At 36.3% G+C, this 144,179-nt stretch overlaps 10 protein-coding genes, 1 long non-coding RNA gene, 1 other non-coding gene and 2 pseudogenes across 17 annotated transcripts; 8 read left to right on the top strand and 6 right to left on the bottom strand.

The window, feature by feature from the left end:
- Positions 1-39,180: 39,180 nt before the first annotated feature.
- Positions 39,181-41,393, bottom strand: LOC137713585 (AMP-dependent synthetase and ligase family protein). The gene has a single exon (XM_068452899.2). The coding sequence runs from the start codon at positions 41,142-41,144 to the stop codon at positions 39,441-39,443; it is 1,704 nt and encodes a 567-aa protein (XP_068309000.1). The 5' UTR covers positions 41,145-41,393; the 3' UTR covers positions 39,181-39,440.
- A 17,674-nt stretch (positions 41,394-59,067) lies between these two features.
- On the top strand, positions 59,068-62,875 carry LOC137712068 (uncharacterized). Of its 2 annotated transcripts, none has more exons than XM_088683875.1 (3): positions 59,068-59,415; positions 60,170-60,517; positions 62,161-62,875. In XM_088683875.1, exons 1-3 carry the CDS (start codon positions 59,182-59,184, stop codon positions 62,683-62,685), a joined length of 1,107 nt encoding a protein of 368 aa, XP_088540001.1. In that variant the 5' UTR covers positions 59,068-59,181; the 3' UTR covers positions 62,686-62,875. The 2 variants fall into 2 exon arrangements, with proteins under 2 accessions (XP_088540001.1, XP_068307315.2); XM_068451214.2 differs by having other exon boundaries at positions 59,090-59,415; positions 60,173-60,517.
- Positions 62,876-65,332: 2,457 nt separating this feature from the next.
- On the top strand, positions 65,333-70,014 carry LOC137713878 (uncharacterized). Its single transcript, XR_011065342.2, has 4 exons — positions 65,333-67,013; positions 67,511-67,582; positions 67,785-67,861; positions 69,554-70,014. It is a non-coding gene; the product is annotated as an uncharacterized LOC137713878 (long non-coding RNA).
- A 6,983-nt stretch (positions 70,015-76,997) lies between these two features.
- On the bottom strand, positions 76,998-77,069 carry TRNAG-UCC (transfer RNA glycine (anticodon UCC)). The gene has a single exon. It is a non-coding gene; the product is annotated as a tRNA-Gly (tRNA).
- A 623-nt stretch (positions 77,070-77,692) lies between these two features.
- Positions 77,693-81,029, top strand: MS2 (Jojoba acyl CoA reductase-related male sterility protein). Its single transcript, XM_068451215.2, has 10 exons — positions 77,693-77,814; positions 77,973-78,356; positions 78,483-78,586; positions 78,672-78,871; positions 78,985-79,085; positions 79,180-79,387; positions 79,477-79,638; positions 79,742-79,823; positions 80,001-80,398; positions 80,622-81,029. The coding sequence occupies exons 2-10, from the start codon at positions 77,975-77,977 to the stop codon at positions 80,782-80,784; spliced, it is 1,800 nt and encodes a 599-aa protein (XP_068307316.2). The 5' UTR covers positions 77,693-77,814; positions 77,973-77,974; the 3' UTR covers positions 80,785-81,029.
- A 337-nt stretch (positions 81,030-81,366) lies between these two features.
- On the top strand, positions 81,367-84,685 carry LOC137711960 (lipid phosphate phosphatase delta-like). The gene is made up of 8 exons (XM_068451110.2): positions 81,367-81,857; positions 81,979-82,074; positions 82,214-82,288; positions 82,385-82,515; positions 82,855-82,958; positions 83,044-83,172; positions 83,821-83,936; positions 84,109-84,685. Exons 1-8 carry the CDS (start codon positions 81,696-81,698, stop codon positions 84,517-84,519), a joined length of 1,224 nt encoding a protein of 407 aa, XP_068307211.2. The 5' UTR covers positions 81,367-81,695; the 3' UTR covers positions 84,520-84,685.
- Positions 84,686-85,210: 525 nt separating this feature from the next.
- Positions 85,211-90,592, bottom strand: LOC137711961 (serine/threonine-protein phosphatase PP2A-4 catalytic subunit). The gene is made up of 11 exons (XM_068451111.2): positions 90,261-90,592; positions 89,397-89,453; positions 89,155-89,238; positions 88,816-88,887; positions 88,314-88,385; positions 87,988-88,028; positions 86,875-86,941; positions 86,216-86,407; positions 85,979-86,068; positions 85,776-85,883; positions 85,211-85,650 (listed from the first exon to the last, which is right to left on the bottom strand). The coding sequence occupies exons 1-11, from the start codon at positions 90,351-90,353 to the stop codon at positions 85,585-85,587; spliced, it is 942 nt and encodes a 313-aa protein (XP_068307212.2). The 5' UTR covers positions 90,354-90,592; the 3' UTR covers positions 85,211-85,584.
- Positions 90,593-94,640: 4,048 nt separating this feature from the next.
- Positions 94,641-95,617, bottom strand: LOC148691414 (uncharacterized; annotated as a pseudogene).
- An 11,488-nt stretch (positions 95,618-107,105) lies between these two features.
- Positions 107,106-111,742, top strand: LOC137713052 (DEAD-box ATP-dependent RNA helicase 37). The gene is made up of 7 exons (XM_068452289.2): positions 107,106-107,363; positions 107,805-108,605; positions 108,694-108,777; positions 109,749-109,991; positions 110,179-110,346; positions 110,454-110,567; positions 111,138-111,742. The coding sequence occupies exons 2-7, from the start codon at positions 107,853-107,855 to the stop codon at positions 111,639-111,641; spliced, it is 1,866 nt and encodes a 621-aa protein (XP_068308390.2). The 5' UTR covers positions 107,106-107,363; positions 107,805-107,852; the 3' UTR covers positions 111,642-111,742.
- Positions 111,743-112,152: 410 nt separating this feature from the next.
- Positions 112,153-114,968, bottom strand: LOC137713053 (protein WHAT'S THIS FACTOR 9, mitochondrial). Its single transcript, XM_068452290.2, has 2 exons — positions 113,457-114,968; positions 112,153-112,538 (listed from the first exon to the last, which is right to left on the bottom strand). The coding sequence occupies exon 1, from the start codon at positions 114,909-114,911 to the stop codon at positions 113,517-113,519; it is 1,395 nt and encodes a 464-aa protein (XP_068308391.2). The 5' UTR covers positions 114,912-114,968; the 3' UTR covers positions 112,153-112,538; positions 113,457-113,516.
- Positions 114,969-115,354: 386 nt separating this feature from the next.
- Positions 115,355-120,889, top strand: LOC137713111 (F-box protein At3g58530). 3 transcript variants are annotated; one of them, XM_068452368.2, is made up of 13 exons: positions 115,357-115,596; positions 115,731-115,790; positions 116,134-116,217; positions 117,021-117,151; positions 117,242-117,302; positions 117,603-117,673; positions 118,014-118,100; positions 118,179-118,251; positions 118,342-118,409; positions 118,501-118,569; positions 119,750-119,855; positions 119,932-120,023; positions 120,433-120,889. In XM_068452368.2, exons 1-12 carry the CDS (start codon positions 115,423-115,425, stop codon positions 119,995-119,997), a joined length of 1,050 nt encoding a protein of 349 aa, XP_068308469.2. In that variant the 5' UTR covers positions 115,357-115,422; the 3' UTR covers positions 119,998-120,023; positions 120,433-120,889. The 3 variants fall into 3 exon arrangements, with proteins under 3 accessions (XP_068308470.2, XP_068308469.2, XP_068308468.2); XM_068452367.2 differs by having other exon boundaries at positions 115,358-115,596; positions 117,242-117,317; XM_068452369.2 differs by lacking the exons at positions 119,932-120,023; positions 120,433-120,889 and having other exon boundaries at positions 115,355-115,596; positions 117,242-117,317; positions 119,708-119,844.
- Positions 120,890-122,339: 1,450 nt separating this feature from the next.
- LOC137712771 (carbon catabolite repressor protein 4 homolog 1) lies at positions 122,340-128,655 on the bottom strand. 3 transcript variants are annotated; one of them, XM_068451929.2, is made up of 12 exons: positions 127,790-128,655; positions 125,028-125,781; positions 124,684-124,770; positions 124,490-124,573; positions 124,319-124,405; positions 124,136-124,222; positions 123,918-123,971; positions 123,662-123,753; positions 123,455-123,569; positions 123,180-123,327; positions 122,933-123,087; positions 122,340-122,528 (listed from the first exon to the last, which is right to left on the bottom strand). In XM_068451929.2, the coding sequence occupies exons 1-11, from the start codon at positions 127,945-127,947 to the stop codon at positions 122,942-122,944; spliced, it is 1,812 nt and encodes a 603-aa protein (XP_068308030.1). In that variant the 5' UTR covers positions 127,948-128,655; the 3' UTR covers positions 122,340-122,528; positions 122,933-122,941. The 3 variants fall into 3 exon arrangements, with proteins under 3 accessions (XP_068308030.1, XP_068308032.1, XP_068308031.1); XM_068451931.2 differs by having other exon boundaries at positions 122,340-122,844; positions 127,790-128,543; XM_068451930.2 differs by having other exon boundaries at positions 122,340-122,832; positions 127,790-128,538.
- A 5,129-nt stretch (positions 128,656-133,784) lies between these two features.
- Positions 133,785-136,249, top strand: LOC148691413 (uncharacterized; annotated as a pseudogene).
- A 2,118-nt stretch (positions 136,250-138,367) lies between these two features.
- Positions 138,368-139,278, top strand: LOC148691412 (putative defensin-like protein 165). The gene is made up of 2 exons (XM_088684088.1): positions 138,368-138,458; positions 138,964-139,278. The coding sequence occupies exons 1-2, from the start codon at positions 138,407-138,409 to the stop codon at positions 139,152-139,154; spliced, it is 243 nt and encodes an 80-aa protein (XP_088540214.1). The 5' UTR covers positions 138,368-138,406; the 3' UTR covers positions 139,155-139,278.
- Positions 139,279-144,179: the final 4,901 nt, after the last annotated feature.

Here is a 144,179-nt window from a genome sequence, read left to right as displayed (position 1 = left end):
CTCCCCTGCCTCCTCTCTTCACATAGTTTTTTTAACTTTTTTCTCTACAAAAATGAAAAAACAAGATGAAATTTTGAGTGTTCAAATAAAAAAAAAGAGAAAGAGTGAAAAAAAAAGAAAAAGAAAAGAAAAGAAAAGAGAGAATTCTTGTCCAAATTTAAGGGGGGGTGTATTTAATTGGGATTTTGAGGGCTTTTAATTCTTGTAATGAATTCAGAGGTATTCAATTAGAATTATAAGTGATTCTCTAAAATTCAATGTGTATTCAATCAGAATTTCAAGATAGTTTACTAAAATCATTAGAAATCCGGGTATATTAAATTAGAATTTTAAAGAAATTTATAACATTCTAAGTGTATTCAATTAGAATTTGAATTTAAAGAATTTGGAAAAATTGAGGAATTAGGGGAAATTGGAGAGATTTTATAGTGTATTTTAAGCATCTACAAATCTCACATATCCCCATAAGATTTTGAGGGAATTGAATTAAAATTTTACATGGAATCTCTACAAATTAATTAAACTCCATAAAAATCCATAGATTTATAAATCCATTAAAATCTCTCAAATTCTCAATCTCAATTAAAATATACACATCAACTAATCGCAAATCATGGGGAGAGGGGATAGGTGAGATTGGAATTTTTGCTCTCTTAATAGTGAAATCCAAACTTAAATATTAAGAGAGCAAAAATTCCAATCTCAATTAAAATAAACACATCAACTAATCGCAAATCATTAGGGAACAATGCAAGTGAAAAAACAAATCCTTAAATAAGCATGTGATGTGTCTAACAACGTAATTAAGGCCTCAAAAGTTGAGATTTGACTTAGATTTATACAAGTATTGTCATTAATTAAATAAATCACCATTAAATTAACTAAATCGGTGGATGGCTTTGAGTTTGGGAAATCTATTGGCAGTTTAATTAACTTGCTTACAAAAGGTGTTATAAGAACAGAGGATGAGGTACGTTGAGAAGAGGTTATGACTGATGGTTTAAAATGGATAGAGTTTAGTCTGTTGTTTATTATGTCAAAATGCGAGATAAGCAAAATTAGACATGACGGGTTCGAGTCCCTACTTGCTCATATTTTTTAATTATAATTTCTTTTCAGCTATTCTTTCATATTGGGTGTGACAACCCGTCCCAAATTTTATTATTTTATAAATTTTATAATGTGAATTTACAAAAATGCCCTAGAGGCGAAAGTTTTGACTTTCATAGACCAACAGATTGTGAGACGTACTAAATATTCTTTTAGTATATTCTTGAATTACTCGACGATATGAACGAGTAAGGGCAAGCAGAAGTGAATTTGGAATTAAGAACTGAAAGTATTTTGAAGAAATAATTATTCTATTTATATTATTTTAATATATGCAAAAAAAAAAAAAAAAAAAGAAGAAGAGGATAGTGGGTGTGTAGGTGAGTGTGTGTGCGTGTGTATGTGACGGAAACAGGGAAGAGAGCAAGGAGGAAGGAAAAAGGGGGAAGGACTGCCTAATGGCAGAAAAGGAGAGGAGAAAGTGGAGAGTTGCAGGAGGGAAAGGAGGAAGATGGGAGGAGGACCAATCAGAAAAGAAAGAAAGGATGGAAGAGGAGAGGAAGGGAGAAGCGGGGGATCGGGACCCGGTTCTTGGTGACCTGACCCGATCGGCGCCACACACACATTTTCGACGGGTTTTCACCCCGTTTTCCGGTGAATTACATCAATCAACCACTTGGAAACCCCTCTATAACCTTCCCTATTCCAATTATACCCTAGGAATCATAGATTTTACCATGGAATTTGGGAAACATCGCACCAGTGGGTGCGGCGGGTCTTGTGTCGATTCTCCCATTTCTGAAACAATTTCTTCCAATTGCCACCACAAATAGACTCCCCTCAACCTCAGGAACAAATCCCAAACACTTGTGGAGGCGTCGGAGTGAGCATGGAGGTCGAATCGAAGCACACCCTATTTAGGGTCTCCAGCGGAATTATGTAAAATTGAGGTATTTCTCAGCAAAATTAGACTTGGCCACCGGTATAAAGTTTATTCTACTCATTGAGACCTACAATTCTGTAAATTTTGGTAATTTTTGGAAACAGTGGAATTTTCCGGCGAGTCCGGGTGGCCGACCGCCACCGGCGGCAGCACGTGGGGCGACACGTGATCAGTGGGCTGCCAATGCTATTTTTAGGCTATATTAAATGTCTTGAATTCAGTTTTGATATTTGAATGACGTAGGTTGATCATTGGAACCTAAATTCGGTACGACACGTTAATAGGTATTTATATGAATCAATGATCCGAGCGTTGGATCGTCACTAAACTTTAATATGTTATAGTATGTAACATTTGAGCACCATAGAAACTTACGGATTGGAAATATGATATGCGGATCTTCCCAAATTGGATTTGTAAGTTTATAAAGTAAATGTTAATCGCCAATTGGTTTTGGGCAATTGGCGAAGATCCAACCGTTGGATTGTAATGAAATTTTAATATGTTATTCTAGAAGAATAATGTGAATCTTTGGAAGTCTTATCTCTCTTCTAGTCACTTGTAACCACGGTTACAATTTTGGGTTAACTATGGTATCATTGGAGTTGACGTATAGAGATTTTACGCACAGTGCATATTTAATAGATGCTTACTTTTGTTAGAATTATGGGTAACGACGGTTACATTCCATTTTAGGAGTATGGTATCATTTGAAATAACAATATGCAGCTTGTGATTTACAGAAAAATATTGCGAACAAATCTTTGATTGATTGAGATTGTGATGTAGAAAATTTATGTTATTGACAATGTTGCCTAAGAAGGTAGTAAATGAGTACGATCGAGACTTGTATGTGTATTTCCCATTGAGGGGCAAGATGGTAATATTGCACCCTCGAGAATTGTTACTTGCTTATCAAAGCAACAGTGAATTGTCGGTATTGTGGGCTGCATACCGTAATATTAATAACTTATTTGTTGGGTTGTTAAGCAAGTAAACAAGTAGATTATTCTACGTTAATATTTGTATTTACTTATTTAATTCGTTAATTGTTGTTTGGGCTTGACACAAAAATATTACATGCTTAATTTCGAAGTGCGTTACGCTTTGAACACGTTTACGAAAAAAAAAATTATTATATTTTGGCACGGTACTGAAGGAGAAGGAAAGTAGGAATTTGAAGGCATGAAAGAAGAGTCACTACACTCTGATCACGACGGAATGTCATCCTCTTTTATGTAGTCGCTATAACTTGATGCCTTCCTCGTGTATGTATTTACATACATATTTCTCTTTAATTTTGAGTATTCTACATTTAATTGATGATTTTAAATTTCGAGGACAAAATTTTCTTAAGGTGGGTAGATTATGACAACCAGTTCCAAATTTTACGTTTTTATTTTATTTTAAAAGCGTGAATTTACGAAAAATACCATAGAAGTAAAGATTTTGACTTATGTTGACCATCGTCTAGAGAGACGTATGACTTATTTTTTTAACATATTCTCGTAGTACTCATTGGTGTGAACGCATAGGCGAAAGCTGTTTGCGAGTTCGGATTATAACGGTATAGTTATGAACGTTTGAAAATAGGTATTTAAAGTTTAGTTATAAATTATTTGAATTCCCACCTTGTGGGAATAGTGGACCAATTAAATTAAAGGGACAAGGAACCAATTAGAGGAGAGGAGGAAAGCCTTTAGCCAATCAGAAAAAAGAACGATAAAAAAAAAAAAAAGGAAGAAAGCTCCCAGCTTCTCGTACATTTTTCCCCTCATGACCACCCATTTTCCAAGGCCTATTCCGGCCAACTCCGATGGATTTTTTCAACGCCACCACCACCATCTTGAAGCTCTCATTCCCCTCTACAAAACCCATCCAAGAACCACCTTGATTAACCACGGTATGTGGCGGTTTGAGGCCACGAAAGTTGGCGGTTCTCACGATGCTCCAGGCACCCTTTTTGATTTTCCGGCAAATCGGCAAAGTGATGGCCGATGCCACCACTTAGGCTTTGTAGCCCATCATCCCAGGAGCAAAACCCAACCAACCTTGACCCCATTGAGCCACCGTAGACGACGAATCGACATCGAGAAGTTTTAGGCACCCACCAGCTTTGTGGGCAAAATTGACTATCTTCCGTCCACTTTTGGACTTCGTGTGTAGGGATGTTTGATGAGCTATAGATTAAGTCATACAGGTCACTATAGGTGACTCCCGACTTGTATGCTAGTATTGATTGATGAAATATGGATACCTGCACCTCGGTGTTAGTGCTCCCGCCCGTGGCCAGGTCACAGTCCTTCACGTGATGTTCACCTTCCACACCTTATGCTCACCTTGGACTCAAGGTAGGTGCACATGCCTGTTGTACATACCACTATAGGTGGTTCCGACTCGTAGGTGACCCGCGATTATTCGCCCAGTCTTCACGTGATCGTAGCACTTGAGCGTACTTATTTACACCCAGTCTTGTCGTATGGACCACTAGAGGTGGTTCCGACTCGTGTGCAGGGATGCTTGATGAGATATGGATAAGTCGTACAGGTCACTAGAGATGACTCCCAACTTATATGCTTGCATTGATTGATGAGATATGAGTACAGTCATACGGGTCACATTAGGTGATTCCGGTTGATGTATCATTTTATATTGATTAAGTTCATTTGGCCTACTTGTTAATGCATTGTAGAGTCTATGGACACGGCATACCCGTGGTTTTGGCCATTGATTAGCATGGGTGGATATATATATATATATATATATATATATATATATATATATATATATATATATGTATGTGTGTGTATGTGTGTGTAGTACTGTCCTATAGAAAACGATAAGGGAATTACAGTGAGGGGTTATTAATGTTAGATCGGGTCGGGTCACCAAGAACCGGGTCCCAATTCCCCGCTTCTCCCTTCCTCTCCTCTTCCCTCCTTTCTTTCTTTTCTGATTGGTCCTCTCCCCATCTTCCTCCTTTCCCTCCTGCAACTCTCCACTTTCTCCTCTCCTTTTCTACCATTAGGCAGTCCGTCCCCCTTTTTCCTTCCTCCTTGCTCTCTTCCCTGTTTCCGTCACATACACACGCACACACTCACCTACACACCCACTATCCTCTTCTTTTTTTTTTTTCTTTTTCGCATATATTAAAATAATATAAATAGAATAATTATTTCTTCAAAATACTTTCGGTTCTTAATTCCAAATTCACTTCTGCTTGTGCTTACTCGTTCATATCGTCGAGTACTTCAGGAATATACTAAAAGAATATTTAGTACGTCTCACAACCTGTTGGTCTATGAAAGTCAAAACCTTCGCCTCTAGGGCATTTTTGTAAATTCACATTATAAAATTTATAAAATAATAAAATTTGAGACGGGTTGTCACATTGGGCATGTGCGAGGTAACCATTATGATACTTTTTAGCTACGCTATTTTTTTTTTTCTTGTTTGAAATATATGTAGAAGATTACTTTCATTATATTTGAAAACCAAGCAGACTCACTAGTTCGAAGTATCAAACTCGAAACATCCCACAGTCAAACAGACTCACCAAATAATTAATTGTTAAATAGAAAGAAAATCGAAAGAAATGAAACTCGCACTATGGTGCATAAGTATAACTGCTTTTAGCGATTGAGCTACAATTTCACATTAAGGATGCGATAAAGCTACAATTTCACATCATGGCGGTGATTAGGTGATGTGATTGACCCATGGGCATCGTACGCCTGGTTCCAATTTATGGTTTGACACTTTGTTCTCACATGATCTCCCCTTGACACGAACTTCAACAATTTTATTGATCGTAATCATACGGTTCCAATGAGCTCGGACGAGTGCTAAAGTCCACTCATTGTTTTGCGATTAGTGATTCTTTCTTGTAATATTTTAAGGCCAAGTTTGCAAGGACCTTTTTGGGGCCAAATTCTTCCTCTTTTTTTTATATATATATATCAACGAATGAAATATCATACTCTTTTTCAAAAACCTTGCATAATTCTTTAATCTGAAGATTGTGTTTTCTAATTGGAAACAAAAAAAATTTCACTATTCAACCACAATTCAGGAAGACAAAAGTGTTTCTCTGCATTCCAATTTTAACTGATGTCCCCGAAGGGACAAGACAAAAGTGTTTTTACATGTTTTCACTTTAAAATTTATTTATTAATTTGACAAAATCTACATTAAAACATAGCAATGCACAATTCAAATATAATCACAAACCAAATCAAAATACATAATATTATCACATTTTTTGTTTCATTGAAAAAAAAAAAAAAAACACTTAATAAAGTACGGTAAGATCAACATTTCACGGTAAATATTAAGAACAAAAATTCCAACCTTAGTTAAAAAACACATCCAATAATCGCAATCATTAGGGAACAAAGCAAGTTTTTGACCAAAAAAAAAAAAAAAGGGAACAAAGCAAGTAAAAAAAACCTTAAATAAGCATGTGATGTGTCTAACAACTACGTAAAGCCACACAAGTTGAGATTTGACTTAGTTTTCTATAAGCGTTGTTGTTAATTAATTAAACCATCATTAAAATAACCAAATCGGTGGATGGGTTTGAGTTTTGGAAATCTACTGGTAGTTTAATTAATTTGTTTAAGAAAGGTACAAAAAAAATTGAGGATGAGATACGTTGAAAAGAGGTTATGACTGGTTGTCTTCATCACAGTAGTAGAGAAGAGTGTTGCTTTTACATTTCGATGTGAGGTTCGAATTCCATCGGTTCTTTATTTTAATATCTAATCTAATAAACTTATCGTTTGACAAGAGAAGGAATAAAATAATAATAATAATAATAATAATAAATTTAAAAAAAAAAAAAAAAAAAAAAAAAAAACCACCTTGGACATCCTCCCTGCCAATGAGGATAAGGGTGTCGACTACATGCGGAAAGCAGGGCAAGGGTTCGTATCCCAGATAACCATATTGTCGGGTTTTGCAGCATAAAAGTTAAGAAAATGTTCTAGAACAAATCTAACGTGGAAGGATGGATATATGGAGGGTTGTGGTGTCGATCATTTTTACTCTCACAGATCTCCTTCAATTTTTTACCCTCCGATCGAACAAAATTGAAAAAAATCAATGGTGAAATTTAATAAGGTTGTGTGGAAGGTAAAAAAAGATGTATGAATAATACTACCATATATAGATGAGACTTAATTCATAGCATCCATTTCTTTTGGTTATGTGTGCAAGTTACATAAAACGAATTTATAGCATTCTGAACCAATAATATAATATTATGTGTTTAAAAATTTTAACATGTTATTGTTTTATTGTGACGGATGAATGAACACATGGGACTTGATATTATAGACGAAGAATAAATGAATGTAATTTAGTGTTCTAATATTAACACTTGATATCAAATTTACAATGTATAGCCACACACTAAGTGATCACATGGTGACTCGATTAACAGTTGTGTTAATTCATATTCTTCTTTGAGTTTGAATTACTTTCTAGTATGTAAATACTTGCACTTCATTTAGGTCAAAAATCAATTTTACTTTATTCTTAACTTGTTATATAGGTAGAAAAGCAAAAGAATATCAACTAGCAAAGATATACACCTTGTGCATGCTTAAATTTGAATCTTATTGTTATTAATATAATGATAAATGCACTAAGAGTGGTGAATTTGCACTAATGTAACAAAATGGACTAGCGATAATAATTTATAATTGAATTTGTTATCTACGAAAGTTAAATGTAAGAACGTTTACGTACAAATATAATATATAATATTCAATGCAGAATTCGAATTCTCTTTAAAAATGTATAAAATTAGTTTAAATTGGAATATCGGTGATGTTGTAGGCATAATTTACTGAACAATTAAGGAGGCCAGAGAAAGAGAGGGGTGCGGCATAGATAGAGAGAAAGAGAGAGATGTGTAATTGAGGTGTGTGTTATTCCACCCCATTACGCCTTTATTTATAGTAGTAGGGAAGATTGATTCCTTACCCTTTAGGATTACAACATTTAATAGGTAATCTACTCCTAATAGGAATATAAGATATATTCCCATATCTACTAAGATTTACATAATCACATTCTTATTCTAAATATGACTGCAACATTCCCCCTTGAGTGTGTAAATACTCAACAAACCATCGCATCAGATTCTTTAGCAGATAAGGTAGAATAGTTGATGAAGTCATAGGCACAACGGGTGATCGCGAGTCTCAAATTTACTTTGAAGTATGCATTTGTAAAAACTCACAAAAACCTTGCTATGGTAAAACCCAAGGAATGAGGAAAACCCATAGACTAAGGAGAAAAGTAAGAAAAATATGCATAATGTTTAAAGCGCTCGTCAAACTGGACGAAGGTAGTGAACTCAATGGAGTATGATCATCCTGGGATGGGTGCCTCATTAAAACCTAGTTAGGTAGCAAAAACCCAGTAGCAAAATGCTCCTAATCGTAGGGAAAAAGAGTACATTAAGATCATGTGAGTATGCTTCAAGATACTCCCCCTGAGTTAGACAAAACTTCTAAATAAGAGAACTTCAAGCGATTCAACTCAGATAATTTACGCATACTAACTCCTTGGACGAGCTTCTGAAATGTAGACTTGGACAATGACTTGGTGAAAGGATCGACCAAGTTGTCTTGGGAACGGATTGCATGACTTCAATCTCCTGATGTTTTGCTGATGTAGATGTGGACGCAATATGTCTTGGTGTTGTTGATGTATCATGGCTTGGTCGGGTTGATACATGTGGCATAATCTTCATGGATCGTCGTTGGGACTCAACGATGGATGAAAACAGCAAGTACTTCGAAATTCTCAACACTCCTAACCTTGTCTCACTTGTGGCGTAGTGAAGTGAGATGAGTCTTGGAACGATTCGAAGATTTCGCAACTAATGTCATATCGTGGACCTCTAAGATATTGCGATATCCCTAATGGTAAAGACATAACCATTTGGGGATTTTGCCTTGTGCAGGTTTGATAAGTAACCAGCATCAGCATAACAAACAAGGCAAGCATCATTCTGAGGATTAGGGGGTTGGATCCGCTGATCTATTTGCCCATGTAGTACCTTCAAGGTATGTCTTTAATACCAAATCAGTGGTTGCGTGTAGGTGCGGTGCTGCATCTTTACCAAGATCAACATCGAAGGAGATATCCTATCTAAATACAATGAGCTAAGTACAACGAAGCGCAAAGTTGAACTCAGATATGGAATTTAGGATTCCATAACCTCTTCAAGGGTCTCATTTGCATATAACGTATGGATGATCAAAGGTATACTCAAAGGTGACACATTTGGAGTGTAGTTCGATTGGTAGACCAAAATACCGTCAAAACAATGCTTCAACTTCAGGTCAAGGCATAAATGAGTTTCCCAAGATCCTTCATCTCAAATTCCATCTTCAGGTGTGAGGCAGTTTTCTCAAGCTCTTCCGGAGTCTTAGTGAGATTCATGTCAACGACATAAACTATAATTCTAGCAATTTGGAATAAGACTTCATAGTTTAACACGCAAAGGCATTTATTCATATCTCTGGTTGATCAAATATTCACTTACACGGGTATACCACATTCGTCAAATTTAAGTGAACGTCTCAAACAAGTTAAAAGGGTGTTCCGTGGTTTTGGAACTATTTGAATCATTCCATGTAATTCTTCGGGAACTTACATGTAAATCTCCGTATCTATATCCCTATGGAGAAAACACTAACCACATTTCATAATGCTACTATCAATCACAGGACGTTTGAGAGAAACCTTGCGCCATAAGGCGTGCATCATATCATATTATTTCATTCATCTCATAACGCTTCCTTTCCCACTTGTAACACAACAGGGTTACCTTGGGTTGTGTAGGAATGACAGGTCCAATACACACTTTGGTCAGGAATTTGACCTAGATTGTAACTTTAGTTGTCCAATCAGTTCTACGTTGTCACTTAATCAACGGAATATGGTTCGATATCGTCGCTTTTCGTTTATATCGGTAGCTATCATATAAGTGAAAACATCATCGATGATAATCTCATTTCAATTCCATTTAACTCATCTAAACTAGTATACTAGACCAAGAACTTTAAGTCTCGGGAGAAATCTGAATTAATCTCATAAGATGGAAATGATTTGAGACAAAGATTGAGTTTAGATTCATTTTGTGTTGTGCCTTCCTCTTCTAGTGAAGTGAATCCTACGAACCGAGTGGTCTGTTGTGCTCTAGGCCAAGATAGATTGATTGGCTATCCGTCGGTGTACCAGACCGTCCAAACCGTCCAACGGGGGTAGCACACCCTCCAAGGATGTTGACTCGACGTCCGTTAAGTACGTCTATCCTTGCAGGCATGTTTGCAGCTAGTATATGACCTCGTCACTTTAGCTAGATCAGAGGAATGCGTCTAGAGCAACATTCTGAAATATAGAATTCATCGCACTTAATTATCATACATGTGCGGTACGAAGATCGAGATGAGACATAGTGGGTAACGTCTACGCAAATTCGCGCCGTTCTACAGGAACCTTGACGTTCTTATCTCTCCCTAATGGCAGGAAGATTGTCTCATTAAAGTGACAACCCGCAAATGAACGGTAAATAGATCGCATGCAAAGGTCTAAGAAAGTTAGTGTGAAGGAGAATCATGATCGACAAAAGATACACATCTTTCTTTGAGGACCCATGGTGGTACGTTGCGGTGGTGCAACTTGGCACATGGAACGCACACCTAAATGCGTAAATACAGAAATTGTCAAGTTTGTAGCCAGTAACTAACTGTAACGTCATATAGGTGGGTGCCAATGGGCCTCAAGGCAGACCAACATAACTGTGTACAAGGATTGCATAACCCTAAGCAGAAACCGAAAACTTGATATGTTCACCAAAAATCAGGCTATCATTTAAATTTCGCTTTATGATCACTAGGTGAGGCTATTTGGGGTGAACATGGGAATTCGATGTTCAATTAGAAACCCAAAACGACATGCAATACTTTAGTGTAAACCTTCGATATAAACTCTTCGGCATTATCCAATCTCCCGAACCTTAAGGGATAAGTACGGTAGTGAACCCATAATTGGCTATGAGGTTTAGCAGCAATGTGTGTGGACAAACATGTGACCAGTTTGTCGATTCGTCAACCAAAACCATAAGTATTTATATAGTCTACATTTTGGTTGGATTAGTCCACATATATTCCCTTGAATCCACTGTGAAAGGAGAGTCATGTCGTATCTTTGCGAGGAATGATATAGAAAATCAATTTCCTTAATGAGCATGCTTGGCAAAGTGTGCTTGTAGGCAGAACATCCTTACTTTAGATAAGGAGATGCATTGTAGCATCGTTGTTCGACCCAAGTGTCCCAAAAGGTCGTGCCAAAGCAAGTAAACTACTCAATCATTAGGCTCTAGGCCGGCCACATGTGGTGTATTCCCAGTTAGAAAACAACCCATTGGCCCCAAATCAAAGCTTCAGGCTCATTTTTGGAAGTGGTGCAAAGATATTTCACTTATTTTCTTTAGTGGTTTCATTTATGATCATTGTCATCTCGAATATTCAAACAACGAAGAGCGTGCCAATGCTCTTAATTAGGTTGGATAGACCTGAAGTCGTTGTTAGAGATGTGATTTAGGTGTAAAGTTAGTCGCATTCATCCAGACAACTAACTTTCCCACATTCCAACCTAATCACGTGTTTAATTAAATTGGTCACATGTATTAAGAAACATGATTCAATTAACTCATATTCGAGGACAATATCAATAAGATTATCCATAAGTAAAACAAACACCAAACTTGTATCCAAAAACATGGAAAAATGTTCACAAAGTAAATGGTTTACTAAAGGGATTCGGCCAACAAGGCCATCCATGTCAAAATTTGGCTCTTCCAATGGTGTTTGGTGGAGTAAAAATTAGTCTCACATATTGACTACTAGAATGATACTCCTTAACAACATTGGTAGGGGCACGAACAGGTGCATAACCAATGATCTATTCCATCAAGACGGAAGAAGATTCTGCAGGGTTAAGGTTCAGGAATATTATCCCTTACTCTTGAAGTTTTAGGTCTTAGGTGCCAAGGATCACGCTTCGGGCATGATGCCACACCTTGGCAGACCCTGATTCTACCATATGTTTGTGGTAGTAATCAGATTTGAGAATGTGGTAAACTTCTGCTTTCTACACTGCTGCTTCAGGGGCGAGTTAGAAATATAGAAGGACGAGAAAAATATTCTCCAGTCAAAATTCGATCGGATTTATAAACTTTAGAATTCTACTCATTCATGGACGTAGTCATGATGCGCTTCGGGCAATATGTCGCATGATCACACGGTTCGTAGGAGCGAGCCAAAGAGCCATGGAATCCTCGTTCGGGAGGTATTTCCATTGATAATGCTTCGGGCATAAGTCTTCAAATAAAGATCATGGCGAAGGCTTATTCAACTCTTCCTTACCATTGTTGGCTTCAATGGTTTCTTAGCTTCTTGATAGTCAAGTGGAGATTCATGTCTTGTACCCCACATAAAGTGGTTTCTATTAGAAACGTCCAAATCAGGAAAATCAAACTTGTTACAGTTCGACAATCCATTGAATTGGAGGGAACAAGATTGTGATTAATGCAATCAACCATAAGCATCAAAGTTAGAACATTCGAGTGCTAAGACATGGTTTTCATGAAAAACGTCGGGTTTTCATGGATGTATTGTTTTATGAAAACTTCTGGTTTCAAAGGCACTAAATTTGAAACTACATATTCAATTTAGTTTTATGAACAATTAGTTCATAATGAGAGGTTCCTGTAAGAAACACAGAATGTAATATGCTGATTTAAGTATGGTGGATTTGAGTTTCTTCATGAACTCAAGTGTGAGAGCTTCATTACTACGAAAGTATGTCATGGTTCAAAGAAGAGAAATAAATTATTGAATCGTTGATGCCCAAAAGTGGGCTTCAAGCCAATAGTTTTGGATTAATTATCAGATTAATGGATTGCATGTCACTTTTAATTAATTCAATAGATCGGGACCATTGGAGGTCGATTGTAGGAAGCAAAATAATAAAATTTGACTAGGCCCATTTATTATTGGATGTTGGCGGCAGGCCACAGAAGAAATTAGGCCCAAATTGGGCTAGGTGTAATTGAGTAACAACCCAGCAAATTGGGTTGTGGGCCTTGACAAAAAAAAGCCCAACAAGGGCTTCGGTTGTAAAAAATAACCCAGCGGACTGCTGGAATTTTTTTTATTTTTCATGTGGACTGCTAGTCGTAACGTATAGGAATGGGCTAAAAAGTCGCAGAAGAAGAAAGGCAGCCCTGGCGGGCTGCAGGTGGCAGCTGAGCGAGGCCCAGTAGCTCAAGGCTACTGGAAATGGGCCGAGGCGCGAAAAACCCAGCAGCTTTTCCTTGCTTCTGGAATGGGCTGAAGGCGTAAAGCCCATGCACAAGGGATCCAAGCGGCATGCCTGATCCAATTTGGGTAGTAGGCCTAAAGGGTTGTCCCAAGCTTCAGGCTCGGTGCGATTTCAGCCGCAAAAAAGAAAAAAGTGATTTTTCTTCCCCCTTTTTATTTTTTATTTTTTTTATCTTTTCCTTCTTTTTCCAAGAAAATTATAGGTTTGAAAAACCCGAATTGCTTCTAATTTCTTTCGATCCTTTAACTCACAAATTCCACATAGTATAATTGCGTAATGCATGAAGCAAATATATATTGACAAATATATGAACATATACGAGATATATATCGGAAGGTAAATATAAACATAGGGGGTTTATACATCATGGGGAATGTTTTCTGTCAAATATCTTCTTTTATTAGCAGAAAACAACAAAAGGCTTTGAATTTGTAGAAGTTCTTTCTCGGAAAGCCAAAATTGCATTTCCAATGCGTTGTATCATGTTCAACATAGCAAAACTAAATTGAATCAATAACATGCAGATTAATTCAATAAAACAATTAATTAATCATAAAAATAATAATTAAAATATAATACTCCCCTGATTGAAGATTAAACTCTCTTTAGCGCAGCGTCAAGAGCGTGTTGATAATGTGTTGTAGGCATAATTTACTGAACAATTAAGGAGGCTAGCAAGAGAGGGGGGTGCGGCGTAGATAGAGAGAAAGAAAGAGATGTGTAATTGAGGTGTATGTTATTCTACCCTATTGTGCCTTTATTTATAATAGTAGGGAAGGTTAATTTCTTACCCTTTAGGATTACAGCATTTAATAGGTGATTTACTTCTAATAGGAATATAAGATATATTCTCATATCTACTAGGATTTACATAGTCACATGCCTATTCTAAATATGATTTCAACAGGTGACATATTTTCACCAAATTTATTTCTTATTTTCTGTAATTTTCGATAGATGTGAATAACGATTTAAACACATCTAATAAAAGTCAGGACTTTAAAGAACGTTCAGCAAACCATTTAGAGAATCGATCTGATTCTACCTGTATTCATTCCGCTTGAAGAAAAAAAGGATTCTCAAAGAATCAAATCTTTCATCCATCGAAAGTATCTGAAAGCCCCCCCCCCTGCCGCATCGCCCCCTGTATGAAGTACAAACTTTGTGTGTGATTCGTTGTCAAAGAAGGTCAGTAATCTGTCAACTATGAACATTCTTAAGTTGAAGACATTACTGAGGTGGGTGTGCAAGCAATTGACATGAGATTAAGTTCTCACAAATGGTGCCACATGGCTTCGATGGATTGGACCGTAAGCTCAATCGGTTATTGGACGTGGGTCTGGATGATGACTGAGGGAATGGGGACTGACGGAGAAGAACATATTTCATGAGTACGCAACATGTGTCCTAGTTCGGATAAGTACCCAATTTGGCATGGAATACCAACAAGATAATCAGATCTTTCAGCCGGCAAAAATAGCTATTTTGTAAATAATTATGATAATATTTTTAATGACAGAACTGCCCCTTACAAGTATAAAAGAAGAGGAAAAAAATAACGAATAGCAGGGTCAGTCGTGAAACAATTAAGGATGACAAGGTACGTTAAGAAGTCCTTTTTTTTTTTTTTTTTTTTTTTTTTTTAAAAGAAACAATATTATCTACACATAGCTTCACAATGGCACAATAATAATATAGTTCAAATTCGCATTTGACAAGAATCGAACATATTACCTATCATTTACCAGTAAAATAACATTATTAGATGTTAGTATTAAAAAATACTATTAGATGTTAGTATTAACCAAATCGGTGGATGATTTTGAGTTTTGGAAATATACAGGCAGTTTAATTAATTTGCTTGAGAAAGGTACAAAAAAAATGAGGATGAGATACGTTGAGAAGAGGTTATAACCGGTTGTCTCTATCACAGTAGTAAAGAAGAGCGTGGCTTTTACATTCTGTTGTGAGGTTTGAATCTCTTCGGCTCTTTAATTTAATATCTAATCTAACAACTTTATCATTTAACAGAAAAAAAGAAAAAAAAAAGAAAAAAAAAAAGGACATCCTCCCTGCCAATGAGAATAAGCGTGTCGACTACATGTGGAAAGCAGGGCAAGGGTTCATGTCCCAGATGGTTATATTGACGGGTTTTACAGCAAAAAAGTTAAGAAAATGTTCTAGAACAAATTTAACGTGAAAGGATGGGTATATGGAGGGTTGTCATTTTTACTCTCACAGACCTCCTTCAATTTATTACCCTCCGATTGAACAAATTGAAAAAAATGTAAAACTCAATAAGATTGCGTGGGAGATAAAAAGAGACGTTTGAATAATACTAGGAATTTTGAACATTAATTTTTTAAAAAGATTAAAATTTAATAAAAACTTTGTGATAGATTGATTATTGATTTTAGTCCCTTAATGTGTACTTAATTCAAATTCATATTAAATTTTTGTTTTTATATTTAATAGATAACTTATTTAATGTTATTAAATTAAATTCTAAATTTATTATTATACAATTTTATTTAACTTTCTCTAATTAGTGTACCTAAACGTCTGTATCATAATATATTTTACTAAATTAATATACCAAAATAATCGTACCTAAATATATTATAGTGAATTAGTGACAGATAATAAAATATGTAAAAACATAAGTGTACCGAAAATTCCGTACCTAATTATGTGATACTAAACTAGTGTACCGAAATATTAGTACCAAAATATATTATACTAAACTAGTGTACTAAAATGTCCGTACTTAAACATATTATACTAACTTATTGTACCGAAATGTTTGTACCTAAATATATTGTAATGAATTAGTGACAGATGAGAAAATATGCAAAAACATAAGTGTACCGAAAAATCTCTACAAAAATATTTTTCTTATATAAGATGCCTACCATAATGAGAATTAAAAGTTATAATATTTTCATAAAATTTAAATTCTTAAAATTAAAAAAAAAAAAAAAAAAAAACACATTGAATACATATGCTGGCATTAAATAGAGTCCAGGGACTAAAATTAATTTTTAATCTTGTATAAGACATTTTTCTAAACTTCATCTTATTTAGGGATTAAAATTTAGTTTTATAAACTTACCCTATAGAGATAGAGACTTAATTCATAGCATCCATTTCTTTTGGTTATGTGAGCAAGTTACATAAAAAGAATTTATAGCATTTTGAACCAATAGTATAATGTCATGTGTTTAAAAATTTTGACATGTTATTGTTTTATTGTGACTGAGAGTCACGGTGACGGATGAATGAACGCATTGGTCTTGATATTATAGACGAAGAATAAACAAATGTAATTTATTTTTCTGATATTAACACTTGATATCAAATTTACAACGTATAGCCACACGCTAATTGATCACATGGCGACTACTTAGGTCAAAAATCAATTTTACTTTATTTATAACTTGTTATATAGATAGAAAAGCAAAAGAATATCAACTAGCGAAGATATACACCCTATATACACTTAAATTTGAATCTTATTGTTATTAGTATAATGATATATGTAGTACGAGAGGTGAATTTGCACGAATGTAACAAAATGGATTAGTGATAATAATTTATAGTTGAATTTTTTATCTATGAAAGTTAAATGTAAGAACGTTTACGTATAAATATAATATATAATATTCAGTGCTGAATTCGAATTCTTTTTAAAAATGTATAAAATTAGTTTAAAATGTCGGTGACATATTTTCACCAAATTTATTTCTTACTTTCTGTAATTTTTGATAGATGTGAATAACGATTTAAACACATCTAATGAAAGCCAGGACGTTAAAGAATATTTAGAAAAGCATTTAGAGAATCAGTCTGATTCTACCTAACACACCCCGACCCAGAAAGTCCACTTGGACCCTGAATCGAGTTGTGCTGGCTGAGACTTGGAAGGTGACGAAGCCATAAAATGTGATAGAGTGTAGAAAAAAGTGAATAATTTGAACCTAAAAATTTTAAATACCAAAGTGCGTTGTGAGCGGGAGCGAACCCATTTCACACACGATGTCAGAGCATAAGTAAGGTACAGGAGTGTAGGTAAGAATCATACCTTCAGAAGTATCCATTAATACTAAGATTCGCCACAGATCCTTGTTACATACAAACTCAGCAGCTAAAACCTGGAGGGCACCAAATAGAGAGTGTGAGTGAGCAATAAAACCAAACTTCCCAAGGTTATTACCTTTCTAAAAGTAATGCCCCTCAATGTAAAACCCATATTGTTTTCCATAAGACAATACAACATATATACATATATCCAAACCATACTCAGAAATGACCAAAACCACGGTTTGCCATCAACTCCACCATGCATTAATAAGTAGGCCAAATGAACTTAATCAATACAAAATGATATATCGGTCAGAGTCATCTAATATGACATGTACAACTTATCCATATCTCATCAATCATGGCTAGCATATAAGTCGGAGTCACCTATAGTGACCTGTACGACTTATCCATCTCATCAATCATGGCTAGCATATAAGTCGGAGTCACCTCTTGTGACCTGTACGACTTACCCATATCTCATTAATCATGGCTAGCCAATAGCTCAATAAGTATACCTACACACGAGTTGGAACCACCTAAAGTGGTTTATACGACAAGACTGGGTGTAAATAAATACGCTCAAGTGCTACGATCACGTGAAGACTGTGCGAATAATCGCGGGTCACCTATGAGTCAGAACCACCTAAAGTGATCTATACGACAGGACTGTGCACCTACCTTGGATCCAAGGTGAGCGTAAGGTGCGGAAGGTGAACATCACATGAAGAACTGTGCCCTGGCCACGGGCGGGAGCACTAACACCGGGGTGCAGGTTTATGAGCTATAATATATCTCAACACAATCATACTCACTACCATTACTAACATCAACATGTACTCACCTGAAGCTTACCTGGGCGTCTGTAGCGTCATATAGCACTTCAAAGCATTCACAATAGTTAGGTTCAGGTAATATCCATATGAATATGCCATGATGCAATCTAAACCCAAACATTTCATGATATTCCCAAAATATGTAATATGGCGTAACATGTACAATCAATAACACCCTACTCCTAAACTATTTACTTTTGAGAGTAATCATCAGTGCTAAGCCCAATTAGACCCTAGTTACATTAACTATCATTACTTACCTTTCCTTACTTCGATTTCTTGATTCTTCACGCATTGATTTATGATCAACATTAATCACCAAATCATAAAGCTAAATCCCACACTTCCCACCAGTGTCCCTCACATTGCTCAATTCACTAAACAAGGCTATTGTCTCAATTATTTAATCTCATTTATTATATGGCTGCATTTAACATCTTGTTAGACTGCCTACGTACCCTAAACAGGGATCAAGCCATTCGTAGTTCGAAATGAATAATTGTAGGTAACAAGCATAGATCACTATAGAAGTGCTTGTGGAACTATCAATTATATGCCTATGAAAGAAAAAGGCCCACTCACTTAGAGTCCACGCTATGATTATCTTGCACGCACATCGAGACATCACGATCTATCGTCGCCTGTGACCAATTATCAAATCACGTCTCAAAGTTTTTACCGATAGAATACATAATTTACATAAAACATATCCTCAAAGACCTTCAAGAATAATTTAAGACCCATTGACCAAAAGTCAACCATCGATCAAGGATCGACGGTAGGGTCTACAACCCTGTATAACTCGATTCGGAAGATCTGCACATCAGATTTCCAAGCCATAACTTCCAAAGATCCACATTAAGCTTCTAGAATAACATATTAAAATTTTATTATGATCCAACTGTTGGATCCTTACCAATTCCCAAAACTGATTAGCGATTAACGTTTTATTTTATGAAATTACAAATCCAATTCGGAAAGATCTGCACGTCGGATTCCCAATCTGTAAGTTCCTACATTCTTCAAATATTATGTACTACAATGTAACAAAGTTTGGTGCCGATCCAACGGTTGGATCGTCGATTTACATAAATACCTATTAACATATCGTAGAGAATTTAGGTTCCAACAATCAACCTACATCATTCAAATATCAAGACTAAATTCAAGACATTCGACATAGCCTAAAAATAGCATTGGCGGCCCATTGGCCACACTCCGCCGCACGCACCGCCGTGGGTGGCGGTCGGCCGCCCCGACTCGCCGGAAAATCCAACTATTTCCAAAAATTCTCAAACTTCACATAAATGAAGATCTCAGTGAGTGGAGAAACTTTCATACCTACCATGAAGTCCAAAAGTAGACGGAAGATGGTCAATTTTGCCCACAAAGCCGGCGGGTGCCTAAAACTTCCCGACGTCGATTCGTCGTCTATGGTGGTCCAACGGGGTCGAAGTTGGTTGGGTTTTGCTCCTGGGATGATGGGCTACAAATCCCAAGTGGTGGCATTGGCCATCGCTTTGCCGATTTGCCGAAAAATCGAAAAGAGTGGCCGGAGCACTATTGATTTTCGTCAACTTTCATGGCCTCCAACCGCCACATACCATGGTTAATCAAGGTGATTCTTGGGTGAGTTTTGTAGAGGGTAATGAGAGCTTCAAGATGGTGGTGGTGGCGTCGAAAAACTCCATTGGATTTGGCCGGAATCGGCCTTGGAAGATAGGTGGTCGTGGAGGTGTACGGATGGAAACTCACGGGAAAAGCTCCCAGCTTTTTCCCTTTTTTTTTTTTTAAAAATTTTTTTAAAATTTTTTTAATTTTTTTTTCCTTTCTTATTTTCTGATTTCTCATTGGTCCTCCATTCCTTTTAATTTGATTGGTCCATTTTCCTCTTTACTTAAGGCTGATTAGTTAGTCTTCCTACAAGGTGAGAGTCCAAATAATTTAACTACCTTTAAATAACCAACTTCAAACATCCGTAATTATACCGTTATAATTCGGACTCGTAAACGGCTTTCGCCTATGCGTTCGCAGTGACAAGTACTACGAGGATACGCTAAAAGAATAAGTCATATGTCACTCTAACCGATGATTAATGGAAGTGAAAGTCTTTGCCTATAAGGCATTTTCATAAATTCACGCCTCTAAAATTAATAAAAATGTAAAATTTGGGACAGGTTGTCACACTACCTGTCTTCGTTCCTTTTGAAGAAAAGAAGGATTCTCAAAGAATCAAATCTTTCATCCATCGAAAGTGTGTGAAAGTGCCCCCCCAACCCATGGAATTGTACGAAGTACAAACTCTATGTGTGATTGGTTTTCAAACGAAGGTCAGTAATCTGTCAATTGTGAACATTCTTAAGTTGAAGCCATTGCTGAGGTGGATGTGCAAGCAAGTGACACGAGATTAAGTTCTGACAAATGGTGCCACATGGCCTTGATGGATTGGACCGTAAGCTCAATCAGTTATTGGAAGTGAACAAGGATGATCTTCGGATTCTCTTTGTGAGGATCCTAAGAATTCTCAAATTGTATCCGTTCATCATATATCGTGCGGCCATAAATCATTTTAAATACTTTTATTTTAAATTAAATATAAATAGTACCTGATAAAAACTGATCACACGATATACAATGAATGGACACAATTTGAGGATCCTTAAGATCCTCATAAAAAGGATTGGGAGAGGATCCTCTTGGATTTGAAGTGGGTATGGATGATGGCTGAGGGAGTAGGGACTAACGGAGAATGATATATTTCTGATTACACAACATTTGTCCCAGTTCGGATAAGTACCCAATCTGGCATGGAACACCAACAAGATAATCAGATCTTTCAGCCGACAAAATAGCTATTTTGTAAATAATTATGATAATTTTTTTAAGAGAGACTTTAGATACGGTCTTTAGTTATGAATATTCTTTGAATAAAACCTTGTTGGTTTTCAAATTTTTACCGAAATCCCTGAAATTAATGTGATAATTTATTTCTATACTATATTTTTTAAATTAAAATTTGAAATTTATAGTTGTTTATATTAATGAGATTTTAAATAAAAAACATAATTTGTGGGATTAAAAATATTAAAATATAAATATACTATTGTGTGTGTGTGTGTAAACATGGGTACATTTATCAAAATTAACCAAAAAATTATTGTGCCAAAACATGGGTACATTCTTCAAAATCACAATATATATATATATATATTAGGCTTAATAGCATTAGTAAATTTCTTCGATTAAACTTGATATGGATACATTCTCAAATTAAAGAAAAAAAATGTACCCATATAAGTCTAAAAATGGATTAGAAAAAAATTGAACAGATTTTATATTGGCCTTGATGGATTGGACCGTAAGCTCAATCGGTTATTGGAAGGGAGATGGATTGTTTGCCCTCCCCTCCCTATACCCTCCTGTTTTGTGCGGTCACGGTTAACCCACGTCAACATTTGCTTTTTATCTTATTATTTTTATAAAAAAATTAATATAAAATATTGACGTAACTTAACCATGACCGCAAAAAACAGAAGGGCATGGGGAGGTTATGGGAAGGGGAGGGCAAACAATCCATCTCCTATTGGAAGTGGGTCTGGATGATGACTGAAGGAATGGGACTGATGGAGAAGAACATATTTCATTGATGGAGAAGAACATATTTCATGAGTACGCAACATGTGTCCTAGTTCGGATAAGTACCCAATCTAGCATGGAATACCAACAAGATAATCAAATCTTTTAGCCTACAAAAATAGCTATTTTGTGAATAATTATGATAATTTTTTTAATAGAGCGTAGATGTAAGTGAGTTCGATAATGAGTAAAACATACAGAGATAAAACTTACAGGATGATGTATAAAAATAATTATTTTTAATGACAGAACTAGAATTTCATGTGATAAGAAGCCCCTTACAAGTATAAAAGAAGAGGAAAAAAAATAATGAATAACAGGGTCAGTCGTGAAACAATTGAGGATGACGAGGTACGTTAAGAAGACTTTTTTATTTTTATTTGAACAATATTATCTACACTTAGCAGCATAATGACCAACAATAATGTGGCGTAAATTTAAATTTGACAAGAATCAAACTTATAACTTATTACTTACCAGTAAAAAAATTACTATTAGATGTTAGTATTAATTATTAAACGGTGAGAAGACTAGTTGTTTAAAAAGAGGGACATGACATCCTTCTAATAAGGAAGACAAGGGTTGACTACGTGTGGAAACCAGGGCCAAGGGTTCGTGCCCCAGGTAACCATGTCCTCAGGTTTTGCAGCAAAACAGGAAGGAAAAGGTTCAAGAACAAATCCTACGTGGGAGGATGGGATGAATATGGATAAATATAAGGGAAGGGGATTCTGTTTCTCCATTTTTTACTCCCCTGCCTCCCCTCTTCTCATAGTTTTTTTTTTTTGTTTTCCTCTCTCTCTCTCTCTCTCTCTCTCTCTCTCTCTCTCTCTCTCTCTCTCTCTCTCTCTCTCTCTCTCTCTCTCTCTCTCTCTCTCTACAAAAATTAAAAAAACAATACTTCTCTACAAAAAAAAAAAAAAAAAAGACAAAATCTTCAATGTTCAAATAAAAAGAGAGGGAAGGAACGGAAATAAAAATAAAAAAATAAAAAAATAAAAGTGAATCCTTGTCCAAATTTAAAACTTAGATTGGGAATATTAATTTTTACTGTCTATCTTTTGATGATTTAGGGGTGAGCAAGTTACATAAAAACAAATTTATAGCTTTATGATCCAATAGTACGTTATTATGTGCTAAACTTTTTACACATATTATTGTTTTGTTGAAACTGTACACTACGCTGTCAGATAAATGAATGTGTTCGACTTGATAACGTAGACGGAGAATGAATCAGTATCTTTTTAGTATCCTATTATCAACTCTTGATATAAAATCTGAAATGTTTAACTATACACTCTTTGATTATATTGTGACTCGAATAAAAGTTGTATTAATTTATCTAAAAAATAAAAAAAAATAAGGCGCCTATATCAAACTCCTCTAATTAAAATCAATCACACTTAAAAATCTTTTATTTTATAACACTTAGTACTACGATCTAATAGTATTCCTCTTCAATTGTAAGTGAGAGGTTCTAGATTTGATTCTCGTTAAATGTGAATTTGAACCACGTTATTGTTAGTCTATTATGAGGTTTAGTCCACTCATCCGCCATAAAAAAATATAAATAATATCGTTTATTAAATTATTTTTTTCAATGAAAAAAATAATTAATAATTTACCGTACAATCGACCATTCATAGTGAAATCCAAACTTAAATATTAAGAGAGTAAAATTTCCAATCTCAATTAAAATAAACACATCAACTAATCGCAAATCATTAGGGAACAATGCAAGTAAAAAAATCCTTAAATAAGCATGTGATGTGTCTAACAACGTAAAAAAATCCTTAAAGAAGCATGTGATGTGTCTAACAACGTAAAAAAATCCTTAAATAAGCATGTGATGTGTCTAACAACGTAAAAAAATCCTTAAAGAAGCATGTGATGTGTCTAACAACGTAAAAAAATCGTAAAGCCTCACAAGTTGAGATTTGACTTAGATTTATATAAGCATTATCATTAATTAAATAAATCACCATTAAATCACCATTAAATTAACCAAATCAGTGGATGGCTTTGAGTTTGGGAAATCTACTGGCAGTTTAATTAACTTGCTTACAAAAGGTATAACAATAGAGGATGAGGTACGTTGATAAGAGGTTATGACTGGTGGTTTAAAAAAAGGGACATCCTCAGGATAACCGTTGACCACGGCGTCGTTTGGTGGATGGAATTAGATAGGTAGTAACCAATTAAAATGAATAAAGTTTAGTTTATTGTTTATTGTGTCAAAATGCGAAATGAGCAAAACTAGACATAACGGGTTCGAGTCCCTATTTGCTCATATGTTTTAGTTATAATTTCTTTTCAGCTATTCTTTCATATTGGGCATGTGCGAGGTTAAGGGTGGGTTCAAAAAACCCAAAAAAAAAGAACCTAAAACCTAACCAAGTTCGAAAAAAACCAAACAGAAAAAAAAAAATCGAACCGAAATTGTTAAATTGGATCGAACTGAATCTGGTTCAATTCGGTTCAGTTTCTAGGGTTTGAAAATCGGACCGAACCAAACCAAAGTATAAGCAAAGCGACATTATTTTATATTGTTGACCCTAAAAATTACAAAGCCTACGTGGCGCGCAGGCCGAGTAACTAATGAGCTAACTATGTCCTTCGGTTAATGCAAGGCATGCCAACTCGTTGGCCAAGCTTGGCCGATGAGTACAATTTGTTGATGTTGCATTGAGCGCGTTGCTGACTTCTTAATCTTACGACTGCGGCTGAGGAAGGAACATGTCTCGGCCTTCGGGTTCTAGAGCCTGAAGACAAGGCTGCTAGTTCTACGAAGTTCAATATCAAATTCGGCTCTCAGGGTGCCAAATGTAGTAACTTGGTAACACCTCACTTCGCTGAGAAGGCTAATGAGATGACCTCTGCTAATAAGGATTCGAAAATCCTTCTTGACCAAGGCTTGGATAGATAACTAATCGGCCTCAATGCAGTGTTGTTTATCCAAACTAAAGGTGCTCCGGGAACGGCTGATTCTATGATAACAGTGTTGTTTATCCAAACTGAAGATGTCACCGGTTGCCTTCACAGTGCTGTTTATCCAAACTGAAGGTGTGTTGGCGGAAAAAGAAAATAAAAAATCTCAAAGTGTTTGAGAGGTTTGCGCAAGGCAGTTGTGTGTTGAATTGAAGGTCCCTTTACGTTATGTGTAGCTTTGTATTTATAATACCAAACCACATGATAGCCGCCTTGTAGAGCCTTTGCCGTGAACAACAAATCACGTCCATATACTAAAGGATAATCAACCACTGTTTGATAATCATATTGAGCAATCCTTATCAACAAAATTCGCGACATGCATGGCTGAACAAGTTCCCAATATTCATGCTGAGTGAATTCGGCTTCATAAAGGTCTTCATGCTGACTCACGATATAAAAGCATATGCTAATATGCTAAATCTTTTAGCATAAAAAGCCAAAGGTAAATTATCTTATTGTTGTCATCTTATCATCACCATCATCCAAAAAGTTCTCGTGTTCTTTCATAACAACGTGATACAGTCCCACTTCAACTCCAGGTCTTGCATGCTTTATCATCTGATGTCATGCCTTGTAAATTGCAGTTGTATCATTCCACACGGCATTGCCAGATTCACATCAACTTGAATTGTCTTGAATTGTGCCGCTTGTTTCCTAGCTTGGAGATATATTATTTTCATAACAAAATGCCAAGATAAATCATTATTAAAAGATAATTATGATAAAAATCATAATGTTACCCTTTAACAATAACAAAATTATCTTCACTTTTATCCGACGGTGTGGAGCTATGATTACTCAACGGCCTTGATTGCATGGGTCGATGGTGTAATTTTGGGTCCAAACATTGCCCCCCCCCCCAGTTTCCTTGAGCTTCGGCTCATAAGCTGAATGGTTAAGGAAATTAGTCATTTATACCTGGCTCTCAACTATTCGATATGCTATCAGCTATCCACTCCATTCAAAAGAAAGTGGAGCCGATAAACACCAAGCCAAAACGACTCCAATATCGTCTTCGTTTAATCAGCATAGTTGAAAACCTCCCCGTATCGCCGAAAATGAAAATAGTTCAAAAAATTCTTTACTGACTCCCAACTCCTAAGCTGGCCTCAATTTTCTTTTACTCGGCTAAACCTCCATTATGGGGATCCCAGCCGAATTGCAAAAAAAAAAAACACCACTAGACCACTTGGTCTTTTTGAATTAGGCAGGTAGCAAGATATCAAATATTCTTCTTCGGCGAGGCTTAAAAATGAATAGGCCTCATGGTTAGCTCGGCAATTTCCACAGTATTTGTTATTGACCCTAACCACCTTGGCTAGCATGTGTCGGCAAAAAATTGGCATATATATATACACACACACGGACACCACTAATAAAAGTGGCCGAGTAACATCATCGTTGGCCGAAGACATTAGAGGGTTATAAAAGTTGCCGAGGAACATCATCGTTGGCCAAGGATATTAGAGGGTCATAAAAGTGGCCGAGGAACAAGTAGGTAGCTATATATATATATATATATATATATATATTAATGATGATTCACGCCACAAGTTATGTCCCCCAGTTTCCTGGCCTTCAAAAATGGTGATTTGAATGATGATTCACGCCACATCATCTCACAATGTCCCCCTTATTTTCTTATGCATTGGCCTAAAAGGCTGAATGGTTAAGAAAATAATTTATTCTTTTTTTTTTAAATGAAAATGGCTGAATCATAATCATGAGGAGGCCAACAATACTTTATTCCAAGTCGAAATCTTTTTACATCAAAATTTTCACCTTGAGCTTTTTTCAAGGCCGAATAAAATAAGACCTCCAAATGTGTTTGGCTTGACGAAAGATTTTTTATCAGCCACCGAATGTGTTGAACAATTATTATACCCCCCCCCAAGCATAATTACTTCGTTAATTTTGGCCTTTAACTCAAATAACTGAGCCGAACGGGATTACTCCATACTGGCTTTATCACTAATAACCATATTGACTGTCATGGTTTCGGCATCTAAGACCATGTCTTCAATTACCATATCAATTCATGTGGTTTGTTCATCTGACAAATAATTTTCGTCATTGGAGCACTCCTTTGACGAATAATTTTTGAAGTTGATTTGTGCTCAGAAACTAGAACTTTTTCTTCTAGGCCTACCCCAATTTCAATCTCGACCGAAAAAACAAGTGGCCTAGGTTCGTCTTCGGCCATCTCAGCAACCTTCTTAGGCCGAATGTTGGTTGTGGTCGAAGCAAAAAATTGCCCCCTAACCTTTTGATCCAACCATTCTTCAAATGGAATTGATCGGTAATTAGAAACGTAAGGAAAACGTTCTTCATCTAGCCAGGCATTAAATCAAGTCCTATCTTCGTTTACCCATTGCTTTTGTAGGGTAACAGGAGCTTCTATTCTCAACATGTAGGCGAATGATTTTTTCCTGGCTCTTACGCCACGAAGAACTTTTATCGCTTCCTATGATCTTTTATCCTCCTCAAGGCATTTTGTACTCTCCTCACTGTTTCTTTTCAATTGCGCAAGAAGCTCATGCAATGGAGCCGGATTGGAATCTTGATCTATCATATGAACTTCGTAGTTTTAGCACTGGGTCCCACTGGGCGTGCCAAAATGTTGACCCTAAAAATTACAAAGTCTACGTGGCATGTAGGCCGAGTAACTAATGAGCTAATTACATCATTCGGTTGATGCAGGGCGTGCCAACTCGTCGGCCGAGCTTGGTCGAGGAGTACAATTTGTTGATGCGTTGAGTGCGTTGCTGACTTCTTGATCTTGTGACTGCGATCGAGGAATGAACACGTCTCGGCCTTCGGGTTCTAAAGCCTAAAGACAAGGCTGCTAATTCTGTGAAGTTCAATATCAAATTCGGCTCTTAGGGTGCCAAATGTAGTAACCTGGTAACACCTCACTTCACCGAGAAGGCTAATGAGATGACCTCTACCACTAAGGATTCGAAAATCCTTCTCAACTGAGACTTGGATAGATAACCAGTCGGCCTCGATGCAGTGTTATTTATCCAAACTAAACGTGCTCCAGGAATGACTGATTCTACGGCAATGGTGTTGTTTATCCAAATTGAAGGTGTGTTGGCGGAAAAAGAAAATAAAAAATCTCAAAGTGTTTGAGAGGTTTGCGCAAGGCAGTTGTGTGTTGAATTGGAGGTCCTTTTACATTATGTGTAGCTTTGTATTTATAATACCGAACCACCTGATGGCCGCCTTGTAAAGCCTTTGCCGTTAACAACAAATCACGTCCTGATACTAAAGGATAATCAACCACTGTTTGATAATCATATTGAGCAATCTTTATCAACAAAATTTACGGCATGAATGGCTGAACGAGTTCCCAATATTCATGCTAAGTGAATCTAGCTTCATAAAAGTCTTCATGTTGACTCACAATATAAAGCATATGCTAATATGCTAAATCTTTTAGCATAAAAAACCAAAGGTTAATTATCTTATTGTTGTCATCTTATCATTACCGTCATCCAAAAAGTTTTTGTGTTCCTTCATAACAACCTCATACAGTCCTACTTCAACTCCAGGTCTTGCATGCTTCATCATCTGATGCCGTGCCTTGTAAATTGCAGTCGTATCATTCCACACGGCATTGCCAGATTCACATCAACTTGAATTGTGCCACCTGTTTCCTAGCTTGGAGATATATTATTTTCATAACAAAATGCCAAGATAAATCATTATTAAAAGATAATTATGATAAAAATCATAATGTTACCCTTTAACAATAACAAAATTATCTTCATTTTTATCCGACAGTATGGAGCTATGATTACTCAACGGCCTTGATTGCACAGGCCGATGGTGTAATTTTGGGTCCAAACATATATTTAATTATAAATTAATATATTTTTCTCCTTGAACGACATCGTTTAGTCAAGTATTGGTCGTTCTTCAGTCTGAAACCCTAAACAGATCGATCATGATTCCCTTCCCTTTCCCTTATCCATCTCCTCTGTACTTTGGACCCTCTCGGCCTCTCCTTCCTAGCTCTGCCGCTCCTCTGTACTCTGGACCCTTTCGACCTCTCCTTCACATCTTGCCGTCGCCAATTTGCAAGTGTCGCCATCTTACTCTTGGTTTCTCACCCTCTTGACCCGTGACCCGCGACTTCCTCTCGCCATTTCTAGTCTTGACCCACGACTTCCTTCCTTTACAAGGTTAGTCTCATGGTAATTTCTATCATGTTCTACATGTTTTGTTTTCAAATTGATGTGTTGTGCAGATTTTAATTTCAATTTCATGGGTTCTGTAGCTTTTCAATTTCATGGGTGTTGCAATTTGTTTTGGGTATGCTGGATTTGGTTGGGGTAACTTCATTGATGAACTATTAGTTGAAGGTTGATTAATTTGTGAGAAATTTTGGTTCTACATTTTGTTTTGGGTATGTTGGATTTGGTTCTGTAGCTTTCACTCTAGGGTTTTCTCGAGAAAGTGTAAGACTCATTTCCGAGTCCATGGAAATAGTGGGGAGTGTCAATGTGGGTTATTGGAGAAATTGGGGGTGTTGGGGAAATTAGGGTTATTGAAGAGCGGCTTTGGGTGTCGACCCACAATGGAAGGGGGAGGAGGATTGCATAACAATTAGGGTTAGGTGTTAAATTTTGGCTTTTGACTTTGAGAACTCCTTTCAGTTTAGTTATGTGTTAAATTTAGGGTATGCTAAAATTCTAAGTGATGGTCTTATGGCTACTTTTTTCATTTTGGTCTTATGGCTGCTTTCGATTCTAAGAACTCTTTTCAGTCTAAGGTTTTCTCGAGAAAGTGTAAGGCTCATTTCCGAGTCCATGGAAATAGTGGGGAGTGTCAATGTGGGTTATTGGAGAAATTGGGGGTGTTGGGGAAATTAGGGTTATTGAAGAGCGGTTTTGGGTGTTGACCCACAATGGAAGGGGGATGAGGATTGCATAAGAATTAGGGTTGGGTGTTAAATTTTGGCTTTTGACTCTGAGAACTCCTTTTAGTTTGGATATGTGTTAAATTTAGGGTATGCTAAAATTCTAAATGATGGTCTTATGGCTACTTTTTTCATTTTGGTCTTATGGCTGCTTTCGATTCTAAGAACTCATTTCAGTTTGGTTTTGCTATTTCCCATCTCTTACTTGGAAGAAGAAGAAACTCAAAAAAGGCAAAACAAAAATCTGTGTTTTGGGTAAGAGGCAGAGGCAATAATAGTTTAAACTACTTATTAGTTTACAAATATGAGTGATTTTAGATGTCCCTACTAGGTGGAATTCCACATTTTTAATGTTAGAATTGGCTTTGAAGTTTCAAAATGGCTTTTGATAGGTTGAAAGTAGATGATGGTTATTACCTTCCTTACTTTATTAAAGACAATAATGATAATATAAGGGAGGGGCTACCTTTGACGGATGATTGGAGTGAGGTGGGAATATTTGCATCCTTTTTTAGACCTTTTTATGAAGTCAATTTAAAAGTATGTTATTCTAATACACCACCATTTCATACTACTTTTGGTGATTTGTTTAAGATCAAAAGTCTCATCCATTAAAACAAAGATAATGAATTTTTGTCTATGGTCTCCATGTTGATGCAAGAAAAATATGACAAATATTGGGGTTCAATTGAGGATATGAATCAATATGTTTTTGTTGCACTTGTGCTTGATCCTTGCCATAAATTAGAGAAGGTGGTTGATTATTATGAGATACTATTTGGCGAAGACGAGGAAAAAGTTGAAATTGCCACCAATGCGGTGAAAAATTTATTGCTTGATCTTTACAAGATTTATGAAGAGTTGTCTTTTGATACACAACAAAGCACAAGTAGTGATGGTAGTTCTCAATTGGCAACTACAAGTGGAGATCTTTTACCAAGCATGACAGAGATTGAAAGAAAGTTGAAAGAGAAAGGTGAAATGAGAAGAGCAAAGAGAGCCCATATTGTGCATAATGATTTGGATAGGTATCTTTCGGATCCTAATGAAGGGGAAGAAGAGGCAAACTTTGATATCTTGAATTGGTGGAGGGTGAATGGGCTTTCTAGGTGTCCTATTTTGGCACGAGTTGCAAAAGAGATTTTAGCCATTCCCGTATCAACCATTGCTTCGAAATCCTCTTTTAGTACAAGTGGACAAATAATTGATTCATATCGTAGTTCTTTGAGTCCAAAAATGGTAGAGGCTTTGATATGTACACATAATTGGCTTAGGTCAATTCATGTTGCATACATCATGAACCAACCATTGAGGAGATTGAATTTTGTGAAGAAGTTGAGAAAGGTAATCTTACTTATTGCATTTGGTTTTGTTAGACTATTTAATTAGATACTATGTTGCATGCTTGGTTTACATCATGTTCTTTCTTTTTTTATTTGTATGTAGAAATGGCAAGCGGAAGTTCAAAGAAAGGTGCTATGTTGCCTCCTAGGCCACCTAAGCATTGAGCTTGAGCTTGAGGACTTGAAGATTTTATTTGTGCAAGACATGAAGTGATGAAACCATGAAGGTTTATTTGACTTGTGTGATGTTTATTTTTAAATTTGGACTTTTTGAAGACTTAAACTTTGATGTTTATTTTAAGTTTGGACTTTGGAACACTTGATTGGTTATTCTAGTTGAACTTTAAATGTTTATTTTCATTGTCTTTGATTCTAGTTGGAATTCTTATGTTATGATTGTGTTGGAGATGTTAAAATTTCATATTTCAATTTTTTTTCATTTTTTGGAGGAAAAAAACAAATTCCGAAACCAAACGGAAATCGAACCAAAAAAAAAAAACCCGAACCGAGAAAAACCCAAAAAAATTGAACCGAACCAAAATTTTTGTTCAATTTTTGTTTTGGCAAAAAATCGAACCCAGCCCTATGTGAGGTAACCATTCTGACACTTTTTAGCTACACTATTTTTTTTTTCTTTTTTGAAATATATGTAGATAATTACTTTCATTTTATTTGAAAACCATTTAGTTTTCCGTATTTCAGAAGGAAAATTATGCTTCTGAATAATCCTACAAGGTTGACAAACAACAAGACTAAAGAAAAGGGGGGAAAATTATGCCACTTAGTATTATAGTCTAGTGTATTCCTCTCCATTTGTAAACAAGAGGTCTTAGATTCAATTCTCGCCAAAGGCAAATTTGAACAGTATTATTGCTAGCCTATTGAGGCTAAGTCCAACCCCTTCTCCTTAGGATATCTAATATCGTTCCCATTGATCACCAATAGATTAATTCGGTTTAATCATTTTCAAACACGAATCTTGAAATTTTAATTAATCTAATGATAATCAAACAAGGGAGGGCGGGGTGAGAATGATTCAGTAAATCAATATACATGGGAACTGGTACTTCCGTTTGACTTGAAAGGAGCCTTGTTCGGCGAGTGAGGATCCTCTCCGAATTCTTTTTGTGAGGATCTTGTAGATCCTTACATCCTATCCGTTCATCATATATCGTGCGATCAGATATTATTAGGTACTGTTTGTATTTAATTTTAAATGAAAAATTCAAAATAATTTCTAACCGCACAATGTATAGTAAAAGAATAAGATGTAAAGATGCCTAAAATTCTTATAAAGAAACTCCAAGTAAGATCCAAATCCTTGTTCGGCAAGTGCGCAGCAACTATTCTATAGAATGTAATTGAAAAAATAAAGGTTGTAAGCCCCCACTCATTGTATTCTATAAAGTATAAACTCTTTGTCATTCATTTTTAAATGAAGGTCGGTAATCTGTCTGTTGTGAATATTCTAAAAACATATAAGTTGCAGCCATTGCTGAGGTGGATGTGCCCCCAATTCACACGTAATTGAGTTTTGACACATGGTGCCACATGGTCTCGCTAGATTGCACCGTAAGCTCAATCGGTTATTGCAACATGATGCCACATGGTCTAGCTAAGAAGAATATATTTCACGTGTACACACATGTGGTCAGCGGTTGGAACTCAATTTCCATGTGCCCAAAGGGGACAACTAGTGGCATCACGATTATCCACTTTTTCCTAGCACATAGAGGTTATGAGAAATTTCACTTGCTCGTGATCACAATCAAACAGACTCACTAGTTCAGAATATCGAACTCGGAATGTCCTACAGTCAAACAAACTCACCAAACAATTAATTGTTAAATTGAAAGAAAAAAAATCGAAAGAAATAAAACTCACACTGTGGTGCATAAGTATAAATGCTTTTAGAAACGGAGCTACAATTTCACATTAAGGATGCGACAAGCAACAAGAAAAGCCCCTGGAAATGTTAAAGCTTTCGGCAAACATCAAGTTTAACACGTTGTTTTCGCCGGCCCAATAAAAAAACGCACATGTTTTCATGTCACTCTCACATTTATTTATTTTATATTACGCACATTGGTTTACAGTTCAAACATTTCAATGGCCAACAACGACACTCATTGTTTATAATTGTAACTGTCAAAATCTTTTTCTCATGACAATTGACAAATGATGGTACTTAACTTTGGCAGATGATTATCATAATTAGGATATAGAAAGGGAAGGAAGTTATGCTTCCATTATATAAATAAATAGCAATAGAAAAAATAGTTTAATTTACTTATGAGCATACCTAAGGTTTTTTCTTTTATTAAAGTCAGACACATGAATTTTCAAGTCTAGCTTGTGAAAAATACAAATGAAGTGACTAATGAGCATATGTGGTCGTTGGACTTCACAACCTATTCTGATTTCAAGAATGAGTTGAGGTTCTATTATAAAACCATTTGATAATACGAGAAACAACTCAACAAAACATATAGGAATTATACAAAGTCTATTCTAATCGGAAGATCAAAGTTGAATCGAAAAGTATAAACACTATTATGACTATCTGACCTAACACTTGTATGCTAATATGAAAAGAAATCTAATCAATAAACACATAAATACACTCTTAAAACTAGAAGACATTTTGAATCCCAAGGTTTTCACCTCATGTTTGGTTTTGTGCTTTGACCAGCTACATAAGCTCTCGTGATAAAACTTTAAGTTATACTAGATGGTCACTTTAAGTTATACTAGATGGTCATGGCATACGATGTAATTTGAAATGAAATGATAAATTTGGACCTTTCACGTGATAGTTATGTGAGTTTATTTAACAGAATACTGATGAAAGTTTGTGTTTAAACCTCAATTGCTAACAAACCTCATCACAAGAATTTAATTTACAATTTTTTTACCACAAAAGTGAGATTGAAAATGACGTGTCACCGCACGGACCACCAAAAAAATTTGGCCCAAGCTAAATATGTGTATCTTGGTTGGTTTTCAGTGCTTTCAATGTGTCCAATTTAGAGTCATTAGGCCATCTTCAACCGAAGGGTCCAGAGGGCCAGAGAGCCGAAAATAACTCAAAAACCGTCTCCAACTGAGAACTAGGTCAGAGTGCTCATGAGCCCCCCAGAGTTTGAAAGGGCCAAAGGGCTAACCGGCTGACCACTTTCAGCCAGCCAGGCCACTGGCTTGCCCAATTTCAATTCTTTATTTTTTTTGTTCTTTTCTATTAGCCCAACCTTTTTTTTTTTTTTTTTTTTGTTCTTTTCCATTGCCCAGCCCACTTTAGGGTTTAGGGCTTTTTCTTTTTTTTTTTTTTTTTTTTTTTTTTTTTTAATGGTCCCTGTAACATCTCACATCGACCAGGGGAGTGGATCCTTTAAGCCTTATTTGTATATTCCCATCTTTACCTAACATGAGGCCTTTTGGGAACTCACTGGCTTCGGGTTTCATCGGAACTCCGAAGTTAAGTGAGTTCAAGCGAGAGCATTACTAGAATGGGTGACCAACTGGGAAGTTCTCGTGTGAGTTCCCAGACACAAAACAGTGAGGGTGTGGTAGGGGCCCAAAGCGGACAATATCGTGCTACGGTGGAGTCGATCCCGGGATGTGGTGGGGGCATGGGCCGGGATATGACAAGTCCCAGCCCACTTTTTGTTTTTATGCCCAACAGCTTTTTGTTTTTTGTTTTTTTTTTTTTTTTTGTTTTGGACCTTTTTTCCTTTTTAATTTTTTTAATTTCTAATTTTGTTCCCACACCATTTCTCACATTTTCTCACTATTTCATACTGTCTTACCTTAATTTATTTCAATTCTTCACATTCCATACTATAGCCCTTTGGCCCTCGGTTGGAGACGGTTTTTTGTGACAGGGCTAAAACGAACCATATGACCCTTTGGTCCTCAGTTGGAGATGGTAAGGAATATGATCATGCACTATTCATTAAAATATTAATTTCTTGGAGGGCCAGATGGCTAAAACGAACCATCTGGCTAGCCTTTGGTTGGAGATGGCCTTATCTTCTCCCATTTCTCATTTCTTTATTGCTAAACATTGGTTTAGGTATTCTGATGGGCAACGCCCCTTGATATTTTCCAATTGTAACATTGGTTTTTTGATTGTTTATACATTATTTTCCAAAGTTTTTCTCATGATAACAAAGTATGATACATGATTATCCTAATATTAAGATATGAAAAACAATTTAATCAGTGAACAAACAAGTCCACATGCTTAAGATTAAATTTTGAACTCGTTAGTCGTTAAACAACATTCGTCTTGTGAAATCGCAGTCCAATTCGATTCCCCGATCCTTCAATAAAAATAAAAATAAAGGTCAGTATTAGAACTCTAATAATGTGATTTTTCAAAACTGGACTCATTTTGTAAATTGCTCAAATAATCGAAATGTTTGGGACACGAAAAGGCAAAGTTGTCCTTTACTCGTCGACACTTAAATCTCTATATTCTCAATCTTCAATCGTTACACCATTGTTATTTCGTTAATCATCTTTTCACTTCCAAAAAACTTGAAAATTGTTCTATTTCATCAATATTTAAGCTGCATATGGCCAGCCTAGCAACCCTCTAGCTCGAAATCTTTTACAAGATTCTATTTAGCCCACCATTAAAGATGAATTTTTGTAAAAAAAATAAAAAAATATAATAAGCCCCTTGGCTCTCGATTGAAGATGGCCTAAGAGTTTCAATATTAAGATAATCACAAATGTTGGATACAAGAATCTCAAATCATATTATTTTTCGTGCTTTGTTCATCTACAAATATATAAATTGTAATAGTAAAAACTAGAGTAATTTATTTTATACTATTAAGAGAACCCTCTTTGTCAACTTTTTTCTCCTTTTTTCCTATTTTGCCCTTACTTTTGATACACACTATTGACAAAAGGAGGGCAAAATAGTAATTTTGTACATTTTGACAAAATGACAATCATATCCCTCTTTTTCCTATTTTACTCTTTTTTTTTTTTTTTTTTTGAGAAAATAACAATCATGTACTTATTTTTTCAATTTTACTCTCACTTTTGATACACAATATTTACATAAAGATGATAAAACAGTAATTATGTAATATTAAAAAAAATATGCACTTATTAAGAGAAATTGTTCACATACACAAAGTGTGTGCTCTCTGCTAATTTTTTATTAGAACAGTTCTACCATGTGCTCCAGCCCGAGGGACAGGCGCAGGAACAAGGCCATGTAGCCCAAGTGATGAAGCCCAGCGTGTGCTGGCGAGCGAGCCTGAGCAGGCCTGAGGGAAAGGGTCGGCACCAAGGGAATGTGATGTAGGCTGACGTCAGAACGATGTCAGCCATAATATAAAATTAATAAAAATATAAAATATACCCACAGACAAATGGCAGAGACTGAAACCCGAAAAACATAAAAAACTAGAGAATAACTCAAGCAATTGAAGTAGGGCAATAACCTTATTTGGGTTTGAGCAATGGAAGCTTGAAGCTCTCTGCTTCAATGGTGAATCACCCAAATGGTGCTCTGATGATGCAAGTAAGGATATATTCGAGTTCCTCTCATCCAAGGGATTGAGATTTCAGAGTTTGTTAATTTGATTTGCTTTGGTTTCGAAGAAGAGGAAGGATGAGAGCTCTCGCAGCTGTAGAAAGAGAATGAGAGAGACTAAGGGAGTGTATTCAATTGGGAATTTGAGAGATTTTAATGGATTTTTACAGAATTTCACTGATTTGTAGAGATTCTATGTAAAATTTTGATTCAATTCCCTTGAAATCTCATGGGAAATGTGAGATTTGTAGATACTTAAAATACACTAAAAAATCTCTCCAATTTCCTCTAATTCCTCAACTTTGCCAAATTCTCTAAATTCTAATTCTAATTGAATACACCTGAAATGCTATAAATTTCCTTAAAATTCTAATTGAATACACCTGAATTTTTAAGGATTTTAATAAACTATCTTAAAATCCTGATTGAATACACATTGAATTTCATAGAATCACTTAAAATCTTGATTGAATACCCTTAAATTCATTAAAAAAATTAAAATCCCTTAAAATTCCAATTGAATACATCCCCTAAAAAGAAAGAGAGAGGTTTCAGAAACGAGGGAGAAGGGTTACATTGAGAGAGAGAGAGAGAGAGAGAGAAGGGTTATGTTGAGAGAGAGAGAGAGGGAGAGAGAGAGAGAGGGAATAGGAAAAGGAAAAGGAAGAGAAAAAGGAAAAGTGTTCCGGAAAACAATGAAAATGATGAGTGTTCTGGAAAAAAAATGAAAAGAAAAAGTAACAGGAAAAAAGAAAAAGAAAAAATATTAAAAATGATTTTGTATTATTTTATAAATAAATAAAATATTAATAATTTATTACTAATTGCCAAAACTATTTAAGGTAGGAATAAAGATGTAAAAAGTAATTATTGTTTATTAAAAACAGTTACTATTTATTGAGTGGATTAAATAGTTGATAGCCTTAGACATGATGAAACTGCTCTTAAAAAATTCCCCTTGATGGACCCAAAAGAAAAAAACCCGGCAGCCAAGCACTTCCACGGCGAAGCCCCACCCTTCACTCCCACTGCCTGCCATGGCTGCCGCCCCTCCCTACCCAAATTTTCTGCTTATTTCCTCATCTAGGTTGCAGCAATTTATTGGGTTTTCTTCATTTTAGTTTTTGGAAAAAAGAGTTATATTGTTTATGGGATTCAAACAGAAAGAAAGTGAATTGGACTTTAAATCAGAAGAACCATACAAATCTTCTAATTTTTATCCAATCTCATCATCCTCATCAAGAACAAAAATGTTCCAACAAATTCCACGTATGAGGAAGGGAGCGATGGTGAGAAGACTATGGACACCGTGGTTCTTTTTCATTGGGTAATACAAATCGGCTGTTTCTACGCCTCTACTGAACCTGAAAATTTTGTACATCTCAATCACTTGGAGGGGGACTAAGATCATCTTTGGAGGTTTGCCTCCACAGCCAACGGACCCATTAATTATGGACACTAAATTTAATCGTCTGGCCATGAAACCAGAGGGGAAAGGGTGCAGGCAATGAGAGGAGGAGGAGGAGGGGATGGGGTTGGATGACGGCAGTCATGGGGGTGGGTGACTGCTGAGTGGTGAACATGTGAGAAAATTCAGGGATGTGAGTGTGAGTGTTGTGCGTGAAAAGTAAAGAAATTTTTTTTTGCCGTAAGATCTAATTTCAAACGGTTTGGATTTTGTTGATCCTCCCTTTCCGGAACAAAATTGATCCGGAGGATCCTCCTCCCTTGAAAGAAGAGATACTATCAGAAAATACTATTGTTACCGCCCAAAATTTGCGGGTCAAACTCAAACGGGTGTGGATTGATGCTCACATTTCGTACGGTTAACGTAAGGTTAACATATTGAATAATCAACAACTGTAGTAAAATAAACATAAGACTCACGTACCATAATTTTAACGTAAGATTAACATAATTAATATAATCAACAACTGTAGTAAAATAAACGTAAGAATATATAGTGGTCTGCCCATAACAGGGCTACGTCCACTGCAGTCTGTTTAATATAATTTCCTCAGATTATAAACATGGCTAGATCCGCTACAGTCCATTACACAAGACTTAAGAGTTTTGATAACTCATTCGAATGACTTTATGATATATGTCAAATTTACACTCACTGTGGAACACACGTGATAATTTCGCACTACAAACAACTACGTTACGGATATTTTCATATTACAACAACTGGAAAACTACAATGATCAAATTCGATACAACTGAAAATATATTAAACAAAATTAAAATTTTGGCTTTAATGCTATGTATTATTTAATTCTACGAGTATTTTAGCTATCACTGAGATTTGCTTTTCACAAATACTTAGATCTTATATTTTGAACATCAACCATTTATTTTCTGTATTATTCAATTATACGTAATATTTATAAAAAAAGAAATCCAAGTACAAGATCTATAAACTCAAAAGGGCTTTATTTGATTGAAACATTTCGAACAATTTATTCCCAAACGAACCACAAGTACTACAAACTCATGATTTATCAGATTTGGGGGAAAATAGGGCTTTATTTGATTGGAACATTTCGAAGAATTTATTCCCAACAGGCCCAATTGAATCGGGGGTTGCAGAGAAGCATGGAAAATGGGAAACGAAGAAGAAGGTGGTGTTTCGTACGGAGCACCGGAGGAAAGGAAACAAATGAACTAGCTAGTCTTACAGTTTAGAGGTCAGGACCTTCCTAAGCTCCCTTCTCAGGATCTTCCCAGCTGCAGACTTTGGAATTGAATCTGTAAAAACCACCTTCCTTACCTTCTTGTATGGAGTAACTTGTGCAGCCACAAAATCCATCACGTTCTCCCCCGAAACTCGACTTCCGTGCTTCCTCACCACGAATGCCACTGGTATCTCTCCACTTTCCTCATCCACCACACCTGCCACTGCAACATCTAGTATCTCAGGATGGTTGATCAGCACGGCTTCTAAATCCGCCGGTGCAATCTGAAACCCCTTGTATTTGATCACGTCTTTAAGCCGGTCTTGTAGGTTTAGGTATCCGTCTTCGTCAAAGTACACAATGTCCCCTGTGTGCAGCCAACCCTCTTCATCAATTGTCGACATTGTTGCCTCGGCATTGTTCAAGTATCCATTCACGATCCCTGGCCCGCGCAGCCACAGCTCACCGCTGCTTGTGGGAGGCAGAGGGGATCCTGTTTTCCAATCCACCACTTTGGCCTGCATGTTTGGAGCTAAAAGCCCGAGTGAAAAGGGTTTTTTAAGGCTTTCGGTGTTGAAACCGCGAGTTCCTACTGCCGTAGTCTCAGTCATTCCATAACCCTGAATCAAATCGACGTGAGGAAGAGTCCGAACAAAGTCCTCTATCGATTTCGCGCTCAAAAGGGCTGCTCCGGATGAAACCTGCTTCACACTCTTGAGGCTTTGTTTGACCAAACCATCCTTAGCTTTAGCTGTCAATGCTGTTAAAATCGGCGGAACAACCGGAAAGTGTGTAACTTTGTACTTCTCAATTGCTTTCACCACCTCATTGACATCAAATTTCTTCATCACAACAATTCTTGATCCTAAAGAGAGCAACCCCATCCCGAAAAGCACCAACCCGTAAATATGAAACAACGGCAGAACATTCAAGTACACATTGCTCAAACTCGAACCCTCGTATTGTGAAGCCTCAAACCTCACGAAAAGCTCCACTGCAGCTATGAAATTCCTGTGTGTGATCACAACACCTTTGCTCGCACCAGTAGTCCCGGAAGAGTACATTATCGCCGCGGTGTCTTGCTGCCTAATCACTGGTCTTGGAGCCAAACCAACATTACCATTAACAAGCTTATAAAAAACCGAAAAAGCCTCCTCCTTCGAATCCAAAGCTGCATTGTCTGGAACCAAAACTGCAGGAACACCCAATGCCTGTAGTTTACCAACATATTCAAGTCCAGTAAAAGCACGACGCGCTTTTGAATCACCAACCTGTTTCTTGATTTCCCCCACACTGCTAAGAGGATTCATCGTCGTGACGATTGCACCAGCGTACAAAACTCCCAAGAAAACAATGGGATAGTAAATGGAATTCGGCAAAAGGAGCAGAACAACGTCACCTTGTGAAATCCCCATTTGCCGGAGGCCGGAGGCAAATGATTTGACACAAGAATAGAGCTGGGGGTAAGAAAGTGAGGACCCAGATGAGGAATCAATGAGGGCAGGTGAAACCCCAGTGTGCTGGTGTGAGAAGATGAAGGTGACAACATCCAGAAAAGGGTCTGTGGGGAGGGTAATTTCTGGGTGTTTACTGCAGTAAATTCCTGTTTCAGGTGAAAACCACCATGGGTACTTGTGATCCTGGGTGCTCTGTTTCTGTGAGATATGGCTGTTGAACTTCTTGGTTAAGGTAGTCATGGCCATTGTAGAGAGAGAGAGAGAGAGAGAGAGAGAGAGAGAGAGAGAGAGAGAGAAAGTGAAACTGAGAGAGACTGAGAGAGAGAGAGACTGATAAGTCGGTGTAATAGAGAGAGAGTGAATTGGTGGCTATTTAGCATGCAAGTTTTGCTGGTCGTTTCATCAGACGGTGGCCACAATTTTTCTATGGTCAAGAATGACTCAGAAGATATCAGAGATTCGTAAGTGCTTGCTATTTTCTGTCCTCATGATCTTTCTATGGTTAGTTTACTTCCTTTTCTTCTTTAAATAATTGAAAGCCACTGATACTAGCCAACTGATTGGTTAAGGGATTCGCTCCTACATCTAAGATTCTATATTAAATTCTCTTTCGTAGTGTTATTGTATTGTTTGTAAAAAACATAAAACAATAATTGATGTCGGTGTCTCTTAATTGAAATTGTGTGATCCTTCGTTTGAAAATGAAGGTTGTGTAATCAAGGCTTAAATGACGTACCAAAATTAGTAGTGTACTAATACTTACCAAAATTGGGGTAATAATGTAACAAATTAGTGATACGTTATGTCAATTACATATGTGTGTTCATGTCATATATCATGTACATATGTGCATTTATATCATATATCACTTAATATTATGGTCTAATGATATTCCTCTTCATTTGTGAGTGAGAGGTCATAGGTTCGATTCTTGCCAAAGGTAAATTTGAACCGCATTATTGCTAGCTCATTATAAGGCTAACCCCCCTCCCTTTAGTGTAGATCATATCGTTGATTAAAAAAAAAAAAAATCATATATCATGTCCCATAATTGGTATGTTATGGTTAATACTTTTTTTTTAACAAATGATATTATCTACACTAAGGGGGAGCCGGTGGGCATAGCCTCATAGTGGGCAAGCAATAATGTAGCTCAAATTCGCTTTTGGCAAGAATTGAATCTAAAGTCTCTCACTTACAAGTGAAGAGGAATGCCACTAGACCGTAATATTAAATGACAAAAATATATCCTATTAAAGGTTGGGAAATTTTATTTAAACTCATGTAACCTATTTCTACACCCAACTTACTCTTTGCACCCATTGGATTTTTAACTAAACTATTAATATCTCTTTAAACCCAAATTTATTACCTATTATACCCCCATAAACCCAATTCAATATGTGGATTTTTCTTTACACCCATTTGATTTTTAACTCTATCTTTACACCGTCTGGAAATGAATACTGAAAATTGGGGTGTGAATTCAGCCATGATTGACAACAAGACTAACACTTCTATAAATGTTGACAAAAACCATGTATCACCATCTCTCCCTTCGCATTATCGATCAACGGGTGCATTGTTCTGGTTTTGTTTTTCTCTTCAAGTTCCCCCCTTTGTATTTTTTTAATTCGATAAAAGGCCATATATGAAAGGAGATTGGAAGTTTGAATAAATTGATAAGCTTAAAATCCATTCATGGTGATTTTTGGTTAATTAATAAATTAGGTACAGTTTAAGGTGATTAGGTTGTGTCTTATCGAAGTTGTTTTTTTTTTTTTTTTTTTTTTATTATGATTGTGGGGTTTCACATAGTTGCAAGCAGTTACAGAAAAAAGAAAATCAGCGCAAAAGATGGAAAAGATGAGAGAGAAGGTGGTGGTGGTGGTGGTGGTGGTGGTAGTAGTGGTGGTAGTGACGGATCGCTTCTCGTGAATCAGGAAGAAGCATTGAATTGGAGCAGGAGCTACACAGAGACTCCTCCTTCAATCAATCGATTTCAACATGGCTTCTAATATTAATTGAAACACTTTCTTTCTTTTTTTTGTTGAGTGACTGCAGCAATTTGCTGTTGCAGAAAGATAAACAAACTATACGGGATTGATTGAAAAAAAATTAAAATCAAAATACTCATCTTCTAAACTCTAAAAAATTGAAATCAAACGAACAAAAAATTCATAAATTGAGTCATACCTCCGTTGGAGGATTCAAAACTTCAAAATCACCATTCATCAATAAAAAAATATTTATTTTTCTCTATAAGAGCTATTAGGGTTTTAACTGGAATAAACATAGGATAAACAAAGAGTGATCGTAGGGTTTAATTATAGTGTTTGGGTTTATTGATAAATTTGAGTTTTAGTATTAATTTCATTTTGTACTTAATAATAATTATGTAATAGGGTAAAATAGACATTTAACATTTAAAATTTAAGTTGAGTGTAGAAAGAAGTTACATGAGTTCCCTTAAAGGTTGTATTCCTAAAATTTTAATGATAGTTTTTATTTAATGTTACTTAAATTGTTATTAAAAATTTAAATAAAAAATAGTCTCTACATATCATAATAGTTGTTAATTGTTAATATATATTGACATATACTTCCATTTAGTGGCGGCAAAAATCAACTTATTCTTTTTTTTTGTCGAATTATTGACTTTATTATTTTAAAATCTTGACTCTATCCTATAGACACATGGACTTGTAGAGATTTTTCAATGTGATCATTACACAAGGTGGTACATCACGTGTTCCTATATAAATAGTGCAATATGTGTGTTAAAAGGTTAATAATTTAAAAATTAAAACTTTTCATCATTTACATAAAAACACGTGATATACCATCCGTGTTCCCATTACAATTAAAAATTTCTCAGACATATGATCTTTTGTGGGGTTTTAGTGTTGGCAGCTTTCTATGGTCATTAAATATTTGTGGACCATAGAAGTCCTTTAGAGAGACTTTTTCCAATAACCCATTCAACCTTGTAGTTGTGAAGAGATTTTTTAGTGTGATCGGTACACGAGATGATACATCATGTGCCACTATACAAATGGTGATATCTATGGAATGGAACAATAATAATTGTTGCTCCTTAAGAGCAACTCCACCGTTGCAAAGGCCCCCTATAGCTATTCACTATTTAATACACCCAGTGAACAGTAACTGCCATTAACGAACAATAAATGTCTTTTGCATCTCCACCCCTACACTGAATAGCCCTGGTAATAGGCAATAAAATATTAGTATTTTTTTTATCTATAAAATAATACAAAATAATTTTATTTGTAATTTCTGATAAGATTTTTAATCATTCTCGTTGCCTCACATGTCATTATCCGAAAAGACAATTATTGGTGATGGATTTCGATAAAATTTTTATCCAATGCTGTGGTGCCACATGTCGTTACCTTCTCAAAATCGTTGAGGATAAATTTTCGATAAGATTTTTAACCAATCACGTCGCGACTCAAATTTTTTTTCGGATTTTTATTAATTTTTTACATTTTTTAAAAAAAATTTTAAATTTTTTGTTCACATAATTAATCTCTGCCGTTGGATTAAAAAAAATTGAATTCCAACACTCCAGATTGTGCCACGTAGTACAACGATAAGATTTCAGAATTTTAAACTGTTTTTTCTTTTTTTAATTTATAAAGCCGAATAACGTAGACCATTGATCTCAGATCCAACGACTGAAATTAAATAAGGTTTTTTAAAAAAAATTACTATTGGAAATCCAACGATCTATAAAATGTTGCTATTGAAATCCAACGGACGTGGGGAAGCCACGTGGCCTCCCCAACGATAACATTTCAGAAAAGCGTCGCAGGCCCCATATCTGAAACCGTGTCAGACAACCTATGCCCACACGCGCTTGAAGCGCACGCGCCTGACGCAAAAAAGAGAGAAAACGTGGCTGACGTCGCCCTGACGTCAACCTTGCATCATACACACTCTGGGCTCTCGGGCCAGCGACTCCCCACTGGCCTCTCACATACGCCTTTGTGGGCAGAAGCATGTAGCTCGGGCCATTGGGTTGGTGGGGAAGCCTGTCCATAGGGCTATTTATGTCACGCCCCAGACCCGAGGTCAATAGGAAAAATCTCGAACCCAAATCCAGCATGCGAGCTAAAAATAAAATTAAATAAAAGGAAAGTGAAACTGGGTGGAAATATAGGAAATTCCTCTTATAACAAGAAATTGACAATTCTTTACAAGACTAAAATAAATAAATACAAAATTTTATCCTCACACTTAATTTGATCTCCTCATGTCTACCTTTTTTTACTGTTTAGTTCTTAAACCTACATAACAATAGAGGGGTGAGCTTTAATAGCTTAGTAGGGACATAACCTTATCATAGTAAATTGACAATATTAAATTAAGTGTCATGTCATATAATCAAATATCAAATCATTATTGATAATAATGCATGAATGCAATTGAACCTCTTCGTTTACCCCTGTTAATTTATATAATATAACATGCAGACCTGGACGTCCCATGCATTTTACCCCTGCAGGAGTGGTTTGAATGTTCTATTATAGAAACTAACCCCTATATGATATCCCAAGTTCATAAACCCCTTTTGATAGTCATCTTATCTAATTCATTGATCTCCAGCCCAAATCACCCACATCGAGAATTCCCATCGATATCTTATTCTACTGTGTACATTAGGCTTGCCTGGAACTGGTTTCACAATGAATAGATTCAACTAAAAGATCATTTCCAACTACCCTCATTTTCATACTTCCAATCTGAATACTGAAATTCCAACCACATCAACATGAATGATGCAAAAATGATGTCATTTTATCTTTCACATGTATCACAGTGTATTCTCAACGAATAGCATTCCAGCAATAATTCCATAACCAAGAACAAGTCAACACTTAACTGAAGCAATTAGCCAATTATTATCCAATCACATTAATCAACCAGAAAGATCGATAATAATAATATAATGCTTAATGAAATTTAATAAAATCAATTTCCGTAAAGGTTTGCCGTATTTTCCCTACCTGGATTTCAAAGCTAAACAAAGATCCACGTCACTACTGGAATAGTTAAGCTCCACATACTTATCCACGTCACTATCGAAATAGCTAAACTCCAAGTACTTGATCAAGCTGCTTGATCACTCCCAATGTGTAACATCCCACATCGCCCAGGGGACTGGATCATGTAAGCCTTATATATCTCTACCTAGCACGACGCTTTTTGGAAGTTCACTGGCTTCGGGTTTCATCGGAACTCCGAAGTTAAGCGAGTTCGAGCGAGAGCAATCCTAGGATGGGTGACCCACTAGGAAGTTTTCGTGTGAGTTCCCAGAAACAAAACCGTGAGAGCGTGGTCGGGGCCCAAAACGGATAATATCGTGCTACGGTGGAGTCGAGCCTGTGATGTAGTGGGGACCCGTGCCAGGATGTGACAATTTGGTATTAGAGCCAATCTCTAACATCCCACATCGCCCAAGGGAGTGGATCTTGTAAGCCTTATATATATATTCTCATCTCTACCTAACATGAGACCTTTTGGGAGCTCACTGGCTTCGGGTTCCATCGGAACTCAGAAGTTAAGCGAGTTCGCGCGAGAGCAATCCCAAGATGGGTGATCCACTGGGAAGTTCTCGTGTGAGTTCCCAGAAACAAAACCGTGAGGGCGTGGTCGAGACCCAAAGCGAACAATATCGTGCTACGGTGAAGTCGAGTCCAGAATATGATGGGAACCGAACTGGGATATGAAACAATGCCATGAATTTCTTCAACTACCTTTCTTATCTAATCTATCTCTACCCGTGCATATATATATATATATATATATGTATGTATGTATGTATGTATATGTACATATACACATATATAATGTAAGTAAAGTAAACATGCACAAACATGCAACCTTTCGCATGTTGTAAAAGAATTGAGGGAAAAGCTCCTATTTAACTAGGAGAAGTCGGCAACTTAAAAGCATGGAGGCAGATTTTTTGCCTTTCCACTTTCCGTGTCTTCCCGTGCCTTCCTATTTTGTGTGGTCATGGTTAAACCATGTCAACATTTTATATTACTATTCTTTTTTGTCTTATTATCTTTATATAAAAAATAAAAAAAAACAATATAAAATGTTGACGTAGCTGAACCGTGATCACACAAAACAGGAAAGCACAAGAAGTGGGAGGGCAGAAAATCTGCCTCTAACACTGGTGGGTGTGGCGGCAACCAAGATAAGAATGATACGAAGTGTGTCTAATCCTCATGCATGCAAGACTGCTCCTGCTACTAGCTAGTCAGCAACAATAGAGTGCTTGTGGAGCACCTGGGACCTCTGAACAATGCCACCTAACCTCAACAAATTAGATAACAATGCCACCACACAGATCCAGCTCCACCAGTCCACCTCCTACCAACACCTCGTGTTAAACCAATATGGTGAGTCAACAACGTACTTAAACTTCAGTATGATAAACATACCTAATAAATATATTTATTATTTTTTAAATAATAATAAGAGGCATATATTTTCAAAATGCTGGATCTTACCATCTACCCTTCTTAAAAGAAATTTCGCCCTCAAAATTTGTAAGAATTTACTCAATATATAATAATAGTTGAAGAAAACTAAGAGAATATCCAACCAGAGTGGTTGCATAGAGATTACCCTTCCGTTTCAAGTGGATTGCAATTCTCTATGTATTTTGCCTTCCAGCTCTTGAAATTATTCCCTTTACATATAGTTTTAACATTGTAAAATCCACTGAATAGTAAAACGGATATATGCCAAAACATCAGTTTTCTTTTCAAGCAACGATAAAATTGAACATAACCCTTCAATTAAAAACATAAGGGCCAAATCTTTTTTTGTTTTTGTCAAATCGAGCAGATGAAAGTTTTGAAATGAAACACAAAATTTGCGTTTGGAACGAAGTCATTTTCTTCCGTACTAACAAAATTATTTTCAAAAACCAATATGCTTAACTTTGGTTGCCGGTGCAAAAGGTGTTGATACGTCCTATCCACATAGAAAGCGTACCCTCTTCCACGCATTACCGGTGGATGCTAACACCTTGGATTTGAGTGAATATATTTCCTTGATCTAAATGTAGTTTCCAAACAAAATAGTACTTCAAGTAGTATCCCTAATAGCTTTCTACTATAACAACATTCAGAAATGTGACCCATCACTCAACTCCACTATTTAATTCTTTTATTCTCACCACACGACATTCATGACTTCGTTTTACTCATCATATAGCCTGAAGCTATATAGGAATGAGGATTAGTAGTCTCATCACACAACCGTAAGTCATGTAGGAATGAAGTTCTTTGTCAAATTCATCACATAGCCCAAAGCTATGTAGGAATGAAATTAATCGAACGTATCACACAACCAATAATTGTGTAGGAATAAAGTTCAATAGATTCATCACACAACCAGAAGTTGTGTAGGAATGAAATATAATATACTCATCACACAATCTAAAATTGTGTAGGAATGACATTTAAGTAGTTCATCATACAACCTTAGTTGTATAGGAATGAATCCGAATACTGAAATTCCAACCACATCAACATAATGATGCAAAAATAATGTCATTTTATCTTTCACATGTATCACAGTGTATTCTCAACGAATAGCATTCCAGCAATAATTCCATAACCAAGAACAAGTAAACACCTAATTGAAGCAATTAGCCAATTATTATCCAATCACAATAATCAACCAAAAAGATCGATAATAATAATATAATGCTTCACGAAATTTAATAAAATCAATTTCCGTAAATGTTTGTCGTATTTCCCCTACCTGTATTTCAAAGCTAAACAAAGATCCACGTTACTACTAGAATAGTTAAGCTCTACGTACTTATCCACGTCACTACCGAAATAGCTAAACTCCACGTACTTGAGCAAGCTCCTTGATCACTCCCAATGCCATGAATTTCTTCAACTACCTTTCTTTTCTAATCCATCTCTACACGTGCATATATATATATATATATAGGGAAGTGTTATTAGTACTTTAAAAATCTCATTCTACACTCCTCATAAATGTTTTTCTTTCCAAATATAGAAAGTTTTGGTGTAGAATGACATTTTTGGAATACCAATAATAATTCCTTATACACACACACACACACTAAAGATGGGTATTGTTCATTAACAGTGAGATTTTTCAAATGCCAATAATAATTCTTTATATACACACACTAAAGCTCAGCAGATGAGTACTGTTCATTAACTTGGTTTTGTCCCTCGCTTGCTGAGCAAATTTTTGCCCTTTTCTGGAATTGTGCAGTGAGTTGGCCATTTTGCAGTTTCTGCTTTCTGCTGCCGTTCTCCATCATCTGCGGTTCTTTGCTTTTCAAAACCCAAGCACATTTTTTAATCATTTTTTCCCTAGAACAATTATTTTTATAATTTTTTTCCTTTTTTGCACCACAAACTATGGGAGGAGGATTCTTTACCCTTTTATTCTCATCCCATTCCATTTTCTCCTCTCACATATTATATTTTGTCTTATTATCTCTATAAAAAAAATTAATATAAAATATTGACATGACTTAACCGTAACTGTTTAAATGGGAAGTTATGAAAAAGTAAAAAGATTAAAAAGGTGGACAATCCTCTTTCCAAACTATGTGGCTGGATTTAACTCCTGACCACTATAATAATTTGTTTTGTCTTGCAAGTCTATTTGTTTATCAAATTTTTGTCCAAAAACCAATGTGTTTATCCACGGGGTAAAACAATTGGTGATTGTTTTGTTTAGGGGTGTGCTATTTACACATCTTATTTTACTTCTCACACATCCTTTGATAATTTTTATCCGTTGATCTTTTTCAATTCATCTGATCCGATGGTCAAAAATTAAAAAGATGTGTGAGAAGTAAAATATGATGTGTGGATATCACATCCCTTTGTTTATTATATATATATATATATATATAATTGTTTTTCTCATGAACTCGCTCACTAGCTGTTGTAACTTCTCTCTCTCTGAAAGTGGGTTTTCTTTTCTGTGCATGTTATTATTTTATTTCTTTCTCAATGTTTCTTATATCTACCTGTTCATTGTCCGTGCTTCTTCCTCCGATCACTCTCAAGTCCAGTATTTAAAGCCTTTCTGGTTGCTTTTGGTTTACATTATGTCATGTGTTTATCATCCCCTTCCATTTGAGAACGAGGCAGAGGAAAAGGGAGCTGGATTGTCTGCCCTCCTCATTCTATATTTTTTCTATCCTCTCTTATTTTTGTGGTCACGGTTAAGCCATGTCAACATTTTATATTAATTTTTTTATAGAAAAAATAAGATAAAAAGAAATAGGAATATAAAATGTTGACGTGCCTTAACCGTGACCACAAAAATAAAAAGAAATGAAAATGGTATGAGATGAGGAGGGGGATGCCATTGCCATTGGTTGGTGGTTGTAACGAAGGCCCATTCCTTGAAAAAAAATAATAAATGCAAAGTGGCAGAAATATATATATATATATATATATATATATATATATATATATATATATATATATGTGTGTATATTGGTGATGCTGGAAGCATATTTTGGTTGCTTTTGGCTTACATTGTGCCACATCTTGATCAGCCCCTTTCATTTGAGAGAGATAAAGGAAAAGGGGGATGCCATTGCCATTATAGTTGCCTGGTAGTAACGAAGGCCCATTCCTGAAAAAAGAGTTAATAAATGCGAAGTTGCAGAAATATATATATATATATATTGGGCAGGGCAGAAAAACTATATTAATGGCATTTAATTTTGTTTTAAAAATTATATTAATGGCAACTAAACTCTTATTTAATGATAGCATGATTTGCAAGACTTTTGAAACTCTTATATAACGCTATCATTAGATATATTTTATTGCATGACACCAATTTTCATCTTTGTTGTACTAAATTGCAACAAACTTATCTTTTCTGATATTGGTCAAACTAAGACAATGAATATATGTTATCCAAATTCTCAACCCAGGTATGTATCCAATTTTACTTACTCTTTATTTCTCAATGCATTTGTTTGAATAACTTAATATAACGTTAGTCAAAACTCAAAAACTTATAAATTATGCTGAATCTATTTTTATTAAGTTTTTAGTTGTTATTACCTACGAACTTTCTTATCCCGCAGCAACGCGCGGGCACCACTTCCTATTATAATCTAAGTAAAGTAAACATGCACAAGCATGCAACCTTGCGCATGTTGTAAAAGAATTGAGGGGAAAGCTACTATTTATACTAGGACAAGTCGGCAACTTAAAAGCATAACACTGGTGGGTGTAGTGGCAACCAAGATAAGATCATCTCCAATGGTGGGCTAAAACCTAAAATTTCCCTTTTGTTCCCCCTCCAAAATCCACTCCAACTCATGACCTAAAATTAACCTAAAACCTAAAACCCAAATGGAGGGCAAATACTAGCCCAATTTTGGGCCATAAAGCAAAATGAGCCCCACCAACTGAGACTAAAACCTGGGCTGTGAAGCCCACTGCCCAATCCCTACTCGCCAATGCGCTGCACGTGCTAGGCTCTTTCAAATTTTTGTACCAACCCACGTGGGGTTGTTCCCCCTGTGTCAGACCATCAAGTAGTTGTTGGGCTACTTTTCTTCATCCAATGCCTCCATTTAAATGGGCTATTGGTTAATCCAATGGTCCAGGTTCAAAATTTTTTTTTTTTAGCTTTATATTTATATATTTATTGAATCCAATGGCTTATATCGAATATAATCAAATCTAACAGTAAAAAAAAAAGATCTAACGGTCCAAATTTAAATCCAATGGCTAAAATGATTTTAAAAATTATTTAACTTAAAATTCAACCAAAAACTCTATAAATACCTTTGTATTTATTCAAACATCCACACAAAACTCACTTTTCTCCTACAATTCTTCCAATTTTTCTTTCTACCATTTCTTCCCATTTCCAAATTTTTCAAGATGGCAAAAGAGCATGTTAGAGGTCATAATTGGACCTTTGATGAAGATATTGCTTTATGTTTGGCATGAATTTCTGTTAGCGAAGATGGTGCCGTAGGCACAAATCAAAATATAAAGGTTTTATGGGGTAAAATTCGTTGATAAGTTCCATGAAAACTCCAACGCCGGTCGAAGGGAAGTTGGTGGTGTTTATGATTGTTGGAAGATTATCAACAAAACGTGCACTTTGTGGAAGGGAAGCTTGGAGAAAGCCACGGTTGACATGCTTAGTAGAAGTGGCGCTTCAAAAATTGTGAGTTTCTTTGTTGATATTTTAGTTTCCATGTACATAATAATATTTTGCAACTAATTGTTTTTATGTATTTGTTGCATAGGGTGACAAAGCAATGACAATTTACAAGACAAGAACTACACCAAAAAATCAAGCCTTGAAGTTGCATCATGCTTGGAACATCCTCAAGGATTGTCCGAGGTGGGGAACCGATGCGAACCAACAATGTGGAAGATTATTTCATAGTAAAACCCCACCCCCAAATGATGTCAATGAAGGTGTGAATTTTGCCGACAATGATGGTGTCGAACAAATGACCCCAACTTCTTCTTTTGCAAGGCCCCCGGGTAGAGATAAGCAACAGGAAGCAAAGAGAAAAGGGAAGTCCCAAGATCCGATACGTGCACAATTTGCTAGCGAAATGGTAAGAATGAATGAAAACCATATCTCTTGGCAAGAAGAATCGGCCCAAATGCGTTTGGCCATGAAGGAATAAGGGGATAGGGAGCAAGAAAGGTTCGAAATTAATTTGATGATGGAGGACCTTGACAAATACACTCTAGAGAGGAAGAAATACTTACGTGGTAAGCAAAAAGACATTTTACAAAGGAATGCCACAAGGAGTATATTTCAAGATGATGATTCATCTCAAGACTATCACCCAAGTCCATCACCAAGTCAAGATGGTGGATATCATTATTAAGTTTATGAGTTTTCGATTGTATTAAGTTTATATGGTTTAATAATTGTCTTTTATTTTTTTTTAAGTTTATGTGGTTTATTATTTGTCATTTGTATTAAGTTTATGTGGTTTATTAAATGTTGTTTGTATTAAGTTTATGTGGTTTATCATGATTTTCATGTATTGATTTAGTGATTTTTCAAAATTTATCGGAATTTAAATATTTTAAGATTAAAATGTTCATATGATTAATTTAAGATAGTCTACATAATTTCTTTTTTTAATTTAAAAAAAATAGCCTTAATTCATTCTTTAATAATTTTTGGCTAAAATTTTAGGCCAGAAGGGTTGGAACAGAAAAACCGTTTTCTGGACTAAAACCTTAATTTTTTGGGCTAAATATTTTTAGGTTTTAGGTCACCATTGAAGATGGTCTAAAAATGATCTGAAGTGTGTCTAATCCTCATGCAAGACAGTATAGCTAGTCAGCAATAATAGAGTGCTCGTGGAGCACGTGGGACCTCTGAAAAATGCCACCTAACATCAACAAATTAGATAAGAATGCCGCCACCTAACCTCCTACCAACACCTCATGTTAAACCAATGTGGTGAGTCAACAACGTACTTAAACTTCAGTATGATAAGCATACCTAAACGCCCTTTTAGTCAAAAGCCACAAGCACTTGATGAATCCTTTGCCTTTTTCCAAAAGGTCAAAATCCGGATTTTAGTGTTTCGATCATTTCTTTCAAATTTCAATACTGAGGAGAAAAAAATGTACATTTTATCTTTGCATTTAATAGATATTTAACGAAAAAATTAATTAAGTTTATTAACAGATTACACTATAAGTGATTTGTATCTTAATTGATCAAAAGCATTCGCTCAAGCATTCGATGTCCAATGCTCAAAAACCTTTCCGGAGTGTAAATTCTTGTTTCGTTTACTAAAAAATAAAATAATAATTGAAATTGGCGTATTTCTTTTTTGGTAATTAAAATTGAAATTGTGTGTTAATTGGTTGAAAGGGAAGGTTGTAATCAAGGTTTAAATGACTTACCAAAATTCGTAATCTCTAACGTATCAAAACACAAATCTATACCAAAATAAGGGTTGTATATGTAACAATTATGTACCAAATCATTGGTATGTTATGTTTAATACATATGTGCATTCATATATCATGAAATTACATTATGATTAATAGGATGTTAGTTGTACTTTTAAGTTTTTATAAATTAAAATTATTAAAATTATAAACAAAAACTAGGCTTTGTACATACGTTGTTGATACAAGCCTATATTTAATGTTGGCAAAAATCGACATATTCCTACCAGGTGCTCAACAAAATGGTTCAATAAATATTTTTTTTGTAAAAATTTTGACTCTTTTATTTAAAAATTCTAACTCCGCACAGTAAGCTTATAAAGTTAAGGTGCATTTGTTGCATCGGACTATTTCATGATTGGATTAGTTTCAGTGACTAAGCTGAATTGACTTGACATGAACTAAGTAATACAAGAATAATAGAGTGTTTGATGCAGTGTTAGACTAAACCGTAAACTAATTTTGAAATCCAAGTATTTTTTATATTTTTAATTCACTCTTGCTCTCCTCTCTCTACCTTTCCTTCTTTTTCTTTTCCCTTTTGTTTCCTCTTCTTTTCATTTCCAAATGCTGGGATTCCCTTCTTCTGTTTTTCTCCGTCTTTTTTAATTCGACGATAAGTAATTCTAAAGAAACTAAATTTGTAAATTAAATTTGCAAACTAAATGATGTGTCATCAATAATAAATAAGCATTTTGATCAATACTTAAGTAAATTTTCTTGTCACTTTGTTTACAAAATTTAGTCTACAAATTTAGTCTCTCTAACATTTCCTTTCAACAATTGGTTCTCCTTTTTCATCCATTCCCTTTTTGTTTCCTCTTCTTTTCCTTTCCAGACACTTACGGTTCTTTGCTTTTCTTTTCTTTTTCGAATTCGGCAATCAGCCACAACCAGATGAACCCCAAGCAGCACCACTTGCCCATCGGTTCATGAAGGAAGGCGCAGAAGATTTGTGGAACGAAAAGGACATTTCCAAATCTGTGTCACAAACAAAGCAGAAGCTTTTTCGCACAAGAGGTTGAAGAGAGCGAAGAGGAAGACGAAGTCCATACGGGATTAGCAAACGACGCATGTGCAAGCGACGCAGCTCAGACGGAATTAGCGATCCCATATCTTTCGGGAGGTCTCGCTAAGCCGACCTAGCAAAGCCCTTAGTCAGAGCGAGTTCGACTTAATCTCATTTAAGTTATTCTATGTTCGCACCAAACACGAACTAGTTGTCTTAGCTAAGGTAATTCAGTCCAATGAAACTTGACGAGGGCAAACAAACACGGTCTTCTTCGGGGTTATAGTTTTGACTGTTTTTCTCCGGGTCTCCGAACATTTGTGGACCATTAAAGTCTGTCGATGAGGCTTTTACATTTTTTTTCCACACACTCCCTCCTAAATTCCAAACAGGGATGTGTTTGACCAATTCTTTTTCAAGAATAACCACGTTGATAAGTAATCTGATAACATTCTTAGCATATACCGTCATCATCATGTACGTGAATCCGCATGGGAGTATTCTGAGTCTTTAATCATGAAGGCGTGACATGCATAACTTATTGCAATGCAACACCCACTATTCTTTAATTGTTTTAAAGCATGCATGAATTAAAACTAGTTGGTGAGGGCAGGATGCCCACTCTCTTACATTAAAGTTTGCATTTTTTTCTCGTATATTAAATTTTAATTATTGTAAAAAAGAAAATTAGACAGAGTTAACGTCAACGATGACGTTGAAGTGCAACGTAAGAGAATGGAGATGACATTAATCCACTTCATAAAATAAGACAAAAACAAGTGTTTTCTCTATTGGTATTCTTTCTGATCTCTACGCATTTCACTACTCCACCGGAAATTCAATGGATTATTTGCTACTCGTGACCGCCAATATAAAAGACGACAATGAGGCTCCTACTTTCTCGTTTTGATTCACATGGTAGCCCATCTTGTAAGCCCACATGAATTACAAGTGTGGGTTGGGGCGACCATAACTGCCCAGCAACATATGATATGGCTTTCAATTTGCGTCGTCTGTTGCTTGAGCGACCTAGCTCATCTCCCCATCATTTTGAAGTCAAAAGTCTTTGGCAAAGGCATTAAAAATAGACTCGATGGAGAGTTTTGACAGTTCAAGTGAGACAATTTGAGTTAAACGGGTTTAAGTGAGACTCAAATTGAGAAACAATTTGTATAGAAATCTAACGGTACATTGGCACGTACGCTTATTTTCAGACGCCATATACATTGCTAAAGAGAAAAAAAAAATGAATATATCACTAAACTAGGAACCAACTGATACAAAAACACGTGGTGGTGCACATATTCATAGCTCTGCCAAAAGTTGCTGACACGATTATCAGAAGCACCCAAAGAGGAGTAAAAGGGAGGGGACGGGAGTTTCCCCATTTGCACCAAACCATTAGAAACGCCATAATTGCAGATGGAACAGGATACCCTTTGAATCCATATATACTGAGTATGCTGAGTAGGCGATTTAGACAGTTGAAATTTAATCTAACGGCTATAATTATTATAATTTTTAAAGGATCTCTCTGTTTACAGCCGTTGAATCAAATTTTAAAGGTCCGGATCGTCTGCTCAACAGGCTCAGTATTATTGGATCTGGAGGGAATCCGGTTCCAACGCAGATAGCCCATGATCTCGACACGTTACCTTGCAATTTCCTTGCCTCCTTTGAAAGCTCCTCCTTCTCCGTACACTACAAATATTTCCAAATTCCAACCAGGAGAAGTGTATTTTGGTAGAAAAAAACAATGTCTCACGCGCAAGGGCATGCAAATGTTCCTTCGTAGTTCGTATGTTACATTCTGTTAATTATGCCTCCACCAGTGTACGAGTGGTTGGGGCTGAAGAAGCAATGTCACTCGATATGCAATGGTGAATCTACCATTCAACATATATATATATATATATATATATATATATATATATATATTTTTTTTTTTTTAATTTTTTGAGGATGTTCCTAGTGCTAAAGTACAAGTTTTCTAGATAGAAATAAAGAGCGTAGCACACAAAAAAATTTCAGTTTAATAACTGAGGCATTTCGTTGAACACTTAGTATGCTTATTGTTGTCAGCTAGATTATGTTGCATGCATGTCAGTATATATGATATATGCTGCAATAATCTGATGAGTGTTATTGAGAGAATTTGTTAAAATATATCTAGCATGCATTACATCAACACTTGATAGTCATAAAAGTGACGCATACCAAACATTCAAAAGGTTCTCGAAAGACCTTAACATATATGTTTCTTGGACTTTAAGTGGTCCTGAGACTCTCAATGTACATCCACCACCGAGCATATACGTATGCTATGTGCTTGCTCATAGGTGAACTCATGACGCATTTGTACGAAAGATAATCACGGGGACAACCATTACAGTTAGAAAGGTCGTATATCGTATTGTGCTACGGACATGACGCATTTGTACGAAAGATAATCACGGGGACAACCATTACAGTTAGAAAGGTCGTATATCGTATTGTGCTACGGACTCTTAAGTTATTTGGGTTGGATTGAACTACCTTGTAAAATAGTTCGGTCTTTTCCATGAGGGGTTGAAAACCTAATGCATGTATCTATCATGTTTTTGGAACTTGTTGAAATATCTCATATCGACCGTATTTCTGTGAAAATAAGAGTTTAAATATCTTAACCTCACTCCAACTAATATCGAGACATTTTATGATAAAACCCCACACCTGACGAACTGTGCATGTAGTAATAACCAAGTTAAGGACAATATCAGTGTTGTTGGAAGTGACCTGTCTCTCTGATGATTCTACCGAACTTACATAAACGAAGTATAAATTTTAGAAAAATCGAAATGCAGTCACCTGACTTAATCAATACACATTATTAGTATATTTTTTTTTCATTACTATTCTTGCATACATACAGATATCAATGAACGCAGTTTTTTGCATGTGAAGTGAAGTTTATAATGTCAACCAAATAATTAATTTATGTATTTGGAAGAGGGTGGGCTATTGAACTAGTACTGTCTAGTGCAAGTGACTAGTCCTTCAATTCAAGCATAATTTTGCAACAGAATGCCAAGAAGCTGTTAATCTCAATAAGTTGCCAGCATCATTGAAAGCACGTTTAAACTAAGCTAAAAGATATGCTTTTGTGAAAAATGATTCGAGAGGGTAGCACCATGGTGGATTAGGTCGTGGCTGGTGGCCCTCTTTATATAAAATTAACAATTACTTCCAGGCTTGTTCTTCTTAGCTTTTTCCTGCAAACGCACATTTTTTTCACTAATTTTTAAATTATGAGTATACTATAGTTTTATTCCCCAGATAACACTTGTTTTGAAATAGAAGCTTCAAGTTAATATTTCGTCAAATTCAGTATGACTCATTTTTTTGGGACAATATCATCTTCTAATTCACCATTTGTTTTTATGCACAACGTTTGGTCGAGCTATGTTACCATGTGTGTTAGCTTCAAACTTGAGGGCAATTGCGCATCTTGGATAGATATGCTACTTGGGTCTTGGGCGTTAGGGTCTTGGGTTTGTGTTTTAGTGTTGTAGTCTCGAGTTTGCGTCTTGGGTTTGGTGTCTTCGTGTCTCTAGCACCCACAACTTTTGAAGTTGAATCTCTTGCGTCAGGGTCTGGACTCTCGGTTATCAAAATTTTCACGCCGAGTTCAAGGCTTCGTGATAACATATTGAGTGTCAAACTCATGAGTCCTTGGGTTGAGTCTCATGCCAGGCCTTTGACCTTTGGAAGTGAGAAATAATTTTATACTAAAGTTATCATTTATGAGAGGAGAAACCTAAAATCTCTCACTTTCAAGCAAGTTAAAATACAACTAACCAATATCCCTGTTTACTTTGCATATTTTGTATATTTTACACTAAGGGGAGGAGGGAGTTCGGCTAAACCACACAATGAGCAACCTAATTTGGTATTGAATTCGTCATCTATGAGATTTGGACATAAGATCTCTCACTTAAGTGAAGAAAAATATCACCAGACCGTAATATTGAGTGTCCTGTTTACTTTCTATATTAAACATATGGTTATATCAAATTGTAAATATCCTAGCCACCATACGGGTGGAAAGGGTAAATACAGACCTGCCCTCTCTTTTTTAAGCACTTTTTTCTATTAACTTCTCTCCCCCATTTCATTATGCTCTGCTTCTACCAAACATAAGCTTCCTTTTGCTTCTCTCGAAAAAACAGAGGAAGCACACAGCCATTGAAGAAGCGCAGAGATTCATAATATACAGATGAACCGGCTCGCACCGTTGTCGGAAGAGCCGAACATCAACGGAGAAGAGGACGCCGCTAACCGGTCGAGCAAAGGCATTCTGCGGAGCACTCAGCCGTGGCGGAACTGGATCAAGACCCACCTTTCTCCCCTCGTGCTCTTCCACAAGAGGTCCGACTTCAATGTGCTTCTCAGTGTTCTTGGTTGCCCTCTCTTCCCTGTCTCTGCCCTCCCCAAACTACCCCTCAATGAGGTACCTATTTTCTCGCCACTTTCCATAACTTTTCCATCCTTATTTAGTAATGATGGTTTGATCATTGATTCATTATGTGTTTGGATACTTTGGTACCTTCATATGCAGGTCATTCCATTTATTTATTTATTACATTTTCTTATACAAACGATATTGGAGAAGGAAAAATCGAATACAGAACCTTGGATGCAGAAATAACAATTCTTAATTAACTAAGCAAAAAGTCTTGTTTATTTATTAACATAAAATTGTATTTGGCTTAAAAGTCGAGTTTGGACCACCTTTACCAATTACATTGCTGACCATTGGTCGCACATACATAGTTGTGAAAGTGGTTAGCAAGGTGACTAGTAACTGAGATACGTTGTTCACCGAACGATGTGAGAGGATGAGATCAAATAAATGACCTCGGCTACGAATATAACTGCTCGTAAATTCATAATTACTTAAGCAACAAACCCGTGGTATTTTTCTTTTAGCGTAAATTTGTTTTTGGTTTAAAAGCTTTATTGGATTTACTTTTGTTGAGGGAAAGTGAGTTTCCATGTATGTGAGAATATAATAATGATTGGCCTTAGGCTAAATTAAAATTGTTATTAAAGAAAAAGTAATTAGAATGTAATTTAGTATGATTTAAATAGGATTTTATTTGTTTTCAGAAAAAAGGTACTGAAATATTTACTCTAATTTCATGCAGGGAAAAGTCTTATTGTCCCTCTAATTTAATGTTTTTTTTTCTTATGATTTTCTTAAGAAGGTTTCCTCAACTGCACAATACATAATACAACACTTCACAGCTGCCACCGGTTGCCGCAAGCTAGAAGGCAAAGTGAAGAACATTTTCGCAACTGGGAAAGTGACGATGGCAATGGTTGATGATCCCGGCCCCGGTGGTGGCTCGGCTGCCGGAACCACCGCAGTTTCGGAAAAAGGGTGCTTTGTGATGTGGCAGATGGTTCCTAACAAGTGGCTGATTGAGCTAGTTCTAGGTGGTCACAAGGTGGCAGCTGGTAGCGATGGCATAGTCGCTTGGCGTCACACGCCGTGGCTAGGTGTCCACGCTGCCAAGGGCCGCATTCGTCCACTCCGGCGAGCTCTTCAGGCAAGTCCTACTTAACTAAATATGTTTTAAATTAGTATAATTTAACTAAATCTTAGCTTTCACTGGGAAAATGTGCCAGACGGGACCAGGGACAAATAAATATAGGTGTTGCTTGTTAGGTAATATAGCATGTTTTTTCTCGCACATTTCCCCAAATAACATTAAAAATTAGTTGTTTTAATTTTTTTTTTTTTTTTTTTGGGGGGGTGGGTGGGTGATGTGCGGGTTTTTAGTTTGTGACAGCAGAAATATTAGGTAGGGTAGAGATTTTTTCTAGGGTCATAAAATATGAGGTAGTACATTATATATCATTATATAAGTGGTAAAATAATTGTGTTAAAAATTTAACAATTTAGAAAGTAAAACTTTTATTCACTTATATAATGATGCATAATGTGTCACCTGTGTTCTACGCACAATAAAAATTTTCGTTAATTGAGAGAAGTGTCACCAAAATTTGAGAACTAATAAGTCATCCTGCACTCCAGGTGCACTCTTCCCCAGTTGAAAAAATACGTACATACGGATGAAGTGCAAAACGACTCTTTTGGAGTGCATATAGGAACTCCAAAAGAAATAAGCACGTAAAAACGTTCCTTTGTCAAAATTGCTATAGTTAAGCAAGAGTTGGCTTGTACATAGTAGAATAATGTACTCTCGGAAGATTAAGAATCTAGACCATATCGACATCGACTTTCATCATAGCGTGTAGTTCAGTTTCACAGTTTGACAATATAAATATTATGCGTATTTTATGTTACAAGGGTACTCAAAATATATAGAAAAGCACATGAAAAGAACAACAAAACTGCACACACCAGCAAGCACTCATCTTCTACTTAGAAAATTCCTCAAACATCCATGATGGGTAGTTTTGACAAGTTCCCTTTACGTTTGCATCTTCTACATATCTAACAGATTTGAAGAGAGAATTATAAGCAAAGATCTATAACGACAACCCCCCCCCCCCCCCCTCCCCCCCCAAAAAAAAAAAAAAAAAAAAAAAAAAAGGATGTGTTAGACCCACGCTACCCATAAGCTGAAATGTGCTTTTCAGCTTGTACTATAAGCGCTTTATATCTGATTAGGTATTATCTACTTATTTTTCTAATTATTTTTTAAATGTTTTTGGTAGAGTTGCATATGCAAACTAAGACATGATCTTACCAGCCAAATTACCGGATCTTGTTGCAAATAATTTTCTTTCATTTGTTGATTTTTTTAGTATCTTTTGAATTTTTCTTGTTGCATGCATGTTAGGAATTTTTCTTTCCCTTGCATTCATTCAAATTCATGACAAACATCAAAACCATTGGATGCGTTGACAGTCAACAAATCCAATGGTCGTTTTTCGTTGATATAAGTAACCGGCTACGTATATCATCTCTTCTTACAATATGTATGCGAGCTATCCTGCATTCATTTCGATTCATGACAAACACCAATACCATTGGATGTAACCTCGGCACAAAGTTAAACATATCCAATGATCTTTATGCTCGATCAAAGATTATCATAATATATCCGATTATGTATAATCTCCTGTAAAAATAAGTACGTGAATTCTACTGTTACGTGTCAGATTTCACATACTATATATGATGTTATATCAATGGTGACGTTTTTTTATTTTTGGTTAGTAGGGATTAGATCCAATGGCAATATCAGCTGTATTTTCCCCAGCGCAGTACGTGGGGGAAAAGCAAATCTCCGGCGTTGATTGCTTCGTCTTGAAATTGTCAGCTGATCAAACGGATCTGGCTGAACGAAGTGATAGCACAGCAGAGATGATCAAACATGTAATATTTGGCTACTTCAGCCAAAGAAATGGGCTGCTAGTGTACCTAGAGGACTCTTATTTAACCAGGATCCAGTCACCTGGTGCCTACCCTACCTACTGGGAGACCACAATGTCGACGAAAATCGAGGACTATCGGACGGTGGAGGGTGTGATGATCGCACACGCCGGTCAGACGAATGTGATCATCACACGGTTTGGGGACAATCTAAAGACAGGGTCAGCGATCACGCGGCTGGAAGAAACATGGACGATTGATGATGTTGCATTCAACGTCCCTGGATTGTCCATGGATTGCTTCATTCCTCCAAAAGAAGTACAGAAAGATTACCCTAAGAAGAATTTTGATTGGAGATCACCATTGCATTAACGATGATGATGATGATGATGATCTTGATCACGATTAGTTGATAAGGGATTTGATTATATTTTGTTCCATGACTTGTGTGAACAGTTGAATATTTTTTTACTCTTCCCGCTCTTAAGTGTCGAAGTGTAAATATCGTACATGCTTATGTACATCTTTATATACATATTTTTTACTCTTCCCCGTTTGATAACTATTTTGTTTTTATTTTTTTTCCTAGAGAAGAAAGAAGTAGATAATTGGAAGCCTTTATGAAAATAGCTTGAGCTAAGTTTATTTTAACCAAAAATCATGTTATAACTTTATTTAATGAAAAAGAATTAAATATTAATGAAAAACCCTTAAATTTTAATAAAAAAAAGATACAAGAACTTAAATTTTAATGAAAATGACACAATTTTAATATTAAATAAGAAAAAGAAAAAAACCTGGCACGCTGGACTTGCGTGTCCATCACATGCATTGTTTATGAAACAGAACACTATTTATGAAACTAAGCACTATTTATGAAATTGAGTGATATTACACTATTTATTGGTCCAGTTTCATAACACTAGTACAAAAACATGTTTGCGAGATGCATCAAATTTCGTCGCGCAAAGTATGTTTGCGTGACGTTTTGTGCGTCCCGCAAGATTTGGCGCCAAACCAAGAATGCTTTACCACTTTTTTTCCCAACTTTGCACGACTCAGGTGCACCTACGTCGCGCAAAACAGTTTTGGGGAGTCAATCTATTGGTTTTTGCTCAGCAATCTAAAATATGCCAAATTTTTTTATCTTGATCAAAATCATTTGACCCATAGAGAAATATGGAAGGTACCAGGGCAACAAATCAATGATGTTGAACTATTAGCCTAATTGTTACAGAGTTATTTTCTGTTTCTGTTTTCAATTGGAACTTTAAATGTTGTGCTGCACAAACACAAACCTTGCAAATTGCAATGTATATTTTCTTCCTTCATTTAAAAGTTTGAAGTCTATACTTTCTCTTTAAAAATATATTGGAGAAACCAAAAGCAGAACTGGAAAAGCAGATAGTCACAAAACAAAGATAAATTGGTGGTTCCCGTTTCAATCAATAACCACAAGTTCATTTTCAAAACATACAATGCAAATTAAAAAAAAAATTCAAAGTTTGGAAGAATTGAAATGAAAATCAGAGGGGTTAGGTTTGGATTTTGGATGTCATTTGGTTATTTAAAATATAACTTTGCACGACGTACGAGCCAATGCATCATGCAAAGGTTGTTTGCGCTACGTACAATCAATGCATCACGCAAAGGCTGTTTGTTCAATGTACAGATGCGTTGCGCAAAGTGTTTTTAATACTTTCATCAAGTATAACATAAGATTTTGTAGTATCCACTTGTGTAAATATTTTAAATTGATGATTGAATCAGTTCTTTGTATTCATATAGGGTCAAGGAGTGTAGCTGTAAAAAATCATCAAAATCAAAGTTAAAATAACCATTAAATCGTGATTTTTTGTTTATAACCGTTGAAAAGTTTTGTCATGTTGCTTGATCTCTGAATGTTTTTTTTTTTGCGATTTTTGGCATATGCAATCTCGAAGTATATACAAACAAGTTTGAAGGTTGGATCGTTGAAACTAGTTTTGAACAATGCATATCTCATAAAAACGATAGATTCCCTAACACTTAGAGTTTATTAATACTTTCATCAAGTATAACATAAGATTTTGTGGTATCCACTTGTGTAAATATTTTAAATTGACGATCGAAGTAGTTCGTTGTATTCATATAGGGTCAAGGAGTGTAGCTATAAAAAATCATCAAAATCGGAGTTAAAATAACTGTTAAATCGTGATTTTTTGTTTATAATTGTCAAAAAGTTTTGTCCAGTTACTTGATATATGAATGTTTGTTTTTTGCGATTTTTGGCGTATGCAATCTCGAAGTATATACAAACAAGTTTGACGGTTGGATCGTTGAAATTAATTTCGTACACTGCGTATCCCATCAAAATGATAGATTCCCTAACACTTAGAGTTTATTTATACTTTCATCAAGTATAACATAAGATTTTGTGGTATCCACTTTTGTAAATATTTTAAATTGACGATCAAATCAGTTTGTTGTATTCATATAGGGTCAATGAGTGCAACAGTAAAAAATCATCAAAATCGGAGTTAAAATAATGTTAAATCGTGATTATTCGTTTATAAACATCGAAAAGTTTTGTTCAGTTATTTGATCTCTGAATGTTTGTTTTTTTTGGGATTTTTGGCGTATGCGATCTCGAAATATATACAATACAAACAAGTTTGACGGTTAGATCGTTGAAACTAATTTCGTACAATGCGTTTCCCATCAATTTCAATGGTATATATATTTATTAGGTAGATTTTAATTTATTTATTTTGTACTCATAAGCAAAAGGGAAAAAAAATAAAAAAACTTTGCGCGGCGCAAGTTTTGGGGTTCTTGAATTGCCTTTTTCTTTTGTGGTATCCACTTGTGTAAATGTTTTAAATTGACAATCGAATTAGTTCATTGTATTCATATAGGGTTAAATAGTGCAGCTGTAAAAAATCATTAAAATTGGAGCTAAAATAACCGTTAAATCGTGATTTTTCGTTTATAGCCGTCGAAAAGGTTTGTCGCATTACTTGATATCTGAATGTTTTTTGTTTTTTTTTGCGATTTTTGGAGTATGTGATCTTGAAGCATGGTTGGATCGTTGAAACTAGTTTCGTACAATGCGTATCCCATCAAAATAATAGATTCACTAATACTTAGAGTTTATTTATACTTTCATTAAGTATATATCCACTAGTGTAAATATTTTAAATTGATGATCGAATTAGTTCATTGTATTCATATAGGATCAAAGAGTGTAGCTATAAAAAAATCATCAAAATCAAAGTTAAAACTACTGTTAAATGATGATTTTTCATTTTTAATTGTTGAAAAGGTTTGTCCCGTTGCATAATCTCTGAATGTTTGTTTTTTGTGATTTTTGGCATATGCGATCTCGAAGCATATACAAACAAATTTGACGGTTGGATCTTTGAAACTAGTTTTGTACAATGCGTATCCCATCAAAACAATAGATTCACTAACACTTGGAGTTTATTTATACTTTCATTAAGTATAACATAAGATTTTGTGGTATCCACTAGTGTAAATATTTTAAATTGACGATCGACTTAGTTTATTGTATTCATATAGGATCAAGGATTGTAGTTGTAAAAAATCAACAAAATCGGAGTTAAAATAATTGTTAAATCGTGATTTTTCATTTATAGCCGTCTAAAAGTTTTATCCAGTTACTTGATATTAGAATGTTTGTTTTTTGCAATTTTTGGCGTATGCAATATCAAAGCATATACAAACAAGTTTGCCGGTTGGATCGTTGAAACTAGTTTCGTACAATGCATTTCTCATAAAAAGGATAGATTCACTAACACGTAGAGTTTATTTATACTTTCATTAAGTATAACATAAGATTTTGTGGTATCCACTTGTGTAAATATTTTAAATTGACGAGTGAATTAGTTCATTGTATTCATATAGGATCTAGAAGTGTAGCTGTAAAAAATATCAAAATTGGAGTTAAAACTACCGTTAAATCATGCCTTTTTGTTTATAACCGTTGAAAAGTTTTGTCCCGTTACTTGATCTCTGCATGTTTGTCTTTTACGATTTTTGGCGTATGCGATCTCAAAGCATATACAAACAAGTATGACGGTTGAATCTTTGAAACTAGTTTCGTACAATGCGTTTCCCATCAAGTTCAATGGTATATATATTTACTAAGTAGATTTTAATTTATTTATTTTGTACTTATAACACTTAAGAAATTGAATGATATATATGTAAAAAAAATTATTGTGGGGTTTATGTAAAAAAAAAAAATTTGAATTTGAAAGGAGTGAAGTCACATTTTCGGTAATTTTTATAATAATTTTTTTTTTGAAAAAAAAAATACCTTGCACGATGCCCTAATGTGGTCATCACGCAAAACCACTTTGTGCGACGTATACCTACGTTGCGCCAGTTGTGATAATTTTGGCGGTGCAATAGTGAAAAATAGGCATTTTTTTCAATTTTCCAATTTGGACTCCAACTCTTTCTTTCCCGTAGACCTCTCTCTTCCCCCTCATTCATCTTTCCCTCTCACTTTCCCGTAGAACTCTCTCTCCTCTTCGCAAGCTTGAACCCCAAATCTTGAACCCAAACCTGTCTTTCGTCTTCACAATCGAATCCAACCACCACCACTACTTTGTCGGTTCTCTCCCCCTCTCGTTCTAAATGACGGGCAGCCATGCGAATCTCGAAGCTGACGCGAATCAAGTCCCAAAATCATGGTAAGGGTTTCTGATTTTCGATGGGTTTTTGTTATTTAGGGTTTAGGGTCAAATTGCATGTTGATTTCTGAGTACTTTATCAAAATCTCCAGATAAAATTGGATGTTGGTTCTTGTTTAGGGTCAATTTGCTTTTTTCGTGATGTGATTCAAGTTGATTATGTGAAGTTTTTGCAATTTTGTTGATCTGTATGTGTGTTTTGTGTATGAACATGGAGGTGGTCTTGCTGGACTAGGGAGGAATGAAGGTTTAGGTGATTGAGGAAAGTGAGATTTTATGCTTAATTGCTTGAATTTTGATGAGAAAACCAGTAATCGGATGTGGATTTTGATTAAAGTGAACCTTGTTTGCAGGTTATTTGCTTAAATTGTATATTTTTGTTTGTTTGAGTAAATTGGATATTTGGATGCGAATTGAGCATTGGATAGTGATATGATATTGTCTTAAGTTGATCTTCGTGTATACATAGAATTGAGCCTTAGATTTTTACGACGCAGAGGATTATCAACAATAAACGTGAAAGGGAAAATTGAAGGCGACATTGGGGGCCTCTCTGAATTAAGATCCTTGTGAGTATGATTGTTCCTCATTTCATACCAGCATTATGTTTGCAACATATTATGAACTGAACAACACACAACAAATTTGATGTCTAATTGTAAACATATGCATAAAACATATTTATTTTGCAGTGTCAGTTGTTTTGTTTAGCTAAATCTTGATTAGGGATGGAATTCTTTTTGTAACGAATTTGAAACGTTAACATTGCAGGGATCTTTCATTCTACAAGGGTCTCATCGGTTCTCTCTCTCTCCACGATTAGGGGATCTGAGCAAGCTAAACATCCCGTAAGAACAATTTACGAAGCAATTTTTCACATCTGCACCTTTTGAACTTCATATATGCAACATGAGTTTTTACATCAGATAAGTATATGAGACTGTTTTCATCGTTTAGGATCCTAGCTGGTTGCACCTTCAGTACTCAGGCATCTTTGCCCACTTGACAGACTTAGGGCTACCTTCACTTTTGCTCTTCATTTGCTTATGGTATTTGTGTTTTATCGATATGAACCATCTTTTGTTTCGTACTATTCAGGACCATCTCTAGATGCTTTCTTGTACTTGTTTATTTTTTGCTAAGAATCTATTATTATTAGTCCCTCACCAGAAGTTACTATACTGTGGCCTATGGAAGAACAAAGACTTCTCTGAATATTATGCTCTGCTCGCTTATTTGCAAGTGGGGGGTTGAGTTTTTGGAGGTTGGGGTTGGTTCAACTCATTTCAAGTACACATGATTAGTGTGATGTCATTTAGAAATTTTAACCTATCAAAACATATTTGGCTTTTTTGGTGTATATTGTATTTTTAAATTGCCAGAAGCAACATCACCATCTCTCTCCTCTGTCTCTCAAACACACATATATACACATGCGCACACACAAAAACGTACATACAGACTAACAAATAGAAAGTTGGGCTAGGGGGTTGATAGATTAGGATAGGTCTCTTGGTTTAGGTTTGACTCTTTTTAATCAATCGTGCTGCCTTGGATTCATTACACTTTTCAATCTTCAGTTAATGTTTGTTTAGTTTTCTTGCTTTTTTCACACATGGTTTATTTGTTCAGTTTTCTTTGATTTTTTCTTCTAGTTTCAAATGCAAGAAAGGATCAGTTTTCTTTGCAGTGTTGGTTTTTTTTTGTTTTCTGCAAGTCATATGCTGATCCTTCTCTTTCAGCATCTTTCCATCCATCATATGCACGAACAAGAGCAATATGATCACTGTAATCTTTTGCAGAGAATCTAGATTTTGTTGTCCCTACTAACTGTATGAAACAAGGTGAGAGAGAGAAAGATAGAGCACACATTATGGGGTCATTTAGGTACACTGCGAAAGGGAGAGTAACAGACCAGCACACTAGCATATTCAAATGGGAGTTCATTGATTGCGATAAACTAATAATATTTGCGATAAATAGCTCCGTAAACTAGACCTTATTTGCCCATTTTTTTTACAGTGTTACAGAGCGGATTGGCCAAACTAAGAATTACATTTTCATTTGTTTTACATGGACTAAATTAGAATATTACATTCCTTTACCAGTTAATTCAACCATCTTTTTTTTAAGCATCTATGTGTGCATTTATTTACAAATTTTGGTTAAAATTTAACATGCATCACACTACTTTGTATGGAAGTATTTTATACAACTACAATTTTAGGTCATTGTATCTGGTTTGAACACCGCATACACATGCGCACACACAAAATGTACATACAGACTAACAAATAGAAAGTTGGGTTGGGGGTTTGACAGATTAGGATAGGTCTCTTGGTTTAGGTTTGACTCTTTTTAATCAATTGTGCTACCTTGAATTCATTACATTTTTTAATCTTCGGTTAATGTTTGTTCAGTTTTCTTTGCTTTTTTCACACATGGTTTATTTGTTCAATTTTCTTTGCTTTTTTTTTTCTTCTAGTTTCAAATGCAAGAAAAGATTAGTTTTTAATGTTATATTTTTATCATTCAAAAAGTGTATAGATGTCGCAGTTGATCACTCGTCGTCGGAATGTAACCAATGCGCCTCTCGCATTATCAGCATCTACTGCTCCAACCGTGAGTGCTCCATTGATTGGGGAGACGGGTTTGTGAGACGGGTGCCTCTTTTTCCAAATCGAACACATCAAAGGTTGATGCATTGAAGGAGGAAGTGACAATCCTAAAAGGTCAGCTTGCGGTCCAGGGCGAGGAGATGAGGGCCTATGTCAAGCACGTGAGAGACCTTGCACAAGCTATACAGATGTTCGGCCTCCAAATCTCGCTACCAACACCTGATCTTGCTACATCTTCGATCTCCGAGCCACTTTGCCCTGCCAATACCCAGTAGCCTGATGTATCAAACCTAGAAGATTACTTGTGGTTTTTTCTTTTTTGTTTGAACATCTTGTATGTACATTTTCATATAATTTATAATTAAATACTTTTCCTTGGTTAATTAATCATTTTATAGAATTTAATTACAATATTTATTAAAAATTAAAAAATAATATTTTTGACCAAAAAAAAAAAAAAAGTTTGTGCGACGAAAAAGAAACCTATGTTGCGCAAAGTGGCTTAGGTGCCTTTGTGCAACATAGGGATGTGCGTCGTGCAAAGCCTCTTTGTGGGACGCATGTTTCTTCTTCATCGTGCAAACCCTTCTGTCACTGCCTTGGCGTGACGGTTAGCGCGACAAAGGTTGGTTGGGCTAATTTTTGCGCGACGTTTTTTAACTTTGCGTGACGAAGGACCTACGTCGCGTAAAGTGTTTTTTTGTACTAGTGTAAATAATGTTTATTTCTTGGTCCACTTTCATAAATAATGCCTAGTTCTTGATCATGTTTCATAAATAGTGATTAGTTATTTGGTTTAGTTTCATAAATATTGTATAGTAATTCGTACAGTTTCATAAATAGTGTCTATTTCTTAGTCTAGTTTCATCAATAATATCTAGTTATTGGTTCACTTTCATAAATAGTGCCTAATTCTTGGTCATGTTTCATAAATAGTGTCTAGTTCTTGCTCCAGTTTCATAAATAGTTTCAACCAATTGATTTAGTTTTAGAAATGGTGCCTAATTCTTGGTTTCGTTTTATAAATAGTATCTACTTATTAATCCAATTTCATAAATAATTTCGGCAAAATTGAAAAATAATGCAAATTAAATCAATAAAGTCAAATACAAAATATCCATCAAACTAAACACAGATGGTTTCAACTCCATATGTTCTTTTATTATTTATTAGAAAGTTTTAGAATAAATTCAATCATAGACGATTTTTGAAATTTGAAGATGGTAACCAGTTATGTCTTCCATGGACACGTTCATGTTCTTGGGAGACTTTCAGAGTAAGATGCCAAGTCCCATAACCATGACGATTCAAAATTGTCATTGCCAACACCTTGCTCTTCATCAGAATGTTCTTCATCGCTTGGGGTTTCAAATACGAAACTCGAAGTCATTGGTCTGTTTCATTCCCAACTCGATGTCGGCTGGAAAAAATAGGGTAGCTTTTTATTTTGCAAAAACCATTTGAAATATCATAATTAACGCACACATCGCTGCCAATTAAACGGTTTGTGATTACAAACAAGCCATTATAAAAGCAGAAGAGATTTGGGGTCATCATATTAGTGGTTATTATCCAGATGAGTTTTGTCATGTCTATCAGTAGTAAGCCTGCTGATAAGGGCCGTGCTCCTTGCACGCGCTTTTAATTAACTTTTTTTTTTGTCTTTTTCATTCTATTGGCTTTATTATTAAATAAATAGTTTCATGATAGTTTTTTTTTTTGTTAAAATCCAAAGTTTTAAAACTTTTTTTTATTAATTTTCCTTAAATAGTTACTACGATATTCTACTATAATCTACATTCTACGCTAAGACTAGTATAAGGGTTTTAACTTAGGACATATTGAATTAAGAGGCCCTAACGTTAATCCACCACTTGCCAATGTATAGAATTTGTTTCTCCTAAAATACGTTTGATTTATTTTTTCTCTCTTGGTTTATTTGTTTATTTATTAATTATGATTTCTTGCCACTTATTATTAACAGAACCTTTTCTCATCAGTATAGATAATATTGTTTGTTAAAAGAAATAAAAATTATGGTTTCTTAAAATAAAATTAAAAAAATTAGGGCTTCCTTTCCTAATTAGGATTAGGGTTTTCCTTGTTATTTAGGGTTTACCTTTTATTGTTTCCTAGTTAAATATGGATGTGGTAGCTATATAAAGCCTGGTTTGATACTGAGGTGATTCTGAAAAAAACTGGTATCAAAAAAAGCTGGGAGCTATTTTTGTGTTTGGTAAACATTCAGCTTTAGCTTTTTTTCATAGTTTTGGGTGAAAAAAAGCCAAAAACAAGAAGCTGCAAAACCCAGCTTTGAAAAACTGCCTTTTCTTCACATCTGTTTTACATAAAAGTTTACCAAATATTATAATACTGCTTTTCTTTTTTCAAAAGCACTTTTACAAAAAAGTTTACCAAACACTCTGCTGCTTTATTTCACAGCTGCTTATTCTCACAGCACAACAGAAGTAGCTTTTTTTCAAAACACATCAATACCAAACCAGCCCTAAATCCTATCCTGTTTTTCTATTGTGGTATTGAGATTTCACTTTAGACAAATTTGAGACCTTTATCAATCCGGTGGATTCCAGTACTCTTGTGCTGTTGATTTACGAAGTTGATCTAAGACTCTCTGTATTTTCCGCTGCGTATTTAATTATCATCGCGGAGATGACTAGCGAAGAAATTGAAATTCCCTCCGGAGTGGAAGCAGCAAACCCAATTAACGGAGGAGCTGAAGAAACCGTTACACCAGCAGCCTTCCGCTGTAAGAAATGCCGAAGAGTTGTTGCATCGCAGGACAATGTTCTGGATCACAAACCGGGCGAGGGAGAGCAATCGTGGCGGCGCAAACCCAAAAGTGGCGGTGGTGATGGCGGCAGCTCGAAGTCGGAGGAGGAGGGTTCAAAATATTGTTCGTCGATTTTTGTGGACGAGCCTCCAATGTGGATGAAGACGGCGGTCGGAGAAGGTGCAGTGGAGGGGAAGTTGTACTGCGGACATTGTAAGTCTCGGTTGGGTTGCTTCAATTGGGCAGGCACCCAATGCAGTTGCGGTGCGTGGATCACCCCCGCCTTTCAGCTCCATAAAAGCCGGCTCGACATATGATATCGATCAACCTCACAAAGCAAAAGCTTGGCATCAAAATAAATAATTATACCACTAAATCAATGTTTGGGAAATTATATATATATATATTAATATTGGCACCTACAAGTTCATTGTGTCCCTTTACTATATTATTGATCTTGAACAAAAATCAACAAATTGGTTGTTATTGTAAGTGCTTTTCTTCGGTACAAGGAATACTGGGGCTGGGGAAGGGGGACGAGACTCAAGAGTGCCCATCAAGTGCTCGTTGAAATGCTTTGTTTGGTAGATCTGGGCAACACGTGTTGCACTTGTTGAAAACACTTGTCATTGGCATATGTCGACAAATTCACCCGGGACCAGGCGACATACTCAATGATCAGAAGTTGTCGGCGTATGTGAAATGCTACCTGAAAGTTGTCAGCATCTGTCAACAAGCGTGTAGCATTATTTGACAAATGACTATATGTTTATCAAGTACTTGATGAAATGTTTTAATTAAATAAGTGATGTACCAAATTAACATTCATCGAAATAAATTTTAATTCACTTTTTATTTCTCGAGCTGTGGATTGATTTGGTAGTTAAAACTTCCTAGCACCATTGCATGTTAGAGTCGAACTCTCTAGCAAGTGATGCATTGACCCCATAAGACAAAATGTTTGATGGACCGCACATCGGGCATGACAGTTGGTGGTATGACACCCTTCTCAAAGAAATTGTGATTCTCTCACGTAGTTTGTCCGTAAGGTATTGATGAACAATTCGTTGGACAATACTTAACGCAATTACCATAAAATAAATCAAAATTCTTGATCAATGGAGAAACATAAAGCTTTGTTCAATATCACCATTTTTGTTCAATAAGATACCAAAATGGATGATTGAACCAGGAACGGAGAGCTCTCCCCCCTTTTCGACCCGACTGTTTGGTCTTAAGAATGCTAGTTTTCACCTAAACACCACTGTTGAACAACAAAAAAATATATATATAACATTTAAAAAAAAAATAGAGTCCATACAAATTGGATCAAGTTACAAGACAAAATAAAAATGTAATCCAGCCCAAAAGATGAGGATGGGCTTTACATACAAATCAACATCCATAAATAGAAATAAATAAATAAGATATGAATTCCTTCCTACTAAAGGGGGGAAGTAACGTGCAAAACAGGGGCTCCCCATTTTCTGCAACAAAAAGACGTGGAAGACTGGGACAGTCGGTGAGAGAGGTTAAGAAAAAGTGGCGGAAGACATGGCCTCTATCTCCCCCACATAACAGCTCTAGAGCCGTCCTAAGATGTCTATAAATAGGCATCAGTAGACACAAAAAAGGAAGAGAGACTCTGCAGAAAATAAAAGAAACTTTGAGAGAAAATACCAAAAAGCAACGAAGTACTGCCAGAAAAGAGAACAAGGAGTTCAACCATTCGTGCTTTCATGTCAAGATCCAAAGAAGAACATTCATCACTAGGTATGAAACAAGTTCTGTTAAATTATTTATTTCCCTTGTTTGATGTTGTGTTGCAGACAAAAGTGGGGTAAAAAAAAGAGGCGTAATCAACTACCTAGAGTCAGTAACCTTCATCTTATACAAGAAAATTGCCAACAAGCCACCAGAAAAGGTTTCTATGCAAGGAGAGTATCTTAAATGGTAGCCCGACTACTCCTCTACCAGTAGCAGTTTGTGAGTTAGAAATTCCAGGACCTACTCGTTAAGCATTTTCTCGACACAGCATGTCTCTATGTAGACATGGAGATGCCGGAAAAATGATCTTTACGGGGACGGTAAAAAATCTGCTAGTCAAGGCATTTTCTCGGCACAACAAAGGTTTTGAAGACAACAACGTTTGAAAGAAAAATGAAGAAAAGGATTTGGAGTCCCCACTGACATTAACAGAAATAATCTCCAAAATCCCATGAATTTCTTCGGGGTGGGCTAAACCACCCCGTGAAGTTCCAATCAAATCTAAGTGATCCATACTCGCCGTCTATGCCAAGAAAGAAAGGAGCAATCGGTGTCACGGCAAGCAATGGATTTGGATAAAGAAAGAGCAAGTTTCGTTCGACTCCAAATATTGACGGCAACCTGTTCTTCATTCAATCACCAACGGTGCGGAAGGTTGTTGGCAAAAGCAGAACAACATGCTCCAAGAAGATGACACGTTACTGGTGTTCTATACTTTAAAGATTACTCCAGAAGATGAGGAAGAAGAGAAGTCTTCTAGATAAGATGAATGCCATTCACATGGTTATCATGTCGGGTAAAGTCAAGAGACTTGAAAACAACAAAGGATCATTTTAATTGCCATCTGTCAAAAAATCAAGCTAAGGAAGCAAACACAGGAAGCCAAGTCTTATATGCAAAGTCATTCTTTGCGGTCCAATGAGAGAATAGGTGCATTTGTGGAGCTGTGACACTTGAAGAAGATTTATGGGTAGAGCATCACCTTGCATAAATGTTGATAGGAAAGAATAGCAAGTCTCGAAGGCAGCAAATGGGTGGGAGCCCAAAAAGAGGCGTGCAATGCCTCCTGTCAAAACCAGTCCTATGACTCTCTACGGAGAAACGGAGATGTCGGAAGGTGATAACCGGACACTAATGCATCGAGACTCATTCAAAATATGGCAGACACGAAGAATGTGTTACTACAGATTTTAGAGTGCAATTCTCACCTTTGGAGCCATGAATCAACACTTGTTTTCAACGAACTCAATGCTGCAATATAGGGTCACCTGACTGTTACCTTCTTTTCCTTTTCGTTCTAAATTTTCGATCCATAAAAGAAGCACAAGCAAGGTGGTGAGAGTATGCAGCAGAAGAAAAGGAAAATAAATAAATAAATAAAGAGCTTGTGACCTGCACAAAAAATGGCCTTTGCGATTTGAGAGGGAAATGATGGTAAATTGAAGTAATTTGAAAAAGAGTTTGAGTTCCAACAAACCTTACCCATGCTCACTTGGAAATCAACGGTTGCCCACTCCAGATAAAGATTCGAAATACAACGAAATCCACCGGAGCCTAAGCATATCGGAATTGCATTTTGCTTCTGGAGGAAGGACACTGAGTATTGGAGCCAAAAACAAGGGGATCTCTGAAGCATTTCACGAGGGGATGCTAAGTGAAGTTTGCACCTCACGTGGGATTCGAAGTCCCACTTTAGGCCTTGGGCTACCAAAAGGAAAAGACAAATCAATGTCCTATTTCGCAAAGCCTTTAGGTGATATTACCGAAGGTCATATATGGGTTTTAAATAAATCCAATTAGCATCTTATTTTGCCAAGTCTGAATACAAGTCTATAAATTCAAATCAAATTTGATTCATAAGTCAAACTTGTGGAGTTTCAAATACACCGAAGGTTGCATCAAGGGAGGAAAATAAAAGCTCCTCTAAAACGTTGAATGCAACTCACGTGGACCTTACAAGCATGGGCACCGTTGACTGAAGATGGTGCAAGTAAACATGGAGGCACATCATGTGTGAAGACGATGCCGATATCGAATCCGTGGAGGACGTAAATCACTTCAACTACCATGAATACAAACCATCACAATACACAAAGTTCGATGGACTTATGCTACGTTAAATTTAATGGATCAAATTTCCGAGGTGGCCAATGACACGAAGTCGCTCCAAATATCAAAAGGCACGAAGCTGAAGAAAAGTCTCAAATGGCATGAAGTCGTATCAAATATCAAATGGCACGAAGCGGCAACAAGTCTCAAATGGCACGAAGCTGTGTTTTGCTCCAATGGCACAAAGTCCTTGCCCGCACGAGCTGAAACTGCATAAGGCACCAACAACTCCCATGGCTCAAAGTCCTCTCTCGCATGAGCTAAAACTGCACAAGGCATCAAATGCTCCTTGCCTGCACGAGTTGAAACTGCACAAGGCATCAAACCCCAACAAATACATAAAGAACTACGAGTAACTTGATCCCTCAATGAGGGTACGTAAGCAATCTAGGGCTCGACCCAGGTGCAGTCGCAAAATCAAACACCCAAATCCCCAAGTTACGATTTATTCATATTAGAATCAAAAGTTTTTTTCTTTTAACAAAGAATTGTAATTAATAGACGCATAGTCTAGAATGGGTCAAACTTAAATTAATAAAACCTTATTTGAAAAATAAATGAGGGTAAAATTATATCGAGTGAATTATTTGTTTGCATATTGTGTACAATTTTTGTTTAACACCCACAACGAGAATTCTCCTTAAAAAAACCAAATTAAAAAAAACAAATGAACAAGAAAAAATATGAAAATATGTAAATTGCGTTTGCCGGGAGTCGAACCCGGGTCTATTGCTTGGAAGGCAATTATCCTAACCGTTGGACTACAAACGCTTGACTTAACATTCTTTCAGATTGTCAGGTAATATAATAATCTTTTATGTTTATATGAGATAATATAATGATCATTGCCGAAGGAAATTTTGAAAGGCAGGTTTATAGGCTTTGTTCAAATGAATGTTAACTGAGATCTATAGGCCTTGTCCACTAAAATTCAGAGATAGACTAACTTAACAGAAAATTCTAAGATTTGATCGTCAAATTAAGTGGTTGTTCGACAACAAACAAACAAATTGTGTTTCTCTGTTAGGTAATTATCAATTGACATACTCATAGCTAAAAAAGAACCATACACAACCGGCGCCCGGCCTACATAAGAGCTTAGCCCAACTAAATGCATCATATTTCTCAATGTTCCATCCACACCCTTTTTGACACCAGATTATTTTGGGTTAAAACTTGGAAATCATATGCTCATAAAAAACTTACCACACCCAAAGAACCACTCATAAAAAAACACAGTGGGAGTGGGAGATGACAAGAGAGTTCCCGCCAAGTTTGCCGTTGGTAAAAAAAGTGTGAAAGGGGGTGGCATCCAAAGAGTGCTCCCTCTTGTGCCAAAATCTCCCCTATAAAAACCAACCCCATTTCCACACATTCACCTAACTCCCATCTCACTCCTCCCTGCTCCCTGCTCCCTCCTCCCTCCTCCTTCCACCCTCCCTTTCTCTCTCTAGAAAATCAAGTTTGCAGAAACCATATCCAAACTACCAATATTTTTATCTCATCAAAATCTTAGGTGGTTTACTTGCTTCTTTTTCTCTTTTGGGATAGGAAGTGTTTAGATAGGGTTTCAACCCAACCATGCATTTTTTACTGCAACTTTTGTTTGTTATCCTCCTTTTTCCCTCTTTCATTTGATTAATTTGTGTTTTTCTTTTACAATGTCATTGGCAGTGATGGAAGCTGTGTTCCTCAACTCTTTCTCACCGCCGTCAGCAGTCGCGCCAGATAAAGTCTTGAGAGTGTGTGATCATAAGAGGAATTGGTGCTTGTTGAGGAGAAAAAAGAGTGTGGTGTTGTGCCAAGGGTCAAGTAGTGGCAATGTTGTAAAGACTGGCGGGTTTTCTTCTGCGGCAGTGAGGGATGCCGGAAGCCTGGTTTTGACTCCGAATGATCAGAAGAGCCCGAAAGAGAGCAACATCGCAGTGAAGGATTTGGTGCCTTTTGGTGGCTCATCGTCCTCCTCTTTGGTGGAGATGCATGATGGCATTGGAATTGTAAAATTTCTTAGAGGAAAAGGGTTTTTCATAACTGGTGCAACCGGGTTTCTAGCAAAAGGTAAGAACTTTCTACTAAATACAGACAGAATCATACTTTTGATGTTTTTTTTTTCTTTGTTTAAGTTTGATCTCTTCTGATGTGTTGTGTACATTTATGTTGTTCTTTTTTGTTAAAAACATCTAGTTCTTATCGAGAAGATATTAAGGACAGCGCCGGATGTGGGGAAGATATTTCTATTGATCAAGGCAAGAAACAAGGAAGCTGCAATGGAAAGATTAAAAACTGAAGTATGTTTTTCTCTAATCTATTTATTTTTGTTCTATTTCGTTGCTCTTACTTTCAACTCTGATGTGCACGGTTGTTATTGTGTAGATCATAAATGCAGAGCTTTTCAAGTGTCTAAGACAAACTTACGGAAAATCTTATCAATCCTTCATGTTAAGCAAGCTAGTTCCTGTGGTAGGAAATGTGTGTGAATCAGATCTTGGCATAGAAGATGATGTAGCCGGTTTGATTGCGAAAGAAGTTGATGTAATTGTAAATTCTGCAGCCAACACTACATTTCATGAAAGGTCAAATGGCCTTTTACATCCGAAGTTTCTCATTTCTTCGCTACATGTATACGAATTCCTCCTAAAAATTGAGTTCGGATTGTGATATATTTTCGCACCGTTTTGTTTTTCAGATATGATGTAGCTATAGATATAAACACAAAAGGACCTTGCCACCTTATGGCCTTCGCAAAGAAGTGCAAGAAACTTAAACTCTTCCTGCAAGTTTCGACCGGTAAGTAGCAGAAAGCTGGGATTTCTTCTATGGAACTGCTTTTGCCAACTCGAATTTTAACTAAGGATTGATGCTTTTGTCCTCTCATTTTCAGCTTATGTTAATGGACAAAGGCAAGGGAGAATTATGGAAAAGCCATTTTATATTGGCGAAAGCATAGCGGGCGAAAGTCACATATCTGAAACCCCACCAGGATTTTTTTCCCTTGATGTCGAAAATGAAATAAAATTGGCTTTGGATTCCAAGGGAGCTTATGAAAACAATGAGGTTGGTCAAAAGATGAAAGAGTTGGGTTTAGAAAGGTAATGGCTTCAACTTTTTAACATGACAAAACTAAGATCTGAATTAGATTGATTATTGTTTTAACATTACAAAACTGTCATCTAATCAGGGCACAAAAGTACGGATGGCAAGATACGTACGTGTTCACCAAGGCAATGGGGGAAATGATGATTGATAACATGAGAGGTGACATACCCGTAGTCATAATCCGGCCTAGTGTCATCGAAAGCACTTGCAAAGAGCCATTTCCTGGTTGGATGGAAGGAAATAGGTACATCTTAATTGTGTAGTTTACCTTGAAACAGAAACGTCGTTTACATTTTTCAGATTTACATCAGCTTTGAAATAAACCTCTGCTGTTCCGATTTTCGCAGGATGATGGATCCAATAGTTTTGTACTATGGAAAAGGGCAGCTCACAGGTTTTCTAGTCGATCCAAATGGAGTACTCGATGTGGTAATGACTAGTTTTCTTTTCTTAAATTTGCCCTTAGGCATGGTTGGTTGATTTTATGACATTGACATGGAGAAATATGTACCACCTATACATGTACACACAAACATGTATGTATATGTGTGTATCACATGTTCATTCACTGAATTTTAGTTGCAAATTGGCATGACATGCTAGCAGGTTCCAGCAGACATGGTTGCTAACGCAATGTTGGCGGCGATTGCAAATCATGGAATAGCTCAGAAACAAGACATAAACATCTACCAGATTACTTCGTCAGTTGCAAACCCTTTGGATTTCCAAGAACTGAGCGAACTGCTCTATGAGCATTACAACTCCTCGCCGTGCAAGGACGCGAAAGGCAGGCCAATCCAAGTTCCATCGATGAAACTCTTCAGCTCGATGGAAGATTTCTCTGCTCACATTTGGAGAGATGCCCTCCAACGAAGCGGATTGACAGCGTTGTCTTCCTCGAACGGGAAGCTGTCTCAGAAGCTAGAAATGATTTGCAGAAAATCAGTTGAGCAAGCAAAGTACTTGGCTGGCATTTATGAGCCATATACTTTCTATGGTGGAAGGTATGATACTGCATTGAATCTTTTGATATATTCTAAACTACTCTGATTAACGGGAAGGAGATCAAACTCAAGTGCAAGGGAAGCACACTCCGACCGGCCCAATCCACTGAAGCAGTGTGCTCCCCTATGCACCTACATCCGAATTCTCCGTAGTTTAAGTTGGATTAAAATATCGCTCGAGTAAAAGAAAAACACGTGAATTTTAATTAATAAATTGGTGCAGGTTTGACAACAGCAACACTCAGAGACTGATGGAGAGGATGTCAGAGGAAGAAAAGAGGAAGTTTGGATTTGATGTTGGAAGCATAGATTGGAAGGAGTATATTACAAATGTTCATATTCCAGGTCTTAAGAGGCACGTCTTGAAGGGCAGAGGGGGTTTGTAGCTCAAACAAAATGCTGCCTCCCTTGTGGCCCTAATCAAAACATCTCAAGCCATGCAACTAATTTGTAATAAGCCAAATATTATTTTCCATTTTTCTCTTTTTCTTCTTTTTAATTAGCCTATAAATCTGGTGGGAGGGAAGGTGCAAAAAAGAAGTGTTGTCTTCTCTCTCCCAGTGTACTCTATTTCATTAAACTTCTATGATGCAAGAAAGAAATAGAACTGTTCGATCACAAATTTTAGAAAGACCGTCTCACTACGAGCAGTATTATATTATTCGTGTCATTGACGCCTCGTTAAATCTTAAAGGTTTTTAATTTATAAACATAGAAGATCATCAATATAATTTGTAAATTGTAATACAATAATGATTCAAAGTTAAAAGATGACATAATATTTTATTTTTCTAATTTTACAACTGGCGTTTAAAATATTTGAACTCACAATCTCCTTGGTTTTGATTATAATTTTTTTTAATAATAAATTATTAGTTTGGTAATATTTTTTGTCAAATGATAAATTTGTTAAGTTAAATGTTAAATTAGAGAGGTTTAAACTATGCTGTGACGTGAGAGTAACACTAAGGGCCACTTGTATTAGTTTGGCAAATATTTGGTAACATTTTGGAAAGTGGGACGTTCTTTCCTATGCGGAAGACATTTCTCTGCCAGTCAAAATCTAACTACAATTGTCCAACGAACAAATTGTTTTGCCAAATCCAATTCCTACCGTTTGTTTCAATTTCGGTTTCTTTGACTTGAACAGGGAAAGAAAAAGAGAAGGTTCGGTTTTCTTTGTTTTCTGCGACTCTCATAGTCTCCTCCTTGTTCTTCTTCTCTCTGAGACAGAGAACGCAGAGAGAGAGAGAGAGAGAGAGAGAGAGAGAGAGAGAGAGAGAGCGGAGAGAAGGGAATGGAAGGCATAGCAGTGTGGCAAGGGGCAACACTGTGCGGGATTGTATCCTGGATGATAATAGCTTCATATCTCGATGTGACCCGAAAGCTTCGATCTTTCCTGCAACCATGGGTGGTCCACCATGTCACCGCCGGCACTCCTCTCATCCTCCAAATCCAGGTTTCCCACCTTCAAATCCAATCCGGCCCAGATGATCATTTCTCTTCTGTTCCATCAAATTTCAATTTTTATTTGACTTTTTCAATTTTTTGGATTTGGGTTTTTGTTGGGTTTTTTGCAGAATTACCAGCATAGATTCTTGGATGCTTTCTTCTCTGCCTTGTCATGTGTTGTTTCTGTGCCATTTTACACTGCTTTTCTTCCTTTGCTTTTCTGGGTAAGCTTTTTCTTCTTACTTTAATGGTGAATTTTGGTTCCTGTGGTTGTTAATATGCCATTTTTGAGCTGTATGTTTGTTGTGTTAATCGACATTCTGAGAATTCTTGTCGTTGTTGCTTTTCGTTGACGGTTTTTAGAGCGGGCATGGAAAATTGGCTAGACAAATGACTCTGCTGATGGCTTTCTGTGATTATATGGGGAACTGCATAAAGGTAATCACTTCTTTCTTACTGTTTAGTTTTTGTATTCGGTAAGTGCTTTAGTTTCTGGTATCAAGCTATATATTTTTCGGCTTTGTGTGTTTATAGGATGTGGTATCAGCTCCTAGACCTCGTTGCCCACCCGTTAGAAGAATAACCGCTACGAAAGATGAGGAAGATAATGCCTTGGAATATGGATTGCCATCTTCTCACACTCTAAACACAGTTTGCTTATCAGGGTATCTACTTTTCTTCTTGTCCATGCAGCTTGTTTTTCAAGCATAAATTTTTTTGCAGAGCTAATGGTAAATTGTTTCAATTTTAATTAAAAGGTTATAAACTGTGTGTTGCTGGATCTTGATTTTGAACATATATTCTGAATGAATCGGGACAGTTGGTTTCACGCTTATTTCCCCAAGCTCTCGATTTATCAATTTGAGGCAAAACTTGTGTTATTCAAGACTAACTAGCATTTTAGCCATGAATCGTCAACACATGCATCAGAAAGCCAAGCGCATGCTGTATGAATTACTGTCATGTATGTACTAATCGTTTGCTCTTGGGTTAGGGGTTTCCAGATTCCTTTTGCATTACATCCTATCGTATGTTCAGAACGAAGATGCCCATGTTAAAATTGCTGGATTGGCTCTTGTTTGCTTGCTTGTGGGTTTCATTGGTTTAGGTGAGTTTATCTTTTTCTATGATTTGTCTACAGGTTGTTTATATTTATTGTTTAATCCCGAAGCTAACTTGTGTTTTATTGATAGGAAGAATTTATCTTGGCATGCACAGTTCTATTGATATCATAAGTGGCCTTGCACTTGGATTGGTGATTCTTTGGTTCTGGCTCAGTGTTCACAAATATGTTGACAGTTTTGTAGTCTCGGGACAAAATGGTAAGCACACTACAAGTCATTTAACTCGTATATTGTGGTTGAAACAACCTATAGCACAAACCTAAGCGTTTAAAGAACTTAATAATGCAAGAAGAGAGTCCAACAGTCAGGTGGGAGCCCAAAGGTGGTGAGCATGAAAAATACACAGATATGACCACCCCATGCTCTCTTGCAAGTCAGAATTTGGAATACGGAAGCTTTCAGAAGGCGTTACCAACCTTACAAAGCATTCTGTGAGTATCCTTGTAGGACTGAAATAAGCATGGAACTCGGTCTGATACATGAGATACATGCATCCGACATGGATAAAAGGTTTCTAGAAATGCTTTCAGTATCATGTTAGAGCAAGGATGGGACAAATTGTTCTATCTAATGCCGAACCGCCCCTTTAGAAACTGGGGCCTCTAGGAACCTTGAAGTCATAAGTTGGACAATGTTTGGGGTGCACCAAAGTTGTACTATCAAACAATTATTGCGATTAAAGCAGAATGCAGAAACATGAACCTTTTTAAACATATTTTGTGATAAGTAGAATGTTCCTCAACACTCTTGGAATTGCAATGAGAAATCGGTTATAGAAAATTGGAAATTATAACTTGTAAAGTCTGTATCCGTATGTAATCTTAATGCACACTGTTTGTATTGCAGTTACATCCTTTTGGGCTGCCCTAAGCTTGATACTGCTTTTTGCTTATCCAACTCCTGAGTTCCCAACTCCAAGTTTTGAGTACCACACAGCCTTCAACGGTGTGGCGTTAGGAATTGTAAGTAATCGACTTAACATCAGAATTGTAATTGTTGCTAAATTTGCATATTTGTTTACGATTACACAAGCATTATCTTATCAGGCAATTTTTATATTATCATGTTAATATACTCAGGCTACTATTTTCCGCCCCCGTAATGTTCATAACTAATAACAACAATGTTATCCAGGTATCTGGGGTCCAGCAGACGTACCATCAGTTCCACCATGAAGCCGTTCCACGTGTATTTACATCACAATTGACCGCCCCTGGCTTTATCGGAAGAATGCTTGTGGGAATTCCGACCATACTTATCGTGAAGTTCTGTAGCAAAGCTCTTGCCAAATGGATTCTTCCAGTGCTAGCCAACACCCTCGGTATCCCAATAAGATCAACCACTTACATCGCATCGCTAAAGGGATCGAGTGATGGCAAAAAATCAGATGGTTTGAAGCAATCGGGTTATGTCCAAAAGCTGTTCATTTTCTCCAGCCAAGAATCGTTCGACGTTGATACAGGTATAAGATTCCTTCAATATGCCGGCCTGGCATGGTCCGTTGTCGATCTTGTTCCTTCCCTTTTCTCTCATCTAAGATTGTAGGTAATGCTTCATTATTCATATTATTAGAATATGCACTTGCAATTTTCCAAATGGAAAGATGCTCTCTGTCCGGTTTTGTTAAATGTGTATATTGCAGTAATGAAACAAATTGATTTTGCTGTTTCCATGGAAACACTTCTGAAGAGTTGCACGAATTTTCGTTCAATTCGGCTCCCATTTGAGAGCTGCAAACATTTGAAGTTACAGTATACCCGAAATGAAAATGGTAAGGGTGTTGCAACTGTTGTAACAACGCGCTATTCCTATTAATTTGTTTGTAAAAACGCTATATTCCTATTAATCAGAGGTACATGCTCTTAACTACTTAAGCTACAAGCTCCGGTGTTGGCTATCTTCAAACGAAAGCATTTTGAACGCTTTCCTCGCAATGCCATACTGTCATGCAGTGACCCCAACACTCAAAGCTCTTTGTTCGACACGTTTGTATCCTTCAAAGTTCAGAGCCTTTAAGTACAAGATAAACTAAACATCTCCCAATGAAGAAACAGCTGCGGAAGAGTAATCTACAAAACAAGCACTTGGATTTTCACAAGAAGACCATGTGCAATGGCTTAAAAAGTGCACGGGCACAGCGAGAACCGAAGGACATTCAAGATCCAGCGGTCTTGTCCAAGTGGGTGAGCAAAACAAGTATGAGCACAAAAAACCATGACATTGCAAAAACATTGAGTAATCGAAGTAAAGAGCAAAACATCCACTAATAATAAAGTCCCATGCACACCCATGGGAAGGGTGAGCAAAACGTACAAGGCGAAAAAGAAAAACGAAAATACAAAAACGAAAGGGACATCCACACCTTCTGCTGCTGGATATGATACAATAATTACGGTGAGTCAACAGCTAGGCGAACTATTCGATGGGAAATCCAGCAACGTTCTAGTGTAAGACAAATCAGCAGGCACCTTACCTGTGTATTTTACATCGGTCTTGGAATCCTATGACCTAGATTGCAAACCCAACAGTCATCTTGTGCAAAAACAATGTGCTACCCCAATCGTGGAAGAGCGGAAGAACCACAAAATAAATGACACCAATGCAGTAGTTTCAAAGAAAGTAATCGGGTGTTCTACGGGTAACATCTGGCTCTCCTCTCCTCGGAGCTGGCTCAAACTGCAAAAACGTAAAGCATATTTTGAAGCACTTGCAAAATTTATCAAACTGTGCCTTACCACTTATTACTTACGACCCTGTGTGTGTGAGTGAGAGAGAGTGGGGGAGACAGAGAGAATGAACACCTGAATGAAGGTATGGCCCCTGCAGTCATCGACTTCTAAAACAGAAGCCATGTTCCCACAGCGATAGCAATAATTAGGTGCACTAAATATAGTAACCACCTTTTGTTCCTGTCCAAACAAAACAACGTTATATAAATCAACCTCATCCACTGTGTACCAAAGTAGACAATAAAATATCCCCATTTTACAGATAAAAAAATTACATGTGCCCAGTTGAATCCATCCATGACCAACTGATGAGCTCTTGCAATCAACTTTAAATTGTTTGTATGATTAAACTGTTCAGATATATCCTGCAAAAAGGAATTGAGTACTTTGACCAGTAAGAACTACAAATTCCACAATGCAAACATCATATACAGTATATGTTAAGACGTCAATAGAACTCTGGGCAGTGTAATATCTTCAAAAATAAGAGTCCAACGAAATATTGATGTTACCTGGCCAAAAGTATATCCTGCACCACGAGGAGAAATACCCCAACCACATCGGTCATCTGGGTCAGACCATAACAGATCACACATCGGCCCTTCATGTGGAACCTCTTGAACACGATCAAAATTCCTTATGTTATCAAGGTTTTCAATTGAAGGGGACAATCCACCATGCAGGCAAAATATTTCTGACTCGACCTAAGAAGGAGAAATAAGCACATAGGAGTATCATAATAGGAAATCCACAGAAGTATTTCAGGAAGGCAAACTGAGACTTGTTCACTATCCACACTATTATTACAGTGAGGAGCCCATCAATGAGTAAAAGTGAGTCTAAACAAGCAGCAAACAAACAGGATCGGCTCAAATTTTATAAAGAAATAATCTGAAAAAGGTACATCTCTCCTAATTTTTATCTTCTATCAAGATTCAAGAATGTTAGTACTTGCAGTGTTTTGAACTACCGTTATTCTTCTCTAACACGGAAAAACATCTTGAAGAGTTGTCCACTAATTACTAAAGTGTGCTTAATAAATGAGCAAGGTGAAATTAAATTACAGAAAACCACAAAAGTAACTCATAGAAATTTATTCCGTTTATGAAAATCGTCATTCCATCCGTATCCAAAGTAGTAACACATCATTTGATAGCAACCAAATACTCACCAATGCTGTCAGTGGAAAGTAGTCAAAAAGGTCAGTGAAGATCTTCCAAACATTGGCATTGCCATACCTGTAAGTGAATAATCAGACAATGCACTGTCATTGATTTGCCAGAGGAGCTAGAAGCAGATTGCTCTACATGCATAAATTGTTGGAAACCGCCACATAAACTACAATTTAATCTAAAACGCTAAAATACGACAAACTAAAACAATCTTTACATCACAATGGTAGATTGAAATGCCAAACCAGTACCCAAATGACGAACAAACAAGAGGCCTTAAGAGAATGATACAGAAGTGAAAGTCCATCAAGAGTGATAACCTCATGCTCTATTGCATCAGGTGTTGAACCATGCCACAAACACAAACAGACTACAGTAGGAAGGATTCAGCATAATCTAATAGAGGCTTCAAAAACTGCAGTGTCCTGTAATTATAAGAACTCAAGACTTCACATCTTGTTGAGATGATGATAAGAAACAAACCGAATGTTTTAAAGAGAAGCAGTTCCTGACAGAGTGTTTCAAGCAATATTATGGCTAAAAAGCATCTCGATAACATATATATGCAATACATTAATATTAATATCTTCGATAAGGTCTTGCATAATTTGTGAGCTAGCACACCAGTTGGTTTGTTTATCATGCATAAAGCTTATGCTAACCAGGAGAATAAAAATTTCATAAACCTTGATTGGAGTAGTACTAATATGCCTTCTATTGTAAAAATGAAATGGTACTAATATTCCCTCAATTGATGAAATGGTACTAATATTCCTTCAATTGACCTCAGTCCAAGGCAGAAAAAGTATTCAGACTTGCATGGAGTTTACATCCAGAGATGGGGTAGTAACTCCAAGGGACTTTAGCAAGTATTCATACTTGCTTGTTTGAGTCTTACTGTCCCATAATGAGTCCAATAGTTCCTAAGTTTCAATCCTTTTTTTATTTGGTTTAACTATTGTAATTCCCCTTCTCCAATACCAATCATTTGTGGTTATGGATGTTTTCATGCTTCCAACATGAAAGTAGTTACAAAACCATATCCATTGACACAGGCGTTCAAGGTAAGTAGTATTTTCAAAACATGGTTATTTAGCGTGCAGAATACTCACTTTCGGAGACATTCATCATAAAACCCATAAACCTGAGTAATCTGTGGAAAAAAAAAAAAAGAAACGAGTACGAAGTTATAAACCACCATAATGATTCCAGATCAATGTTCCAGCACAATTTAAACTTCACAAATGCAGGGTAAATTACAATGTTGTAAAAAACCAGCATTCAACTAAAAAATGAAAAGAAATTTGAATTTTGAACAGAATATCCTTTTGTTTTCTACAGGCTCAATATTAGTTGTAACCAAAATAAACAAAACACTAGCACATTTGCAGAAAGCAAAATGAAATCAGACAACATAAAATGGCGAAAGGTAAAATACCTGGCGACTTTCATGGTTTCCTCTGAGAATAGTGATTCGCTGAGGATAACGCACTTTCAGAGCCACTAAGAGCTGGATGAATAAAATAGCCATTATCAGCAATAAATTTTGAAAGTCTAAAACAATAAAAAATTGCTAAACAAATTTCAGATGCCATGCATATTAAAGGAGGAATAATCCAGTTTCATCCTAAGCCGGTCAAAGTTGCCATTTGAAACAATTTGGTTTTGGCCCCTAAAAGAACTGTCTAGCCAAATTGTGACCGGCACCCTTATATGATGATCAACAAAGCACTCACCCCAAATGCGAGCTGAATTTCATAGATTGTCACTCAGTTTCAAGAAAAATAGATTGATTGACAAAATAAGAGATAGTGACTTTTAATCAAATGTAAAGCATTCACATGAAAGTATACACACGGACATATGGTAGCATGGGAAACAACTCTACAGCAGTACTTTTCATAATCATAAGAAAATCCAAAAGATTGAGGGTTGCATACCGTCACGGTTTCAACAGAATAATAGCCACGGTCCACATAATCTCCCATAAACAAGTAATTGGTATCAGGACACTGTCAAAGAAAATGATAAAATTAGAGCAAACCCTCAACAAGAATATTGGCAATAAAATCAACAAACTGGCAGATACCAATGGGAGGAAAAAGAACAAGGTAAGCAGAACAAGTAACGGAACAAATTTGAACACCACAAAATGATACAGATTGGGTCCAAGGGAAAGAGTTATAATTAATATAACAAGCAGCAAAATCGACAAAGTCAGTATCCATCATCTGAAATAGAAGAGTTGAATACAAAAAGGTCATAGTCAGAGCTGATACCTTCCCTCCAATTCGGAAAAGCTCTGCAAGGTCGTGAAACTGCCCATGAATATCTCCACAAATTGTCACTGGGCTTTTCACAGGCTGTAAGTACATGTAAATAAAAAATAATTAGTGTCTACCCATATAATTTGAAATGAAGAACAACAATAACGATTTTTTCCCATACAAAATGCAATAAACAGTGAAATATGTAATGTAAGACAAATATAATAAGAGACACTAAAGCCCAAAATCTTCACCTGAACATTGCTTTCTCCCATTAGAATTTCCTTTGCTTTCTCGCATAACATTCTCACCTACAATGAAGCAACGGAGAAGAGATCATGTACAGGTTCTTTGATTAACTTTTTTACCAAGAGAAAATGGAGAAGATAGAAAATTGAGAACTTTTTTTTGCACTCATTACAAAACTTCAAAAGGAAAAGAGTAGGAAGTAGATGTTGACGAGGAACGGTTCTGATACTGGTAAATCTAAGATGCAAGCGCACCAATTGTGCAATTGTGACAATTTCAGAGTTTCCCATGTACAAAATCATCAAATTTCATTGCCTAACAATGTTTACCCTCTTTCCATTAAAAACTCTAAATACCCGGCATCTCCCTACAAATCATGAGAAAATGGTTCATACTAAAACTGCTTATGGCAAAAAAAAAAAAAAAATTTCCATATCAAAGAAACTTTTGTATCCCTACTAATAGAGCTCATGAGTTGTCCCAAAAATTGATAAACAAATCAAATGCACAAAAAATTTGAGACCAAGCTAGGTATTTGATAACAATCACAATAAACAGAACCTGAATTACATCACTACAAACACACATAAAAGAAAACGAAAAATCCCCCATTTGATCGCTAAGGAAACCAAGAAAAGCAAAGAATTTTTTCCCTCAAGAAAATACACACACAAAAATTCAACTAGAAATTCCAATCCCCACGGATCCAACAGCAAATCAAGAAACCCCATGATCCCATTTTCCCTCCCAAATTTTCCAGGCAACCAAACAGACACCAACCCAACCCTAATCCCCAAATTCCTCAATAAAACACCGCTCAATCACCCACCAAAAACCAAAGAAAGAAAACGAAGAATGTGTAACAGAACCTGTTGCTCCGAGAGTGGCTTGCACTGCATGAGTTGCTCGATCTGCTCGTTGAGATTGCTGTTCGTGTCCGACGATACCGAATTCACGCCCATCTTGCTTCTCTCGACTTCGAATTGGAAAATCGAATTGGGGATTTTACTGGTATCCGGATTAGGGATAACCCTAACCCCAGATTAAGATATTGGTGCCGGTCCTCACTCTCTGATCCTGCTTAAACCAGAGGTGGAGAGGACGGAGACAAATCGAAGGAGAGAGCGCGTGGAGGATGGAGCGAGTGAATTTGTAGGCTCTTCCGCTGCCACTTATTTATTGAATTACGAAATTGTCCCTCTGCAGTTTCATGCACTTTTAGAATCTTTTAATAGTGTGGTGTCGAATAGTCGTTATATGCCACTTATGGATCTTCTTGAAGATATTAGAGTTCAGCTAATGATTAGTATGGCTAAGAAGAAGATATTTGTCACATTATTCATACAATTTTGTGTCCAAAGAAAGATATGAAGTTGTTGTTGATGATGAAGGAGGACATGCATTAGAGGATTAGTTGTACTAATGTGGATGTTTTTGAAGTTAGGACGGAATGAAATCGGTTTGTTGTTTGTTTGGACGATAGGACATGCTTTTGTGTGCAATGGCAGCATAATGGTTTTCCATGTTCTCATACATTGCAAGTGTTGCATCATGATAGTCGTGTTGTATTTAAGTATGTTGATGATTACTGGAAAACAAGCTTTTATCAGGAATCAAAAGTAGGATTAAATATGCTTGTGAAATCAGTGGGACTAAGAAGACCATCACTTGTAGCAGGTGTGGATGTTTGGGACATAACAAGATTTCATGTAAAGTTGTTATACAAGATGGTTGATCTTTTGAAAGATGGTTGATCTTTTGTGGATGTTCGAGACATAACAAGGTTTCAATAATATACTTCTTTTTTAAGTAAATATGATAGAGTTTTTTTAGGGATTGTTCGTTGTTTTGCTTACCACTATGGTTGCATTTTCCCAGTAGCAATCAAATTTCAGATATTCATCTTTTGAACTTTGTTGAAGAGAATTGTAATGTGTCATTTTTGTAGTGTTGGTGTCCAAAACTACTAAGGAGAAGTGGTTGTAATGAAACAATGGGAAGAAAATCTTTGATACTTTTCTATATTGGTCCATTAATTGTCTATATAGCTTATCCTTGCTTTGCATAGTTGCTTCAATACTTTGTTCATTGATGTTGTGTTGGTTTAATGAAAATCAATTTTAGTTAAGAATGATTCAAGAAACTAATGTCTAGGGTGGTAGGAATGAAACATCATAATTACATATTTTATATGTTCATATAACTATATACAGAGAACTTTAGTTGTATAAGTTTTCAACTTTATAATGTATATAGTTGATTAAAAAGTTATATGATGGATTTATATACTTACAAATATTGTTGTGGAGACGTAGAAGTTCATTTGTTACTTTGTGTTCTCTTTTTTTCTCTTTTCATGTAGCAAAAAGAATCATCTATCTGAGTTTATATAGGTCCATTTACCATCAAACTGTGCAAGTCTTCTTTCAACATTATTATTCGGTAATAGTTGAAATTTGTACTTTATGCTGTCTAGTATTCATCGCTAGTCATATAAATTACAATAATTTGGTATTGTTGTACAATGAAAGTTTTTTTATGTACTAAACGTTGATTTAAGAGTGTTTGTAGTACTTACGTATTCTTTGTTAAGCTGAACTGAATTAATCTTTTTCTATCATCTGGTTTAAGCATATTGTACACTTGCAGTTGGGTCCATTGCATGCTTTTGTTTCTGTGATTTATTGGTAAAAAGTCATCCGGCTGTGATGAAGGCTCGTCTTTTAAATTCAAACTGAATGCGAGAGTACCTCCTATGACTTTCTTTTTCTTTTTTGTTGTTGTTCTCCCAATTGTGTTACTTTTGCTTTGCATGTCATTCTTCTGGATAACATCATTGTTTTTTATAGATTCAGTGTCTACTTCTTGATCTATTACTTTTGTCAATAATGTAATATTTTTCTCCTGAAATGTTTGTTGTCCATCATCACATTCAGTTGTTTGTTGAATTCCCTTGTCATGGACCGTGCCTTCTTCATTTTGTTCCTTCTTTGATTCGGAAACAGCATTCGTTTTCTCTTTTTCCTTGTTCTTAGTCACTGTTTGCTGTTGTAGCGTTTGAAAGTTTCTCTTCTACCTTTGATCCATCTTTATTCTTTTCGTTAACTTCCTTCTTTCTTTTTTTTTGCCTTTGTTGTGGTTGTTTATTGTGCCCTTTTTTTTGTGTGATTTGCGTTGGTTTTGCAACATTGTCTTCTTCAGTAATGGTTTCAATTTGTAGATGAATAATTTCCTTCTTTGTATGTGATACATTTTCTGTTTTTCCAATCATTTTCCTTTGTTGTGTCATTTTGGTGGTGGTTGATATAATTTGAACACTGATTTTAGTTGAGCTTGACATTTGGAGTTTTATGTTAACTAAGACCATCTGCAAAAACAGTGATTTATATAAATGACAATTACTTTTATAGTTATGGTGCAAATAGAAGAGTACAATAACATAGATGTTAAACTATTTCTTAAATTGAAGCTAAATTGCAAACTATTTATGAATTTAAACTGGAATATCAATCTATTTATGAAATTGAAGATATTTTGGAAACTATTTATGAAACTGAAGATATTTGTAGAGACTATTTTTGAAACTGAATCAAACTATTTCCGAAAGTGAAGATATTTTGCACACTATTTATTAACATGAAGATATTTTTGCAAACTGTTTATGAAAATGGACCAACATAAGGGACTTTTATATAAAAGTGAAAACAAAGCAAAATTTTTTTTTGTAGATATGCAGAAATCTTTTTACTTTTGTTGAAGCGAGTAAAGTACAAAGATAAAATCACAGTAGTAAGTGAAATTTAGGATGATATAAATTTATACCAAGGTTCTAAAAATGTTCAGTGCTAGTCGAGCGGTGGGTTAGCGCCTAGTGCCTAGGCGGCTATGCGGGGTCTAGGCGGGCGCCTAGTCGGATTTAGGTAAATTTCTTGTATATCTTGTAAATAAGTGCATACTGACACTTACAAAAAATTATACTTGTATGAAATCCATGGATAAGATAATAAAAGAATGATAAAATGCAAAAAGAATATCCAACAAGTCCAAAATTTAAAAACACATTAAGCATATATGCCATATAACCATAGTGAGGAGTATTGTAGGATGACATATGTACAACAAGTTTACAATTTAAAACCACATAAAATGCAAAATAGGAGGAAAATAAGGAAATATAGTAATGTAAGATACTTTTCTTTAGCATCCTGGAATTTTAGTTGATACACACCTATTCTATAAAATTAACAAAATTTCAAGGTATAAACATAGGCACATGTAGTACCAACTGTGAATGAAAATGTCTGGACTTGAGGGTGATAGAGCAGTAAGAGTTTTTAAAGCCTCATTCCTTATGATGTCATCTTTAGCGGCCCTCAACATATTCATGAGCTCTTGAGCACCACCCATATCCACAATTTTCATTCTCCTTTCATATGTAAATCAAGAGAAGACATAAAAATTTACAACTTGATTTCACAGCTGGAGATCAGAGAAATGAAACAAGCACTTATATGTTACACAACTCAAACACAAGAAAGTTTCTGAATACGATTCCAACGCAAACTGTAAATGGTAATTCATTACTAGGTGTGCTTTACAATATCAAAAGTGAATTGCTTTACCAACAAGGCAACCAACACCTATACATGTATGTAAAACAGGTAGAAAATGTACAAAAGAAATATTTCTTTCAACAAATGAAGTAATTCATAATCCTATATTATACTTGAGAACAACGCAATGCTTGCAACAACTGAAATGTGATTTCCAATCTTATCTGGGTATCCCATATACTTTGTAAATGTTTTTTTAAGTTAAATAATATTTAAATGCAAGAAAGAAAACGACAAAACCCATGTATGCACGTCAACAAATATACAAATTAATATATAGCATCGTTTCCATTTAGGTTTTTCTAGCATTTACCTAACGCTTGTGAAAGTGGCAGAAATTATATATATGCAATTAAGCACAAACTGGCAAAGTCACCCAACGTAAGAACGAAATCATAAATGAAAATCAACATATGTTGAGGAGTGGCCAAACATTCTGCTTAGGATACAACCTACAACATCAACAAGAACCTTGAGACAGTACAGTCATACCTTAAACCCATTGACATCTAGAACTATTGAATAAACTATCCAAGTGAACCATAACTTGAGTTTAATTAATACCAGGTATATATCTAAATGAATGAGTTTTCTCAAAATTAGACATTGACATAAAAGAAAATCGAGCTACGAAAGTTACCAGGCATCAAACTCTTCTTCACCATATCCCTCCAAGACTCTCTTCGTGTCGGACTCAAACTCAACTTCTTCATCAGCTCCTTCTTCTTCTTCCGTGTCTTCATCCGATATAAAATCTTCTTCATGAAGTTCGTACTTCAACAATTTTAGAACTCTCCCTAGGCTCTAGGGAACTACCTACCTCCGATGTCTTTCCAATTCTCGAACCAAGCTCAAGTTCTTCATCACCACCCTCCACAATCCATCCTTGAACCATACTAGCTTCACTTGCAAGTAGTATGTCCACTTTCTTCTCTTTCTTTCTTTTCTTCTTGTTCATAATCCTTGCATTAAATTGGACATAGACTAAATTATTTAACCTTGTTGTATCTAGTCTATTCCTTTTCTACGTATGTATACCTTAAAAAAAACTACAATTTCTTTCACAACCGGATGAACTTGTAGTCAATGAGAGAATCTTTATAGACATCCTTTGCAAATTAGGCACATCATTCCATAATTATGCCACCATGCAACTAATGAATAAAAAAAAGCACACAATTAGTAATGAAAAATAAGTAGTAAACTCAAATTTAATAAATAAAATATAAGCATATGTGAATATTCATACCCGGATTATAGTTTTCATCATTCTCAACGTATCCAATTTCGGCCAAATGTCTTCCAAATCCACCTTCTTTACTCTAACTTGTGCATCTCAACATTTATCACTTGGTTTTGAACCTCATAGTTATCGGGCAAGAACTCAACACAAATAAAAATCCCCTTCATGACAATTGGATCATGTTGTATGCTTTGATCTTTGAAGAAATAGGTTCAAAAGGTAGTTCGCCAAATGCAATGGACTATCAAGCTGCTCACGAGCTTTTTCATCAATAATTTGAAGAATTGGTTGATAGTTGGCCTCATTGTTCTTGAATGTCTCTTTAATCTCCATCTTTGTTATTTTGTAACTCTCCATACAAAAACCTCATTGATGGCTTCTTATCCCCATTCTCAATTTGAAGCACCTAAAATAAAGGTTCAAACACATTCAAGCAAAGTGAGACCCCATTCCAAAAATATGCACTCACTACGGGAGCATATGCCGTTTTCCCCTTTGTAGTCTTGACATGTTTGCATTGTTCCCATTCATCACTAGCAACCATAACCTTCAAGACTTTTTTCTTATCCATCAAGCTTTGCAATGTGAGGAAATAAGTTGTAAATCTAGTGACTCCGGGCCTTATTATGTCTCTTTTCTTGGTATACATCCTCATTAATACCAAAGTTTTATGATGTGCATAAATTAAGATAGTGAAAGCCTTTGTCTTGTCAATAATTCCTTTGAACCTAGGGAGATTACCAATCCCTTAAAACATGAGATTCAAAGTATGAGTGGCACATCATGTCCAAAACATATTTGGCCTCTTTTTCTTCATCATGTTTGCCGCCGCCATATTGTTAGAAGCATTATCGGTTACCACTTGAATCACATTTTGAGGCCCAATTTCTTCAACACACTTGTCAACATATTCAAAGATATATTCCCCGGTGTGTGCTTCACTAGAGCATTCCTTAGAAGAAAGAAATATGGTGTCTTCCTTACAACCATTCAAAGCCCACTCTTCTTCATGGTTCTTAAGTGACTTTTTTACTCTTTTTACCTCTTCTTTTAATAATGGCTCCCTTAATTCGTATTGGCTTAGAGGTAGGTAACTCGGGCCAAATTGACCAACCGCTTCCATCACACGCTTGAAGCTATCATTATAAATAACATGGAAAGGAATACCGGCTTCGTACACCCATCGAGCCACATATTGATCCACTTGATGTGCTATTTCCTTCCAAATTGCATCATGGATGTTTTGTTGCCGATCTTTTTACTTCCCTCATTTGATGAATCAAGATTGATGGCTGATGCAAACCTATCCATAGTATTATGAGAGAAACAGAGATCATCGTATTATATATTTTTTCAGCATTCAACATTTATGATTGTGAACTATCTTTGTATGTTTATCAATTTATTTTTTATGGTTTTTAGTTTCATAAATGAAGTTTGACATGTATGAAATTTGACAAATTTTCTTCCTTTGCATTCTTGCATTTGAACTGCAAGTTAGTTTATGCTAAAAGTTGTTTAATAATTTAGAGAAAAGGTTTCAAATGATTGTCATGCAATGCAGCTACAAATTTGATGATTCAAAATTAGCTTATCCATCTTCCATACAATTTCTAATCCAGCAGCAACGCGCGGGCATCAATTTCTAGTTATATATATATATATATACACTAAAAGAGAAAATAAACCGAAGCACTGTTCATAAGCACAGTGTTGTTCCAGTTTTACCCCCTATTTTTTCCCCTTTTTTCAACATTGCCATTTTACCTTGCTGTCAAGTGTAGCAGCATTCTCGAACACGTGGGATCCCATTCCCTCGACACTTGCTGCCTACTCCCCCCTCTCACTCTTGCTCACCGCTCTATGCCTGTTCATCTCCTTTGTCGCTCACAATCATCGCAAAAAACCTCAAACCATCAAATCCATTTTCATAATTTCTCTCAGAATCGGCGCTTCTCTTTCTCTCTCACCGCTTCATCATCAACAAATCTCAACCATAGCCGCACTACAAGCCCATCTGGATTGAAAACTCATGAAGAAATCTTGGTCGTCGGTTGATAATCGGACTGCAACATCGTCTTGACTCACCCCAGCATCTGCAGATTCTAGCTTCAAACCCTCTCCGACCCTTCCACCCAAAAGCTTTCTCACCGATTTGTCATCAAGTAAGATACTGGATTTTTTATTTGGCATTTAATTGAAGTTTTCTATGCATAAAATAAGAAAACAAACTCAAACCCCCAAACTAACGTATAAAATTCTACAAATTCTCTCACACTTAATCGAATTGATCTCAAGTGTTAAGGTTTTAGGGTTTTGGTCTTCAAATTCCAGCGAATTATTTTCGTCTAAATACCGGCAACACAATTGTTGTTTGGTTGTCGAGAAAATATGTAAAAAAAAATGATATTCTTCTCAACATATTTTGATAATTTCGTTGGATAAATTCGTCCATGCACCTTAAATTTTATGTTTGTTTAGTACATGTTTTCATAATTAGATCATATCAAGCTCCATTCATGTCTACTTCTATTCCTAAGAGCCCGTCTTTTGTCAATGGCGACAATGGAGGCTAGGCCTGAAGCCAAACCAGAACCAAAAGAAATTGAAGAGAGTTCTGAACCTCTTCTTAAATATGAGGTAATTAAAACTAAAATATCCTTTTTATGAACACCAATCAGCTTCTTCGCTCACTAGGTCCATTGTTCTTCATTTTGCATGTCTTTGGAAGGATATTTGAGGATAGAGATTTAATACTCCTCAATTTGGGATTTATGTGTTGTAGATTTTGCAACAGTAATTGCATGGGAGGCAGGGAAGCCGTTGGTGATGGAGAGGGTGAAGGTTGCTCCACCTAAGGCCGTGGAAATAAGGGCAAAGGTCAAATATACCTCAGTTTATCACATCGAACTCTACTTCTGCTGAAGGTCAGCAATAATAGCTACTACATACATATAATATACATAATATATATATATATATATATATATATATATATGTTTGTGTGTGTGTGTGTGTGTGTGTGTGTGTGTGTGTGTGTGATTTTATATGATTAACCTTTGAGAATTGCAGATTTGTAAACTATGAGTAGAGTTTTCTAGGCACATTTACTTCAAATGAATACATTGGTGTTCATTCTGGTTGTCTTTCCAAAATTAAGCCCATTGCTCAGTTGGATAAAGTTTGCATCCTCAGTTGTGCCATACCGACAGGTTTGGTGTCTTACTCAATGCTTTAGAGCCTTGACTTATGCATCCTAAACTGATACTACATATTGATTCGTTTGCATTATATTGGATATTTTGTTTTTTAATATCAGGTTTGGGTGCCCCTCTGAATGTAGCTAAACGAAAAATTATCCTCAATTGCTGTTTATTGGCCTCTCTGTAAGTTTAGAGAAACTTTGTTGATCCCAAATTCTTTGTTCTAATAAATTGCGTTAATTTTTTTTTTCTGTATTTATACTGATACATGCATGATCTAGGCTACTGAAGGTGCAAGAATTTCTGGGGTGTGACTGAGTATTGGGGTGGAGTCGGTGGACTTGAAGCCTAAAAGGTTTGACGAAGGTATTTATTTTTTTTATTTTTTACATTTGGATTTGGTTTAATAGGTAGTTTAGTGGAAAAACACATAAACATATTTTTGCTTAAACATTCTTTTCCTGGTCATAACTAAGAAATTTGGAGTAAATGAACTTGTGAATTCGAGTGATAATGACAAACCAGTGCATGAGATGAAAAATGATTTGCTATTGTTATTATGTGTTGGACATGAATCAACATAGATAGTTAAGTTGTAACTTTAACTTATATTTTTATTTTCTTCTGTTTTCATCTATCCAAGTCTACAATGTACATGCAGCTAAGGAGAAGACCGAGACATCAACCAATGCAGAAGCTCCTAATAAGACTAATTGCAGATAGCACAACAAATGAGCACCACAAATTTAAGCTTGATGTTGGTATGTGATTTTCACTCCATCTCATCTTTTTTTTATTATTTAGTAATGTTAGTTTAATTTTCAAACCTTTTGTACGTATCAAGTAATTCTCCACATAATTGAATAATGGCCCCTTTTTTTTTTCTCTTTTTCACCCTCCATCAATTCATTGGTTAAATAGATGCTTTGTATATATATGAAAACTTGGTTTTGATAGGCACCAAAAGTTTGGCCATAATAATTTGTCGTTACAATAAGATTAATGATTTAATGGGGTTGTGTTTAATTTTTTTTGGGGTTTAAATTAAAGGGTTGAGCTTGATGGCTTTACTCTCTTCTTTTGTGTCTTTCCTTTGCTGCATTATGTGTAAAATTCAAATGCGTTCTTCAATTTTTTTTTATTTTTTATTTTTTAGTTTTTTGGAGTTTTCTTGGGTAAAGTTTGGTTTTTTATGGTGAGTTCTCAACTAGGTTTTGCTTATTTTTCTGTCTCCAAATATAAGTTATTAGATGCTTTTCTTTGTTTTCTTCTAATTTTTAAATTTATTTTTTTGTTATTTAGTGTGAGAAAATGGCTTCAAAATTGGAATTTCCATTATTTGGGCAAAGGAAAACATGAAGAGAACACCAAGAGTGGTGACGATGGAGAATCCCTTCTTTGTGGTGGAAATCGATGGTCTATGTGCAACATTTAGCCCAGTTTATAAGAGCAGGGGTCAAAATGAAGAACCAATGACATGAGGATTTGTTTAATTTTATCAAGTTTTGTACTGAGGTAAAACTCCCCCCCATTTAATGTAGTTTTAAATGTTGATTAGTATGTGTGTAAATAGGATTGTGAGTATGGTTGTATATATGTAATAGTAGAATTAGAAACACTGTTGTAATTATGTGAAACTAGAGTTGTAAACCTGTGGCATCACGTGGGCTTTTTTGCTTGTATACACTATCTATGAAATTAACCAACACTGTTTATGAAATAGACATTCTATTTATGGTACTACAACTTAATTACTCCAACTATTTATGAACAAAGACATAATAAGCCACGGTTTATTATGGAAGAGTAAAAAAGACACATTGAATAAACCATTTTTTTGTAGAATCAGTTAATTGTTTATAGATGTTATTTGGTCATATGTGATAGTTTTTTGTTTGGAGATTGTTTTGTACCTGTTGTGGTATGTCCTCGCTAGGAGATTGTTTTGTACCTGTTGTGGTATGTCCTCTCTATTTGATTCATCTTCGTTGTTTGATTCATCCTCTTGAGTATTAGGTTGCCTTCTTTTATTCACCTTCTTTTTTTGTTGTTGTTTTTTTGTAGGTTCTTCATGTGGCTATTCAGAAGGAATGACATCCTTAATTTGCAAATAGTCACATTAGATGGGTGTCATTTTATATGATAAGTCATTATTTTTGTGTTGGAAAACACTATTTTTCAAAGTGAAATATATTGATTATTGGTGATTACCTTGATTTTTTTCCACTAGGATATCCTTGATTGCTCTGTGGATCATGTTTGTGTCCCATCTTGTGATCACCGAAATCATGTTTTCTCGTCCTTCTATTGTCTCCACTAGATTTGTGCGTAGAAATATTCAGTACTATATGAATTAAGTAAGTGATGTTAGTTTGTGCAAAACTTTGTAAGAAACAATTCATGTTATTTTTATTAACTATGTTGGTTACTTACCAAAACAAGGACGGTACATCCACCAGTGGTTGATTCTTCTCCTTCCTCCCTTTATTTATTTATTTTCTTTTCCAAGCATCTTGAACAGATAGTCCCTTATGCATTTGGCCCAATTGTAATTGTTTATCTGCTGCTAGTTCGTACATATATTCAGGAAACTCCGGGTGATGTAGGTTCCGGAGTTTGTAAACAGCAGTGATTGAACAAGGTGTGCGCATATGAGTGAAGCAATATCTTGGACGCCCTCAGGTGTTTCATCTTCAAGTGCTTTCTCATATGCCTCTACAAGATGCTTCTTCTTGACTACCTTGACATCTGTGAAGTACTTTTTGATGAGGTGGTCATCATCACCAAATTTGGTTGATTTGTTTGTATTCAGCAGATCAATTCCTTCGTTGTTCAATCCGAAGATTTGGATAATATCATCGCTGGAAATCCCATGTGATTCATGACGCCCAAATTTAAACTTTTGGTTTGTTGGGTTGCAGCAGTTAATGATTTTGATCAAGTCCATGTCGGACTTCCTCTTCCTTTATGACATAATCAAAGTCATATCCATGTAAATCTTCAGTAGACTCCAAAATGACGTCTTTGCTAGTTCATCACAGACATCTTGACGTCGTTGTAACATAGGGTTGTAGACTTTCATTGCTTCTGCAAACCCGGTTATGTTGCATCTGTATTGTAGGTATTCCTTCTTCTGTTTAGCTTCTTTTTTCTTAGTTTTACCCTTCTTTGCAAGTTTTTTGTTGTTTTCATCTTCAACAATGAAAATTATTAGGATACTATTTATTGAACTATAACAAAAAAATGCATGTTATTTATGAAACTACACTAAATAGACTCACTCTATTTTGTGTAATGTACAAAATAAACCCCATTGGAAAAAAAAAAAACTACACAGAAAAGGCAGAAACTAACCAAAAAAATGATAGAACTCACAATATTTATGAAATATGTTAAACTTTTTATGAAATATCTTACACTATTTATAGATATAGAACAATATAACCCATACTGTTTATGAATTATCCCACACTATTTATAAGGAAAGGGAGCAAAACAAAACAAAATCAACCTACATTGTTTATGAATGGGATAAAACAAAACCAAAACAATCCTCAATATTTATGATATATAACTATTAAGAACTGTTTATGGATCTATAACAATATAACTACATTGTTTATGAAATATCCCACACTATTCATATGGAAATGGATCAAAACTAAATCAAATCAACACACATTGTTTATGAAAGGGATAAAAAAAAAAAAAAAAAAAAACAAAATCAATCCACATTATTTATGAAATGGAGCAAATTGAATATTAGTCCAAAATAGCTGCCAATATTTATGAGATATAACAATTAAGAACTGTTTATGGATATAAACAATATAACCACATTGTTTATATGGAAAGGCATCAAAACCGAAAATTATTTCTGGAATTTAAGCATAATAACCTAACTATTTTGTGAAATTGATGAAAAATAACCCCCCAATCTTTATGAGATGTAACAAAATATACACTGTTTATTGATGTAAAACAATATAACCCAAACTAACTATGGGTTTGAGGCAAATAACACACAATATTGCTTGAACTATCCTAAAGTTAAACATGAAATTGAAGAATAGTAGTAAACACACAGAATTTCAATTTTGGAAATAATTGATTAGTTATCAAAATGCAGTTTCTAATTTAAAAATTGATAAATTATATGGAATCAAGAACATGCAAACAAGGATTTCAGTTTAGTACCTTTTGTTTGGAAGCAACTTGTTGCTTGTTGGGAATGACACGCCCGACCCTGATATTCTCCAAACACCAGGGTAGGCACATGCTGGGCAACACCCTAAGGTGACGAAGCCATATTAGGATGCATGAGAACTAAAAACAATTAACCGACATAAATAAAACTTGTAAATTTAATTATAATGAATATGCAATTGTGGAACATGTTCAGAGCATACAACTAATCCGAGACACTAAAAAGGAATAATATAAAATTGAATGAACAAAGAGATGGGTCTTACACCAAGAGGACTCGAAGATACCGATGCGGGAGTGCCTTGACGCGAGGATTGTATGCCTTGATTCTAACTCTTGAGGGAGTGCAAAACAAAAGATGAGTAGACCAAGTTGATATATAAGTAAGGGAAGTGTTATTAGCACTCCAAAAATCTCATTCTACACTCTTCACAAGTGTATTTTTCTTTCCTAATATAGAAAGTTTGGAGTGTAGAATGAGATTTTTGGAGTGCTAATAACAATTCCCATAAGTAATACTAACATAGTTATTCAACAACATACTAACCCCCAAAGTTTATGAAAACTCATATAGCATAATAAGTAATAGGTCTTTCGAAAACCCTAACATGTCATAAAACTTCTTAAAACATATATTATATTTATTGTGCTAAGTAGTAGTAGCACAAAGGCGCGCGCACACACACACACATACATCTTCATTCGCCTGAAGGCAATACATCTCCTGACCGAAGCCATCAACCTACGCCCGGCCGAAACCATTATAAATATCTTCTGCCATAGGCACCACATCTCTTGGCCGAAGCCAATATCAATATCTTATCCTTGTAGGCACTACATCTCCCGGCCGAAGCCAATATATAAGTATCATTCGCCCATAGGCTCCTACAGCACCCGACTGAAGCCAATATATAAGTATCATTCGCCCGTAGGCCTTACATCTCCTGACCGAAGCCAATTAATGATTTCATTCATCCATAGGCAGGACATTTGAGTAGCCACTAAATAAGCACATAAAATCATAACATAATATTTCTAATACATATATATCTATCTCAAAACGGAGCTCAGTAGCTAAAACGTCATATCGCAAAACCACGTTCATAAGTAGGTATATAGTCATCAATCATATATACCACAAAGAACGTAAAGTTGATGAAGCACAATATATCATAATGTGTAAATCCAATTTACTCATAAACATTTCATAAAACGTAACCAACAAATCATACTTTTCATGTATGCATTTCTAATAGTAAAATATGCATTTTGAAAGGGATCCACTCACATATATTTCGCCGTCGAAGAGCCATGCAAACAAGAGAGGACAGAAATGCCATACACAATTGCACCTAAGCACATAAAGGTACCAATTAACAAAACTCTACTAAAATGGTTGAATTTTGGGAAATGGATGTCATAAACGGATTTAGGATGTCAAAAAACATAAAGGGGACCTCTAGTACCCCTACGCGCTGCCACAGGACAACTGCCCGAATGGCCATGCACTGTCGCATACGCCACCACGTGCTAATTTGGGTCGCCAGAAAGTTCGCTGGAAAAGTCGCCGAACACACTGTGGACGGCGGTAGAGAACAGTACCTCCGGTGGAGGTGCGTGTGCTCCACGCGTTGGCTAAGACAGCATGCACGCACAGATCCATACACCACCCACGCGCTGGCCAGGGTTCTGGGTTGAGACAACTAGGTTAGGGTAGGGGTTTTGGCCCAATATTGACTTGGGTTTGGGTTAGGTTTAAGTGGGTTGGGCTTGGGCTAAGTGAATTGGGCTTGGTTACATAGGCCTAAGGTTTTGGCCAGATTAGGGGATTAGGCTGGGTTTTGGGTTTGGGCCTGAGGTTCTGGGCAATTGGGTTTAGGCTTTGGGTTATCGGGTCGAGTCGACCCAGTTTTAAGCTGGTTTCAACGAAAAAGAAAGCCGGAACTTCCTAAGCTCTAGTCAACCTCGAACCTCAACCACAACCTACGATCTACCCACCAAATTGAAAACAAACAAGAGTAGATTAGGATTATACCTTTAGTTTCCCAAGTAGTGGCCGAAGTTGGCCAGAAAACAGTCTGAAACCCACGGTGCTCGCCGGAAGGATTGAAAAGCAAAGTTAAGTCTATCAATTTTTGGTTTGAAAACAACCCCACAAGGCTAGGGAAGATAACGAGAGACTGGAATAGGTCCGAATCAAATAAAGTTTACCTCGAATAGCCGATCTCAAAACTGAACTCACCGGAAGGGATTTTCGGGTCGTCTTTGTGCTTCACAGAGAATGAGGGAAAGAGAAAACCCATCCCTGGTGTGCGTTAAGGGGTTCGTTGTCGTTGATGTGTGGGTGGGAGTGAGCATCTTGGGGAGAGGGAGATAAGGTTAAAGAGGGTGAGCTGAGAGAGTTTTAAGAGAGAGAGAGCTATGAGTCACGGTGAGGGGAGGGAATAAATAAGGAGAGTTGGTCCAGGGGACACAAACAAAGGGTGGGCCCCTCTTAGGCACACCAAACAAGACCAAAAAGCAATCCCATTTCAAAATATCTAGCCTAACAAAGGGAAATTACCAAAATGCCTTTTCATTTCGTAAATTCCAAGACGGATCATTATAGGGAACTTATTGCTCGTCGTGAACTTGTTGTTCGGCTGGAATTTGTTGTTCTTCTACCATTGTTGAGTAGATTTTGGTTTGAAATTTGGAGTTTGAAGTTGTAATTGGGTTTTGCGGAAAGGAATCCGAATTGGTTTCTTTTTGCTTGTTTGTAAGGGTGGTTGGTGCAATTAATGGTGATGGAGTGGTGGATTGAATGTGGTAACCGTTATGTTTGTAATGGGCTTGAGTTAAAGTTTCGTCAGGGTTATTTTTGGAATAGTAATTGTTATGCGGGTTGGCCTTTTATTTGAGCCCGCGTTTTTTGTTTTTTAAGGGTTTGGGTTATGTCCTTATGATTAAAAATTAAGCCATTTTAATTAAATAATAGTTTATGGTGATTTTTGGTTAAATTAAAGTTAGTCCAAGCCATTTTCGTTAAAACTCCCTAATTTTTATTAGCTTTAGAAGTCATTACACAATAGGTCGAATGTGTCACTAAATATGTCAATTAAAATTGGATGGGGAAATAGGATTAAGGGGTGTGATAACAGCTCTTAATAAATTGTGAGAATTATTATCCCTTGCGCAAACAAAACAAACTTCTTAGAAATAAGATTCTTCAACCTCGGGAGTCATGCACCTAAAAAATAAGCTCACAAAGGCTAAACCTTAGAAGACATAAGATAAACACCGTACTATCACCTAGAAGACAATACAAAGACAAATGACAAAAAAGGGCTATGAATCCCCTTAAACCCTTGCAATGACAACGCAAAGAGAGAGAAACACCACCCTTTGATGATTTTGCAATCAGCAACAAAACTCTACTACAATTAAGGTTCTAAAAATTAAGAGTTAGGCGCTAATTAGGTGGCAGGCAGAGACCTAGGCAGATTTTTTAATTTTAATTAAATTTATTGTCTCATAATAAAAACATGTAAATAAGTGACCAAGATTGGTTGAATACATAAAATGTAATATGTATTCAAAGTTATTTTATAAGAAAAAAGCTTAAAGTTATTTTACAAGAAAATTATCTCCAAACCTTTAACCTAAACAAACAAACAAAAATTGAATCGCCTAGGACCGCCCAGAACCGTATAGACACTTCATCAAATTTCTAGGCCGCTTTTTAGAACAGTGGCTATAAGTCACCCTAAACAAATGTCGAGCTTCCTACTCTTACTCCTTTGTCAAATGCACCAAACAGAAAACTACCACCTCAAATTTGAAACAACAGTCATCGCTTTGACAGCCAAGGTTGAACAATAAGTTATAACCATTATAAAATGCTATTCTCATAAAAAAGAGAAAGCAACCACAACCATAAATGCTCATGCGGCAGAGTAAGAGGTCTACCCCTACCAAAATAGAAATAGAAAGAAAAGAGATCAAGAAGAATGCAAACTCCAAAACCAAAGATTGAGGTTAGGTAGAGGTTAGAGTAGGACTTTCTTTGTTTCTCTCTTTACCAGCTGTGGTTTTCATGCTAATTATCTTTCTTTTACCATGGGCATCTTTTTTATAAACTAATAATGATTGATTTGCTCAATAAAGGTATATGAAGAGGCAACACAATTTTAACTTAACGTGTCGTGTCTGGATAGGTTGAAATATGTATATTGGATATAAATACAAACGCAACATTTCATACAAACAATTTCTTAATTACATGGAACTGAGTTCCCTATATTGTAGAAAGATTAGAGACCTCAGAAATCAAGCATGCAGATTTTTAACCCTCACAATTTCACGCTTGACCGTCCGGTTATTTTTATGACGGCAGCCACCTTTCGCCCTCCAAATTGTACGGACGCCAATGCATTTAAAGATAAATTTTTAATTTAATTTTAAAAAAATAATAAGAATTTCCTCGCAATACGTCTCGGCAGCGTAGAAAAAGGAAAAGGGGAAGAAAGAGTTTTGGTCCCATTTGAAAAGGAGAAGAAAAATCTCAGAAAAAAAGAAGAGAAAATCTTATCGACGAAGAAAACGAAAAGCCGGAGCTATATCTTCGCCTGCGGTGCGATCCTGCCATTCCTGCGCTCAGAAAAGCTAGGGTTTCTTAATTTTTATCTGGTTCCCGATCCGATTCCGCTGCTCTCACTGCTTATCGAGGTTCGAAGTTCTCTCGGTCTCTGTAATTTTTGAGCTTTTTTGCATGTGTTTATCTGCTTTTCGAATGCTTGCCGTTGTTTTCGTTTTGAATTTTGATCTGTGTACTTATTTTTCCGATTTTTCGTGTATCGACATTGTTTAGTTTTATTTTTTTGCTCAGATTTGTGTTTTAAGTTTTCTGCGTGATGTTTATTCCGCTAAACATTAATCATATTTTTTTTAAAGTTAATCGAGTTTACTGTTAATGTTATGTAAATTGTTACTGAAGTTTTCATGTTAACCAGTTCCTAATGATAATTTTCATAGACGAATCCCCTTTCGAATGGTACAGTGATAAGATTGATCGGGGTTTTGATCTGCAAGATATATAGAGAAAAATCATGAGACCAATTTTTATTTGGAGTCTGATTTTTTTGTTCGTTTGTGTATTTGGTGCATTAGGTTACGAATTGAATTTATTGAAAAAGGAGGGGTCGCGTTTTTCCAATTATGAGAACTTCATGGGCGGATTCTGTAGCAAATTCTCAAGGAGAGAATTCGACTGCTGGTTCATCTGACAATAACAGCTCATCTCGGCCTGCACGATCAACTTATGTCCCACCACATCTTCGTAATAGGCCGCCGTCTTCTGATGCCCCGGCTCCTTCACAGCCTGCCCCTTCACCAGCCAATGACCGCGTAGGTTACAATGGGCCTGCGCCTGGCCCTGCCTGGGGTGCTGGCAGTTCTAGGCGTGATGTTGGGCGCCCGGGATATGGTTCCAGTGGTGGTCGAGGTGGTGGTGGTTGGAACAATAGAAGTGGGGGATGGGACCGTGGGAGGGAGCGGGAAGTAAACCCTTTTGCTGATGAAGACATCTCAGAACCGACGTTTAGTGATCAAGAAAACACAGGCATTAACTTTGATGCTTATGAGGATATCCCAGTGGAAACTAGTGGGGATAATGTGCCACCACCTGTGAATACTTTTGCAGAGATAGACTTAGGGGAGGCATTGAATTTAAATATTCGGAGGTGCAGGTATGTGAAGCCAACTCCTGTTCAGCGTCATGCAATACCTATTTCTCTTGGAGGTAGAGATTTGATGGCTTGTGCTCAGACGGGTTCAGGGAAGACAGCTGCTTTCTGCTTTCCAATTATTAGTGGAATCATGCTGGGGCAGTTTGCTCAGAGACCTCGTGGAGCACGTACTGTGTACCCTCTTGCTCTTATTCTCTCACCTACCAGAGAACTCTCTTGCCAGGTTAGATTGTGCTTATGCCAGTAACATAACGTGTATTCTAGTGGTTTATAGGCAAAAGCTTATTGTTTCTGTTTTGGCTGGTTTGCAGATCCATGAAGAAACTAGAAAATTTGCTTATCAAACTGGTGTCAAGGTGGTAGTTGCTTATGGAGGAGCACCAATAAACCAACAGGTTTGTATAACTTGACTTTGATTGTGGCTTACTGATACTTTGGATCCTTGTCTACTTGCATGTGTTTATGTGTACATATAATTAGTTGTGGGACCCACTCTACATTGAACTTCAACAATCCAGACCGTGTTTATGTAAATCTCAATTCAAAGATCATCCTTGCAAAAACTCAATTCAATTTGAAACCATTTGCCTATTTAATTGTCACGATGAAATTTCAATGTTTCTTTAAACATAGTGTTTGTCAATTTCTTTGAACTCAATTAGATGCCTCAAATATTTCCAATTTGGCTATTATTTTGCAAGTATGATCTATTAATAGACGGTTTAGATTGTTAAAGTTAGATGTGGTGTGGGCCCCACAACTAATCCCCATTTTTATTATTTGTTTGTTCATTTTTCAAGGTTCTTTATTATAGAATGAAGGCTCAGGTTATATAGGCTGGGTTGGTTTTAGGTTTATATGTTTAAGAGAGGGAAAGAGTGAGTTTGCGAACAAATCGTTGAACATAATTTTGAGGTTATGGTTATAGTTTTTTTTTTTTTCTTTTTTTTTTTTTGCGTGGGAGATGTTTTTGGATGACTTGTATTCAGTTTGGTCCCTAGCCCATTCAAAGTATTAAACTTTTAGGAAATTTGGTTTAGGTCAATAAATAATTTCATATTTCGGCATAGATCAATGATCATTTCATTTTCTATCATAGGTCAGTTAAAACAGTTCCCCTTTTCAACTAAAGTCAATAAAGCAATTTTCCTCTCCAACTAAGGTCAATACCACTTGCTTAACTTTCTCTTCATTGATATCTCTCCTAAAAGCACAAAATGTTGATTGACTCAATCCTGTTGTGGAAAATTTTGTGACCTTAAATAAATTATTATTGGTGCTTATTCTTGATGCCACTTTCACTTTGTTTTTTGTTTTTGTTTTGATGATTCACCTCTTACTCTTTTGTTTTCCAATATTGTGTCAGTTGAGAGAACTTGAGAGAGGAGTTGATATTCTTGTGGCAACTCCGGGACGATTGGTAGATCTGCTTGAGAGGGCAAGAGTGTCATTGGAGATGATCAGATATTTGGCTCTTGATGAGGCAGATAGGATGCTGGACATGGGTTTTGAGCCTCAAATTAGGAAGATAGTGGAGCAGATGGACATGCCTCCCCCAGGTTTGCGACAGACCATGCTGTTTAGTGCTACGTTTCCAAAGGAGATACAGGTGTGTTTTAATCGGTAGCTGGGTTCCCTGTTGGATTTTTCTTTACTTACTGACTTGTATATGGTCATATTAATGCAACATGAACATTCTATATAGTCATATTGAATGCTAGTAAAAGTTGTTCTAAACAGTTGAATTCCAAACTGAAAGCATCTGATAGCTTTTGCAAATTTTTGTTGGAATGCAGCGACTGGCATCGGATTTCCTTTCAAAATATATATTTTTGGCTGTTGGAAGGGTTGGTTCAAGTACTGATTTAATTGTTCAAAGAGTTGAATTTGTTCATGAGTCTGATAAACGAAGTCATCTCATGGACCTCCTTCATGCACAGAGGGAAAATGGAGCTCATGGCAAGGTAACATGGAAGGAATACTCTTTGTTAAAGTTCTGTTGATTCTTTTGAAGAATTGGTATATCAGTATCCTGCATTCTATTAATAGTCGTTTGTCATTGAATTTGCAGCAATCTCTGACATTAGTTTTTGTGGAGACAAAGAAGGGAGCTGATGCATTAGAACACTGGTTGTGCATGAATGGGTTTCCGGCAACTACTATTCATGGTGACAGAACACAACAGGTAAATTGTTCGGAAAATTGATCTTGTAGTCTGTCAGAAGTGATATTTGTTTCCTTATGTTTTGTGTCTGATGTTATTCGTCATGAAAATAGAAGTTGATATCTCTCTCTCTCTCTCTCGAAAAAGAACTTTGTTGAGCTATTTTGCTGCTATAGCTGAGCGAATTATTCTTCTACTTTTCCTGCAGCAAGTTTCAGTAATTCTGAACCATCAATTTTTCTTTCTAGTCATGTTCTAAACCATCTTCGAACCTGTGAGACTTCTCCTGTCTGGTTAATATGTAAAATTTCCAGTTTGCTAAACTGGAAGAAATTTCTTTGGTTACATTGGAGGGAACTGAACACTAGACATATCCTAATCCTAACTCATTACCCCACCCTCCACCACTTAAGCAAACCCCAAGGGCAAACTGGAAGTAATTTGATCACTATGAAATAGCGATTCTTAGTAGAAAACTTCACTTGGTTGTAATTGTCATCCTTTTTTTCCCGTAGTATTTTATGATGACCATGCAAGTTTAGCATTAACCCGAATCCTCATATTGTTATGATGCAATGTACTTGTATGCAGGAAAGAGAACATGCATTGAGATCATTCAAGAGTGGAAATACACCAATTTTAGTGGCAACAGATGTTGCTGCACGTGGTCTAGATATCCCCCATGTAGCTCATGTGGTAAATTTTGATCTTCCAAATGACGTTGATGATTATGTTCACCGGATAGGTCGGACAGGGCGAGCTGGCAAATCAGGATTGGCAACTGCCTTCTTTAATGAGAACAATCTCTCATTGGCAAAACCACTCGCTGATCTAATGCAAGAAGCAAATCAGGAAGTACCTGCTTGGCTTACTCGTTATGCATCAAGGGCTTCTTATGGTGGTGGAGGCAGAAGGCGATCTGGGGGAGGTCGGTTTGGTAGCCGTGATTTCAGAAGGGACGGCTCTTCCAGTAGGGGTTCAGATTTTTACAGTGGAGGAAGCAGTGGTGGTGGATATGGCAACTCTGGTGGCTATGGTGGCGGCTCTGGGGGTTATGGTGCTGGTAACGGTGGTATGACCAGTGCCTGGGATTAGTGCTTCCATTAAATACTGGATGTTGTTCCTCTTCTTTTTCTTTTTTGTCCGAGTATATAATATTATCCTCATAAAAATTAATGGACTATACATTTTGTTTCCTTTTCCGTTGTTGATTTTCTAGTTCTAAATTTTCTTATGTGGTAACTTGAATGTTGGATATTTGAGGAGACAGGAGAGGATTGTTAGTTAACCTAGTTTTGTGGAAGCACCAGAGACTTGGTATGTTTAGCCGTCCGTCATCGCTTCCCACATTCTGGGCTATTTTCCGCTAACGTGACATCATTTTACCATATAAACATCAACATTGAAGCTGTTTATTCGCTATATCATCATTTGCAGACCATATTTACAAAAATTCAAAAGATTTGGTTAGTCGTCTATTTGAACAAAGAAATTAACAGCTTACTGTGAGAACCGTACTTGTTACCATAACTGTCAAGTTGTTCGACAATATGTATGGCTAAATAGTATTCAAACCGAATGAATTTTTCTACAGATGACTTGATGGTAAAGGAAAAGAATAGTTTCGATTATACTTATTGTTCGATATAATGATGTCACATTTAGTGGGAATGAGGAAAGTTCTTGACGCAAGTATTGTCGAAACATAAGTGGAGAAAGAAGGTAGCACAAAACACATCTACATCTCTCACTATGCAACGGCATAAGAACATTGCAAAGAGGCTGACGCAAGGAATCAAAATAATAATTGCAACTTCGTATCATTAGTTCATGGTGTGGCATAAAAGTTCAATTGCGTGCCATGAAGCTTCACACTCACTTTCGAATCCACTGTTGGAAAGAGTTTGATGATTTCACCTCAAAGGTTCTTCCTGCATCCTCGAAACATCGTCTTTGTATTACACTTGAAATGCTGCACCACTTGAAGAAAGGCTGAAACATAATATCATTCAGATGAGCCGTCAAGATTACAGATACGTTGCGATATTTCTCATGTTAAAAAAAGAGAAGCAACACTACCATGTTACGCTATTCCCAGTGTTATCAGAACTGTTCATGTTACTGTGTCTCTAAGAAATAACATAATCTGATATCTTTCATGAGAACAAAATATAAGAGCACCTAATAGCTATCGAACCAAATGACAACACAATCAACAAATTTAGAACCAAATAATTCCTTTGGTTTTATCTCAAATAACAACCAACCAATCTACAACATTTTGGGAATCAACCCAACACATGGATTCCACAGAACATAGCACGTTGTAGATTTTGTTTCCACAATTCAGTTTGAACAAGGATGTTTAAAACAGATTTCAAATGCTCTAAACGCTAGAGTACTCGAAGTTCATCCTAAACTTTATCCAGTAATAGTTTTATATGCCATGTTGTGGTTTCCATAATATGATCCTCATTTCATTCAGCAGTTCATAAGTTCCCAAATCTAAAACTGAGAGACCGAAAGTATGTACAACGGTTTGAAGTTAATATTATAACATTGTATTGAAGGTCGCATTACAAAACGCATGGGAAAATGAAATATGAATTTGGGAAAAACGTACACAAAACAGAAAGCATTCTGCACGGAACTTGGATTCTTTGACGATTCCATTTTACTTAAAAGTAAAAAAACCAACAAAAAGCAAGCTTGCAACGTTTCAAAGATTATGTTTGCAATTAGTCAGAAGGTTAAACCTAAACTTCATAATCAATACCATATTGTGCAGAAAAATTTAAACATCTCAAGCAGCAATCCCGAAAACAAACTTTTTAGTACAGAGATGAGAGGACAAAAATCCGTTAACTAAGAAAAATCTATGAAATCAATCTTTCTGGTGAAGTTGCTTACTTTAAGGTGAGTGCAATTGACATGGAATGTAAGCACAATGTCTAACTTCTGATACAAACGTCAATCTTCATCAGACCCTTCTGAATCTGAATTCGATACTTCATCTTCATAGCATTCATCACCTGTTCCAGCCTCTTCCTCTTCAGATTCTTCCTGCCCACTTTCACTCTCCATACTGTTAAGTAAAATCTCTTCCGGGGATAGCATGTTCACACCTTTACCCCGATAAAGAAGCCCTGTTCTCATGACGTAATAGAACTTCTCTCTCAAACTTGTGAGGGGATGTGGGTTCACTAACTTCCCTCTATGGTACCCTTCCCTGAGTGAAACAGTGGTTGTTTTACACTTCAACGAGAGGTAGAAAATCCCCGGATACCTTGTGAAGATTCTCGTAAACTTATGTGGAAGATTCAATTCCTCCCTCAAGCTTCTCAAGTAGTTCCTCTTAGTCTTCTTATGAAGAGTCAAGCTCAAGAACTCATGCAAAACTCCAACTACCCTTTTCTCCATAAGATCACTCTTAGGATCAATATGCCTAGAATCCTCATATGGTGAAATATACGGTAACTTCTGGAACTCCTCCATCCATGCCCTAACCTTCTTCTGCCCACCATAACCCCTCGGAAAATTCATAGGAAATGCCAACACCGTCTGCCCCCTTTTGAACTGCCTATACTCATCCCCCAAATCACCACCCTCTCTACTTCTCTGCAATTCCGAAACCGCATACTCTTTAGGCCATTGTATGGCCTTCAAGCATCCGACCCCATTCGAGGCCTTAACAATCCGAAAACAATCAGGGTATTTCGGAACCAACATTTTTTCGAAACCATCAGGCAAACCCAGATCCCATTTCAAGGGATACAACGACTGGAGAGGCAAAGTCTTAGACTTTGTCATCATAAGCACTCTACAGAGCCTCTCCACAGTGTCACTCTCATGGGTTTTGTGTATACTTTGTTCTTGTGAATCCAACAACAATGCAGTTTCTGTTAATTTGAAACATGGCAAATTGGCGTAACGGGCATGTGGGAATTCTTGGAAAAGAGTTGGGTACCTGCGGAGGAAGCGGAGGACGGGGACGGTGAGGCCGAGGAGCTTCTGCCAGTCGGCGAAGGACTTGGCGGTGAGGAAGCCGGTGGGAGAGCGCTTGATTGCGTCCTTGAGGAGGCAGGCGGCTTTGAGGTCGGTCTCGGTTTCGATGACGTGGTCGATGCTTCGGTTTTTGACCCATTTGAGGCGGACTTTGGTTATGCCCCGCTGTTGGTGGTGGCGGTGGAGGAGGAGGTTGGTGGGTGAGGAGGAGGGGGTTCGGGGTTTTAGGAGAGAGAAGAGGTAAGCTTTCATTTTGCTCTGGGTTTTATTTTTGGGCTGAAGCTTTGGAATGCCGAGTACACCATGAAATCCAATGTAGACATTTTTTATTTTTGTTTTAGAAAGCCATAGCAATTTCATAGATAACAAAATTATAAGAGTTGTCGTATGAGCATATTTTTGTGTGCTCAATTTATTGATTTAGAGATAATTCAAACGAAAAGATACAAAAGTAAACTCGTAACAGATACTACAAGCAAATATTTCGATATAAGTCTACCACAAAGATAGAAGATGAAAACAAACTTATATTTAGGCACAAGTAATATCATCATGGGCGAGCGAAATCATAAGCGAGGCTCCATCACTCGATAGGTGAGACATCACCCGCTAGATGCAATCCATACAACGTACACTAATCCGAGACGGAGTTCACCGTCAGTTCATCTCTACCAACTAGCCCCTAGTTGTTGTTTCTACTTGGGCTAGGCCTAAAAGTTGGGCGTGCCATCGTTCTCTGGGTAAGTCCGGCCCTGCCAATAGCCCAATACCAATAATTAGCAGACGCAGTCACTCAGCTGCCAAACATTTCCTAAGATACAATACAACCAACGCAGAACGAAATTCACACGCTCTCTCTCTTTAATAAAAAATGGAGGAGGAACAAGTAGAAGCAGGGGAGGAGGAAGTAACTTGGAGCAGAGAAACCATTCCCAAAGTTCTGAAAATAGTGAGCACAAGACTTCCGCAGAGAGACCTCATCACTCTCTTGCTAGTCAGCCCATGGCTCAACGCAACTCTCATATCCTGCCCCTCCATTTGGCTGGTACTTTTTTTTTTTCCTTCTTTTTTCTTGACTTGATCCTTTGTTTTTGCTTAAAAATTGAAAATTTGAGATGGGTAAAAGAGTGGTGTGTTTTTTATGTGGTTTTGTGACATGGGTTTTGGTTCTTGTTTCAGCTTTTGGATTTTCGAGAGATGAATAATGCTGGGAATCGCCTTGTGGATGCTCTTTCATTGGTTAGAAGTTAGATGTAGCAAATTTGATTGCAATTGTGTTTGTTTGATACCGGCATTCGATGATTAAGGGGTAAATGTTAGCGGAAAACACCGAAATGACCATGTTTTGGTGATCTTAGCGCAAAATAGTGCCTTTTTTTTTGTTTCAAGGTCATGTTTTAAGAAAGAAGAAAGGATGGTTGGTTTGTCCATTGTAAATAGAAGTGCAATAAAAAATTGTTCTTCAGTGATGCTATATTGGTGTTTTGAAAATGATTGGGATGTAGTGTTTGCTTCTTGTAGTTTACAAAATGCTTCAAGTGGATGATTGTATTGATATGGATTCCTGATGCAATATTTCCAGGCGAGATATCAGCATGTGAAGCATATAAACCTTGAATTTGCACAAGACATTGAAGACAAGCATCTTGAACTTGTAAAGAGCAAGGTAACATTCATTCTAGTATGAGCTTGCGGCCAATTTTATATTTCAAAGAAGTAAGAAGATATTGGTTTTCTGGTGTACGAGGAAAGAACGTTGTAATGATAATAATAATAATAATGCTTGTGAAAATTAGGAGGTTTATAATTGTAACAATTTTTTCACTCCATTTTGCACTAAATTTTAACTAATACAAATGCCAGAGAAGGTGCAGTTGGAAGATTGTTGATTTGCCAGCATCAAGGCATTATAATGGGTTTTAACGAGTCTGTATTGTAGGGCACTGACACTCATATGAGCATTTCTTGCCACACAGAAAGCATACCATAAAAGAGTTTACCTATGTCCTGTCAGTATTTGTAAGGTATGAGAAGCATGACAGGGTTAGGACTAATCAAGCTTGTGATTAAGTCTAAATTTTGGGTTAAGCTTCAAGACTTTATATTTTCGACTTGTAGAATCAACAAAGCTTCTGTTCATATCTTCTAAGTTATTTGTGGTTTCTTGAGTTGGGGGATCTTACAGCACAAGACATGTTTGTGTAGCATGATATTGCAAATGGAAAGGAAACCAGTTACTCTACCAGACCTAGCTTTTCATAACTTCTATCCCTTGCACAGCAGATCACCTGTTATTATAATTCTCACGTTTCCTTCAAAATGTGGAATCTGGATGAGCTGGCTAAATGTAGTCGTTATAATACTTGTGTCAAAGAACAATGAGTACTTAATGAAGTACACAATATTGTTCAGAGACAGATGCTTTTTGATACCTCTGATTGTGTAAAAGAAAATTACGCATTTCTACAGTGTCGAGATTCTCTTCAAGATCTGGAGGTTTTGAATCTTAATGGCTGCCAGAAGATATCTGATAAGGGAATTGAAGCTGTAACCAGTGCTTGCCCCAGTTTGAAGGAATTTTCGATCTATTGGAATGTCAGGTATTAAAGTTTGATTTGTCTTTCAAATCTTATTTCTGGTTGAAATGTTGTTTGCTTTCACTGAATTTGGGAATATGCATTGAATTTCAGGGTAACAGATATAGGTATAGCGCACCTGGTGAAGAACTGCAAACATATAGTTGATCTGAACGTAAGTGGCTGTAAGGTACTTGTCACTTGGTCCCATCCTATTTCAGTGCTTTGTGAGTTACAAACTATACACTTTGAAACATATATGCATAATCTGTATAGTTTCTATTCAACCTTGTCTCTGCAAAAGATTGGTTTTTATTGTCCTGAAGTAGTTTATGGTATGCTTCAGATGTATCCCTTATTTACGTAGGTACCGTATGTGACTGTTATATGTTACATTGGCTAGTCAACCTTTAAGTTTTAACATTTATTTATGAAGAATTTATTTCAATTGTTTATTTTGATGTGAAAATCACAGAACCTTTCAGACAAAGGCTTGCAATTAATTGCTCAGAATTATCCAGAATTACAGTTGTTGAACCTGACAAGGTAGGAAACACTGATCTTAATCACATCATCTGACGAAAAGATAATTTTGTAAGAAATTAATTTTTTTATCTGCTTATGTGTCACACCAACCACACTTAGTGGTAAGGCTTTGTTGTTGTATGTGTCACAACAGGAAATCACACCAATGATTTTTCGATTGTGTGGTTTCCAGTTTATGACCTATCTAAAAATGGAATTGCTTATAGCTATAACCTGATATTATAAGTTATTCCTCTGAATACACTTTACCTTCTACACAAACCAGTGGTGAAACTGATTATCCTATGAAAAAGCCGCAACTTCCCTTCCGTGCTTACGTATTATAACTTTTTATTCACAGGTGTGTCAAGTTAACAGATTCTGGCTTGCAGCAGATATTGCACGGTTGTCCTAGTCTCCATAGTCTAAATTTGTACGCCCTGTCAAGGTATTTGATAGTCGTTGTTTGTAAATTTGAGCTAGTTCATCTTCTTGTATTTTGATTGGCTGTATTTTGTTTGCTTAGCTTCACTGATGAAGCTTACAAGAAAATATCACTTCTTTCCCATCTTAAATTCTTGGATTTATGTGGTGCCCAGGTAAGATTAACTAGATTTAGTTTTGCTGACATAATTCTTTTGGAACACTTTACCAAAATGATGGTAAATAATCATGGAATCATGTTTCAGAATCTGTCAGATGAAGGGGTGGCTTGTATAGCTAGATGCAAGGGCCTTCTTTCTCTCAATTTGACATGGTAAGTTGGTAACTGCAGCACTCAAAGAAACATGTATATGAAACAAAGGAGACGCATTACAGTTTCAAAACCAATCTCCACTTTCTAATAGGTGTGTACGGGTCACTGACGTGGGGGTCATAGTCGTTGCGCAGGGTTGCACATGTCTTGAATTTCTCAGGTAATCCGTAATCTTGATAAGAATTTTTAAAGAATATAAGGCTCAACTCTGGCCTCTGCATTCTTGACTTGAGAAATTTCAAACTCTGGTCACTTATTCAGTTACAGTATATTTGAATGTGTTTGACAGCTGGGATGGAATCACAAGGTTGAAAATCTTTCGGCCGGTCTGCAATAGCGGTCACTAATGTTGCTTATCTTCTTTATTTCTTTATTTAAAACCCATTTAGAGACCTAGAAGACATTGGATTGAGCTACAGCATTGCTTTGTGTAACTGGTTAAGTCTAATTTTAGGGTTTCCTGTGCAGTAGGCCGTATAATTCAAACAACAACAATAACAAAGCCTTTTCCCACTCAATGGGGTTGGCTATATGAATCCTAGAACGCCATTGCTCTCGGTTTTGTGTCATGTCTTCCGTTAGATCCAAGTACTCTAAGTCTTTTCTTAGAGTCTCTTCCAAAGTCTTCCTAGGTGTTCCTCTATCGTTCCTTCAATTTCGGCTACTCCCACTTTACCTCGGATATCCTCATTCCTAATCTTATCCTTTCTCATGTGCCCACACATCTAACGAAGCATTCTTATCTCCGCTACACCCATTTTATGTACGTGTTGATGCTTGACCGCCCAACATTTCGTGCCATAAAGCATTGCTGGCCTTATTGCCATCCTATAAAATTTTCCCTTGAGCTTTAGTGGCATACAACGGTCACACAACACACCAGGTGCACTCTTCCACTTCATCCATCCAACTTGTATTCTATGGTTGAGGTCTCCATCCAACTCTCCGTTCTTTTGCAAGATAGATCCTAGGTAGCGAAAGTTGTCGCTCTTTGGTACTTCATGATCTCCAATCCTCACCCCTAACTCATTTGAGCCTCCGTTTGCACTGAACTTGCACTCCATATACTCTGTCTTTGATCGACTTAAGTGAAGACCTTTAGATTCCAACACTTATCTCCAAAAGTTAAAAAAAATTAAAAAAATAAATAAATAAAGTGAAGTTAGGAAATATCACAGTTATTTTGAAAACCAGAGTAAAATCATACATGTAGCAGAAACAGAAAAATTGACATTGTTGGATACTTTTATTTTTAAGTAAACCTACACGGTTCCCATGCTGTTGAATGAAACCTGCAGGCATTTCAGTGATCTTACTGACTTATGAATGAAACGATGCAGCTTATTTGGGATAGTTGGGGTGACCGATAAATGCTTGGAGGCCCTTTCACTGACCTGCTCAAACACACTTACAACTCTTGATGTTAATGGATGTATTGGAATTAAGGTTAGTTTGTATTTGGTAGAACTTTTAGTTACTAAAACTTTGACCAATTGTTCTAATTGTATTAATATTCTTGTAGAAACGGAGCCGTGATGAATTGCTTCAGATGTTTCCAAAGTTACGGTGCTTCAAAGTGCACAGCTAATGCTCTGAAAACTTGCAGATGAACAGGTTCGGTTTCCTGTCCATTAAGTGGCTTTAGTAGATAATAAATGGCAATCTGTAGAAAGGAATTTGGTTCTTGAAGCTCCATATGGGTTACTTAATACAAACTTTAAAAAGACAGGAATGATAATCGGGTTTCCGATTGCTGCCATCTTTCTTTCATATTCCAATCCTTATATGCTAGTGACTCTTCCTAGATTGTGAGTATGAGGATATGGTTTGGTAAATAAGGAAGTCGGTTCACCAATGTTTCGGGGCAGTCCTCATCAGTTCAAGTTTTAGTGAAATGCTTATGTGCACTGACTTGTACTACATTAGTCGTGTTGGTTTGAATGAATATGTTGCATTTGTCTTTATGATTAAGTTATATAACCATTTAAACATCCTTGCCCATTGCCTTTTGTATGTTTTTCAGGATTAATCTCCGGGGTCATTGATAATAAATCGAAGGAGATGCAAGGGTGGGTGCAGTGCAGACTTGCGGTATTTCGTGCAGCTCGACTACTGTCATCTTCAGTGTATCTCAACTTAGGAATGTTACGGGTCTGCGTCACACTAATTGAGCTGTGGTTGGAATGGTGCAATGTGCATCACATTATAATTCATGTTAAGATTGTTTATCTGGGTGACAGAAACCAAATGAGGTTTGATTAAAGTACCCCTAGATATTTTGATAGGTTCGTAGCCAAGGCAAGCCAGTCACTTTACACAGATAAAAGTACGTTTTTTAGCTGAGACACGGTCATTGTTTCTCTTATCTTTTCATGTCTTTCCATCCTAGTCTCTTTTTTTATTCTCCCTTAGACGAATACAATTTTAAATTTTTACGGTGTTTTAAAGTATTCAAACTTATATGCAAGAGAGTTGTAACAGTGTTTGATCGTGGCCGGCCTGCATTGTTGTCGGCCGGAGGTTCGCTTATTGCAGGCACAGCATTGATTTCAATTCTCGGGTTGTGCCCGCATCGTATACTCTTGGTCTCGTCTCGAGTTGTGCCTTTTCCTCAATCGTGAGAAACAATTTGGCCCGTGGGACATTCCATGTACTCGGGAAAGTGTCATTTTTGCATGTTTAAATATCATCACTGTCAATTTCATGTTGCTTTATCTATCACTTCTTGGAGAAATTTTTATATGCTCGAAAAACAAAATGATACACCATATGTCATAAAAATAAATGAAGGAAAGTGTTGCTTTTCAAGTGTCCCTGAGTCCCTTCATTTGTCTAATATGAGTAAATTGTAATAATGATCGCTTAAATTTAACTCAATTGAAGTAATGGTCTATCAACTAAAAATTCATTATCATTGGTCTCTCAACGCATTAAAACATGCAGCTACGGTCCATCAACTAAAAATAAAAAACCATTGGTCCTTCAATTTTAATTCAACTGGATAAATGATCCCTTAACTTTAACCCAATTGGAGCAATGGTCCCTCAATTTTAACCTAATTGCAGCAATGTTCTTTCCAATATAACTCATTTTGACAAAATTCTAATGAAGTTAACGAGAATAGCCATAACGCCACGTTTTGATGAATTGAGAGACCCCAATTGTAGCAATGGTTCTTTTAACATAGTTTATTTTGACAAAATTCTAGCAAAGTTGAAAAAACCCATAGCTACACATTTTCATGATTTAAGCAAAGTTGATGAAAAGAACCATTGCTCCAATTTGATTAAAATCGAAAGACAATTGCTACAATTTACTGCTAATATAATGACTTGATGTACCACCTCGTGTTCCAAAGACATCTAAAGATCTCTCAACTTTTGAGCCCATATCCGAGGCAGCAGTCACGCCCATTCTTGTAGAACAAAATTCAAGTCCGGATGAACATTCATATTCCCTCCGAGGATGCCGGAAGTGATAAAACAAAATTAAAAAACCAATCAACCACGCGGGCATTTCGATTGACGATTAGTTTGTGTTTTTCTTCCGTATTTCGGACTACAACTGCCAATGTTTTGAATAACTGAAATTTTTTTCCTTCCAACATTCATCCCCGAGAAGAAACGAAAAAAGAACGAGCAACCCTCACACATGTATAAAACCATTTATGCTGATATGGAAAACCAAATGCACTCAGTGGCAAACAAGATGAGCTACTTCAATAGAAAGACGGAACCCGAAAAGGAAAAAAACATCAAAAACTTATTCCTCATCCTGTGTTTCCTTACCGAAAATTAAACGGATCCACAGGTGTTAAACGGATCCACAGGTGCACAGGAGAACCCAAGGTATAAAAGAGAAAAGAAGCAAGCAATTGCAGGCCTACTAACCACATGCCTTTCAGGGATTAGGCAAAAAACGATATCGGAATTGAGCAGGGATCATAATAGCTTTTCTATAAAGACAAAGGTGGCATAATACAAAGCAGATCATAAGCAAGGATCCCGCAAGGAGATACCTGGAAAGAACTTTGGGGCATGATCTACCATTCTTACAATAACTTAACTCAATCCAACAGCTTCTTTCAGCCTTTTTCATGGATGCCTCCGGAGCTCTCTCCTACAAGCATCGAGGTTGCCATCAACACAAAAACCACATAAGTGGAGCCATACAACACACACACGCGCAACACAGGCGTTTATGCATTCATTATTTATAAGAGAACACAAGAAACGACAATGTTTGATATTTCAAATTGAGAGGTTTTCTTGAAGTAGAAAGCGTTACTCTTAGCCCTGAACCAACTAAGCGGATGTCACACCATCAACCTTAGTGATACAATCATATTTAGTCACACTGGATGTACTTCATTAGTGTACCTGATCTTCCTCCCCCTAATGCCAAAATCTTCCTAAATTGATCTCTGAGAAAATGACTAGAAAATGAAAACAAAAAAGAAAGAAACAAAAACAAATGAAGCCCAACAAACAAGAATATAAAACAACAAAGATTTGAAAGACTACCTGAATGTGTCAACGTCTAACTCTAGGCTTGCAGCGAAACTCGGCTAAAAGTGCAATATGATCTGATGACCACTCTGGAGAAGGAAGGGCTGTGTCTTTCCTTAAGCTTTCCTCATCCAAGAGTTCCAACAAGGACTCCACCGTTAAGGAGTCAGCTGCAATCACATGTTAACTTTATGAATAATGGTCTATCACAGTGAGGCATCAAAATGAACAGATCAAACAAATTTGTAATCCATAAACTTACCGGTGTAGAATATGTAATCTAGGGTACCAATGAAATCTCTAGTGCAATTTGTAAATAATGGCTCATTTGTGGTGGGATCCATTCTCCTTCTCTGCTGCTCCATCCCAAGACCAACTCCCAATCTTGCGAATGATGAATATGCACTAACCTGTGAGTTGCAATAGTAATTCAGATCAACACAAGCCCTATAACCCAAAAACACGCATATTCCACAATCCCAACAATAACAACAAAAAGATGATCAAGAAGCCAGTACAATAGAAAGCATGTATTACCAGTGGTAGCTGATGTATCAGCTTGCTGAGAGGGCGCAGTATATTAAGAGGATCCACTTGTAAATCTGTATGCGATGGATCTACCTTTCCCATAGCCAGAAGTGTATGAGGAGCGCTGCAACAAAGTTCAGCAGTACCTTAAGCAAGCAACATACCAGTAATAAATTCTCGAATCCAATTAAAAATCATCAGTAACAATCAACAGACCTTCCAGGAACTGAATTAAAATCCCCACACACCAGCATCGGGATATCTGCACTGGCAGCTATTTTCTCTAGTCCTTTTAAAAGAGTGTGAACCTGATAAGAAACACAAGAAAACACAATATTAGGAACAGCTTTTATGACAGTAGGCGTAAGGGCATGATTAGTTTAACAAATCTCACTGCACACTTTCGGAATGCCATTTTATAAATGATCAAAACCATACACTACTGTATGGAAGAACCAAAAATACAAGTTACCTGCCAGAGTTTGACATCCTTCAGATCTTGGTGGACATTTACATGCGTATTTGCCTGTATTCCATACCATCAGAAAAACGTGTTACAAGATGCCTTGAAAGATGCCCGTGCATTGAAATTGGGGCAGTTGAAAAGATTACAAATCCCAAAGAGTACAACAAATTCAACTTACAAGACCATTCAAATATTACAAGTACAAAAACACATGCATATCCTACCACACAAAGAAGTTGCCGTTTCCCAGGATTATCAGCTCCCTGATTGCTGAATTTTGCTTCCAGAACCACTATGAGCGCAACATTATCCTACACACACATTGAGATCCAGGCATGAGCTTCTTAGAACAAGATCAATTTAAAAAGATCAGGTTCAGCACTAAAATCCATAAATATCAAGCCCACCTTAACTAATCGATTTAAAGCACTTTTCTTCTGATTACTTGGAATCATTGCATCAGTCAATGACTGAGCAGCCTTATTAAATTCAACCTGCATAAACACAAATTGCTTCAGACTAAGAACGAAATAAAACATATATATATAATGCACTGTTATATCTTGCACTCTCCCAACCTCATATTTTTTGACATGTGAAAATCTGTCTCTACGGAAAAATGTTGCACAACCATCTATTGTTTGTGTGTTTCCATTGTAAACCTGAAGCCAAAGAACGTAAATTAAAGGCCAAAAGAATTTCAAAAGCCATGAACATAAGTCATATGAAGTTTATTCAAGCTATAATATGTATAAAGGATGAGCTAAGAGACCTCATTTGTTTTTCTCTTATATAGTGCTTGATAACCATGTTTGTCCAGCTCGGGGGCAAAAAATTCCTCAAAATGATCACTTTGAACCTGAGAGGGACAATGATCAGTTCGAACAACACAAAATGCATATAGCGCTTTCATAACTTACACTGAAATGGACAAGCTCTTTATGACATGTAGCATTCACTAATTCCACATATCTAGTTCAATAATAACCTAATCTTCATGAATCCAAGAAAATTTTCTTGAAGATATCAAGACATTCAAGTAATGCTCTACTTATCAATATCAAAATTATTAAAAAGGAAGTTCGTGAAAAGAACTGATCAAGCATGAATGTATACCTCCTGAAGACAAACAATATCTGCGCGATAGCCAACAATTTCCCGCAGCAAATTTTGCCTGCGGTAGGGCCACGAAAGTGCCCATGAAGGGCAGTAACTGTATGATTCACTAGTGGCATACACATCAGACAAAATGTTGTATGAAAGCACAGTAAAAGTTCCAGAAGATGAAATACGGCCATCTGAATCTAAATGCCCCATGACGTCAACTCCATTGACAGGAACCAGACGCCGTGGACTGGGAGAGGGTGCTGGAATAACACGGGAAGTTAATATGGTATTGACATGTCCCACAGGTACTTTTGATTCAGCATCAACTACAACGCATTCAAACTTAAGAACATGCCCAATATCATCAGCGGTTGGTGTATACGTTTTAGAGCGGCCCACTTCAAACCATGTTTCACCACCACTCCTTTGTGTAACAGCTGCAGGATATAAAGGTGCTGAACCATTCGTCAAACTCGTGCTTGACATGGAACCAGATAAGCTAGTGTTAAGGACTCCAGATCCAGAGCTATTGAAGCGTCCAAACACCTCTTCTTCCTCATTTCCATTTTCATTTACAGCACTAGCAGCACGGTCATGCAAAACACGGTGATGCTGCCATGCATCTGAGAAGCACTTAGGTGAACAATGGTAACTTTTGGCAACAGGTATTTTGGCCTTAACACAACCTAGACACTGCAATGTGGCTTGCTCAGATGGATGTACACTACAGATAGCAACTTTTTTATCACTTTGTACGCGATACCTGCAACCAAGATCAAGAATGGGGCAACATAAATCACTGAAACCGTCATTAAACCAAAAAATAAAAGATTTAATCCATATTAAAGATGTTTATTTTAAAGAAAGATTTATAAATATTTAATCAATCTGAAGCCTCAACATCAATCAGCTTGCTGAATTTACTAGTTCCCTAGCTTACCTCACTCTACATATGGAAACAATGTTGAAGATCAATTATGTATTTAAGAAGGATAAAAATTTGTCAACTGATTCATGTTGGAACCTAAGCATCCTCTAACCAAATTCGATGCGCTAAAGTGGCATAGACATGTAAAATCCAACACTAAATACTAATTATCATCAATTTTTGAATAAGAAAGAAGGGACGTCATGCCAAGATCTTGTCAATATGTGCCTGGTAAACAGATAAATATGCTGACCCGAATCAACTATCATCATCATATGTGCTATCAGGTGCAATTTAAGCACCCAATATTTTGTCATTGAATGATAGAATCTCATCACGTTAATTGCATAACACAAAGCTCAAAGGAGTAGGCGACATTATTTCTCCCCACATGACCGGAAAATAAAATTTAGTGCATCCTCTAACACGACTAACTGCCGACACTAAAATAAAAGCTTTAAAAATATCCTCTAGTTGGTTTATAACACAAAACAGCACAACTGATGAATAAGAATTTAGGTCAACTGCACATCAAAGGGAGAGTGAAACAAGGGTTCCTTCGTAAAATAATCTATCGTATTGGCCCATTGGAAAAATATCCCCTTTTTATATAACAAACTTAGAAGATTAACCTGCTTTGGACTTGAAAGGACAAAAATGGGGTCACTATATGAATCAAGATGTGGATTGAGATCTCGAATATCTACACTGCAATCTCAGCCCACATCTTAACTTGATCTTGATTGTGAATCGGCCCCAACGTCACCTAAAACAGGTTAGTTTTAAATTTTATTTTTTTAAAGGTTAGTTCTCTAATGGGACCAATGCAAACTGGCTATGATTGAAAAAACCCAAAAATATATACAGAAAGATAATTAAAAGTTAGTCAAAATTCAGTCAGGTTTTTTCTCTTTCTTTCTTTCTTTCGTTCTTTTTCCTTTTTTTTTTCTTTTTTTTTGGGGGGGGAATAAAAGAATGGAAAAAAGAAATTGCAAATTCTGGACGTCGGTGCAAAGGTAAGTGTGATACCGGTGGAGGATAAGTATCCATAAGTGGAGCTATAAGCTGCAGCCTGGCTACTAGTTTTCACCACAAGCTCAGAAGCAGAATAAATGCTTTAATATATTTCTAATACATACCATTGGGCGCTCCAAACACACGTGTATTACCAAAAAAAAAAAATTAGTAGTAATGCAAACTGGATTTCCAAACTGGTATCAACAATTTGATGTTTATCAGTGCTACAGTAGTTGCAGCATTCATAACTCTCCTATTAATTCTTACTATAACAAACTATTCTAGACTTGTAAACTCTAACTCGAAACCCAATTTGGCCCAGTTGTAATTTACCAAATGAGCTTTGAGTCGGAGACGAATCATTTACCTTTCATTTGAAGTAAATGATGCTATTGAGATCATCAAATTTTTCTAATTCAATTACACAATTAAAGGCAATTAGTACAGTAATACATCATCAGAGAAAAAACTACACAGAATTCAAATCCAAAAACAGAATTAAACAGTGATGAATGTAGAACTACAAATATACAAACTTGCCAAACGATGTTATGATTAAAAAAAAAAAACACACACCAAAAGATACAATACATGAACACATTACACTAAGATTCAACACACCTAGAACCTTTTCCCTATAGACTATAATAAAGCTACAACCTTTGCTAAAACCCGCGTAACAACACTACCAAACAAACCAACCCAGAAGCCCCAAATATGCTCAAAGCCCCCAAGATACCAGAAAGTGAAAAATCCCGAAAACCAAATGAAGCAAACAAAAAATGACAAACAAAAACTGAAATTGATCGGGGAAATTGTCACTTACCACTTGTACCTCAAGAAGTGGCCATCAAGAGGGGCTGACTCCGGCACATCGTCTGTCGTGACATTCTTGTCAGGCCGGCGCAGGAGCACGTATGGCGTGAGCTCGCAGCCTACAATGGGAATATCCGAAGGGAGGTGCACGCGTAGCACGCTCAGCATGCTTTGTTTCCGCTTCTCACTCTAGGCAGCAGCAAAAATCTTGACAGCAACGTAACCCTATCCTACCCAATCGAGAGAAAACACACGAGCGATGGAGGCGGATACCTGGCGGATCCGCCATTTACTTGACCCGAATCCCCGCCAGCCTTGACGGAGCCGAGAACCCCAAAACCCTAAAAGAAAAAAATCAGTCCCTGAAATCGAACGCCACAGATCGTGAGCTTTGGATTGGGAAATTGTGGGGTTTCGGAGAGGGCGGAGAGGGAAAGAAAGGGTCTTCTTTTTCCTCAAGAAGTGATTTAAGTGGATCGATTGGCGGAGAGGGATCGAAGATTGTAGAGAGATACAGAGGGATAGAGAGAGAAAGTTGGGTTTCTTGAGAGAGAAAGAGGGAGAGGGGAAGAAGGGGATCGATAATTAGGGTTTTACAGAGGAAGTGAAAGTAATCTTGTTTGCCTCCAACTCCATTTCCTGAATTGAGAGAGACAGAGCGAAGAGAGGGATAGAGAGGAGGGAGGTGGCTCTGGCTCTCGTCTTTTATACCGTACAAGTCTCTCTACGACTTTGGCATTGGTTTTGGTTTCTCTCCCATTTTTGTTTTTGTTTTTGTTTTTTTTTTTTGTTTTTGTTTATTTATTTTTGAGCGTGTGATTGTTTTCGTTCGGTGTTTTTTGCCCCTCCGCCCTTCAGGGTTTCGGATTTGGTTTCAAGAAGTTTCCAACTTTTAACTGGCTTAATAGTTGATCGGTTACATGATGCGACCATTAATAATTAGATATATTAGTTTAATGGATTAAATAAAGAATATAATTATCAACTGTTGCATTTTGTGGTCTACAAAATATAATTTAATTAGATGGTATCTATATCATCGAAATAAGAATTTGTGTTTTATAATGTTCTAAAAATTCTCGTCTAGTTGCTAGGTGACTGGCCACCATTCTGATTAATGCCTAAACGTTTGAAAATTTAAAAAAAACACCTAGACCAGCTGAGGCGCCCGCTTAGACTGCTTAGGCACCTGTCCAGACCCGTCTAGACACCTGTTTAGGTTGCGACCCACTTAGATAAAAAATAGATAACTTTCAATTTGCATTTAATTTTTTTAATAAATTGTAAGAGACTTATTGAATACTTAAATGAGCACACACTATATACTTGTTCCCCATGTTTTCATTATGTTCCAATATTTCATAATACATATATCATTCTATTTTGTAGTTTATGATGAAATTATATATATATATATATATATATATATATTAAGTATAAACATATACTTATTTACACGAAATATAATGGATTTACTTAAATCCGCCTAGTCCACCTAGACACCCGCCTAGCTACCTAAGCGCTCAGCCCTAACATGTCGCCCGACTAACGCCTAGCGTCTTTTAGAACTTTTATTTATAAATGGATTTATTCGATGAATTTTTAAAGTTGCGAGCCAAATAATTGAAAATTGGGAGAGAGCAATCAGAATTCCTATTCATGATGATTTTAGCTTATTTTATATTTGTTTATCTAATTTTGTTGGAATTTTCAATTATGTTGTGAATTGACATATTCTTAAGGTAAATTATATTTTAACACTTAACTTAACAAACACATACCTCATTTTTTTTAATTATTGCAAATGTTATACATCAATTTATGAATTCGATGCAATATCAGATCTCTGTTAATTAATATGTTAATTTACCACTAAATGATGTGTCAACTGTGATCCCACATTTTTACTGATGTAATGTCAAATTGAGGTCACGGACAAATAACCAATTAAAATTATATGAAAGTATGAAATGGTATGGCAGGGTAGCAATGGGTTTTGTGATTCAGTGCAGCGGCGCAACGGGTTAGGGAAGCTAATGTTAGGTCTTTTGAAATTAATATAAGATTGTATTATATTTTCATAATTTTAATTTGTTGTTTGTTCATGTGGCACAATCTTGACATAACATCAGAAAAAATACGAGACTCACAGTTGACACATCATCAATTTATCATCAAATTAACGGATTGACTAACGGAGGTTTAACATTGTAACAAATTCGTAAGTTAATGTATAACATTGTAATGTTCAAAAAATAAGATATGAGTTTGTTACCCAAAATTGAGGATGCAAAACATAATTTACCCTTCTTGATGCCATCTCATTGGTAGTGAATATTTTGCGTGGAAGGGTTTGTTTAGTTTACAAAGGTACTAAGCATGAGCACAAACAAGCATATTTTTCTGTCAAAGTTTCTTAGAATATGTGTTATTTTCTTAAAATATTCATCACAACCAACCTTGTTTTGCTCTTGGACTAGCGAGGCATAAGTGAAAGTGTTTTATGTACATGTGCATGCATGAAGACATAAGTGAAAGTGTTTTCCCCATGTATTTTGTTTGAATGTCTGAAGTGATTGGCAAGGGAATACATCAATTGCTCGTTTCTTGGAAAGAAACTCTAGTTTTCCTTCATGGATTTTGGAGTGAAGGATTTTTCTTATAGTCTGGCAAGCAGTGGAAGGATGTCTCATGAATTGATTATATATATCGGATCCTTCTTGTCTTCTCCAGAGATGGGCTTGAAAAGTTTTGGTGGTTTAATGGCTCCGGTGGCAAATATGGTGTCTAAAAGACCATGGAAATCTTCATTATTTCACAACAACGGTGGGCAAGCTTATCTGCCTTTATCTCTGTCTCCCCACTTAGGGCTGGTTTGGTATTGCTGTGCTTTGAAAAAAAGCTGCTTCTGCTGTGCTGTGAGAATAAGCAGCTGTGAAATAAAGCAGCAGAGTGTTTGGTAAACTTTTTCGTAAAAGTGCTTTTGAAAAAAAAAATAAAAGCAGTATTAGAGTGTTTGGTAAACTTTTATGAAAAACAGATGTGAAAAAAAGCCGGTTTTCAAAGCTGGGTTTTGCAGTTTCTTGTTTTTGGCTTTTTTTCATTCAAAACTATGAAAAAAAGCTGAAGCTAAGTGTTTACCAAACACAAAAACAGCTCCCAGCTTTTTTTTATAGCAGTTTTTTTCAGAATCACCTCAGTACCAAATCAGGTCTTACTTTCGTGGGTTGAAGACCTGGTTTGGTACTGAGGTGATTCTGAAAAAAGCTGCTATCAAAAAAAGCTGGGAGCTGTTTTTGTGTTTGGTAAACACTCAGCTTCAGCTTTTTTTCACAGTTTTGGATGAAAAAAAGCCAAAAACAAGAAGCTGCAAAACCTAGCTTTGAAAAACTGGCTTTTTTTCACATCTGTTTTACATAAAAGTTTACCAAACACTCTAATACTGCTTTTTTTTTTCAAAAGCACTTTTACAAAAAAGTTTACCAAACACTCTGCTGCTTTATTTCACAGCTGCTTATTCTCACAGCACAGCAGAAGCAGCTTTTTTTTAAAGCACAGCAATACCAAACCAGCCCGAAGTGGCTTGTGACTTATTGTCAAGGGCCAAGGTTTTGTGTGCTTCCCTCTTTTCATTCTTCCCAGACCTTATTGTGGTTGCTTAACAGACATGTTAGTCTTTCTTATTACTACAAAAAGCCTCAAGAATTGGTTAAATCAATATTCTTAAGATACATTATGTACTTCGGAGCAATATTTGTTCATGCAAACTTTCACAAGGGCATCTTCATCCCTTTTATCCTAACAATTGAGAATTAGGTCTAGGAAACGACGTAGCTAACTTATAAGCTAAGCTCTTCTCATGCTTTTGGCAAGTATTGTTGAGTTGGGTTGTGGCAACCTCTCTTCATTCTACAAGACTACAAATACTTACAAAATTTGGTTGCCAGATCTTTCTAAGTTTGGATAGAACTTGGTATTAGTGTAGTATATCATGTATAAACACGATCAGTCAGACTCTTTGACAATTTTCGAATGGGGATATTATGATCGTTGTCTTGAGGTTGTAATGAAGAATCTTATATGCTTCTTTGGCCTATCATTTCTTCCATCAAAGTGACAAAGCTAGGAATTTCACAATTTTCGGTTATTGTGGTTGACGAACAATCTTCCCATCTTTGGAATTACAGTGTAATTCCTTTTCTAGCATGACAATCACATATATTTGGATGACACAAGATGGTCATTTTGTTCAAACCCTTTTTTGGCAACTACATCCAACTCCTCGTGCTGTATAAGTGTGATGGAAGGGTTACAGTTGTAGTTAGGTTTTGAACAATGGGAGGATATGGTGGTTTAAAGAAGAATATTTTAAGGGAAGATTAGAAAATGAGAAGATCTGAGTGTGAAAATAAGGGATTTTCTAACACTCATAAGTAGCTTGTTCTGCTTGTTGCGTTGTGTTCATCAAACCAAACAATATAGCTTCAACTTATGGGCGCTTGAATCTTTGAAAACCTAGCTTGAAACTCCGTTGGTCTTCTTTCCTCTTCTTGTTTTTCCAAGTCTTCTCTTTCGTTTTCGATTGTTCCAGCTACGTCATTACTTTTTGGTGTAACACTTTAGAGAAGCAGTAGCTCCGTGAAAACTAGAGGCAACCATACTGCCCAAAGACTTTCTCTTCCTGCAACAAACTTTACACTAGAATACTATTTTTGATGCCGTTCCTTCTTGATTTCTCACTTGTTTTCATGTGTAAGCTACGGAAGGTAAAATTCCTTTTTGCAATATGTCAAAACAAAGTTCAGGGTCCTAGGTGAAATTAGGTTTTGATGGGTCTGGTTAGAGTTTAAGGTATTTAGTTGGTTTATAGAGAATGTAAAGATTTCATCTTTCTTAGCTACCTCCCCACGTAAAATTAAGAGAGTGAGCTTGAGTTTTGGTGCTCCCAAGAATCATAAAACCCCTAACAAACTTGAATTTTCACATGGACTCAATGGGCTATCGTAACAGTCAGGACTGATGTAGAGATTTTTAAGGTCTGGGACGATGCAAAAAAATGTGCCCTTACTTCATATAAAAAAATTATTTGTTTTTAGACGTAAGACGTTGATAAAATTATATTTAGAAAAGCACTTCAAACTCAATAATTTAGAAACATGGAAAAACTAATTTATTTTGTATCGAGAGAAGGAAAACAAAAAAACTTCAGGCTTACATGTAGATAAATTATGAGTTTTGTCTTCCATCTGAACTTTTAAAGCGTTTTTGTATAAATCGTGAGGTGTTTTTTCTTATTTACTAAACTCGTCAATATAAGACTAAAAAAATAATAATATTTTCGAGTCTTCAAGGATATGTATAAGTAATGAATGGGCACCATGATTTGCAAATTTGGTCTAAAAATTTAGTCTACGCATTACCCTTTGTTGAAAATTAGACTTGAATTGGAATGAATGTTTAAAAAATAGCATCCCACATATTTATTAGCTAGTAATTAAAAATAAATTAACAACCAAACAAAAATTCGTAAAAATTGAAAAAAATAAACATGCACATAGCATTTCGAACTTAAGACCTCTCATCCTAATTTTAAATACAAAAATCATTGCTTCTAATCAAACTTCTAATCATTTAGCCAAATTTTATGAATTTATACTGTTATGAAAGGAAATTTGTAAAAATTGGAATTTAAATAAGCACACATGGTGTTTTGAACCCAAGACCTCCTCATGAATTTTAAACAATAAAATCACCGATTCTAGTTAAATTTCTTTGTTATTAAACCAAAATTTTTATAAATTTATACTCTTATGAAAATGTATATAAATATGTCACACTAATAATTTTGGTGCCTCTAATTTTTTTGGGCCCCAGACAATTGCCCTGCCAGCACTGGGCCTGGGACAACCCTGGTAACGGTCCACATCACAACTTAAACTTACTCCGCAAACACCCTTATTTGGCTTGGCCCATTTAAGTGTGTGAAGTGATTTGACATGGTAAAAATGGCTTGGCGTGACTTGAATTTAGATGGTAGGTATAATTGAATTAATATGTTAATGTACGATAATGTTATTTTATAGAGTCACGGTTATTGGTGTTGATTTGAATGTTGTGCCAGCTGGTAGTGAGGACGTTTCCCTTAATCATGCGCCTTAGTTAAGCTCTAGGTTTCTCGGTGGTGTGGCAGACAGTGGGTTGGAACTATGTGGGCCTCGACTTCTCTCCCAACCAGGCCCGGGTCAGCATTTTGCCCCTGTGGACCACAATGTAAACCGTGACCAGATGGTAGACGTTTCAGGTTTTCCTAGGGCTGGGAATTTTGAACTGGGCTCGGATCCTTTCAATCTTATGCTAATTATTGAGCTGCTTCAACAAAAGCGAAGGAAGAAATCGCGTAGACATCGCATAAATGGTGGTTTTCTAATAGGTAGCTCGCTATCCATTCCCCAGGATAATCTCAGGTCACCATCATCGGAGCTTGGAAAATGTTTTCAAAGGGAGGGTTAGGGTTAACAATCTTCATTATCTACTTCAATCTTTTCCTCAATGGATGGTCACCCATATGCCGAGGGAAGGCAACTCTACTGCACACCGTCTTGCTCGTATGGGTGTGGGTAGTAACCAATCATTTTTATGGTTTGAAGAAAGTTTATAATTTTGATGTATTGTCTTTTGAGGATAGGTTATTTTCGTTGTGCGGGACACTCTTTTCCCTTTGACTGAGTTGAAAGCCCCAACAAGGTTTTATTGAGGCCCATTGTGCACATTATCCTCATATTGTACGTGTTCAATTTGATTTGCAATATCGTACTTCTTTCAAAAATAAAAATAAAATAAAAATAATACTCACTATTACAGCACCCGACTTCAAAGAAATTTCAGAAATATTTCAGCTTAAAATTTCATTTAAAAAAAGAGTTGAAACTGTAAGTTTCAATCATGTAGCAAATTTGATGGACTTTTTGCTCGCATACAGTCAATTCAATAGCAAAGAGTTATTGAAGTCTAATTTTTAGACAGATATATTCCAAAACTTAAGGAGATAATTGTTAACAAACTATCTCAGCTCAATAATCACTTTCAATTATGTAGCTTGACAGATTTTCTGATTGCAAAAATTGCTAATTAACTTAATATTTGCTTTAAACTGCACGGTTAAACACCCTATAAATTCACTCACTTGATCGCCTCACTCCATATCTCTCTTTTCAGTTTCTCGCCGATCTCTCTCAAGAAAAAGAAGTACAGGACGAAAAGAGAAGATGAGTTCCGTGCAGCTGAAGCTATAATGCTCTTGCAACTCTCTATGCTTTTATTTAGCAGCTTCATTGTGTTAGGTCAAAACCTTCACCCGATAGTTTCCCCGGCTCATATCCTCCTAATCACCGCCACGGCCACCACCACTACCATCACACACTGAGCTACTCATCGGTCCACCCTCCAACCCACTCTCCCGTTCATCCTCCAAGCCATGCTCCGGTTCACCCACCACCAGTTCACTCACCTAGCAATTCACCGGTTCACCTGCTAGGCCACGCACCGGTTCGCTCACCAAGCCATGTACCGGCTCACTCAACTAACCGTTCACCAATTCATTCACCTAATCGTTCACCCACCAAACCAAGCAGCGGCTCTCTCACCAAGCCATGCACCGGCTCAACCACCAAGTAACCGCGCTCCCAATAGTGCACTAGTTCCCTCACCTGCTCGCACCCCGGTTCAACCCCCTAGTCATTCTCCATCTCCCCCAGGCACCACCAAAGAGATTCATAACAGTTGAAGGAGTTGTGTTATTGCAAGTCCTGCAAGTACTCTAGGTTTGACACCCTCGTGGGTGCCTCGCCACTTCAAGGTTAGTCCAAGTTAGCTTTCGTTATATATTTTTATACCACATATGACATTTCTATTTCACAAAACTGATTTCATTGTTGAATGTTGACACACTGTCTAACACATTGAACAGTTGATCATGATTAATTCCATTACTCTTCCAAGAAAATATGCCTATTGATCCACATGTTTACTACCATAATTACCAATTTTTAGGGTTTAGATCTTTTATGACTTTTTTTTGGTTTTTTAGATTTCATCTTTCATTTTTCTGTGGCAGGTGTTACTGTAAAGCTCTTGTGCAACAATTCTAAGAACCCATGGGTAGTTAAAGCCAAGACAGACAAGAGAGGCTATTTCTTCATAGCAGCCCCCAAGAACATCACCACCTCTTTGTCGCATAAGTGCAGGGTCTCACTTTTTACATCACCGTTGACCTCTTGCTCGAAGCCGACTAATTTCCACGCGGGACAGAAGGGTGCGATCTTGAGGCCAGTGAAGGCATTTGTCAACAAAAAACTCCCGTTCAGTCCCTACTCAGTTGGTCCATTTTCCCTTGAGCCTAAATGCGGCTCTCATTAATTTTACAGATCCTGTTCTCTTTTATTCTGTTACCACTTCGGAATAATGTGCCATTGTTAAGGTCATCCCAAACATGCTGATTGAAATTAGTACTCTTTTATTTGTGTTTCAATAATATGAATGTGGTAAATTTATTATCAACAGATTTTTTAGTGCTTTTTTTTTCTTCCATTAATTGGTATTGATGAGGAAATTAGTAATTTTTCTTTTAATCGCAAAAACATTGTACCTAAATTGGGTCTCACATTTGTAATTTCCTTGAATATTTTTCGGCCAATCCTTAATCTCATTAGCCTCTCGCCCCTGCTCACATATATGTTAAATGGCTTTTTCTATTTTTGTGTGACATGAAGAAAGTACAGAAACATGAGGGATGAATGTAAACATTGTAAAATAGCTTTTTATTTTGGATTTTTTGAATTTTATTATGCGTTTATTTTCTTTTAATGTAAAGAATGAATAATGTACATCATTGGGTTCTTCAATGATGTAGCATGCATTAATTCAAAAATATTGTTTGTATAGAAATTGTCAAGGACTCTGGAGCAAATCACAACATGACCTGTCTCCGAAGACCAAAAACACCAAAGCTAGTCATTGCAACCTTACTATAATTTGCAGCGTCACAAGATTATTGTATTGTTTTATAATCAAATACTAATTATCCATGAGCGATCACTACATCCTTTGCATGTGGCAGAAAGTAACTTCCACAAAAATACTCTGTTAGTTTTCCAGGCAGGGATGCCCATTGTTAAATCATATAAAATAATGAAACAAATTACAAAAGATAAGTTTCCCAAAAATAAAAAAATAAAAAAAATTACAAAAGATAAACATTAGGAAACGATAACTTACGTTGATATGGTAAATCATATAAAATAATGAAACAACAACAAAATAAATACTTATCTTTTTGTAGGGTAAAAACCGTTCTTCGTTGATCCTTGATTAGAATAAGATTTTAAATTAAGATGTGTAAGTTTATTGTTCTTAAGAGTAGATTTCGCCTCTCGAAGACAATGTCTAGGTGTAGCATGTTACAACACCCTACTCTCCAAGACAATGTCTAGGTCTAGGTGTAGCATGTTACAACACCCTACTCTCCAAGATACAACCTATATGTGATCCTTGTATATGTACACTTGCAATACTTGAATCTACAAACAACTCGATTCTTTCCCTTGATTTTAGAACATCAAAACAAACAAGGAGAATAGCTTATAGTGGACAAAAAGGATTCCGATCATACAAAGAATATTGAATCAAAATCTAAAAAGAAAGGGATTGATTTCACATCGTGTGTAGGAAAACGTTGATCATTTACTATGTATATAAAGTTGGAGAATTAAAGAAATAATTGTCAAATTAATAATCAAATGAAGAGAGGAATGGTTGTAAAAGTGCCAACGTCCCAATTCTTTTGAAATCGTAGGTAATAATGCCAACGTTATTGACTAGAATTTTAATTCAATTAATAAATGAATGTGAAGGAAAATACATGAATTGTCACAATCAAATGTAATTCTAGTAATTATACATCGAAAAACAATAGAATGTATTCTTACTTATAAATGAATGGTTAAGTTTAATCAATAAATCAATATTACTTGTAACAAATTAAATAGATTAGTTGAATCCCGCTAGGATTTTAGCATAAGGAAATATTATACTCTCAAAATACTTGTTTAATAATAATCCCCACCCTCCCTATATATTCCTTGTCCATGAACTTGTTGCTCCAACGTTCCACAAAATAATAGATATTAGTAAACACAGTATCGAGGACTCGAGATGTCTAAATTTTCTTTCTTCCATTTCTTCCTCCTTGTTCTTGTTTTCTCAAGTTTCCTTGGTTTATCCCATCGCATTGTTTCGGTTTTTTTCCATTTTTTTTCCTTTTATATATTTGATTTGTGGAAACCCTGAATCAAATACAAGGGGAAAGTTTATCACTAATATTTTTACAAATTTGGTTCACATGCATGTACGCAATTAATTTTATGAATTAAATCAATAAGATCTTTTAATAAATTAAATAGATTATTTGAATGTAGCTAGGATTTTAGTACAAGGAAATATTATAATCTCAAAATACTCGTTCAATATTAATCCCCTCTCTCCCTATATATTGTCCATAGACACTTGTAATTTACCATCCCACAAAGTGAAATACAAATACTTTATTAGCTAATAAACACAAGTGCTAGAGATGTCTAAATTCTCATTCGTCCATTTCATTCTCCTTGTTCTTATTTTTTCAGGTATGTTTGGCTTATCCTTTGTAGTTATTTTGGAGTTTTCGTTTGTTTTTCTTTGGGGTTTATAATAATTTCAAAATCATTGTGTTTTCTTGCATATGTTGATTCAAAGTGCTTCCTACAATTTTATCTCAAATATTTTCATTAACATGTTAAAGACTAGCTATAGTGATTTTGACGATACAACAAATGTTAAATCCCAAAATTATTTTGGCAAGTCAGTTTAGCATGATGCTTTCAACAATACTAGCTATTTTAACTAGTGTATTTGAGATGCCTGATTGTAAATAGTTAAGAAACATGAATGTAATCTTCGTACTCTATAGCCTCTCTCTTACCCCCTTTTCCTTTTTCTTCAATTAAGTTAGGAGCTAGAATTAAATAACACACACACAAACCATGTTATATTTTATTACGCTTTATAAATTAAATTAAATTAAAATTTGGTTTATATTTTGTGAAAAACAAAACTTATTTATGCTTATTCAACTATCTTATAATTTTGTAGTTGCTTTGAAGCATGAAAACTTGCGACAAGTTTACGCACAAAAGAGATGCCAAGAGTTATTGTATCCAAGCAAGTGCACGTTATTGGATTGCGGGGAGAAGTGCTTTAACAAACACCATGACCAAGGACATACATGCATTGCCAATCTTGCAGGCACTGACTATGCTTGTTACTGCATCTATAATTGTTGATGTCTCTGCTGCTGGTACTTCTTTTGATCCTGATGTACTCTCTTTTGGTATATTCAGGTTAAAATATAAAATGAAAGTCTAGCTTCTATTAACGATGGAATAATCTACATATTGTAAAAGAGAGGCAATTGGCCAGAATTACAATAAGATTTTCTTTTTAGCATAGTCTTTCTTCAAAGATTGGTGGTCAACACACAGTTGTATGATTTCAGTTTACCTTTTACACTCTATTCTCTATAATTGAAGCGGCAGCAGCTCCTATGGGCTGAAACATCTAAAACCACAAATATTCCACTTGCGCAAAACCAAAGAAATCAAAATCTTTGCCAAAATTCCCTCAAATTTCTGTTCTTGGTAACCGTAGGCTCAATTTCTCAGAATTATTATTAAAAATCACAATGTCTTCATATTTCACTGTTGAAAGATCAAAGAGTCCTATCACGCTAGCAAAACTAATGTTAGCCGTAGTGATGAAATGAGTTTATATGTGACATGAAGAATGCATACAAGTAGTGAGAGATGCAGGATTTTAACATCGAGTGGTCCCAATATAAAAGCTCCGATGATAATAACATTGAAAAATTAAACAATAGACTACAAACTTTCCATTCATAAGCTTTGTACAAACAATACTACAAGCTACAAAGACTAAATTTTTATCCACGATAAGGTTTCATTCTCTGAAAACATATCATGATAGTTTCATTGTTAATACAAGAAAAACATATCAATGATGATTTGAAACTATCCAAAATTGGAGTTTAACTATCCAAAATTAGAATTGAACTATTTGGAATAGGGTTGTTTGAATTGATCGATGATGACTTTCGCTTGTAATATAATTTCATACTTCTAATTTCTACACATCAATTAATCAAAATAAAAACTATATCAATTGATGAAGCTAAAAAAAAAAAAAAGTTAGCTTACATATGATCCAAACAATAATCACAACAAATTAACAATAACTATAATTTATTATGAATTTAAATTTTTCATCCAATACATGTCAATTTTAACATCTAGTATGATTAATTTAGACAGGTGGAGGCGTGAAGCAGCTGGTGGTGGTATGGTGATCGGTTGGGTGGTGTTAGAGGAAAGATGGAATTATAATTTAGAATTACCCAATAATGGGATTGGTGAGGATCTCGAGTAGGAGGGAAGAAAATATACTTTCTTTAATTAAAAAGGATCTCATTAACTTTACTTCATAAGAAAGACTTTCTTTTAATTATTTTGTTTGAAAGGGCTTGGCTCAAAAAAATGAATAGTTTTCTTCTCCTTTGTGAGTCATTTGGAGAATCTACAACTGCCGGTCCGCCGTTTCGCTCTTTTCCTCAACCAGATGCCCAAAATTGGGTGGTTCTTGGAGGTCCTTGGAGGTATTTATATCCGGACGTCGATATAGTAGATACCGGGCTAGTTAAAAGAGTAATTCCTAATTTGGTAAGTGACGAAGAGAATGTGCCTTTGTTTAGAGTGCCTATCCAGAGAAGGTGTATACGACAGTTCAAAGTTTGGATCCTTCTAGTTCTCCGGGTCCTGATGGCTTCAATGGTTATTTATATGTTGTATGTTGGAATACAGTTGGTCCAGATATGGTTTTGGCTATTCAGATTTTTTTCATTGACGGGAAATTCCTCTTCATTTTAATTTTAGTAGTTCTTATTCCAAAAGGTTCCAGTGTAGATTCAGTATTGTCTTCAAAATCATCACTTGCATTCTTATCGACAGGTTGGGCTCGATTGCTTCCAGGATTGTATCCCCTCAAGGACATGTTTTTCTTAAAGATTGAACCATCTCAGATGACACTATTCTCACTTCTGAGTGCATGAATGTCCTTAATAAACGATGCGTGGGAGGTAATATGGCAATAAAGTTTGATATTCAAAAGGCTTTTGACACTTTAGGCTGGTCTTTTTTGTTACACGTTTTAAAAGTTTTTGGTTTCTCTCATGTGTTTGTTGATTGGGTGGAGGAAATTCTACGACATGCTTATCTATCTTTATTGGTTAATGGACAAGTTTCTGGCTTTTTCCGTTGTTCTAGAGGTGTTCGACAGGGTGATTCTGTCTCCTCTGTTATTTTGCTTGGCAGAGAAGGTTTTGAGTTGCGGTTTGTCGATGTTAATTTCATATGGCGAGTTGGTTTCCATGGATGCCCAACGGGATCTATGTGCCCCTACTTGTGTTTTATTTACTGATGCTATTATGATATTTTTATGTGGCACATGTGCTAATCTTAGACGCCTTATGAGATTTATTATGAAATATGAGCTTTACTCAGGTCAAGTAATCAACAAATCAAAATCATTGGTCTTTTGTAACTATGAGCAGCTAGGGGTGGGTTCGGTTCGGTTTTTTTTTCAGTTCGATTTTTCTCGGTTCGATTTCGATCCAGTTCGGTTTATTTTTATTTTAAAGTAAGAAAATTTCAAAATGCCAAATTAGAATGTTGAGAATAAACTGATTACAAGATGGACTCAAATTTGGAGGTTAAAAAAGGGCCATTCATTCTGTTTGCATCTATTTGATCTCCTTTGCATTTGCTGCATGACATGAACAAACATTCAGGAAACCATTCATGTGATTCATCATGCATATATCTAAATTACCATTTCTTTCATCTCAACTAATTCTCTCAAATATTTTTCATCTAGGTTTCTGCAACAGGTTCAGTACTTATCACTTTAACTATATATTATAACTTATATTCTATTGATTTTACTACTAATTTACCTGACTTTACACACACACGCATACATATATACATATATGTACACACTCAGAAGGAAATAAACATATATTGGGGAAAGGTTCCGAACCAAATCATTTCGGTTTGGTTCGATTTTGTATTTTCGGTTCAGTTTTTTTTTTAGTTTGATTTTTTCAGTTGCGGTTTGGTTTTCGGTCCTCTTTTTTTGGATTTTTCCAACCCACTCCTATGTGCAACCAAGGCAGAGATCCATCATGAATCTTCTGGGTATTGGAGTGGGTTGTTTTCCATTCAAATATTTCGGTATTTCCATCTTTTAAGGTTGGCCCATTCAGAATTACTTTGAAGACGTTGCAGATAAAGTAAAATGTAAACGCTCGACTTGGAAGGGCCTTATGCTTTCTCAAGTGGGTCGGTTACAACTAATCACGTCTTTCATCTAAAGCATTCTAATATATAGTTTTCAAGTATGCGCTTGACCTTATCTTTTTTAAATCAAGTCTAACGTTGGATAAGGAATTTTTTTTCAAGTATGCGCTTGACTCTCGTGGTACTCTTCTAATTTCTTGGCATGTTTGTTGTCACCTAAAACATCTTGGTGGCTCAAGGTTAAAGGATTTGGCGGTTCTATATCGTTCATTGATTTTAAACTGTTGTTGGGATATGGTGGATTCTTCCTCTCTAGTGGTATTTTCATGTGTACTTGCATCTTGCATAGATGTTTGATTTCTCTTTCCACTTTTAAAACATCATCGTTGTGGCTGGGTTTTAAAAAAGTTCTTTATTATCTCTTCACATTCTACTTGGATTGTGGGTGATGGTTCTCAAGTTTCTTTTTGGCCTAATAATTGATTGGGAGTTACTGTCGGATTTCACTACTATTTTTTCCAAAAGTTGCTGCTCTAATTACAGCTAACCCTCTTACATTGTAGGCATCTTTAGACTGTTTATGTTAGTTTGGCTCTCTCTGGTATTCTCAGAGCTAAAGGCGCTTATTCTCACCTGCTCAACTTTGATATCCAAGTGGTCTGGGGGGAAGTTATTTGGTCTAATCAAATTCAAACAAGGCAAAATCTAACTATTTGGAAAGTCTTACATGGTTGTCTTCTCACTAATACGATGCTCAAACATATGAGAGTTTCAATAGTTTCTTGTTGCTTATTTTGTAATTCAGCTGTTGAGTCTCTCTTATATTATTGCTAGTCCATTGTGAGGTTTGGTCCACTCTCTCACTCCCTTAGTGTAAATAATATCGTTTATTAAAAATAAAATAAAAACTCATTGTTAAAGAAATTTCAGAACTATTTCAGCTTAAAATTTCATTTAAAAATAGAGTTGAAATTGTAATTTTCAATCATGTAGCAAATTTGACAGAATTTTTGCTCGAATACAGACAATTCAGTAGCAAAGAGTTATTGAAGGCTAATTTTTAGACAGATTTCAAAACTTATGGAGATAATTGTTAATAAACTTTCTCATCAGCTTAATAATCACTTTCAATTTGTGTAGCTTGACAGATTTTCTGATTGCATAAACTAAATTAATATTTGCGTTAAACTGCAAGCTTATTAAACACCCTATAAACTTGATCCCCTCACTCCATATCTCTATTTTCAGTTTCTCGCCGATCTCTCTTAAGAAAAAGAAATACAGGACGAAAAGAGAATATGAGTGTCCGTGCAGCTCAAGCTATAATGCTTGTGCAACTCCTATGCTTTTATTTTAGCAGCTTCATTGTGTTAGGTCAAACCTTCACCCGATAGCTTCCCCGGCTCATCCTCCTAGTCGCCGCCACGGCCACGGCCACCACCACGACCACCATCACACGCCGATCGAGCCACTCACTGGTCCACCCTCCAACCCATTCTCCCATTCATCCTCCAAGCCATGCTCCGGTTCACCCACCAAGCGAGGCCAGTTCACTCACCTAACCATTCACCGTCTCACCTGCCAAATCATGTACCGGTTCACTCACCATGCCACGTACCGGCTCACTCACCTAACCGTTCACCGATTCACTCACCTAATTAATCGTTCACCTGTTCACCCACCAAGCCAAGCACTGGCTCACTCACCAAGCCATGCACCGGCTCACCCACCAAGTAATCGCTCTCCCAGCAGTGCACCAGTTCCCTCACCTGCTCGCACCCCAGTTCAACCCCTAGCCATTCTTCATCACCCCAAGCACCACCAAAAAGCTTCATAGCGATTGAAGCAGTTGTTTATTGCAAGTCCCGCAAGTACTCTAGGTTTGACACCCTCGTGGGTGCCTCGCCACTTCAAGGTTAGTCCAAGTTAGCTTTCGTT

The sequence above is a fragment of the Pyrus communis genome, chromosome 14, assembly GCF_041283825.1.
Source record: "Pyrus communis isolate YQ-2024b chromosome 14, ASM4128382v1, whole genome shotgun sequence".
Taxonomy (NCBI): domain Eukaryota; kingdom Viridiplantae; phylum Streptophyta; class Magnoliopsida; order Rosales; family Rosaceae; genus Pyrus; species Pyrus communis.
The sequence above is the reverse complement of the archived record's forward strand: the minus strand, read 5'-3'. Positions and strand labels throughout refer to the sequence as shown.

Coding starts and splice junctions, on each gene's coding strand:
- LOC137713585 (XM_068452899.2), bottom strand. CDS start 41,144: ATGGCCATGACTACCTTAACCAAGAAGTTCAACAGCCATATCTCACAG.
- LOC137713053 (XM_068452290.2), bottom strand. CDS start 114,911: ATGAAATTGCTATGGCTTTCTAAAACAAAAATAAAAAATGTCTACATT.
- LOC137711961 (XM_068451111.2), bottom strand. CDS start 90,353: ATGGGCGTGAATTCGGTATCGTCGGACACGAACAGCAATCTCAACGAG. Junction 89,454..90,260: donor AGCCACTCTCGGAGCAACAG/GTTCTGTTACAC, acceptor GCTTCATTGTAG/GTGAGAATGTTATGCGAGAA. Junction 88,386..88,815: donor ATTCTGTTGAAACCGTGACG/GTATGCAACCCT, acceptor TTATTCATCCAG/CTCTTAGTGGCTCTGAAAGT.
- LOC137712771 (XM_068451929.2), bottom strand. CDS start 127,947: ATGCTGAGCGTGCTACGCGTGCACCTCCCTTCGGATATTCCCATTGTA. Junction 124,223..124,318: donor CTTTAAATCGATTAGTTAAG/GTGGGCTTGATA, acceptor ATGTGTGTGTAG/GATAATGTTGCGCTCATAGT. Junction 123,570..123,661: donor TTTAATTCAGTTCCTGGAAG/GTCTGTTGATTG, acceptor ACTTTGTTGCAG/CGCTCCTCATACACTTCTGG.
- LOC148691412 (XM_088684088.1), top strand. CDS start 138,407: ATGTCTAAATTCTCATTCGTCCATTTCATTCTCCTTGTTCTTATTTTT. Junction 138,459..138,963: donor CCTTGTTCTTATTTTTTCAG/GTATGTTTGGCT, acceptor ATAATTTTGTAG/TTGCTTTGAAGCATGAAAAC.
- LOC137711960 (XM_068451110.2), top strand. CDS start 81,696: ATGGAAGGCATAGCAGTGTGGCAAGGGGCAACACTGTGCGGGATTGTA. Junction 82,075..82,213: donor TTCTTCCTTTGCTTTTCTGG/GTAAGCTTTTTC, acceptor GACGGTTTTTAG/AGCGGGCATGGAAAATTGGC. Junction 82,959..83,043: donor TGTGGGTTTCATTGGTTTAG/GTGAGTTTATCT, acceptor TTTTATTGATAG/GAAGAATTTATCTTGGCATG.
- MS2 (XM_068451215.2), top strand. CDS start 77,975: ATGGAAGCTGTGTTCCTCAACTCTTTCTCACCGCCGTCAGCAGTCGCG. Junction 79,388..79,476: donor AAAGAGTTGGGTTTAGAAAG/GTAATGGCTTCA, acceptor TCATCTAATCAG/GGCACAAAAGTACGGATGGC. Junction 79,639..79,741: donor GGTTGGATGGAAGGAAATAG/GTACATCTTAAT, acceptor CGATTTTCGCAG/GATGATGGATCCAATAGTTT.
- LOC137713111 (XM_068452367.2), top strand. CDS start 115,423: ATGGAGGAGGAACAAGTAGAAGCAGGGGAGGAGGAAGTAACTTGGAGC. Junction 116,218..117,020: donor TTGAACTTGTAAAGAGCAAG/GTAACATTCATT, acceptor GCATTTCTACAG/TGTCGAGATTCTCTTCAAGA. Junction 119,856..119,931: donor ATGGATGTATTGGAATTAAG/GTTAGTTTGTAT, acceptor ATATTCTTGTAG/AAACGGAGCCGTGATGAATT.
- LOC137713052 (XM_068452289.2), top strand. CDS start 107,853: ATGAGAACTTCATGGGCGGATTCTGTAGCAAATTCTCAAGGAGAGAAT. Junction 108,778..109,748: donor GAGCACCAATAAACCAACAG/GTTTGTATAACT, acceptor ATATTGTGTCAG/TTGAGAGAACTTGAGAGAGG. Junction 110,347..110,453: donor AAAATGGAGCTCATGGCAAG/GTAACATGGAAG, acceptor TTGAATTTGCAG/CAATCTCTGACATTAGTTTT.
- LOC137712068 (XM_088683875.1), top strand. CDS start 59,182: ATGAACCGGCTCGCACCGTTGTCGGAAGAGCCGAACATCAACGGAGAA. Junction 59,416..60,169: donor CCAAACTACCCCTCAATGAG/GTACCTATTTTC, acceptor GATTTTCTTAAG/AAGGTTTCCTCAACTGCACA. Junction 60,518..62,160: donor CACTCCGGCGAGCTCTTCAG/GCAAGTCCTACT, acceptor TTTGGTTAGTAG/GGATTAGATCCAATGGCAAT.